This window comes from Lampetra planeri, chromosome 15, assembly GCF_965212315.1.
Source record: "Lampetra planeri chromosome 15, kcLamPlan1.2.h2, whole genome shotgun sequence".
NCBI classification, from domain to species: domain Eukaryota; kingdom Metazoa; phylum Chordata; class Hyperoartia; order Petromyzontiformes; family Petromyzontidae; genus Lampetra; species Lampetra planeri.
This window is the reverse complement of record NC_136121.1, coordinates 9,610,620-9,734,989: the sequence shown is the minus strand read 5'-3', so window position 1 is coordinate 9,734,989 and position 124,370 is coordinate 9,610,620. Positions and strand designations below refer to the sequence as shown.

Here is a 124,370-nt window from a genome sequence, read left to right as displayed (position 1 = left end):
AAGCTGATTAACGTGTGAAGCATATTATTACTATTATCTCTCTCATCTGTAGCTTGTCGACATACGTCTTCTCTCATCGAGCCAATTAAAACTGGGCCCCTTTTAAATATAAATACCCAGGGCCACAAATTCCCAGGGGCACAAATTTCCAGGGCCACCAATTCTCAGTACCACCAATTCTCAAGGCCACCAATTCCCAGGGCCACCAATTCTCAGGGCCACCAATTCTCAAGGCCACCAATTCGCAGGGCCACCAATTCTCAGGGCCACCAATTCTCAGGGCCACCAATTCGCAGGGCCACCAATTCTCAGGGCCACCAATTCTCAAGGCCACCAATTCTCAGGGCCACTAATTCTCAGGGCCACCAATTCTCAGGGCCACCAATTCTCAAGGCCACCAATTCTCAGGGCCACCAATTCGCAGGGCCACCAATTCTCAGGGCCACCAATTCCCAGGGCCACCAATTCCCAAGGCCACCAATTCTCAGGGCCACCAATTCTCAGGGCCACGAATTCCCAGGGCCACCAATTCTCAAGGCCACCAATTCTCAGGGCCACCAATTCTCAGGGCCACCAATTCCCAGGGCCACCAATTCTCAAGGCCACCAATTCCCAGGGCCACCAATTCTCAGGGCCACCAATTCTCAGGGCCACGAATTCCCAGGGCCACCAATTCTCAAGGCCACCAATTCTCAAGGCCACCAATTCTCAGGGCCACCAATTCTCAGGGCCACCAATTCCCAGGGCCACCAATTCTCAAGGCCACCAATTCCCAGGGCCACCAATTCTCAGGGCCACCAATTCTCACGGCCACCAATTCTCAAGGCCACCAATTCCCAGGGCCACCAATTCCCAGGACCACCAATTCCCAGGGCCACCAATTCTCAAGGCCACCAATTCCCAGGGCCACCAATTCCCAGGACCACCAATTCCCAGGGCCACCAATTCTCAAGGCCACCAATTCTCAGGGCCACCAATTTCCAGGGCCACCAATTCTGAGGGCCACCTATTCACAGGGCCACCAATTTCCAGGGTCACCAATTCCCAGAACCACCAATTCCCAGGGCCGCCAATTCTCAGGGCCACCAATGGGATCGATTGTGTGAAGGCCTTGTGTGAATGGCGCTTTTATCAAACTAAGTTTTTACTTACTTACTTTACCAGTTACCGCTGCCTGACTGTTGTTGGTGAAATGAAGCCAGTCACTCGCACAGAGAAAGTTGAATTGACACGGGGACTCCAAACGGCCACGTAATCCCACGGAGACTCACGCCCTGTGTGCACAGGCGTCGTGACTTGTTCACGGGGAATTCCTAACTCCCCCACCCACGGCTCACTTTCATCTGACGCCACGCCGTCACCGAAATAAGGTCTTGTGCAATAAGATCTGTGCCGCCGCACAGTCGCGTTAACTGCTCAAAAAGAATGCATTTCAACAGACTGTGAAGTTTTACAACATGCGCCGGGCCGCTTTAGACTTTGGCCGAACGAAACGCAAAGTTTGCTCTCTCGAACTCGCTGCGCAAGCTGAGCCTGTACAAATATTTGACATTCTCACACTCCGCAGCACTATTGACGGGAGTTGCTTGTGAGGTTTTATGTGCAGTGACTGCCACAGATGTAAAGTTATTTTCTTGGAAAGTGGATAGCAGTCGGTGCCTTAAGAATTCAAACCCTTTTGGGATTTGATAAATTGTCACAATTTGGCATCAACGAATTGAATCGGTGAACCATTTTACTGGAATCTCCTGGTTACACCAGCCCACAGGGGATTATTGTGTCCGTCCGTCCGTCGTGAATCCAAAAATGGGAGGGGTGGGGCTGGGTGGAGAGGGTAGGGTGGGGAGGGGCTGGGTGGGGAGGGTGGGAAGGGGCTGGGTGGGGAGGGGCTGGGTGGGGACGGTGGGGCTGGGTGGGGAGTGGGAGGGGTGGGGCTGGGTGGGGAGGGGCTGGTCACCCCGTGGTGCCCTTATAAAACTCAACGTTTAACCTACTCACGCCGGCTTGTGCCCGCCCTCAGTCGGGCATATTTGCGGAATACACCACGCCGCCGTTGACCCTGGCCATTGACCGAGCAACCCAACGTTCCTACCAGCTCCCTCCGCAGGAATGTGTTATGTTACCGTCGTGGTTAAGTGTAGTGGGCCCTACAGGGGGTCACGTGAACCATCATCAGCCACGATCTATCTGCTGGATGACGGCCCCTCTCCAAGCTGTCTCGCCATCTGTGACGGCCTCGTGTTGTCACAATCCAGTTAGCTGCTACACACGAGCTGGAGAATGAGAGCGACCTTTCACCGAGCGAAGGTCGACTGGGTGCTTGGAACAAGAAAGCATTGGCTACTGGAGCGGAGAGCGTGTGGAGAGCAGTCGAGTGAGACGAGAGGGAGGTAGGAGAGTGCGTGGTGGAGGGGAGTACAGTGAGATGAGAGGCAGGAGAGTGCGTGGAGGGGTGTAGAGTGAGATGAGAGGGGAGAGGCAGGAGATTGCGTGGAGGGGAGTAGAGTGAGATGAGAGGGGAGAGGCGGGAGAGGCAGGAGAGTGCGTGGAGGGGAGTAGAGTGAGATGAGAGGGGAGAGGCAGGAGAGTGCGTGGAGGGGAGTAGAGTGAGATGAGAGGGGAGAGGCAGGAGAGTGCGTGGAGGGGAGTGGAGTGAGATGAGAGGTAGGAGAGTGCGTGGAGGGGAGTAGAGTGAGATGAGAGGGGAGAGGTAGGAGAGTGCGTGGAGGGGAGTAGAGTGAGATGAGAGGGGATAGGCGGCAGAGTGCGTGGAGGGGAGAAGAGTGAGATGAGAGGGGAGAGGTGGGAGAGTGCGTGGAGGGGAGTAGAGTGAGATGAGATGGGAGAGACAGGAGAGTGCGTGGAGGGGAGTAGAGTGAAACGAGAGGGGAGTGGTGGGAGAGTGTGTGGAGGGGAGTAGAGTGAGATGAGAGGGGAGAGGCAGGAGAGTGCGTGGAGGAGGGGAGTAGAGTGAGATGAGAGAGGAGAGGCAGGAGAGTGCGTGGAGGGGAGTAGAGTGAGATGAGAGGGGAGAGGTAGGAGAGTGCGTGGAGTGGAGTTGAGTGAGATGAGAGGGGAGAGGTAGGAGAGTGCGTGGAGGGGAGTAGAGTGAGATGAGAGGGGATAGGCGGCAGAGTGCGTGGAGGGGAGAAGAGTGAGATGAGAGGGGAGAGGTGGGAGAGTGCGTGGAGGGGAGTAGAGTGAGATGAGATGGGAGAGGCAGGAGAGTGCGTGGAGGGGAGTAGAGTGAAACGAGAGGGGAGTGGTGGGAGAGTGTGTGGAGGGGAGTAGAGTGAGATGAGAGGGGAGAGGCAGGAGAGTGCGTGGAGGAGGGGAGTAGAGTGAGATGAGAGAGGAGAGGCAGGAGAGTGCGTGGAGGGGAGTAGAGTGAGATGAGAGGTAGGAGAGTGCGTGGAGGGGAGTAGATTGAGATGAGAGGGGAGAGGCAGGGGAGTGCGTGGAGGGGAGTAGAGTGAGATGAGAGGGGAGAGGTAGGAGAGTGCGTGGAGGGGAGTAGATTGAGATGAGAGGGGAGAGGCAGGAGAGTGCGTGGAGGGGAGTAGAGTGAGATGAGAGGGGAGAGGCAGGAGAGTGCGTGGAGGGGAGTAGAGTGAAACGAGAGGGGAGTGGTGGGAGAGTGCGTGGGGGGGAGTAAAGTGAGATGAGAAGGGAGAGGCAGGAGAGTGCGTGGAGGGGAGTAGAGTGAGATGAGAGGGGAGAGGTAGGAGAGTGCGTGGAGGGGAGTAGAGTGAGATGAGAGGGGAGAGGCAGGAGAGTGCGTGGAGGAGGGGAGTAGAGTGAGATGAGAGAGGAGAGGCAGGAGAGTGCGTGGAGGGGAGTAGAGTGAGATGAGAGGTAGGAGAGTGCGTGGAGGGGAGTAGATTGAGATGAGAGGGGAGAGGCAGGGGAGTGCGTGGAGGGGAGTAGAGTGAGATGAGAGGGGAGAGGTAGGAGAGTGCGTGGAGGGGAGTAGATTGAGATGAGAGGGGAGAGGCAGGAGAGTGCGTGGAGGGGAGTAGAGTGAGATGAGAGGGGAGAGGCAGGAGAGTGCGTGGTGGAGGGGAGTGAGACTGGCCATGGTGGGGGGGGGCAATGAAAAGTGCCTAACAACCTCCAGTAGGTTGTTATGCAAGTGATACTGCCTCAGGTGTTACATGCGCTGCATGAAAAAGACGATTTAGATTTTCTTGCTGCCTATCAAACTTGTCGCACGGAGGCCGCGAGTCACAGCGTAGACACATTCGCAGGCATTGACGCCGATGGATCGCCCTGTCGTCTTCTTCGTATGTTGTTGTTGTTGTTTCCCTTGCAGCTGCATGTCTTCATCTGTCCCGCGACAAACACAACGCTCAAGCACAGCCTCAAGCGGGCGGGCTCGCTAGCGATACCTGCCGGCAGTGCCGTCCAGAGTGGGGGGAGGGGGATGTGCGGGGCCCGGGCGAACCACCACTGATGGGAGCCCCCACGACGCAGGGTTGGCTACGTGCGGTGCGAAAGAAGATTAGAACTCGGGTGGCCGGGTTCGTAGCACAGCGCGCTAACCACTACACCACCGCTCCCCATTGAGACGAAGCCGCTGGTAGCGAATACACAACGTGCGACTACACTGCCAACTACCTGTTAAGGGGCCGTCCATAAATGACGTCACGCACCTGGAGGGGGGGGGGGGTCATTTGTGACGATGTGTGACGAGGGGAGGGGGGGTTTGAGAAATGTAACGTCACACGTCACGTCAAAATGCGCAATTTTAAATAAATATAGACAGCACGTTCTACTGAATTAAATAGACTTTTTAATAAATGTTTTCTCCTCCAACGTCAGAGTGCAGCGCCACATTAAATACGCACTACAATGACAATAGTTTAAAGCGATTAGAAGCATGTTTTATTTTTTTGAGAGGGGGGGTGGGGCAGAGCTTTGTGACGTCATATTTGAGGCCGGGGGGGGGGGATCAAAAATCGTCCAAAATTACATGACGTCATTTATGGACGGCCTCTAAGTTGCGTTCCGATGACCACCGGCCCACGGTTGGGTGAAACAGTTGAGTGACGTGGCACTCCCAGGCCACGTCCAGTGACGTGTCTCGCACGCGGGTTTTGGCTCCGTCCGTTTGGTGAACTTCCCGCGTGAACGAGTTTAGACGATGCTGCCAATTTCACGTGGGGCACAGTACCGATTGAGGAGACCCCACGACCTTGGGAGACCTTGGGAGGTCGTGACTTCTCAACCGGGACAGGAAACACACGGCAGCGGACACCGATTATATTCCGCAGTCCCAGCCAAGGCTGAGAGTGATGGCACACGATGTAACCTCAGGAGCTATTTCTATTCTCGCGTATGCGTGCACAGCACTGTATGCTGGACTTCTTTCGCACCGCACGGAGCCAACCTTGCTCATCGGAGGCGCGTCTTTCAGCAATACCTTCAGGACCTACATTTACAATTGTCAAGGTCTGCTAGGCACGAGAGGGCTTCAGGAGATAGTTCGTGTAATTGTCCCACCGAAGGGGCTCATACTGCAGCGGTTGACTACACGGCCCATCGTTTTGCTTAGTTGAATGGCCACAATCGCACTCCAGTGCCGTGGCTTGTGTCTTTAACTTTCCGTTCACATCGGAGACGTGCCAATCGGCCTGCTGCCGATGTCTTGGTGCGGTTGATGGTTACACCACCGCCGGCGTCGTCGAGGAGGAGGAGGAATGTGAAAGCCAGGAGGTTGCGATGATGTTTGGGTCTCCAAGTGAGGAGGTGGTTATCATTCTGGACGTCCGCGTTGTTCCCCACTCTGCTCGCCAGCAGAGTCCTTGCAGATTTGGCCGAGATGGCAAAAAAATCCCCGCCGCTTGGAACCCGCTCTTGTCTGGCAGCACGGTCAGGGCTCAAATGTCTCGCCAAGTTTTTGTCGGGCCGCTGGGGAGACTGGAGTAGGGGGCACGTGATGTGTCGCCACGGCTCATAGCGGGCATTAAGCTGGGTGCGGGGTAGAAATATTTTCCGGGACAGCTGAGCACGATCATCCATGCGAAGAGCAGAGCGAGCGTGCGTTAGGTCTCACAAATTGCCACGGCACGCTGAGTTGAGGTTAAAATTCCTCAAATGTGCGCGTTGAGTCTATTTTAGTGGCCACTTTTTAGAATTATTGTAACTTAAATGTGCATTGTCACACAAAGTGTCAGCGTGTTTCTCTCTCTCTTCGACTGTAGCTTTGCGTCTGACAGCAGTGACGAGTGTGGCTTCTGCGGTGAAATTCGAATTCTGATAAAATAACAAAATTCGTAAAAGTAAAACAAATGGGCAGAAATAACTCCAAAATGCGTTCATTCTGGGCCCCGTTGCAGTTGTACTGCCTGCACACTCGATATCTAACGCCACTGCATTCTATTTTCCACGGCCACCAAGCGCTTGATTTTGCCCTGATTTTTATTTTGCATCATTGTCAGACTGGATTTCATTTGTTTTGCTTTTGACAATCGAGTCAAACTAGTAACCCAGGTCACTAGCCTGGGTCTCTGGAGTGATCAAACGGTAAATAAAAACGTAACTTGATTTGCAGCAATTACACTAATCAATGTTGCATACGTTGAGCAAAGCACATCACAGCGGAATAATAGTGCAGTCCAGAAAACCATGAGCTTCAAACAACACAGCACTAAAGGTTACACGAAGGCTGTCGTGACCGATATTATGGATTCATAGCTGATTTTTGGGTCGGATCTCATAAGCAAACAGTGCGGATTGAGGCCCAAGACTGGAGGGCATTTTCACCTTTCTGTAACCGCCTGACGATGCTGAATGCAACTACCTGCACGACGTCGTAACAGATTCAACGTAGAACACGCGTTTGGGGTATTTGGCTGCTATAAATGTCCACGTGATAAGCCACTTTGTTGAACTTTCATCCCTGGCCAGGTCGCTTCTGAAAATATTTTTTTTTTAGTTGAGTGGTACTAAAGCAGTAAAACATTGGTACACTTTAACACGTAACCAACCAATATTTTCCATAGAGGTTTTTTCGTGTGAGATCGCGTAAGTATAAATGTCTGGTGGCGAGTTTAACGACACACACATATTTACGCTATCTAACCCATAAACACCGACAGTATGGACATTGGGACACGTTGGTCCACTTGAAAACCCTATTAATTGGCTGCGTCGGCTGGGGGAGGGTTTCAGAAACACGCACATTGTACTCAACGCGATCTGCTCCTTAACACATTCCTGCGGAGGGAGCTGGTAGGAACGTTGGGTTGCTCGGTCAATGGCCAGGGTCAACGGCGGCGTGGTGTATTCCGCAAATATGCCCGACTGTGAGGGCGGGCACAAGCCGGCGTGAGTAGGTTAAACGTTGAGTTTTATAAGGGCACCACGGGGTGACCAGCCCCTCCCCACCCAGCCCCACCCCTCCCACCCCCCACCCAGCCCCACCCTCCCCACCCAGCCCCTCCCCACCCTCCCCACCCAGCCCCTCCCCACCCAGCCCCTCCCCACCCTCCCCTCCCTCCCCACCCAGCCACTCCCTCCCCTCCCTGCACGACGGACACAGTAATCCGCTGTGGGGCTGGTGTAACCAGGAGGTTCCTACCAGTATTAACTCAATCAATTATGAACACCACCACCACCACCGGCCAAAAGCGATGACAACCTGCCAACTCAAGCCGCTGCGCCAGGCCTCATTGCTCGCTCCGGTAGAGGGCGCTATCCCCATTGCCTCGCCGGGTCTAGGGGGCAGTCAGCACCAGGAGGAGGGAGGCCGGAAGGTCGGAAGGACGTGGGGGAGAGGAAGGAGGAGGGGTCCAAAGTTGTTTTGTGGCCACCACCACCACCAGCAAGCAAGCAGCAGCTACAACAACAACAGAGGCGGTCATGCTGTGCGCTATGGCCCCTCGGAGAGCGAGAGCTTTGTGCTGGTCTCGGTGGTGCACGAGGGCCCCCCCAGTGGCCCCGTGGCCGCGGGCTCGGTGGGGCAGCGACGACGCAGCGCTGCGCGTCGGTTGCGCGTCCGCGTTCTGGGGAGACACGGCCACCGCAGGTACCTTGCCGTGCCGTGCTGATGCTGCTGCTGCTACTGCTGCTGCTGCTTCTACTGCTGCTACTTCTACTGCTGCTTCTGCTACTGCTTCTACTGCTGCTGCTGATTCTACTGCTGCTACTTCTACTGCTGCTTCTGCTACTACTACTGCTTCTACTGCTGCTGCTGATTCTACTGCTGCTACTTCTACATCTACTGCTTCTGCTGATTCTGCTGCTGCTGCTTCTGCTGCTACTTCTGCTGCTGCTTCTGCTGCTACTACTGCTGCTGCTACTGCTGCTTCTGCTGCTACTTCTACTGTTTCTGCTGCTTCTACTGCTGCTTCTGCTGCTGCTGCTTTTGCTGTTTCTGCTGCTACTTCTGCTGCTGCTTCTGCTGCTGCTACTTCTACTGCAGCTTCTGCTACTGCTGCTTCTGCTGCTACTTCTGCTGCTTCTGCTGCTGCTGCTTCTGCTGCTGCTTCTGCTGCTACTTCTACTGCTTCTGCTTCGGATGCTTCTACTGCTTCTGTTTCTGCTGCTTCTGCTGCTTCTACTGCCTCTGCTGATTCTGCTGCTGCTGCTTCCGATGCTGATCGTGCAACGTGGTGTGGTGGTGGTGGGATCGATCGAGTTTCGATTCGTGTGTGGGTGTGCGGTTGTGGGTTCAAAGGGGAGAGTCGGAGGCAGTCGCCCTCCAGCAACAACGGAGGGCAGAGGAGTGACGCTCACAACAACAACAACCAGCGGCTAAAACTCAAGAGTGTTGTCACAGTTGGTGCACTCAGCCAATCATCTCAGCCCGTCAGCCCATGGGCACCTGGGTCTGTCCCGTGGCCTCATGGCAGCGGGCCTTCGACACTTCACGTGGCCTCAAAGTGCACCTAGCCTGGCACAAGCGCCGTGGTTGACTTGGTGGCAAACGGCGGTTGTTAAAGTGGTAACCCCCCCCCCCTCGATGCAGCCGCCAGAGGTTTCTGCAATCACCAACCGTGTAGCAATTAGCAATGCGATGATTAGAAAATAAAATAATAAAAATGAAAATATAAAAAAAAATATTCAAAATATAAAAAAAACTCACAATGAATTCCTGCAATCACGAAAGTTTTAAGTCGCGATGATTTTTTTTTTTTTACAAATAAGCGAGTATTGACGACTCGGTGTGGCTTTCCTAGAGAAACACAGGGCATAATAGATATGCTGTAGTTATAATTATACTGCCCGCGGTATAGTGTAGCCACAGATGTAATGTTGTGGACCCTGATTCAAAGTTCTTCACCTCTCACCCAGTTCACTCCAACCCAGTTTCAGTCCCTGGACACAATCCAGACTTGTCGAAAGTAAAAAAAAATGTTTTAAGCCACGCTAGCTGCAGCTCTTTGTCACGTTTAAGCAACGAGCTTTCACGCACCTGATGATTGGTAAACACGTCAACGCACGCGCTGTTGTGCTAGCTAGCGATATCTATTAAGAGGTTTGTAAAAGTCAGGGCTATCTTAGTCGCGCGCGGCACTGTCACTTACAATTGCATTCGATTCCAACGTTTCGCTAACTTAACTGCCATTGCATTTTGACCAGTTAGTGATTTAACATTGATTTACGTGCGTGCAATATTTTAGATTTCTCAATGTGATAGTTTTTGCTTTCATTTCGATTGCCTGTTTTTGATGTACAGTATTGTACTTTATTGTTTCGTTGACCAAGGTCACGCTTGCAAATGGGACTCACGTGGTCTCTTGAGCTCCCCACCCCTTTAAACAAATTTAACCTCGATCTAAAACCTGGCAGTGTCAGCCGGGAGTTCTAAGCAGTAGGCCGGCTCAAGGTCAAACCAATGCGACCACTCACTGCGCAGGGCTAGCGAGTTAGTGGGCGTGGCTTTGTTAGAGTGGGCGGGGCTGAAAGCTCCCGGTTGAGCCTCCCAGATATTTGATATCTTTAAATATCTCTGCCATGCGTTTTCATGTGTGTGTGTGTGTGTGGTAGGGTAGCTCACAACAACGAGCGGAGCGCCGGGTGTCTAAAGCACAGCAAGTTGGTATAGTAGGGGGCACAGGTGGTGCATCAGCCATTCATCTCGGTCATCTCGGTCAGTCGACCCGTGGCAACTGGGTCTGCCCCGTGACCTCCTGCCAGCGGGCGTTCGACACTTCACGTGGCCTCAAGGTGCACCTGGCCTGGCACAAGCGTCGTGGTGACGTCACCGCCACTTAGTGACGAATGGCGGTTGTTGTTGTTGTTGTAGCGGTTAAGGAGGCTCGTGAAGGACGCTACTGGGCAGTTGGAGGCATCCACCCTCCAACAACAATAGAGGGCAGAGGAGCGATGCTCACAACAACGAGCAGAACGCGGGGTGGCTAAATCACAGCAAGTTGACACAGTCGGGGGCACAGGTGGTGCATTGGCCAGTCATCTCAGTGATTCAACCCATGGCACCTGGCTCTGCCCCGTGACCTCCTGCCAGCGGGAGTTCGACACTTCACGTGGCCTTAATATGCACATTGCCTGGCACAAGCGCCGTGGTGACATCACCCCCACTTAACGGTGATTGGTGTTGGTAGCAGTTATCGCTACGCTGCGCTACAGACCCAGTGACCCGAGTTCGATTCTCGCTCACGGCCAACACCAGAGACGATTATCTGAAACCGGTCCTGGGCCTCCCCTAGGTCGACTCAGCCTCAAATGAGTACCTGGTGCGGTGTGTCGTAAACATCACCACTCAGGGAGTCAAAGGCGGCCGAACGTGGTGCTGGCCACCCACCCCCTCGTGTGCCGTGCCAGCCTTCGTAGGTGCTCGCTAACAGCACTTGCCCCTGCAGTCTGTTACAGCTACACGGGGGATCTTTGTTTTGTGTCTCCCCCCCCCCCACCAGTACCGCAACTGGTGCACGGTGGCCGGCTGGACTTCCTGGTGTTTGACTACCTCTCCGAGATCACCATGTCCCTCCTGGCCAACGCGAAGAGTAAGGCGCCGGTGAGCTCACCCAAACGTTGGGGAGGGGAGAAAAAAAGCGAAAGTGAATTTTATAAAATAAATAAATAATCGCGAGGTAGCCTGCCTGGTGGTAGCTCAGGGGATGGGGCACCTGAGACGTCACCTTCTGAGAATCCTTGGGTTCTCGAATCCAGCTCCAGAGAATTTAAACGTCGGTTCGGTTGACATTGGCAGGGCTGTGCAAGTGCGTGCCCTTCATGCGGATGAGGAGCCATATCTATGGAATTGAGCTACAGAGATCCGAATGGAGACTGCTTCATCTCATCAGTGACGATTATCTGAACCAGTCCTGGGCATCCTGTCAGTCGACTCAGCCTCAAATGATGAGTACCTGGTGCGGTGTGTAAACATCAGCACGGGGGAGACAAAGGCGGCCGGGCGTGGTGCTGGCCACACCCCCTCGTGTGCCACGTCCGACTTACTAAGTGTTACTTGCTACCAGCACTTGCCCTAACAGTATGTTAAAGGCTATATGGGGGATCTTTATCTTTGTAATATTAATACCAGTCACGTGTCACCTGTGTGTGTGTGTGCTGCACCAGAACATGGGGTACACGCCTGACTTTGTGTACGCTGCAATGGCTCCGTTCATCAAAGACATCCACAAGAGAGGTGAGGACCTTGGATTGCAGCTCTCCAGCGAGAGCTAACCCTTTCCCGTTCTGATGACGTACATGTAACTTTATCGGTGCCGAGGCTCCCACAAGACCATGCGGGAGGGCGTGTGGCGCAGTTTGGCGCCAGCTATCATACAATGCGCTCGTGTCGTTCCAAGATTCAGCGGTGAATAGGACATCCCACCCTCCAGCCTGCAGACGTCTTAGAACGGTCGCGCCGCGTGTTGTTCACCACGATTTCCGACGTTGGCCTCCACGCACCCGAAGGTTCTTCGGGAGCCGAAGCTTCTAGCTCAGCGCTGGGCAACCTGGGGACCAGTGGGCAGCATGCGTCCCGTGGAACCCCTGGCCTACGTGCGCCTCGGGTGACGCGTGGGGCTACGGTTAGCGCACGAGCACGACGTCAAGCCTGCGGCCCAGTGGGGTGAAGGAGGGCTTCTCGTGTGGCCCACTAACGCGTGTGGGTTGCCCGTCACGGTTCTAGCTCATGGGGCGTTCAGCACTTTGTAAGATTGCTTATTGCAGGCGTGATGATCGTGGTGGTGATGATGGTGATTATGATCGTAAGATTGCTTAATGCAGGCGTGATGATCGTGGTGGTGATGATGGTGATTATGATGGTGATGATGATATAGAGGTGGCCTAGAGCAGGGGTCCCCAACCCCTGGGCCGCGGACCGGTACCGGTCCGTGGCCTGTTAGGAACCGGGCCGCACAGCAGCAGGAGGTGAGCGTGGCCCACCCATTATTTTATTATTTACCACTTCCGTCCGCGCCTCTTTCCCGCACTGCGCATTTGTCTCAGTCACAGTGTTGGTAAGCCCACAAGCTGCTAACCCCGAGTAGCCAACATGAGTAAAACACAAACGTCGCTGGAGAGCTTCTTTGAAAAGCGGGAAAGACCCAATGATGAACACCCCCCCCCCCCCCCCCCGGTCTGTGAAAAAATTGTCTTCCACGAAGCCGGTCCCTGGTGCCAAAAAGGTTGGGGACTGCTGATCTAGAGAGAGGTCAGAGTGCTGAGCTCAAGGGATCCTGGGTTCACATCCAATTTAATCTGCCAATGATTAAACCAGGTTGTCAAGCGTAGTGAGTTGGTCTCAGCATGGTCACCAAGTGACTGCACGAAAAAAAAAAGCTTCATAACATTGACTTTGGTTCTGCATTTCATTTGGCGAATTTCCAGATGACATTGATTTGACCGTCATGTGACAAACATTCCTCTCGGTTGCATGGGGCCATGGGGCAGGCGGTCACTTGAAGGGATTTCCGAGGTAGTTCTCCGACATCCGCTTCTGTATGCCATTCTCTAACACAAACGCTTGCTTGGTCTCACGACATGACCCTGTTGTATCTCGCAATCGGATCAAATCGGGGGGGAAATAAAAGAGACGATGATGATGATGATTGTTGTCCTTCCCCGCACCTCCGATTAGCACGGACCGGCTCACGCACGGTGTGCGAAATAAGTTCAACGTACACATAACGTACATGATGACGACAGTGACAATGACGATGCATCTGACGGAAGGCCACAACAGTAGCTGGGCTGCTGGCGGTCGTGCGGCGTCTCGGCCGTGCGAGCTTCCGTCGGGGATGTGTGCCGAGCGTGCCGCGTGTGTCCGCCGCGCCCTTGCCGATGCCGCAGGCGTGCGCGTGGTGAGCAACGCGGGCGGCATGAACCCGGAGGCGTGCGCACTGGCGCTGCGAGAGGCCGCCGCCAAGGCCGGGGTGCAGCTCAGCGTGGCCGTCGTGACGGGCGACGACCTCATGGAGCACGTGAGACGCACGCGCGCACGCCAAGACAAAGATCCCCCGTGTAGCCTTAGACTGTTGGGGCAACTAGGAAGGCCGGCACGGCACACGAGGGGGTGGGTCGCCAGAACCACCCCTGGCCGCCTTTGTCTCCCCCAGTGGCGATGTTTGCACACCGTACCAGACACTCATTTGAGGCTGAGTCGACCTAGGGGAGGTCTAGGACCGGTTAAGATAATTGTTACTGGTGTTGGCCGTGAGCGGGATTCAAACTCGGGTCACTGGGTTCGTAGCGCAGTGCGCTAACCAGTACGCTACCGCTCCCCAATTTCACGTGAAAACACGCACACACATGTACCCACGGTCATTCAGGACATCAAATAGCATGCACCCGCATGCAACATGCACTCGTGCACACTTGTACACACTCACAAACGCATAAATGCACATGCAAAGGGACAAAAGTCAACTCATGAATCCCATTGTGGCCCAAGTGGGCGAATCCTTGTATGCTGAATCAATGACCGAATATCATAGCTTTCATCTGTTCGAAATCAAGTACAGTAAAACCTTGGATTGCGAGCATGATTCGTTCCGGAAACGTGTTTGTAATCCAAACCACTCGTACATCAGTTGTGATCACGTGACACTCGGCAGACAAAGCGTATACACGTGCTACTCGTATTGCAAGACCTTGCTCGTTTATCAAATTAATATTTATTAAAAAAATTTGCTCGTCTTGCAAAACACTCGCAGACCAAGTTACTCGCAATCCAAGGTTTTACTGTAATGTCTTTTTGTTATTATGACATGGCCCAGCGGTAGCGCACTTAGCACTTCTTGCAGAGCTGCACGGTTTGAATCCAGCGGCCAACCTGATTAAGGGGGCGCCACAGTGGCGAGATTTTAACTACCTCGCCTGGTATACAGGTGGTCGTGGGTTCGATCCCGACCCTGACGCCTCTATATTTGGAGTTTGCGTGTTCTTCCCGTGGTCGCGTGGATTTTTCTCCGGATGTTGCGGTATTTCTCTCCACATTTAGAATCAACGTGCGTTTGGAGTATTTGGCTGCTATACATTTCCATGCGATAAGCCACTTCATTGAGCTATCATTTGTGGCCAGGTCGCTTCTACAAAAAGAGCTACGTAGCTCATTGGGCCTTACCTGGTAAAATAAAAATTGTTGAACTAGTTTAAAGTTCAATACTGCGGGCGTATAAACCAACAAAATACATGCCGTCCACTTCAAAGTTTGCATCAAGGATCCCGTGACGTCATTCGCAAAGAGTCGACCGATGTGCGCCGGTGTCGTGGTCCGAATTAGAAGAAGAAAAAAATGACGTGCAAAATGTACTCAATCGGAATTATACACAGCAATCGGCACCCCTGTCCTGCGAAAAAGACAGCAGGACGCTGCTGATAAAGAGTTGTGAGTCTCAGCGAGGCTCTCCCGGGTAATCGAGCGCCATGATAACAATACGATTGATACGTTGCGTTTTTTCCCTTTAATTGTACAGAAGGCAGCGATCGCAGAGTCCGGAGTGCGAGACCTGGACACTGGAGCACCCTTCCCACAGTCCGTCTACAGCATGAACGCGTACCTGGGGTATTTGCCATCGCCTCTTTATTGTATGTGTGTATGTTGAACTTCTTTTGCACCATACATAGCCAACTGTGCTAATCGGAGGTGCGGGGGAAGGACAACAAACTGAGTTTTCAACACAGATGATTTAAAAGTGCATCGCTCCAGTGGCTTCCGAATGTCGGAAGGAAGAGCGTTCCAGACGGCCGCAGAAGCGCATCTGAAAGCGCGCGATGCGGTGACCATCTTTGTTCGATGGCTTAGCCAAAAGCCACTGCTGCGAGGATGACCGGAGTTTTGCCAAGCATTCAAATTAATTCGACAATCACTAACACTTTTCCATCACTGGTGCCTTCCAAAACATAACCGCGCGATCAAATAAAGTACACGAACGCGATTGACGCACTCAATGTAAGTTGCGAAATTTCCGAACGGAGGTACCGCGGCGGTGAGGTGCTGCGTTTCAATTTGCCAGTGCGCAGCCAATCAGCCGGGCGCTGGACCTCGGGGCGGACGTGGTCATCACTGGCAGGTGCGTGGACAGCGCCCTGGTGCTGGGTCCTCTCATTCACAAAGTACGTCGGCGCGGCTCGCACACCACCTAGCGGTCCCCCGCCCCCCCCCCCCCTTCGCCGACAACTCGTGCCGGTCCCCCCCAGCCCATCACCGCACCGGCCGGCAAAAACCTGCGGCGAAACAGGCGCCCTCTAAACCGTCAGACGGACTCGCCCACCCACACACGGCTCCCGATGGCGATTAGCTACGTGGCCATGCAGCTGCCCTCCACCGGCGTTTTGATCGCTTGTCAACAATTCTGGGGACGTGATTCGAGAAAACGTTCGACGTGTATTTATAATTTTTTGCCACCAGTTTGCTAGCTGGTTTGTATCGTTTCTCAATTATATATATTTTTTACTTTACCTGTCTCGTTCCCGTAGATGTATGTGCTTGCCCCCTTCAGCCCAAATGGCGAGTTCTCAGACAATTAGCGCACAGGTAACGGTGCAGCCCCGTGATCGCTTGTTCACGCCCCCGCTGGCTGTGGGGAATCCGACAGGTGATTGAAGCAACGTGGCCACATTTGTACGAGTTATAATATAAATAATTTGTATGAATTATAATAACGCATTATTGGTATGATACTCGCAATTCACTGCATATGTGATGAGCTTGCAGATCGATTTCAATCAATCGGTGGATGCATCGTTAGATGCCTAGAATTAGCCGATGATGCGTTAACACATGATGATGTGATGTGATTTACCATCACGATCACGGCCATAAACATCGTCCATTGTCTATTATTATTTGTATTATTATTATTGTTTCGCTTGCTCACCAAAGGAAACCTCACCGAGTCTCACGACGCTTTTTTAGGAGTGTCGTGCCAATTGTTTTGTTTGTTTTTGCAGTAGGTGGGGCAACGATTGCTTGCGTTAGATTCCTGTTGAGTAGTTTGTGGGTGATTTTTTGTTCGAATGTGGTTAAGATGGACCGTAACTTTGCCGACTCTCTTGCGAATTACGTCACGGGAGTTTACCGAGACGGTCACTGCGGGGGCAGGCAGCCGTCGTGTGCGGTTTACGGTTGAGACGTGCTGGATTAAGCTAGTGGGGCCCTAAATGAAAAAAAACATAAATATTAAAACACGATTTTTTTACTTGCATAGTAAATTAATTTATTTTTTTCATTTGCTATACAGCCAGATAATACGACAAATTGCTAACCTTAAACACCCAGTTGTTCATAAAAGTTGAAGGCGGTATAGTACTATAGTAATAGAGCAAGTGCAGAGTCACTGAACCGTAATTGATAGCTTGAAAGCATTTAGCGTAGGGCGCTTGAAAGTGTGGGGCCTGTAGCTACTACATATGTAGTAGCTTCTTTTGCTACTGGGATAATCCGGCCCTGGTGGGATGGGGCATTGCAAGTTTAGTCGAAGCACCGGCACAAGATTTCCCGACGTGGGAAACTGGGGCCTGTAAAGGGCAGAGCTTGAAACAGGCGACGGTTAGTGAGGTCCGCACAGTCAGAGACGCTCAGCTGCGTGGCAATTGTAGGGTTACTGGAATAAAGCACACGGGGCCCGCTATCTGAACAAGGTTGGTGAAGGTCAGGGTGCAGGGGGGGGGCGGTTATTTGGCTGGTCTGTACTTTACAGCATTGTTAAATGTTTCACCATGCCTGAGAATCTGCTGTTGGTATTGCAGTTTGGTTGGAAACCCCAAGACTATGACCTCCTTGCGGCAGGCAGGTAAGGATTTGGAGCCAAATCGACATCACTGTCATTATTATCATCATCATCATCACTAGGTGTGATCAATTCACCGCTGGATGAAGGCATCGCCAAGCCATCGTCATCTCTCACAGTTCTTATGCAGTGCAATATTCTGCACCATTTATACATCGTCATCCACCATCAGTCCACTTCTGGATGAAGGCCTCCACAAGCTGCCACCATCTCTCACGTCCCAGCGATGTAACAATCCACTCGACGTCTCACGCATGATCCGATTTAATCGCTCCGTCACATACTTACAGAATGTTGAAAAACAATCACCTGTAAATTAAATCTGTTGGTGTGTAACCGTGGCAAAACTTAGCATGTACATTGCATATTTTCCCCCACGTGTTTGTGCTTTTGACTGTCGCAGCCTGGCAGGGCATCTGATTGAATGTGGTGCTCAGTGCACGGGTGGAATATACACCGACTGGCACACCATCCCAGACTGGTAAGACACGGTCAAGGTCAAGAGGTCACCACACCTCACCATCGCTTCCTTCCCTGCTTCTGGATCCCCGTAGTGGTAGCAAAGTCGAGACCCAATCTCATCCCGCCATGTGGCTTTAGGTCTTCCCTGGTGCTGCACAGTCGATATATCCCTTTAAAAAAAATCTAGATTGAAAACTAATTTCTTTAGAACTGCTTTTTGTGCTTAGTTTTTTGTCCTTCCCCTGGCACGGTTGGCTACGTACGGCGTGAAAGAAGTTCAACTTGCGTACAGACATCTATACGTCCTGCGGGCGGGATCCAGCGCCGTGGAGGCGAGGGTTGGTGGATCACACAAATGTTGGGAATCTCTCCTTGCCAAGCAGAAGGCGGAATGTGGACTCCATCCGTTCCGTCTGTATGCAGTGTAGTCCCCTCGTACACGCGGGTTTTCTCGGGGCGCTCCGGTTTTCCTCCCACATCAATGTAGTTGGCCAAACATGCAAAATACAGGATCGCAGAGCTTGGGCAATTGTTGGCGTCAGTTCTGGCTGCCTTCCCACATGTTTTTGTGGTTGCCCAGCTCTTCTGAATCCACAAAAAACTGCGCAGCGTTCCAAATGAGTAAATAACTTTGATCACCATCGGGCTTTAGGTCTTCTCTTCCCCTTAGTCACCAATCTCTAGTCACCTGTCCCTCTCCATCCGAAACACGTGGCCCCCAGCCACAGCTGCGTGCTCTTCCCAATTCCTGCCGAATTACATCGACGACGACGACGTCGTTCGCAGCGTTGTTTTCCGAACTTGCCGGTCGTTTACCCTGCCCGTCCGCGAACGTCCCATCCACCCCCCTACTCCGCACGCCCACCAGTACCCTCCCCCCCCCCACCCCCCCAAGTCCGCGTGTGCCCCTGCGTGGCACGGTTCCTCCGCAGGGACAACATCGGCTACCCGGTGGTGGAGTGCTCGGCCAACGGAAGCTTCACGGTGAGCAAGCCCCCCGGCACGGGCGGCCTGGTGTCGACCGGCACGGTGTCGGAGCAGCTGGTGTACGAGGTGGGCGACCCGCGGAGATATCTGCTGCCCGATGTCACGTGCGACTTCTCCGAGGTCACGCTGGCCGAGCTGCCCGGTGAGTCGTCGTCGCTCTCCATCGACTCCTCCGTCTTTTTCCTGCTCCTCTTCAATCTCTTTCCCCTCTTCCTCACCGAGTGCCACGTCAACGCACGCGCACGGCTCGGACAATTCTGCCTCTCTGTGCAAGAGGGCCCTTACACAGAGAGGCAGAAGCGACTCTGCGTGCCAACGTTATCAACGGTGACGCTTGCCAGGCTCATATATTCACCGCCCCCCCCCCCCTTCTCCAGTACCCTCACGGTGCCGGATGAATATCGTTTGCGGGTTGATTCAAGGTGGCCGCGGGCCCGTGTGAAGTGAAACGTAGCAGCGGCCCGCGTCTGGCCTGCGAGCCCTGCCATCTTCCCTGCCGTCTTCCCTCCCCCCCCCACCCAGCTGCTTCTCCACCGTAATGGCTGCTTGCCATTTTTGCTGGGAGCGTTGTTTGCTGGGAGGGAGCGTTGTTTGCCAAGAGGGAGCGTTGTTTGTTGACTGCCGGGAGGGCCCCTCGTGTTCGCTCAGGTGTGGAAGGCGGCGCGGTGCTGGTGCGGGGAGCCAAGGGGTCACCGCCGTCACCGTCCTACAAGGTCGGGCGTGAGACGGCGACGAGCGACACGCGGCCGGGTTAAAGTAACGCCGGAGATTCGGATCATTGTCCCAAGAGACTCGCGGCGCAGAACGCTGTGGCCCAGTTCACGCGGGCGTAAACGCCCGGAAGTAAGGCCATCGACCAAAATATCAAGTTGAAAAAAAAAATATTAAGGTGTTTATAAATGCAATTAACTGTTGGGGTTTTGAGCTGCAAGTGAAGTTTGCGGAGAAGATAGCGAAACGTGTTTATGCGCGTTTATACGTGTGTGTGTGCGCGCATGTAGTCGACATCGGCGACGATTATCTGAACCGCCCCTGGGCCTCCGCTGGGGAGACAAAGGTGGCCGGGCGAGGTGCTGGCTACCCCCACCCCCTCGTGTGCCGTGCAGGCCTTCGTAGGTTCTCGCGAACAGCACTTGCCCCAGTGGTGGCGTAGTGGTTATCGCACCGCGCTACAAACCTGGCGACCTGGCTTCTATTCCCGACCGCTGTTAACATCAGTTACGAATGAACCGCTCCTGGGCTTCCCCTAGGTCAACTCGGCCTCAAGCGAGTACCTGGCGAGGTGTGTAAACGTCAGCTCTCACGGGGGGACATATGCAGGCGTGGCGCGGTGCTAGTCACACCACCACCACCTCGCTGTGCAGAGGTGGTGTGGCGCTCACAGCACTTGTCCGACCGGTCTGTTTTTTGGCCACGAGGGGCAGAGTCTTTCGTCCGCGTGCGTGCCTCTGCCGGCGCAGGTGAGCGCGACGTTCCTCGACGGGTTCCGCGCCACGGCCGTGTGCCCCATCGGAGGCCCCCGGGCGGCCGAGAAGGCCCGGAGGACGGCGGACGCCATCCTCAAAAGGTGGGCGCGGATTTCCACGTCGGTGAGCCGAGCATTTTAGTTAACCCCCCCCACCTACCACCAACCCCCCCCCCCCCCCCATGACGCTCAGTGGGAGGTCGCTCATTCTCTTCCGCTGCTCTGGACCTTCCTTGTCCCCCCCAGCCATCCGTGCTGTTGGCTCCCTGCCTCCGTTCACATGCTCCGCTACGGAGGCGTTCTTCACGCGTCGGTCAAGCTGACTCTTCGCTAGGACCTCGGAGCTGGAGATTTTTTGCGATTGAGTGGAGGCCAAGACACGATGTGTTCTTTATTTTGTGCAGTCGTTTGTTTATGAGGGCCCAGACCGTCGCCAGCTTTGAGAACCCGATTGAATCGCACGCGGTTAAAACCCGGATTCGAACTCGGGGTCTCAGCGCCGCTGGCTCGGTATCTCCGGTGCAGATTTAGCTTCGCTCTCCGATGCGTTTATTCAGGTTGTTGCCGCGTATCGTTCGGTGCGATGTCTGACGTTTCGCTTCCGCGTGTTGGGAGCTTCCGCAGCTTTCTGGAGGAAATTAAAACTTGCAGAAGGTGCCAGCACGTGGAGCGAAGCGTCGGACATTGTTGTCCTTCCTCCCGGCAACTCCGATAAGCATGGTTGGCTATGTGCGGTGCGAAAGAAGTTCAAAATATATATGAACAACAACGCCGTGGGAGGGAGCTACACAGCACGATCACGAAAACATACACAGGCGGTGAAAAATAAGAATTTGTTTTACCATTTCTGGCAATAAAACAGGAGGTGTTAGGATGTTCAAACACCAAATAGAAACCTTTTGCAGGGCATTAAGTCTGCATTAACGTACTTGTGGTGAACATGCAAACAAACCTCTTATGATAATATATGGCATTGTCTTTGAAACGGATTTGCCTACACCAGAGACAGCCTCCTTTTGTGGGCTTGTCTCACCAGTTGTAGACCAGAGAAGGCCAAAAGGCAAACAGTACAAAGATAACGCAAGTTAAACATGTTCTTATTTTTCATCGTCTTGGAGTCCGGCAAAAAGGTCCCATAGATATACGCAGGGAGGTTTGCTATCTTGAGCCACCTGAGCTTGGCTGGAAAAAATTAACCCGTAAAAACAAAGTTTTTCACTATAAATCCTTTATATGCGTGGCGGCTAGAGTCCTCTCGTCCTCTGGCTTGAGATGGCTGCCACCTATGGGTCAGATGAATGCCTGCCACCATTAAGCAATTGGTAATTAAATATAATTAATTTTTTCCTCAAAAGTGTAAAATTTTGGAATTTTTTTTCCACTAAAATACATTGTCACGCACAACGAGTCTGTGTGCAAAATGTCAGCTCGATTGGATCACGGGAAGTGGGTTAAAAAACGACCGAAAGATGTGCACGGTCGTAAGCGCGCAAGCAAGCAAGTGAACTTAATATAAAGGATTTAAAAATGGTGACGTTTGGCTGCACGGGGGCCTAGCCCGTTGTGGCAAAAACATTTTTTTGGTCTTCTCTTTCATGGACGTTCAATCCCGAATGAAGGGCTCGGCGGATCTTCAAGCATTTGGGGCTCAGTGACTTCTCGAAGGTTCACGTGCAGGTGCTGGGAGCCGAGGACACGTACGGGCCTCACGCACGCAGCTGGTCCGATGGGGTGAGAAGTCGCAGTGCCCTACGGATAATAACAACAACAACTAACAAGGAGTCCTGCAGATATAGCATGAAGATGCTTTTTAAAAGAGATTTTTAGGCAACAAATTCGGTTTCAAACTGGTGCCATTGTTAATATAACTATTTTAGATGATGAAATGCAGCCATCATTGTCAGTCATGTTTAATCCACTGCTGAATGAAAGCCTCCCACAATCCTTCGCCATCTCTCACGATCATGTGACGTAACAGTGATTATATGATGAAAATTGCTACAAGTACAGATTGCAGTATCATCATTTCAACGGTTTGTCATAGCGTACATTTAAAAACCTTATAATTGTTTCTTGCGATTTTGCCAGTTTTGTGGGTGTATATTCCGTCGAGATTGTTGTGGAGGGGGGCTACTTTCAGATGGATAGTTGAGATTTGTTCTCGTATGGAATTTTCTATTTTTGTGTTTGAATATGAATGCGACGGTGCTTTGAGTGGTAGATTGGTGCCAGAAAGGCGTCGCACGTGTGTAAGCAAAAAATGGAATTGATCGATCACATATACCTCCGATTAGCACGGTTGGCTACGTACGGTGCAACAAAGGTTCAACGTACCTAGACATACAAGTACGCGTACTCCCGTAACGTTGTTGTGACCCACGGGCGGAGACACGCGCACCTTGACAACTGTTGGTTACCACGCGCGCGCCGTTTGATGACCTGGTATCGTGAATGCAAGAATCGATTTTAATCCGACGACTCGATGCAACGGTGCACCGCCACCCCCACCCCTCCTCTCCCCCCACCCCCGAACGGTCGAATCGTCACGCCAGGGCCCCAGGGACGTGGCGCTGTGGATGTCCGTGGGCCACAGCCACAAGAGGGCGCTGGAGCTCTTCCGCATGGAGATCGCTTCGGCGGGCACCAGCATGGGTACGACGCCGCGGCCTGACGGCCCCACGCGGCCTGGCGGCTGTGGCCTAATAACCACGGGCCTAATAACCACGGGCCTAGGCCCCGCAGGCCGTTCGCCAATCCGCCGCTGGATGAAGGCCTGCCGACCGCACCCGCGCGAGTCGTGGCGGTGACTTGACCGTACTTTCTCCACGATTGGCTCAGTGCGGGTTGGTGGCGACGTGGAGCTTGAGACGTCGGTAGCGTTGAAGTAGAGTACAACAAGGGATTGTGCCGCACTGCGCACTACTGGCCCCACCACTTTGCAGTGACTTGCGATTCAGTGGTTGTGATTCGCGATTTTTTTTATTTTTCTAAAACCATTGTGGTGAACATAGCAGCTTAAGGTCACGAATAATGAATAATAATAATAATAACATGACGTAGTGATATCATAAGAACATTTGTGTCATTATCTTGATGCGTCGCCCTATGCCAAATGATGATGTCAGCCTTGGGGGTCGTTTGGCCATACTTCGCCACGCTGGTCAGCGCGGGTTGGCGAAGGAGGTGGCTGGTGACCGGTTCGGCTGTTACTCGCCACTGATGTTAGACCTGACCGGGGTATCAAACTCTGGTCGCCAGGTTCGGAGTGTATTGCGAACTTGGTGCATTCTTTAGCACGAGATTCAGTTGCATCTATCATGAATAAAAAGGAGCTCTTTCACCCTCACGAACCGCAACCACATTGCCCCCCCCCCCTGTTCTGTAAATGAGTACTCATACCACTAGTTAGTCAATATGGAACTTTTGTCTGGTCTCTGATATCAATGTCATCGTTGCCCGTGTGAGCTTGGTGTAGTGGTCAGCGCGCTGCGCTACGAACCTGGCGGCCCGAGTTCGAATCCCGCTCGCGACCAACATCCGTGACGAATATTTGAACCGGTCCTGGGCCACCCCTAGGTCGACTCAGCATCAAATTAGTGCCTGGTGCAGCGTGTAAACATCGCCACTGGGGAGACAAAGGCGTGATGCTGGCCACCCACCCCCTCGTGTGCGGTGCCGGCCTTCATAGGTGCTCGCTAACAGCACTTAAAGCTATACGGGGGATTTTTGTTTTTGTTTTTAGCTCCAGGACTGACGGGCATTGTCGGCGGACGCCCCAAAATGTAAGTGATCAGTGTGTGTGCGTGTATCTGATGGTGGGGGGAGTGAAGGTGCAGCGGTTAGCGCACTGCAATACGAGCCCCGGTCACCTGAGTTGCACTCCCGGCCGCAGCTCTCACATCCGTTGCGATTGATCTCTGAGCCGGGCCTGGGCTCCCCCACACTTTCCCCAACCCCTTACAGACTGGCATGGTGAAGTATGGTCAAACAACCCCTTCGCGACTAACACGGCATGGTAAGGCCTCCATCCAGCTGTGGGCATCGATACGCGAAAGTATTTACAATCATATTTGTGGTGTCTCAGTAGGCTAGCAAGAGCACACTGGCACCTATCACATTGACGTCACAGGGCATTTTACATTCTAGATTTGAAGCTTTCGTGACTGCAAGGATTCATATTCTTGGGTTTTTTCGGTAAAGTCACGTAGGTAAAAAAAAAAAAAATCTCATTTACTTGATACAGCGAGCGTGCTGTGGCGGTTCCACCTGAAGACGGAAGCTTGTGTTGCCTCCGAAACGTCGTGATTTTAATTTTTTTTATTTTATTTTTATTTTACTTTTATTAATTTAATTTTTTTTTTTACCTACGTGACTTTACCGAAAAAACCCAAGAATAGGGCATTTTACATTTTACCTTTCCACCTATCTCCCTGCCTACATACCTACCCAGGGACCGTATTAGAGCCCTGCATTAACGCAGTGACGTGTGGCAAATGTTACCTATCATTGGTCCAACAATAATAGCCTATCTGGATTTGAAGCTTTCGTGACTGCAGGAGTCCACACTCTTTGGTTCTTTCGGTAAAATCACGTAGGTAGAAAAAATCATCTATGATGAATCGAGTGCAACGTGTGGGTATTTTATTTCCGTGCCAGCCTTGCTGGCGACACTGGAGGAGGCTCTGTTGCCACAGACCTAAATTGGTTGTTTCTTTATTACAATTTGCAGATCCCCAGTGCTGAAACTTTTCTCCTTTTTGTATCCGAAGAACCAGACCAAGGTGAGGCTATGAATAGAGAAAAAAAAACTCCCCCATCGCGCAGCCCACACGGGCTCCGTCGTCGGTGACGGATCCTGTTGTTGGGGCTGGTGCTGTTTTGCGAGCGCCTATTAAGGCGAGTGTCGGGAAATATTGTTCTTGCTCCCAAATGTTTGTTTCCTTAGAAATGGATGTTTATGCTTACTCGTCACCGGTGTTCAGGAATAGCGGTGTTGCGTTCGGATATTTGTACCCCCGTATATTTACGTGACAACGTATTTTTTTAAAAATTTGTATTTAAGTTTTTCCGTGAATTGTCAACGGAAACCTTTTATTTTTCACAGTTGCTCATTTTACTTTTCGGTTACTCAGAGGTCCAAACCAATGTGGCCCTAATGCCTAAGCATTGTCCTATCCTGAACCCCTACCCATACCTCTAACATTGAACCTGAAGCTATAACCAAAACCCCTCGCCCCAACTCCTAACTCAAGCACTACCCCGAACCCCTGCACAAATCGATGACTAATAACCCTAACTACTACCCAATAACCAAATGCATAATCCTAAGCAATAACACAAATCTCCCGCCTCCAGCTCTAACCCCCAATCCAAAACCCAAACACCGAAATCCTAACCCACTTATCAAACCATACTGGACACCCCTATCCAATACACCCTAATCATGAACAGAAAACCCCAAACACTAACCCAAAACTCTAACCCCCAATCTTAATCCTAGGACACCAATAGGTATGGGGGGAATGACTGTTACTGTAGGCGAATGTATATTTCGTGGGGGGGGGTGAGCCGCTGCGCGTTGACTTGGGCTCGGCGCACCGCGGATGTCGCTCGCGTCTCTCTGAGCAGGTGGACCTCAGCCTGAACGGCGTTCACGTGGAGACGGTCACGGGAGACGCGGCGGAGCCCGGCGGCTCGGCCGTGCCGGGCGAGACGGCGCAAGAGGGCGCCGCCTCTTCGTCGTCGTCGTCGTCCGGTCAATAACTGCGACCTGCACACAACCACTCACTCACCCACCCGCCCACCAAATCATCTACTTACCTAATTACCTGCTTACCAATCTACCCAAGCATCTTCCCACCCATCGGTTTAAGCACCCGCCCATTCAAACCACAGCCCGTCCACCCGCTTATCCGCTGACTAATCCGTGAATCGCTCTATCCGAACACCACCTCTACCTACTGACCCACCCACCCAACCGCCCATCCGCTCACTTCATTTCTACCTACGCAGCTGCTTACCCAGCCACGCTTCTGTCCGTTTGTGAAACCGCGAGCAGGCGAGGCACAGCTGCCCGGGGGCTCGCACAGCTACAGACTGGAGGAGCTGGCGTTGACGAGGAGCGGCGACAAGGCCGACACGGTTAACATCGGTGCGCACGCGTCACTCCCACTGCCCGGACACACGGGGGAATGTCCGATAAACAGCGATGCGACGACACGGGTCTGTAACTTGGGCGTTTTGCGTCCAGTCTTCATGACGCCCCTGAGGGTTTAGCCGGGCGCTGGTGGCTTTGATGGACGTGGCGTGCAATCCAGCACTATGTAACCCGTAAAAAAAATTTTTTAATCAATATATTTGTCGCAATACCTCCGCGTTAAAAGAACCTTCACGTTATTTGCCAAAATCGTCAACACTGCTCGCGCGTACAATTCAATGCACGCGTCGCGTGCGTTTAAAAAGTGAATCGACGTGTCATCACGTAACCTGGTCGTCGTGCCTGTAGGGGTGATCGCGCGGCACCCAGCACTCTACCCCTACCTCAAGGCGCGACTCACGGCGAGCGTCGTGCAAAAATACTTCCAGCACCTCGGCGACGGAGCGTCGGGCCCAGCCGTGAGCAGGCGAGACCATCCACCCACCGTCCATCCACCCACCCACCCATCCACCACTAGCGACCGCCCACCCACCCACTCACCGCCCACCCACCCACCCACCCACTCACCACCCACCCACTCACTCACCACCCACCCACTCACCACCCACCCACCCACTCACCCACCCACCCACCCACTCACCGCCCACCCACCTATTGCCCACCCACCGCCCACTCACCCACCGCCCACCCACCCACCCACTCACCGCCCACCCACCCACCCACTCACCGCCCACCCACCCACCCACCCACTCACCGCCCACCCACCCACCCACCCAACGCCCACCCACCCACTCACCCACCCACCCACACACCCACTCACCCACCCACTCACCCACCCACTAACCCACCCACCCACCGCCCATTCGCCCACTCATCCACTCACCCATCCACTCACTCGCCCACTCACCCGCCCACTCACCTGCCCACCACCGCCCACCCACCCACCGCCCACCCACCGCCCATCCACCCACCCACCCACCGCCCACTCGCCCACTCACCCACTCACCCACCCACCGCCCACTCATCCACCCACCCATCCACCCACCCATCCACTCACCCACCCACTCACCCACCCACCCACCCACTCACCGCCCACCCACCCACTCACCAACCACACCCATTCACCCACCCACTCACCAATCTACCCACCCACCCACTCACCGCCCACCCACCAACTCACCCACCCACTCATCCACCTACACACTCACCCACGCACTCACCCACCCACTCACCCACCCACTCACCGCCCACCCACCCACTTACCGCCCACCCATTCACCGCCCACCCACCCACACACCGCCCAAACACCCACCCACCCACTAAACCGCACACCCACCCACGCACCCACTCACCGCCCACCCACCCACTCACCCACTCGCCACCCACCCACTCACCGCCCACCCACCCACTCACCGCCCGCCCACCCACTCACCGCCCGCCCACCCACTCACCGCCCGCCCACTCAACGTCCACTCACCGCCCACCCACTCAGTGCTGTGGCCCAGGGATGGCTTGGTGCCCTGACCCGGCTTCCTTGTGGCTATGAGAGCGACTGTGGTGAATTTCTCGCCGGTTTAAGCGAGGTTCTCTATGCCGGGGGAAATGAAAACCACGGCGAAATACTGGTGCCTGTGCGACACAATTCGCAAAGTACATTTTTAGCAAAAAATTGCAGAAGCCTTTTTAGGGAAGTCTGCGAGCAGAAATTGAGCACGTGACGACGCATACCTCCACTCCTATAGACACAAAGCTAAAGCTGTCCGACCGACACGGTCGCGTTTGCTTGTTATGACAACTTGCGGTATTGGGCGCAGGTTTTGGCGGCAGCTTAATCCGCCACGCAACCTTCAACTGGGCTGTGCGTTTAACTTACCTTGTGACATGTGGCTCTTTGTCGCTAAGGGGACTATGCTCTCTCAACCCGGGGCCGCCCTTGGAGACGGTCGTGATATGATGGTGGGGGGGGGGTGGTCAGAGCGGAATAGATGCAAGTTTGCTCACATTAATCTTTTTTTCTCTGAGGCCAACATCAGATTTACCTTTTTAGAAAACATTTTGCTTTTGATGGAGAAACCTAACCCACGGACACCTCCAATTAGCACGGTTGGCTACGTACGGTGCGAAAGAAGTTCTACGCACATGCAAACTGTGCCAACATATTTTCGTAGGTCGCCGGATTGCTTTGCTGGCACCGGAGGTCGGACAGAGGGGAAGTTGGTCGCGTCCCCTGGGTGGCTCAAATGTGAGAGCTCCGAGCCGGCTCCGCTGAGAATCTCGGGTTCGGATCCAGGCTTCGGCCGTCCGTGATTAAACATGCGCTCGCGAGAGTCGATGGCTCTCAGTCCGGTCACCCAATAGCCGCAACGTGAAAATATATTTTAAAGTTTGGTTATGCGCTTGATTTGGCCAAGTTCCAGAATCGACTGTATCGGTTTGACTGAATGCGACCACCTTGCGAGCAGGGGGTGTGTGCGTGAGTGCAGCCGTCGCTGTGTAAAGGATACAAATGGCACCTGAAGGATTTTTCGGTGAAATATCTCTTCCGTGGCCGTCCTCTGACCCGTAGCGCCGCACAGCTCTGTGAGACTTCCTAACGTATTGTTCTATGTCTTGACAAAAAGTCCGTAATTTTATGTATGTATTTTTACACGCTTTTATTTAACCCACTCTGTCTGTTGTTGTCGTCGTTGTCGTATCCTCAAATCTTGTAACAAAAATTTAACCCACTTCCCAATGTGGTATCGACTGCAAACTTTGTATACTTATGTCATACTGATGACAATACTATATTCTATATATATTTAAAAAAAAGTATTTTTAAACATGAATATTTATGTGTTATGTTTCGGCTTGGGTCTAATTGTCCACGCTCAACTCACGTTGGCTGTAAATCACCACGGTCCTTTACGTTGTGGCAAGCCTTGGGGCCACTTCCTGGAGTCGTGGAGTTCTGCCATTACTCGTACGGTACATTTCATTAAAGCGTGTTTAAAAAAAGCAATGTATATATATTTTTGTATATAAACCACAATTGTGCTTGGTCTACGCATCACGAAACAAAGTGTGATCACTGATATTTTACCGTTCTTCATTCTGCCCTCAACTGCCATCATCATCATCATCATCCCGATTCCTCCACCCACTGCCCTTCATCCTCCTCATTGTCTCTTTCTCCCTCTGTCCCCCGGGCAGGTTTGAGCTGCCAGGAATCCACGCTCTGAACTTTGTCCTGCGAGAGGCGCTGGGCGGCGGAGGAATCACTTCACTCCGCAGCGACCCCCAGGTGGGAACGTGGATCCGGGCGCTCTTCTGCATACAAACACAAAGATCCCCCCCCCCCGTGTATAGCCTCAAGAGACTGTTGGGGCAGGTGCTGTGAGCGAGCACCTTTAACGAAGGCCAGTACGGCACATGGGGGGAGATTTCCAGCACCACGCCTGACCGCATTTTGTCTGCTTAGTGGTGATGTCTACTTTAAGGCCGAGTTGATCTAGGGGAGGCCCATAACCAGTTCACCATTTATTGGTCCTGAGCGGGAATCGGAACTGGGGTCGATGTATTCGTAGCGCAGCATGGATTGTAAATGTTGTGGCTTGGCTCTCCGACACTCCGGTGTGCTGTACTAGTGACGAATTGTCCACGTTTCGTTTACGTGACAACCCTTACTAGTTGGCTGTGTCGGGTGGTGGTGGGTTTAACGACACATTTATATATTTACCTCTTATGGATGATATTGGTCGCGAAAGCCTACGTGTTAAACCCCACAATGGTTCACAAAGTGGCGTACACATAGACACACACCCCGGGGGTGAACCCAGGTCACCTCACTTCCAGGCGATTTGGTCATTGGCCGCACGTGCAACGCGCAGAACGTATGGATGTTGAACTCCTTTCGCACTCCGCGTAGCCAACTGTGCTAAACTAAAAACAAAAAAGCAGTTCTAGAGAAATTAAATTAGAAATGTCCACGAGGCACGTAGCGATTGGTTCATCTTCCGGCCAATCGACGGGCAGTGTAGCTCTCCGGAGATTGTTTGGTGGGCGGCGGCGTCGCAACCGCGTGTTGAGATTCTCTCCTCCTGGCGCGCGGAGCGGAACGTCGGACATTGCGCCCAACGGCGCGTGGTATAACCCGGAAAAGCCATAGGCGAGCGACACGTGCGGTCCCGTTCCTTTGCAGGGCAAAGCTCTCGGCCAGATGCTGCTCGACTTGAAGGTGGGAAACCTCCCGGAGCTGAAGGACATCGCGAGATGAGAGCGTGAAAGCCGCCCCCGGCGATTTGACCAGAGACGCGCCGTCGACCGCCACGTCGACCGCCACGTCGGCCGCCACGTCGGCCGACGAGCTGGCGAACGAGCGTCGTGCCCTTTCATCTTTTTGTTTTGTGTTTCTTGTTTTGTGTTTATTGTTTTGTGTTTATTCCAAATCATTTCAAGGAATCCGTTCTCAAAGATTTGTATTTTGTTCCCCCGTGGCTTTGAAGAGACGACGCATAGCGATGACGATAAATAAAAGGCGCTTGGACCGCTGGCTCGATTTTTTTGTGTCGTTTTATTGACTTTCGTAGAAAAGAAAATGGGAGGAAGGGGGCATTACACAGAGAAGAAAAACGTCACGGCGATCACGAAAGAAATGATCTTTTAAGCATTACAAAATGGTGCAAAAGCCTCTTAAAAAAACGGTAAAAAAGCGAGCATATTTAGTACAGTATTAAACACGTCGGGGAAACAACGACAGTATTAACAAGTTTTACATTTTTTACATAAAACCCTCACTCCACAGCAATAGACTATGCTACAATCAGCATACTTGCATACGTGCAGATTTTTCATCCGACGTAAGTTCATGGCCACAACCAAGTGCCAGACGACTTGAACCCATCTCAGCTTATTGGCAAAACAAATTGTAATGGAACACGTTTTGCCTACTCACCGTTGCGTCGGCGAGTGGGCGTTCGGTTTGGTGGAGGAGTCCTCGCTGGACAGTGGCCTCTGCTGCCACTCTCGGCCCCAATGTTCAGGATGGCACCGCCACGGCAGACGGCACGTGGCAGCACGATCATTGTAACTTTGCCCTCCATTGCCTACGCTGCCCGGCACACCATATTGTACCGCTCGTCTCCTGTTTCGCCGTGTTTTACTGTTCGCCGTGTTATTGTCTGTTACCGATAAGCGTTTGCCAGCGGTCATTATTTGGGGCCAAACTGGCCTTGATTGTTTTGCTCCGTGATAAATGAAAAGCCACGTGGCCATAGCGAGGGCCCCTGATTCGTATAAAATGTACTTCTAATATATCCAGGCAAGTCTCACCGAGTGTCAAAATACTATTTTTTTCCCGTAAGTTCCTGCTACATTGGGATCTTTGGCCATTAACAAAAGAACCCAATTATCCATCCACTCAGGAAAAGACACACAGAGTCCTAAGAGTCTTTGTTAGGAGTGTCCTGCTACATTGGGCTGTTTGGCCAACACCAATGAATGTTTTAGCTCTGGGAGGAAACTCGAGAATCTGGAGCAATCCCACGCAAAACAGGGGGGGGGGGGGGAGAGAACATCCAAACTCCACAGAGAAAGGCACCTGGAGTCAGGAATTGAACCCAGGTTCCCCCCTTGCTGTGTCAACACTGCACCAACCCTGCAGCGTAGGGACCAAAGCACCCTAACGAGAGGGTAACGAGCACTCGAACGCTCCGCGCAGAATGGTGTAACCCTGTGCGACCAAAACAACGAGAATTACGAACTAAATTCCAGACACTTTTTTTTTCTTCAAAAGTGCCACCTGTTTGGGCGACGACCTTCATCGCCAGGGAGAGATGGGCAAGTTCCATGCAGCAGCAGCGGCGTCGGTGTTATTTCTCTTAATAAATTGACGAGTGGAGTGGTGGCGCAGTGGTGGGGAGGGGCACTGCGGTGTTTGCGCGCACCCGACAACCTCAATTGACTGGCCACGGGTAACATCGGTGGACGGTGATGGAGCGCGCGAACGTCAGCGCGGGGCGGATTACGGTGGGCCGAGCGTGACACTGGCCACGCTCAATGCCTCGTGTGACGTGCCGGCCCTTAGCAGGTGCCCGCTAACAGCACTCTATAATTATGCCACGTGGCTGTGTGCGGGGGAGGGGGGATTCTTTGTCTTTTTTTGTGTGCACCTAAAACAGGCGAATGGGCGACGTTTCTCCGTGTGCCCCAACGGGAAGGCCACCTTTACAAAATCCACGCTGACCGGCACGGCGAAGTATGGTCACGTTAACTAACCGCGGAGAGTCAAGGCACGATATCGAACGCCACGCAATGCGGAGGAAACTTCACAGCACTGCAGCATTAACCGGGGACTGCTTGAACCTTCCACCGCTGGAGGTGCATCTGCAACAGACACCGCTATTGTGACAGCACTGCATGTTATTTTTTTCTCGTACAAAAATGCATCGCTTGCTGCCGTTCTGCTGCACAGAAGCGACGCGTGCTTTTCGTTCCGGCTCACAACAGTGTCTTGAGATGCACACCCGCAGCATTGAAAGAAAATACCTCGCAACGCATCCGACGGGAGAACAACGCCGCTGACTGCTCCCGCAAGAAAAAGGCCGTGGGGCCACACTTTCATTGTCCTGGGCGTCGACGTTCGAATGCGTCCTGCAATGGCGTCGCTTGGACGACCAGACGACGGCCGCCGAGTGCGGCGCGGGGAAGCCACCACGAGGCGTCGTTGCCTCGCGACGTCTCAGGAGCCGCGCAGTGCCGAGGGCGGTGCTGCGAGGTGAAGAGGACGAAGCCGGATCGTTGAAAAAAAAACACAACAAGGGAGAGGAGCCGAAGTACGGACCCGCCGCTTGGGCGCGGACGGCGCCGTCACGCCTCGCTGCTCTCCACGGTCTCCAGGTCCACGGCCTGCTTGAGGAACGAGCTCAGCTCGTGCATCACGTTAAAGTGCAAGTTCTTCTTCTGGGCGGTGACCGGGTCGATCGCAAACTGACCATCGAGCTTCACGGAAACATGTCTCTCCACCCTCGGTCCCGCGGCCTGAGGCCACACGGGGCTGAACGGCTCGACGGAGGGCGTCTGGGCCGCGACCGCCGGCCTTTGTCCAGGCCCCGCGCCCGCCGGCTGCGCGGATGGCGCGGGGGCGACGGGCGTCGCGTGCGGGCCCTGCTGCGGCGACTTCCTCGCGAGCTGCTGCCGCGGTTTCGGCGTGGGGGGCGCCTGCTGAGCCGGCTCCGGGGTCACCGGCGAGGCCCGGCCCGCCTGGCGCGGCTCGCTCGACGCCGAACACTTGAGCTGCTGCGGCTGCTCCAGGCTCGGCACGAGCACCTTGTGCTGCGGGCGCAGGCCCGGCGGCGTTGGCGGGGACGGGGCCGGGGAGGCCGCCACCTGCACCTGGCCTTGACGGCAGGATGGCGGCAGCAGTGGAGCGTGGGTTGCGCTGGCGGCCACCTGGTCCTGACGGGAGGGAGGCGTGAGGGCCGCGCGGGGCTCGGGGAGCGCGGCGGCCTTGCCGTTCTCTTGAGGCCACGGTGCGGCCAGGGCGGGGTCGTCCAGCTCGGGCCTCCTCTCGTCCGCAGTTGGGTCCTCCTGAGAAAAACAAAAAAAAACATTAAAAGTTTGAGTTGAAAAATTATATTTCCATTTATCTGTTATTATTACAGGGAGATTTTGTATTCCCCCCCCCCCCCCCCCCCCACAATCTCGTTTCAATTGTGCCATCGATGCCATCGGCCATGAGATGAGGTGACAATTTGCATCGCTCGCAGAGCGTTGTGATATCTCCTTCAACAGATAATGGTCTGTAAGAAGGAGATTTCACATAACTAATTCTGAGATCCTTTAAAGTGAACCCCTTTCTCTGCAGACCAGGGGGCACCACACTCTCCCACACGCTCTGTTGCAGAGAAATGTCCACTGCATAACCGTCTAATATTTTTTCAGATTTGTCAGAGCCTGAATGTCGTTAAATTACGGTGAAAAAAAATGTTGCAATCATTGGCGACCGAGCTGAGGACTATCAACTCACTGCTACACTTAAAAACCCGGTCCAAATCACGGGTGTCTGAACCCCGGATTCGAACCAAGGACCTCCGCAGTGGCCTGGGCCCCTCTGAGCCACCTTCTCTTGTCTCCCTTGCAAGACGAGCGGACACAGCTGAGGACAAACAACCGTGAGACAAATGCAAAAAACAGCAGCAATGTTAAGTACTCTTAGTTTTTTCGGTAAAGTCACGTAGGCAAAAAATGAAATTAAAATTAATAAAAGTAATAATAGAAATAAAATAATAAAAATCACGACGTTTCGGAGGCAACACAAGTCTCCGTCATCAGGTGGGACCGTCACAGCTAGATTGTGACGGTCCCACCTGATACAGCAAATCTAGATTTGCTGTAATTTCATTTTTTGCCTACGTGACTTTACCGAAAAAACTAAGAGTATGAATCCTTGCAGTCACGAACGCTTCAAATCTAGAAGCAATGTTAAGATTTGGGTTATGTAATTTCTTTGTTATTAGGGAACGTCTCTCTGTTAGGGATGGCTGAAGCAGTAAGTACAAGCTTGCGGGCTCATGCACTGCCAAGCACGCAGTTTCACTTCCACGCAATTTGCCTTGCAAACACCGGGTCGGCAAAAGTGCAAGGGCCCACTCCGTGTGCCCTTGCTGCGGGAATACTCCGAAATCAACATTGCACATTTACGCAGTCAGAGCCAGCAGGAGGTTTAACGACAGCACACGCGGTGGCAAGGGCCGTACACGGCGGTTATTGTCAGGCATGTGGAGTGCTCGTTTTAAACTACGGCGAGTGTAAGGGGGGCAGGACCACGCGCACAGCAAATTAAGTGGAGGCAGAGAAATGCACGAACGTGGACGCAGGCCACAAGCGAAGAGAAGCGTGGAGAAGCGGAGGAGAAGCGCAGCGCTACGGCACAAGAACAGCGCAGTGACGACGCAGCTCCATGCAACGAGTCAAATTTTTTTTTTTAAATCAGTAACCATTTTTATGTCATGCAACCTACAACTCCCCGATGGAGGCCGCTGTCCGAGAGCCCTGACATTTGCTGCGTTCCCAACGCCCACTAAAGAGTCGGCTGTCTCGGTCCGTGGACCGGGACGGTGGGCCCAGTCCGGGTTGCTGTGGCAGATTTGTCCACCAAGCGAGCTTTAACCGGGCCACGCGTTTCTCTTAGGTTCACTTCAGATCCACGTTTTTATATACACACACATATCTATATATAAATATTGTGAATAATGAAAACAAAAATAATGACTTTTGATTTAAAGCTTTCGTGACTGCAGGGATTCATATTCTTGGTTCTTTCGGTAAAGTCACGTAGAAGGGAAATAATAAATTAATATAAATATAAAACATTAACAATTCTCATGACGTTTCGACTGCAACACAAGCAATCATCATCTGTGGATTTCACACCTGACGTTTCGACTGCAACACAAGCAATCATCATCATGTGGATTTCACACCTGATGATGATTGCTTGTGTTGCAGTCGGAACGTCGTCAGAATTGTTATTGTTTAATATTCATATTATTTTATTATTTCCCTTCTACGTGACTTTACCGAAAGAACCAATAATATAAAAATAATGACATTGCAATGGGGTGTACAGTAACCCAGCCCACATGCACGTCAATCTGTGAACATTTTTGAAAGGTCACGGTCGCTTTCCCTCCACCCGCAGGCGCAAACGGAGGGAAGTTGGCCCAGCCCGCAGAACCACGAGACTGTTTAAGGGTCCATGGAAAAGCAGCAATTTGTAAATAAACCTCGGGCAGGGAGGGGCTGGTGCCGGGGCAGACGGAATCACTTCGGGTCAAAGGTTACATTTACCTGTGTGGGTCACCGAGCTCAGAGCTGTGCTGTGCTTCTCAGAGCAGGCTCTGAAATGATAATCGTAAATCTTGACTTAAAGCTTTCGTGACTGCAGGAATTCATATTCCTTGGGTCTCTCGGTAAAGTCACGTAGATAGGTTCAAAGAAAATAACAAAAAATATCCAAAAAACGATGTTTCGATCGCTTGCGTTGCGATCGAAACGTCATAGTTTTTTTTGTTATTTTCTTTGAACCCATCTACGTGACTTTACCAAAAGACCCAAAGAATATGATGCTCGTAACCACTGAGCCGCGGTGGCAAGATGTTCTCTCCCTCGCCTGGTACGCAGGAAGTCGTGGGTTCGATCCCGACACCTGTATATTTGGAGTTTGCATGTTTTCACCTGTGGGTCGCGTGGATTTTTCTCCGGGGACTCCAGCTTGTCCCCTCCACATTTAGAATCAACATTGGCGTTTAGAGTATTTGGCTGCTATAAATTTCCACGTGATAAGCCACTTCGTTGAGCTATCGTTTGTGATTGCCAGGTTGATTATGAGAAAGAGCTTCGTAGCTCAGTGGGCCTTTTTACCTGGTCAAATAAAATAGTAATTTTTATTTACTTTAACTGTGCCGGGCCGTTTTCTTTGCTGATGAGAACGCTTGAAGATATAAAAAAGTTCAACAAAAACATACCGAGAGACAAAACGCTGACAGGACTTGTGAAGAAGCGAAACATTTTGGAAGGAAAGTACGATAAATGACAAGGAGACCCTCGAGAATTCAAACGGAGCAAGGATGATGACCGACTGGAGGCTGGAGGGAGAGTTGGGGATATCGGGGGGACTGCCACTGTGAACTCCGTCGTGGTATTTTTCCTCACCACCTCGCCAAAGCCAACGTTTCTGAAACTCCATCCCATACACACGTGTTCCCGAGCACACCGGTTTACATCTCGAGTACCACGGAAGGAGCCGGGCGATTGATTTCGCGAAGTGGAGGTCGTCGATTTGGATTTAGCCGGAGCTCGTGCGGGTGCGCATGCGTACGTGCGTCAACGACTCCAAAATAGGAAGGGTCAAGTGATGATTAGGTTGCGTGCGGCATGTGACAACGATTTGTATTTCAACGCGAGTCGAGCTGGGAAGGTGAGCGACAGCCTCCCTGGGGTGCCACCTACGCTGCTGAATGTCCGCGAATAATGCAGCAGCGGCGCACAGCACGCAGGCACAGCACGCAGGCACAGCACGCATAGTACGCACAGCACGCAGAGACAGTACGCAGACCCAGTACGCAGGTGAGTCAAAAGTCGTCCGTCCATCTCCGTGCATACGTGTGCGTTCGGTGCATTTGTACGTGCAGTCATGCACGTACACATGTGTCTGACGAGCGGCGGTGTAGCGGTTAGCGCACCGTGCTATAAACCCCTACCGATTCCCGCTCACGGTCAACTGAACCGGTCCTGGGCCTCCCCTAGATTGACTCAGATTAGTAACTTGGGCGGGGTGTAAACATAGCCACTGGGAAGACAAACGCGGCCGGGCGTAGTGCTGGCCACCCACCCCCTCGTGTGCCATGCAGGCGGTCTTCATAGGTCCTCGCTAACAGCACTTGCCCCGAGAGTCTGTCAAGCCCATACGGGGGGTGTGGGGGGGGGAATCTTTGTCTTTGTGACGTGTGCACACACGTTCGTCGCGTGCGTGCATACGTGCAGTCGTGTGCGTGGTGTGTGCGTGGTGTGTGCGTGGTGTGTGCGCGTTTGGTGCGTGCGAGCGTGCGATCAATCGTGTGGGCAATCGCCGTACAGGCTCCTTGAAGGCCATGCTGTTGGTGAGCGTCAGCCGGTGCAAATCGCTGCCCCGCAGGGGGATGAGAACCTGGCTGCCAAGCTTCTGGGTCGTGGAGGAGGTGCGGCTGCGGGTGTCGCCGTCGGGAGGCCACACGTCGCCCTTGTGCTGCCGGTGGTAGAGAGGCGCGTGGGATGGGATGGGGTGGTGTGGGGGGGGGGGTCAGGCGGGCACGGGAGAGAGCGCAGTGAGAATTGAGAGGAATCCGGAACGATTTGATGACCCGCGTATATGGCTATACAATTCTAAAGCTGCTTGGTTCCTGTCCATGGCTGACATCAGTCGTGAGTGGTACGCCTTTATCCATTGGTCGATTGAGAATGAATTTGTATTTACATTGTTTTTATTTTAACCCATAACAGCTGGAGAGTTGCTTTGTTTTGCTTCTGTCATTTCGGTGATCAGGGTCACACTCGTAAAATGAGGCTCTTTGAGCTCTCAACTGGGTTGAAAAAAAATCAACTTGACCTCACCTGGACTCACCGGAGCACTTTGTTGCAATCCGGTGTTTCTTATCCAGTTTCATATGAGGTGGGATGTAACAATGAATGCAATGACTCACTCACTCCATCAAAGCACTCTGCACAAAAGCGAATTTTCTGGACAATGATATGTCGTGGGTGATCAAGTCGACATGTTATTCTCGCTCGTAAAGACGAGGCGAGATGTTTATGACCTCGCTTGGTATCCAGGAGATCGTGGGTTCAATCCCAACCCGGACACCTGCTGTACATTTGGAGTGTGTATGTTCTTCCCATAATTGAGATTTGAAGTTTTCGTGACTGCAAGGATCTATACCCTTTGGTTCTTTCGGTAAAGTGACGTAGGTGGGAAAAAAAAAAGAATGTATTTTTATATTTTATTTTTATTTTTTCACCTACGTGACTTTACCGAAAGAACCAAAGAGTATCTTCCCATAGTTGCCTGGGTTTTTTTGTGGGTCCTCTGGTTTTTCCCTCCACATTTAGAATCATGCGTTTAAGAGTATTTGGCTGCTATAAGTTTCCACGTAATAAGCCATACCTCCAATTAGCATGGTCGGCTACGTGTGGTGTGAAAGAAGTTCAACATACATTGAAAACAATAGACATTCATACTTTATCGGGCAACCATTTGTGGCCAGGTTGCTTCTGAAAAAGAGCTGTATAGCCCAGTGGGCCTTTTCTGGCAAATGACGAACAGTTTAGTAAAATAAAAAAAATTGTTTATAGTTTTAGTTAAAGGACACCGACTCAGAATGGCTCCCGGTACCTTCAAGTTGAGCATGGTGGCCAGGCAGTCGCACTGCTCCTGGTGGCTCTCGAAGCACAGAAACCTGGCGCGGAAACAAACGGCCCCACGTACAAAATAAAATAAAAATTCACCAATATTCACGTCCACATTCGTGGCGCTCGCCAACAAACGTTTGGCCAGCGTCGAGCGGCACGCGCACGGGGGAACACGCGCACAGTGGAGTAACGTGACGAGCACGCGGGAACAGCAGCTGTACGGATACTTGCCCAAAACGATCATCTCTACCTATAACCCGCTTCCACTGCTCCTCTAAAACAATCGCCATCTCTTCTCCCCGAGTCCATCCGACACTGCTGCCACTCCCTGCCCCTTGCCCCTCAGCGATGACCAGGCCTACCCCAACCCCTGTCAGCTACCTCTACCTCTACCACTACCCCTACCCACCACCCCTACCCCTACCTACACCCCAAACCCTTCCCTTAACCTTTCCCACATGTTCTCCTATCACCGTAACTACACCACTGCTATTAATAACCCCCACACTTCGTCTCAAACCACGATCATTTGACGTACAATTTCATAACTGCTGTAAAGCACCTTGGGATAAAGGCGCTCTATAAACCTGGATAAGATAGTAAATGACGACGGAGGGTAAACAGCTTGGGGAAGCCTTCATCCAGCAGTGGACAGATCACGGCCTACGATGATGAACAGCGTCGCCGAGAAACCCGTGATGTCATCGTAACGACAGCCTCGCCCCCCCCATGGAACGAGTCTCGTCCCGTGCACTTGCGAAGGCGGGATGACCCGCGGGGGTGCAAGGGTTAGAGGTGTGCCGCACTCACCACCGCTGTTTGTCTTGCACCAGGGTCAGCCCGAAACTGCGACACAGAATACAAAATAATAATAAAACAATAAACACGCGCAACAAAAAGCAAGGAATAAAACGCACTAACACACGCGTGGAATTCTGGGATGGCTTCCCGATGCGCGCGTTTGAAATAAGCCACTTCCATGAGCTATCACGTACTCTTAGGTTTTTTCGGTAAAGTCACGTAGGTAAAAAATAAATAATAATAAAAATAACAATAAATAGAAAAAATAATAGCTATCACGTGCGGCCAAGTCGCCACTGCAAAAGAGCTGATGTCTCAGCTGGGCTTCAGCTGGTAAAATAACATAGTTGAGTAAGTTATTGAAGCCACTTTAGAGGGAGTTACATTGCAGGGACCGTGTCTCATGAGAGCATCACAATGACAGCGTACGTGAACGTACAATTGGGGACACTATACAACTTGTGAGTGAAATGACAATGAGGAGGGGCCACCTCGTGGGAGGTTTCAGCTTCCTCCGAATTCCCAGGAACGTCTTCACCGTCTGCAGGCTCCAATCCCTCTCCGCCTTGTTGGTCTGACGATGGAAAGCGCGCGCGCGCACACACACACGATCGATTAACATCTCGAAAACCTCGCGCAGAATTTCAAAGAAAGTGTCAAAGCGACAACGGCGATGACAATGTAACCGCCTTGCAGTTGTGCGTGGTGGGCCCAGCCCTTCGTCATCCACGAGGGTGGTGAGAGCGAGAGAGCAGAACGGCAGATCGCGTCGTGAATCCTTCAGCCTGACATTTGTCGAAAGCAGTGTGGTTCTTGACCTTTACTGCGGCCTTGCACCCCTTTGGTTCTCAATCGTAACAAAAAATGTTTCATAACTACACAGGGTTTGATGAAATAAAGTAGCTGTTGTACTTAAGTGCCCGTGCTTAATTTGTGTTTCGATTATTTTCCTTCAAAAAAAAAATCTCGCCATGTCCCGCACCGCCAGAAAGGGCATCTCGCACCCCCAGGTTGAGAAGAACCACCGCTCTAAAGATTCGCTACCATTGGCTGTATCGCGCAGCCACCCGAGTTATTGTATGTGCCTCCTCCCGCCCCCGACTCCGTCATTAAACGAGGAGGCCACGCCGTTGGGCGGCTGCTGTCTGCCCGTCGCCACGGCTCACCTTCCTGTCCTTGAAAACGAGCACCCTCCCGGCGCAGAGAGCCATGAAGCGCTCATTGAACTTGGCGGTCTGCGGGAGCAGAGCGTGGAGGCTGCGCTCCTCCCGGAAGCGCACGGGGCCCTGCCACTCCTTCTTGTCGCGCCCTTCTACACACGGAGAGCACCGGGCGGGGGGGGGGGGGGCGGGGGGTATTGAAGAGGGGGGGGGGGGAGATAAGGAGGGGTGGGATGAGGGGGGCGATGAGGGGGTAGAGGGTTAGGGGGGATGAGGGGGGGGGGAATGAGGGGAATGAGAGGGATGAATAGGGATTAAGAGGGATTGGGAGAGCGGGGAGTAGAGTGTTTGTTTTAGGCCGAGGCTTCGTCTCATCGACGATGACAACAACCTGTGGGTTTTGAGTCGATGCTTGGGGCTGTAGATTCCTTTCTCTTCGTCTAGATCGCAGAATCAATCATACGCATGCACACGGAGTCCGCCCTTCGTTGTTCAGAGTTGGTCATTCTCGAGTGAATAATAAAAATGAAATGAATGAAATGTAACACCGGGAAATGAATGAAATTCAACACTGGCAGGGAGGACCGAGATGGAGCAGCGGAGATGGCAGAGGTCAGAGAAGAAGTCAAGAGGAGAGGTCGGCGGGGGGGGGCGGGTGTCAGGGGCGCGGGCAATTTCTCGCTCGCAAGCCGAGCCCACGGTGATGGAGGCCGGAGAGTTGAGCAGACGGAGCCAGGGCCAATGCAGCAGAGGGGAGGAGGAGGCGTTGGACACGGCCTCACCGAGGTGGCGCCTCATCCCGTCGAGGTCGGCGTGCCTCTTCACCAGGAGGTAGTTCTCCTGCGGATCCGGGTGGAACAGAAGCTCCAGGACCCTCTCCTTGTAGTGCAGCGGCCGCTCTGCGGGCACGCGGAGGGAAGGCGAGGGTCAGAGGTCGCAAACGGGTTTTGATTCCTTACCCGTACCCGTACCCGGCCGCACCAGGGTCGCAAACGGGTACCCGTACCCGTACCCGGCTGTACCCGTACCCGGCCGGGTACGGGTAGGGTACGGGTATCGGGTACCTGATTGCGACCTCTGGGATGAAGCCATGTTGCCGGCGCGGGTGGGTTGATTCTAGGAACTTGAATTGTGAGAAGAGACAAGACGTTGGGAAATGAGTGACAAACAGTTACTCACCAGTGACTCACGGCCTACCTGTACCCATACCCGGCCGCACCAGGGTCGCAAACGGGTACCCTTACCCGGCCGATCGGGTAGGGTACGGGTATCGGGTACCCGGTTGCGACCTCTGGCGAGGATCGCTCGTCTGTCCCGACCCGACCGTTGGGGCGAGAGGTGTTCGCGAGCACCTGCGAAGGACGACAGGCTCACACGAAGCGGGGTGGGGCGGCCAGCAGCACGCACTGCCGCCTTTGTCTCCCCCCCCCCCCCCCAGTGTCTACGTTGACACGTCGCACCAGGTACTCATTTGAGGCTGAGTCGACTTAGGGGAGGCCCGGGATATTCGTCACTGGTGTTGGCCATGAATGGGAATCAAACTCGGGTTGCCGGGTTCATAGCGCAGTGCGTCAACTGCTACGCTACCGCTCCCCGTAGACGCACGAACGCACGGACGCACGCACATGAATCGTCCAAAAGTTCGCGTGTGGGAACGATTTTAAATCTAGAAATTTGTATTGGATGAACAACAATAATATTGACAGCGGGAGGACTCACCCAGCTCCCCAGACACCTCGAACACGGCCATCGCAGAGTCCTTGTGCTGCAGCTGTCCCCCCCTGAGGTCGAGCACCTCCAGGAGCAGCTCCTGTGCCGTCATGAGCCCCGACACCTGGGGAACAACACGAGCCAAACATACAGCCGTGAACCAGACTGGAAGGGCGTTTGCTGTTCGCGAGCACCTATGAAGTGTCGGAACGGTACACGAGAGGGTCGGTGTTCAGGCACCACACCTCGCCTCCTTTGTCTCCCCCAGTGGCGATGTTCATTATACACCCACACCGGGAACTCATTTGAGGCTGAGTCGACCTAGGGGAGGCCCGAGACCGGTTCAGATAATCGTCACTGGTGTTGGCCGTGAGCGGGAATCGAACTCGGATTCCCGGGTTCATAGTGCAGCGTAGTTCTAACACATACACGCACACACAACACATACACGCACACACACACACACGCACACACACACGCACAACACATAGACGCACACACATAACACATACACGCACACACAAGAGCACATACATGCACACACACAATTGCACAACACATACGCCGCACAATGCATAGACGCACACAGGCAAGTATGAACCCTCAGGTCCCACGGCCATGCAGCACTCCGAGAGAGAGAAGTGAACGTGATTGACAGGATTTGAACTTGCATCCCTTTCTGACTGCGAGCCGTACGCTCTACCCACTGACACGGGACAGCGCAAGTAGGACACACTTTACATGTGCGCCACCGTACGTATGCACGTAGACTTTATTCTTCTTGGTTCTTTCGGTAAAGTCACGTAGAATGGAAATAATAAAATAATAAAAAAACATTATAAAATAATTCTCACGACGTTTCGGCCACAACGCAAGCAGCCGTCTTCAGGTGAAGACTCTGTCTTATCGACAGACCTGTTCTACGTGACTTTACCGAAAGAACCAAGAAGATGAATCCCTGCAGTCACGAAAGCTTTAAATCGAAATGTAGACTTTATTATTAACATTTTCTTCAAACACTTGCTCAAGTTACGCAGTGCATGTGCATAATAAAAAATGCTCTGGCCAGGTGGAACAGACGTAGTGCGAGTGATCACATCGGTCAACCCAGGTCTGCCTTAGTCTTGACCTTAGTCAACCCGGGTTAACCAAGGCAGAAAATGTAGCCAACAGTGCAGCAATAACAGATCGTCGTGCACCGCCCTCTGCCACCAGTGCAGGCTCTGCATTCACGCGCACCCCGTGTCGCGCGGGACGCGTCCATGCGCACCTTGAGGCTGATGCAGGTGTCCGTGCTCTTCCTCTCAAAATAAACCGAGACGATCAAATTCCCAGCTTGAGCGGAAGGTGGCTGTAAAACAAAAACAACAACGAAATGACGACTTGCGTACATTTAATCAAGCAGCAGCAGTAGCTAAGTTTCGACGGCAGACAAAAACTCGACTTTGTCGGAGGGCACCGACCTGGCTCAGTGGGTGCACCGGGCTCACGTCGGCCCAATCTATCCCCACATTAGGGGTCTGAGACCTGGGACCTTGCCGGGCTCAACTCCTGACCTATTCGAAAACCTGTGAGGCGCCAGACTGACCGACCGACCGATCCGGGGACCGTTGGGCGGTGGTGACACGGCCATGGCCGCGGGGCGTTCGTTCGGATTCGAGCTTCGTGGCTCGAATCCGGTGGGCCGCCCCGGTTATTCCCAACCGTGAGGTGCTACGCGCCGCCTGCTTCGCGGTGGAACGTCGAAAATGCAGTGACGTCATTCGAAATGGGTCGGCCATTGTGTGCCGGAGTCACGGTCCAAATTTGACACGTCTGAAAACATTGCCCACAAATTACTCGATTGGGACCGCGCACGGCAATCGTCGTCCCCCAGCTGTGAACATTGCACAGGACCCTCCTGAAAAAAAAGTCATGAGCGAGGCTTTTCTGTGTAAGCAAGAGGAATAATAATTATACCAAGTCGCAATAACCCTCAGACGGCAAATACGTGAAATATATATTTGTGTGTGCGTGTTTAGTTATTGGTGATTGGGCGAAGATCATCAGTCTGTTCTGCCTGAGCACCTGGTTTAGTTAGCTTTCATCCTGGGCCAAAACTGGGCCAGACCTGAGCCAGAACTGGGCCAAAACTGGTTCAGAACTGAGCCAGAACTGGGCCAAAACTGGGCCAGACCTGAGCCATAGCATGGCTGATGATACGTCGCCTCTTTCGGTGGTGTCTCCTCGTACCTTGACCGTTAACCCCTTGATGATGAGTTCGATCACGCGCAGCACGTTCTGGAAACGCTCCGCATCAACCTGGTGGAGTTGAGGCAACCACGGTTACAAAAATTACGGTAAAGGTAGGGGGGGGGGGGAGCAAAGGAATCGGCTCGTGCTCAGGCGCGAGATGGATCGTTGCATCGCGAGACCGTGAGGGGGGAGGGCCTTCATCCAGTAGTGGTTAGATCATGGCTGGTGATGATGATGCTGATGATCGGTGAGTAGCGATGAGTGACGGAGCCATCAATGCTGTAACAGTTGACGGAGCCGACCGGTGAGGAGGGTAATGGGTGAGGAGGTGCGGTGAAAGGTGAGGGGGTGCTGTCAGTAACAGGCGAAAGGCTTCACCCGGGTGAGCGGGTGAGGGCTGGATGACGGGTGAGTGAGCGATGAGCAATGGGGCGAGAGGCGAGGGGGGTTGTGGATAATTGGGAGGCAGCAGAGGGGGGTTGTGGGTAACGGACTGTGGGTGAGCGCGGCACCTCGAACACCCTGTCGTAGTTGTTGATGAGAGCCTCCACCACGTGAACCTCCTCGCAGCTCGCGCCCTCCGACTGGAAGAGCGTCGGGCCGAACACGATGCCCAGGTTCCGCGCCGACATCTGATTCGAGTTGGCGTTGAGCTGCACGCTGTCGCCGCGGGCGACGACGACCGCAAGGCAAAGTGGGAGGGGGCGGCAGCAGCGTTGGGAGTTGCAAGGGGTGTGGAGGCGGCAGCAGCAGCAGCAGGAGAATCAGCAGCAGGAGACACAGCAGCATTAGAAGCAGGATCAGCAGAAGCAGGAGGAGACGCAGCAGCATTAGAAGCAGGATCAGCAGAAGCAGGAGGAGACGCAGCAGCATTAGAAGCAGGATCAGCAGAAGCAGGAGGAGACGCAGCAGCATTAGAAGCAGAAGCAGACGCAGCGGTTGCATGCGGCATCGGTGATGGCAAGACAACAGGGGCAGCAGCAATAGCAGCAGCATCAGCGACAACAGCAGCAGGGATGGAAACAACAGCAACAAAATTGGCATTGGCGAGTGCATCGTTGTGTAGGGCTGTGACTCCTTGTGATTACATGAATTGGTACGATCAGGGCTCGCGATATTTACAGGTTTCATAATCAACGTTTTTGAGTTTAGATCGCGTTATTTATAAATGTGTCGTAACCCTCCACCACCCGACACGGCCAATCAGTAAAAAAGTGTCACGTTGACAAAGACAAATTAGTTCACTGCATTAGCCCACCGGTGTGTTGAAGCGCGAAACCACAACATTTACAATTTGAGTACGACGTTTCGCTGGTAATTGCATCCAGCATCATCGGGCAATTCGCCAGAAAATAACGCGATCTAAACCCAAAAACGTTGATTATGAATAATATTGGTCGCGAAAGCCTACGTGTTAAATTGACAGGTTTGTTTTTTTGGTTTCTTGTTTGTTCAGTCCGGTTTGTGCAGTTTTGGAAAAAGTTTTGGTTTGTGCAGTTTTGGAAACTTCCTTAGACGAAGTAAAGCATTCTCGTCTCGTTTGAAAAACGACGATTCACACGTTAATTTGAGGCTTGCATCACGAGTGTAAGACACTATTATAATCTAAGGATCAGCGCATCGGTTTTGAATTTTGAATCTGGAATTCAGCCATCCATGACTAAACGGAGATTTTCAAGAGTAGCAGGTTGATTTAAGTGAGGATTTATTGAGGTTTATTTAGGCACAGGTCAAACCCATTGGCCAATAAGTTATCATTTTCAATGGGGATCTGTTTAAAGCAAAAAAAATACCATCAAATAAACCCATAATAATAATTATATGATATTTTAACTTAGGCTGAATAAATTCCAAGTTTTGACTTTCACGTGACAAACATAGCGGCCAAAGTTGTCCGATAGTTTGTGCATAAATATGTTCGCTCAGGCGATCCCAGAAGTAGTTCTGTGAAATCTGCTTCTGCAGGCCATTTTCGAACCAGGGGGCAGTTGCACCGCTCTGCGAAAGTTCCGGACGGACACTCTCATCTCGCAGCTACGAAGCCGAGAGCACCATCGCGATAAAATCAGGAGCAAAAAGAAGTGACACAATTTTTTTTACTTGTCACAAACAAAAACACAATTCCGTCTTTTTTCCGCACACGAACAATACTCGCTCATTATTAGCTAATGGTCCAGTCCGGCACTTAGAAGCCAATGCGTGTGACACTGAAAGACTGAAAGACATTGGACTGTACCACTGATTGCGGGGCAGTGGGGGGGTGGGGGGGAGATGTCCCAGTGTTGCTAGTTGCCTCTCACCAGTAGAGGTGTTCGATGAGAGCCGCAAGGGTGGCGCGGTTCACGTGCGGCAGCTCCTTCACGAGTTCCTTGTACCTCTGCAGGCGTTCCCCATCGTCTCGAATGTCTGCGCACGTGACAAAAAAACGTTCGCGTTTTTGTACACAAAAATATAAAAAAACACAGCCATCATTAAATGTACCGCAACGGCAACGGTGTTATTATTTAGCCATGACCGTCTCACGGAGTCTCGGGATTCGTTTTCAAGAGGCTCACGCTCTTGGGATGGGGAGAGCGGGAGAGCGGGAGCAAGAGGTCAGGGGGAGAGAGGAGAGAGAGATGAGAGAACCGAGAGGAAGGAAGAGAAATTCAGAAGAACAGAGAAAGGCAGGGAGAGAGGCAGGGAAAGAGTGGGAAGAGAGGCAGGGACAAATAGAGAGAGGTGCGTGGTAAAGCAGAAGCCGGGAGAGCAAGAGGTGAGGATAAGAGAAGGGCGATAAAGTGAGAGGAAAGGAGTGCGAGAAAGAAAAAGCATGGGGAAATATAGAGAGAGATTCAAAGTGAAGGAGAGGTAGGGAGTGAGAGAGGCTGGGAGAAGGGGGGAGAGGGTTGGGATGCAGAGAGATGTTACGATGCAGAGAGAGAGAGAGAGGCAGGGGGTGGGATGCAAAGAATTGTTGAGATACAGCACGAGAGGCAGGGAGAGAGGCGTGGAGATCGAGCAAGGGTGGCACAAGGCAGGGAGAGAGAGACGGAGAGAGACAGAGAGAGGAGACAGAGAGGCGTAAAGAGAGAGATTGGGAAGTGCGGAGGAACGAGGCAGGAAGAGAGACACATGGAGAGGGGGAGGTGCAGAGAGAGAGAGAGTGATTGCAAAAGAGGAAGAGACAAGGGAGGGAGAGAGAGATGGAGACGCAACAAGGATCACGGACGAGATCGAGACACACAGGGGGGGAGAGAAGCAGAAAGTGTCTCATGTCCGAGCTTATTTGGCGTGACCAGCGGAGACCGGGAGAGAGGTTCTCAATTGGATCTACGGGGAGGGCGGACGGTTTGCGTGGCGCGTGCACAGAACTCGCCGCCGAAGTCGGAGGGACTTCGCCCGCCGCCTCGCGCGCTCGTTTGCACAAGTGAGCCGGCTCGAATAAAACGACGAAATAAGCGCGAACACACGAAACACCGTAACGGCGAAGATGCAACCAAAAATCAGGGCCAGAGAGCAACAGATTGGAAATCGGAGCGACAGAGAGGGCCGAGAGAGGGAGGTGCTGGGCTACTGCGAGGGGGGGGGGGGGCGGCGGTGCCTGTGGGGGGGGGGGGGAGTGTTGGCCAACCGACCCGCGGCGGCTCGTGTCCACGCGAGGCGAGCGCCGGCCGGCACGGCGCCGTCCTGCAGCTCGCGCAGGAAGCGCTTGAGGACGTTGGCGACGTCGTCCACCGAGTGCTCGCCCTCGCGGAGACGCACGGCGCGCGCGTCCCGCCAGAACTCGGCGAGGAGCGCGTGCGTGCGCGAGTTGGTGCCACTCTTGCGGTAGATGCCCTCCGACGTGAGCCCTGGAGAACGCGGCGCGCGCGGACGCGTTTGAGACTTCTTGCGCGCCGTACCGTAGCCGGCCGCGCGAAGGAACAGCAGGCCACGACGCAAATCAGGTGCACGCGCATCCGGCGTATGAGAGGCTGGCAAGTTCGAAAAACGTGTACTCGGCTATTTCAACGACGCTATTTGGTATTTTAGCAGGCGAGGCCCACCGAGCTACGTAGATCTCTTTTCAGAAGCGACCCGGCCATCACAAATGATTGCTCAACGAAGCGGCTCATCGCCACGTGGACATTCGCAGCAGCAGCAGCCAAACGTCACACGCTGACAATGTAGCCGCGACTCAGGGGAGAACGTCCAGACTTCCAAATACACAGCAGGCCGTCCGGGTTGGAATTGACCCCCCTCTATCGCGGGCAAGGTGCACGGCGCGTGGCGGCGGTGCGAGCACGTGGGGGCCGCACCGTACTGCGTGATGTACTCCATGCAGCGGCCCAGCACCACGGGGACGTCTCCCTCCAGCAGCTGCTGCTCGGCCAGCAGGCGGCCCCCTCCCCGCGCCACGTTCTCCAGCGCCAGGCGCCAGGCGGCGAAGTTGAGCCGCGTGTCGCTCTGCACGTACAGCATCCTGCGACCGGTGGGGGGTGCGGGGGGGCAGCGGGGGGTGACGAGGTTTGTTGGGCGGGTGGAGGGGGCAGGGAGGGTGGGGGCTAGTGGGGTGTGTTGGGTGGGTGGAGGGAGCCGGGCAGTTGGGGCGGGTGGGGCCGGTGGGGCGGGTGGGGCGGGTGGGGCTAGTGGGGGTGTTGGGGGGGTGGAGGGGGCAGGGCGGGTGGGGCTAGTGGGGTGTGTTGGGGGGTGGAGGGGGCAGGGCGGTTGGGGTGGGTGGGGCTAGTGGGGCGGGTGGGGCTAGTGGGGTGTGTTGGGGGGCTAGAAGGGGCAGGGCGGTTGGGGCCGGTGGGGCGGGTGGGGCAGGTGCCTCGGGCACACCGCCTGAGGGAGGTGCCACCTGCATGTGGCACAAATCTTTGGTGGGGTGGTGCTGGCACCGCAGCAGCCTTGTACCGTGCGTGCCTTGCCGCCGTGCGTGGTCACATTTGTCTTGCGGGGCTTGTACCTTCGTTTCTCCACCAGGATGAGCGTCTCGTACTTGTCGATGACGTGGTCCGACATTCGTACAGCTGCCGATGGACACAGAAGCCCGTCAATGACCACCAACACGAGTCTCGCAGACTCACGAGGAACAAGCTGGCCGTGTTCTATTGCAGCGAGGGGTGTGCTGCATTGCCATCATCGGACGCAGCAGCTTGTGCCACTCAACTAACCACACAACCCAGCTTCCTGTTTTACAACCATCGGGAAATGTTATTGTTGTTGTTGTCAATGTGTTTCTCTGCCCCGACTGCTCGTGGAGCAGTGGTGACCATTCACGTTGGAGAGTGGCCCACGGAAATGGATATTGTAGAACTAGACTTAAAGCTTTCGTGACTGCAGGAATTCATATTCTTTGGGTCTTTCGGTAAAGCCACGTAGATCGAAAAATAATAAAAACAATAAAATAATAACAACAATATCACGACGTTTTGATCGCAACACAAGCAATCGTCATCAGGTGAAAAATATAGCAGGAGAGCTGCTGAGGCTTTACCGAAAGACCCAAAGAATATCGTAGAACTACTTCTGAGATCCCCAGCAAGTGACCTTTGGCCGGGAGCAGCACTTACCCACCCGCCCTGCGCCGCAGACTAACGCTCACTGCGTGACAAACAAAACCAACTGTTCTTAACTCTCAGAGCTGAAATGATAGCAATGTTAAGTGCGCACCCAAATCCAACGTGATGATTTGTTTGTGCAAGTCACTGATACCAAGACCATCGGCCCACTACATCCGAGAACCCACTGAAATAACTCGCAGCCGCCCGGGTTGTAACCCCAGTAGGCCCGGCAACCTCCTGCATGAGACTAAAATTCAACCTTTTGAATCCCGGTCCCATCCACGCCCCCCTCCTCCCCCCGGCAAACAAAACCTCCGGCTGGCTCGACGCACGAGGGGAGGGACCTCTCACGTACAGATCTCCTGGAGCTTCTGCAGGTTGACCACCACCTCGGTGCCCTCGAGGTCATCACCGTCGCCGCCGCCCCCGCCGTCCTCGCCACCGCCACCGTCGCCGTAGTCGCCGAAGTCGCCGTCGTCTGCGCCGCCGTCTTCGGCAACCTCGTAGAATCCCTCCTGCGAGGGCGACGCTCGGCCCAGCACCCCGGACGACTGCCTGTGGGATGCCGCGTCGGCCTGGGCGATCGCGGCGGCCGGCGTCGCGACGACCGCGCGGAAGCGCAGGAAGGCGCCGTGCAGCGCGAACACGGCCGGCCGCCAGCGGATCTGGCTTCGGCCGTCGCGGCACAAGAGGGGGCCCACTCGGTCGAAACCGCGGCGGCAGAGGGCCTCGGCGCCGGGCCACGGCAGGGCCTGCGGCGATAGAGAAGTGCCGTTCGTTTCGAGTCGTCGTCGTGGTTACCGTCGTCGTAATCGCCGTCTCAATCGTCAGCGGCAGCGTCGTCGTCAGCACGATCGTCGTCGTTGTATTTTTTAAATATCTATCTTTTACATTTTTTTACAAAAGCGCTCGGTCCAGAATGCGAGCGACAAAAAAGAAAAAGAGACGGCGTGTATAGATATTTTGTGGACAAAAACCTGAGGCACGGTGCTCACGGGGGCAAGGGAAACTGGAGAAGGATGGACCTCACTATCCTTACTAAACGTAGGGACAACGATCGGGGTGTGGGGGGGGGGGGGGAGTGGAGTTTCTTTAGGGGAAGGGAAGGAAAAGGAGAAAAAACAAGGGGAGGGTGTGGGGGCTGGGGTGCGGATCATTGTCGTCATCGTGTTGATGATCGTACCGCGAACCTCTGGCACGTACATCGTCGATCGCATCGCGCTCAGAAGTAAAAACGGATTTGGCAGCATTTCACGATCGGTTACTATTAAGTCGATGACGTCACGCATAGAAATTAGCACTGCACCATGGACACATGGCACCAATTGGTCGCTTTCAATCATATAACAATTGTATAATGATAAAACATCTGAATACAAGAACTTGCATTTAGTGTTGGGAAATCGGCAGGAATTAATGTACTTTTGCAATTTGTACTTTTTAAAAATCCTTTATATTAAGTTCACTTGCTTGCGCGCTTACGACCGTGCAAATCTTTCGGTCGTATTTTAACCCACTTCCCGTGATCCAATCGAGCTGACATTTTGCACACAGACTTGTTGTGCGTGACAATTTATTTTCGTGAAAAAATTTTTCAAAAATTTTCCAATTTTTAGGAATTTTTTTTTTCATATTTAATTAAAAATACCAATGTGATGAAAATGAAACTCCTACTCAAGAAAAACAGAAATGAATAATAAAATAAAACCGATGCCACGCATATAAAGGATTTATAGTGAAAAACTTTGTTTTTACGGGTTAATTTTTTTAACAGCGTGCTACATTTTCTACATTTTGCACTCCCCATCGAACTGGGCCGAGAACGCCGGCGGACGAGGAGCGAGCGGCACGGGGAGGGGGCCGCACCTTGAGGAGGCCGAGGACCCACTCCCTGTGCGTGGTGGCGCAGTCCGACCCAAACAGGAAGAGCTTCTCATTTTTGGTGCAGATCTCAAAGGTGTGCTCCATCCTGGCAAGGGGGACAGGGGATGTGTCAACGGGAGGGATGTAGGTCAATAGGGTCGTCACAAACGCTCCCATCGCTTTCTTCCTTCTCTTTAGATCCCAAAGCCGTTGCATAAATCAAGAACCCGTTCTCCACTGTGCGGCTCCGAGTCGTTGCCTCCTGCTACACAGGTGACGCATCCTTCGAGGGCCGCTCTTGCCATGCCCTGTCTTTTCCCAGCGTGGAACTCGGCACGTTCCTGCTCCGCCCCCCTCCCCTCCCTCCCCTCCCGTCCATCCCTCCTCACCCGTGCGCGTTGTGCGAGTGGGCCCCGCTCACGGCCAAGCTGACCAGGTCCTGCAGCTCGACGCGGCCGCTCGCCGTCGCGCTGCGCTCCGACTCGTAGTAGCTGAGCGCTCCGTTCTCCAGCACGCACCAGCGACGGCAGAAATCTAAAACGCACCCACACCCCCGCCCGCACCGTGACCACACAGCCAAAAGGATTCAAGCGTTCAGTCACCCGGCGATGTTACCGCGCCGGCGGGAGAAGCTGCTGCGGCGTGGGCCCCCCAAACGACACAAAGCGGCGGCGGCGGAGCGAGCTCGGGGTGTCTCTTTTTTTTAGTTCAGAGCGTCCTCACCTTCCTTGGGCTTGCGGTCAACCAGGACCTTGGTCGTGGAGGCCGTTTTGTAGAGGTAGCCCGAGACGATGGCCGGTGACGAGGGCGGCACCGTGGCTCCGGGTATCGCTGCGGTCGCGGACAGAACACCGGAGGCGGCGGGGGGAGGGGGGGGTGTGTGAGCGGAGCATGTAACTAACTCCGGTTTTTTTTTCTTTTCTTGTCGTACGGCAGATGATGTCGACGCAGAGCAATGATTGCAATTTCACATTCCAAGCCGGATAACCGCGCCAAGAGCAGCGGAGTGGTGTAACATCGCTGTGACGTCCCCTTCGTATTTTGTGGATCGGGGCATTGCGTCGTTAGACGTTGTACGCTCTCTGTCCTTGATGACCACAGTCGCACACCGGAGATTTATTGTAACTTTCCATTCGTGGCATCTGGCAGGGTTTGTGAGGATACGATACCGGGTGGACCATGGACTAACTCCGGTGCGAATCCACACGCGGGGGGACCAGCATTTACGAGGCTCAACAGCGCCATCAGTGTACCGCGGTGCGAACAGGCGACACCATGGGGGCGTTCACATGTCCATGCTGCCCCACCTTTGCCAACCCGCACTGACCAGCATGGTGGGGTCCAGCCTAAAAACCTCCAAGATGTGCACTGTGTGTCGGGGGGGGGGGTGTTCTCATCCAGTAGCGGAGTGAACAATAAGTGGCTGCACGTATATGTCTTTGTGTCCGATTTCCGTGGCCACACGGCTCAAGAATGCAGAGGACTGCTGAGCTGGCACCACACTAATTACACTGGTCAGACACTTTTTCTGGCATAAGGTATTCCAACGGCTATAAGGTAATTTTGGGGTGCTGATTCCAAATCAGTTTTTGTCTATCACATCAGGTTTTTGAGATACAAAAAATTGAATTTTCAATAAAAACTGTGGAAGAAAAATATTAAATAAATGTGGATATCTACATAAAATGATATTGTAAACACACTATCCTAAAAATACAGCACCATATGTTAACAATAAAGCAGTCACTGACAACTTGCAATCATAAGTGATAGAGTTAATTTCGGGTAAAATCAATGAAAATGGGGTATGCCGATATATAAAAATGAGATGTGATAGAGCAAATCTGAGATCAGATTTGGAATCAGCACCCTGAAATTAGTCTAAAACAGCTGCAAAAGTCCAGGCCAGAATTTTTTTTTTTGTTGACCAGTGTAATCTGGGTTCGAATCCGGGTTTCAGTCACCCGTGATGAAGACCAGAATCCTCAAGCGTAGGGAGTTGATGTTCTCAGCCCGGTCACCAATAATTCCCAAGACAAAGATCCCCCATATAGCCTTAACAGACTCTTGGGGCAAGTGCTGTTCGTGAGCAGCACCTATGAAGGCTGGCACGGTACACGATGGGGTGGGTGGCCAGCACCACGCCCGACCGCCTTACTGGCGTTGGCCAACTCGGGTCGTCGGGTTGCTAGCGCGGCGCGCTAACCGCTACGCTACTGAAATAACGCCGCACACACACGCTACACAATCAAGCGCGACAAAATGTGGTTTTCGCGCTTGATTTGGCCAATTCTCGATGGCGTGGCCAGTAGCGCTACGTCCCGCGCCGAGTGGCCACGCACTCGAGTTGCGGTTCTGCAGCAGGAGCTCGGTCTGCAGGCGCTGTCCCGCTCGCTGTGCCAGCTGCAGCGGCGTGGCGCCGTCCGGCTCGCCCGCACAGCACAGCACGCTCGCTCCGCAGAACACGAGCGCCAGCGACTCCAGCATATTGGGGGTCACCACCGCCCTGCACAGCGCCTGGACCGGGGGGAAGAGGAGTGGGGGGGGGGAATGAGTCAGTGGGCCCAAAGCGGTCAGGTGGAAGAACTGAGCGTGTGGGCGGGTGGCTGGGAGAGTGCCAATGAGGTGAACGCGCTCGCGTGCGAGTGCCGATGTGGTTTGGTTGGGTGGGGGAACGGGCGAGTGGTCTGCGTGGGTGGGTGCCAATGCGGTTAGAGGGGCGAGTGAGTAGTTGAGGGTCAGTGTGGTAGGATGAGCGGGTGAGTGAGTGAGTGCCATGGTGCTGGATTAAACCGTCCCAAAGCATATTCTTGGTTCTTTCGGTAAAGTCACATTAGAAGGGATTTTGTGGATTTCACACCTGATGATGATTGCTTGTGTTGCAGTCAAAACGTCGTGAGAATTGTTATTGTTTTATATTTGTATTATTTTATTATTTCCCTTCTACGTGACTTTACCGAAAGAACCAAGAATATGAATCACTGCAGTCACGAAAGCTTTAAATAAAAATTTCGTCCCAAAGCAGTTGCAATTGCTCAAGGATGGCCATGATGCGACTGCAATCCGTCTCGGCTCGTCTGTCCACGAGCTCATAGAATAAGTTCTGACTTGTAAGACACGCGGTATTCGCTCACTCCTAGATTGAGAGAGAATGACTCAAAGGTGCCAGGAACAAGCGGGAAGGCAGCCGCACGGTGAGCCGACGCTGACGAATGCCCAAGCTCTGCGGTCCTCTATACAAGAAGATGTGACCAGCCAGCGAATGAGTGTGGGCGGAATCCGCAGCACCCGGAGAAAACCCCACGTGTGTGAGGGGGAAACGCTCGATCCCATTCATACAGACGCAGGTGGACTGCACATTTCAGCTGTAACTGCCTTCTGCTGGCAAGCCAGGGGTATGGTACCTCCTCCTCTTCGACGCCCATGGGAAGGCAAAGACTTATGACAAAGCTAATCGCCACCTCCGATTCGCACAATTGGCTACGTTTAACATACACACATACGCACGGGGAAGGGAATTTCATTCCGCAGCATTCGTGTGGCCGTTCACCAGCCCTCGCCCCACCAGTGCCTGGATTACGACCACCACGAGCGCGAGTCTCATGGACGCTCACCGTGCGCACGTCGACTCGCCGCTCGGCTCGACCGAGCGCCGCCGCCGCCATGCTCACCTGGTTGAGCTCGCTCTCGTTGCCGAAGCACGGGTGGTAGCAGCGGTAGCGGCCCTCGCGGTACTTGGAGAAGACGTACTCGCGGCGCCGCTCGGCCTCCGAGCTCGGGTCCACGGCCTCGCTCGGCGGCACCGACGCCGCCCAGAACTTGTTCACCTGGGCGTTCCCCAGCTCCTGGAAGAGCTGCCTCGTCACGCGAAGATCAACAACCCACGTGCAGCCATTAACAGACTGTTGGGGCCGAGCGCTGTCAGCGAGCACCTATGAAGGCCGGCACGGCACGCGAGGCGGGTGGGGTGGCCGGCAACTACGCCCGGCCGCCTTTGTCTCACGCAGTGGCGATGATTTTTTTTACACACGCACCATTTGTCGACCTAAGGGAGGCCCAGGACCAGTTCAGATAATTATTGTCACTGGGTGTTGACCGTGAGCGGGAACCGAACTCGCCCACGGGCGTGCCGGGTTCGTGGCGCAGACGATCTGTGTTCGCCGACACGGCGGCAACGAGTCACCGAACCCCCCGACGAGGATTTTAGGAGGCCGAGGGAACACGTAGGGGGGGGGGGGGGGGTGGTTGCGACAAATTACAAATTACCACCGAGACGCGACCAGGATGGAACTCGACGCGGGCCAGCACGTCGCCGTCGCCGCTCGTCCGTTCGGACGCGACGGTCCCCCCCGGAAAACCATCCGGCCCCGCGGGGGTTAAAAATCGAGAGGTCAACCCTGAGTAGCATCTATTTATTTATTTATTTTCGTCCACGAGAACGCACGCTCCGGTCCTCTCCACCGCAGACCGACCTCGATGAGGTTCTTGGTCCAGATGTTCTTGTCCATCTTGAGGCTGCGCACTTTGGACACCGTCTGCCCCAAATTTCGGTGCTCGCCTGGAGATGGTGCGCACGGGAAAACAAAACCCGACGGGGAATGAGCTGTGCGGCTCCACGCACCGTCGCCGAGGTGAAGGCAAATCGGCTCGCCGGCGGAGCAGTCACCAAATAATTTTGAAAAAACTTCCCACTGTGAAACGAGCCCTCCCTACCCACCAAAAAGATGACCCCGGTGTAGTCTGTAACAGACTGTTGGGGCAAGTGCTGTGAGCGAGCAGTGCCTATCAAGGCCGGCACGGCACACGAGGGGTGAGTCTCCACCGCGGCGACGTTTACACATCGCACCAGGGACCCATTTGAGGCCGAGTCGACCTAGGGGAGGTCCAGGACCGGTTCAGATAACCGTCACCGGTGTTGGTGCCGCGAGCGAGAATCGAACCCGAGGTCGCCGGGTTCGAAACGCAGCGCTGCCGCAACTGCCGCCAGCGCTGTCAATGCCCTCGGCTCTCTGTTGCCGGTCAGTTACCGGCGCAGCGCTTGCAGATGACGACGCAGAGGTTGACGGAGGCCCAGTCGGGCCAGGCGGCGCCGCAGTCGGCGCAGCGGCGGTTGTGCTCGTTGGCCCAGATCTGCTCGGCGACGTCGGAGTGGGAGAGCGAGGTGGCGATCGCGTCCTGCATCGTCTCGAGCCACTCGTCGCGCTCGCGCTCGTTCTCCGCCACGAAGCTGCGACGGCACAAATCGCGCGACACCCTCGAACGCCGGTCGACCGCGCTTGCCTCCCGCGGAAAGGGAGCCGACGCTTTGAAAACTTTCCAGCTCCGGTTGGAAGCCATACGTGCATTCCGTTCGTCCGTTCGTCCGTCCGTGAGTAACGGGCGAGGAAACTGTAACTTTTGGAAACGCAACATGTTCGTTGGGCGGTGTTGTTATCGACGAGCGTGTCGAGGTTTGTTGTCGTTGTCGGTGCTTGTGCGCCAGCAAATAATTTGTTCAACGCTAAGAAAGATTATGCAATGTGAGCGAAAACGTCCATGTAGAATTGTGCCGTCATTACGGACTGACCCGATTGAACACCGGCTACGGTGACCAAGGAGTTACCGTTACTTGCAGACACAAAACCAGAGCAAAAAACCAGAGCAAAAATGTTTGTAAACAAGCGTTTCCCCCTCCCCCCCCCCCCCGACAGCTACTCATCGCGAAATTCTTCAAGAAGACCAAACGCACGTTGGAAAGTGTTACGTAATCCACGTGGCAAGCACGATTTTCACCAACTGTTTTTTTTCCCGCTTACAATTATTTTCCATTCGTGCTGCCGGCCCGTGAGCAAATCACCAGGAGGGCGCGCGATTTGCATCGGATCTCGGAAGCTCTTGCAGGGTTGAGCCGACATCGTGCTTCGATAGGCCACCACCACGTGCACAGCAGAGGACAGCACAGCAACCATTGTTGTGCTGTACTTGTAAAGTAATGACATCGACGCTGCCCATTTGCAGCAACGCGCACTAGTCAGCAGAGGTGTGGACTCGAGTCATGTGACTTGGACTCGAGTCAGACTCGAGTCATGATTTTGATGACTTGCGACTCGACTTGGACTTGCATAACAATGACTTTGTCCCACCTATGAGATGTGGACTCGAGTCATGTGACTTGGACTCGAGTCAGACTCGAGTCATGAATTTGATGACTTGCGACTCGACTTGGACTTGCATAACAATGACTTTGTCCCACCTCTGCTAGTCAGCAATGCGAAGTATGGTCACATTACCCCCATGACCTGCAAACTATGGGGGGCAGGGGAGAGACCGTGATTCTACAGTGGATTGACAAGCAGCTGCACATGTATATATTTCCATCACGCTTTCAGAATCATGGCATGAGCTAAACTAAATCTAAAGTCATCTATTTTATTATTTCAGAGGCGACCTGGCTGCACATGACAGCTCATTGAAGTGCCTGATCATGACATGTGAAAATTTATAGTTGTAGCCAAATCATCTAAAGGCATGTTGTTTCCAACTGCGGAGGGGTTGGGCAACACTGGAGGAACCCGGAGAAAAATCCGAGAAGCGAGAACACGTGAACTCCAAATATACAACAACAGGCATTGACAGGGTTCGGGTTCAAACCCACGAATTCCTGCGTAACAGGCAAGGGAGAAAGCATATCGCCACCGCGGTAATCAAAAGCTTTGTGCTGACGCAGCAAGTGCAACTTTGGATGTCCACATTTGTTTTGATTTGTTTATTCATTCGAGTCTCTGAGTCAGGGTGGGCCAGGATTTGGAGAGGACAAAGCTCCACCACTTTTCACCCAGGAAACTGGAGCGTAACCACATTAAAAAGTATATTATTATTGAACTTTTTTTCTTTTACTAGGTAAGGCCCGCTGCGCTATATAGCTCTTTTTCAGAAGCGACCTGGCCACAAATGATAGCTCAACGAAGTGGCTTATCAAGTGGACCAAATTCTCGAAACACATGTTTCTAAATGTGGAGGGTTAAACCGGAGGACCCGGAGAAATATCCACGTGAACATGGGGAGAGCGAGACACGCAAACTCCAAATATACAGCAGGAGTCAGGTTCGGGATCAAACCCGCGACCTCCTGCATACCAGGAAAGGTAGTAAACATCTCACCATTGTGGCGCCCCACTTAGATACTTCTTGACTCATTAAACAAACAAACAACTACGTATATTTTAGAGTGCACAACGTAAAAAAAATAGCAAATATACCAAAAGGATAGTTACAATTCTAAAAGTGTAACACCTTGTGCCAGAGGGAGGGCCTGAGAGATGTGAACTCCCCTGTCTGATATGCAGGTCGTGGGTTCGATCCCGACCCGGACTCTTGTAAGTTTGGAGTTTGCGTGCCATCTCTCCCCCCCGTGGTCGTGTGGATTTTTCTCCGGGTCCTCCGGTTTTTCCCTCCACATCTAGCAAAGTTATTTTATTTAAATTGTCAACACGATACGCCACTTTGTCGAGCTATCATTTGTGACATCCTGGTCGCTTCTGAAAAAGAGTCGTATAGCTCAGTGGGCCCTGACATTGTAAAAGAAAAGTTAGTTTAGTTTTAGTTTATGTGGCACATTAGGAATGGACCACTCTTAAATATGTCCTCGTGCAGCAAGGAAAGAAAGTGTGGTTTTGTGAAAGTCCTAATGTGCTGTGCAGGACATCAATACACTTGTGGACACCAGCATAAGTTAACTGAGTTGGGCCTGTTGGTGGCTGGCAGGGTTATTGATTAACCGGACTGGTACACCATTCACGTGGTTAATGGCGACTCGGTTGAGGATTGCTGTGCGTGACACATGTGATGTTGCATCATACAGGGAAAGGACCGAAAGGTTGTTTTTGATCGTTATAGAAATGTTCTAGACTTGTTCTAGACTTCAAGCTTGGCTTTGAATTGTTAGTTTGTGATATATTCAATAGGAGGAGTTTGAGCACTGTCTGCACTGTCAAGGATGATGTACTGTAGTTAATACTTGCAATTCTCTAACCCTAATACTGTTTATTCTATAACCATGCCCATGCACCCACAGTATGACTACTTGCAATGCTATTGAGAATAGAACACATGTACACTAGTAAGTTGTACAATGGTGACAAGCACAGTACGTATACTGTACACATACATACAGTACAAGTAATGGGTGTAAGATACCGATATAAGGATGGTATAGATAGACATACAGCTTGGGATTAAAGTAATATTCGAATAGTGATGTGCAAAGGTTATTGTCAAAGACAAAGATGGTTTAACAGTAGTAGAATTGGATTTAAGAGAAACTGTTATTGATTAGCCGGACTTGTACACCAGTACACGTGGTTAATGGCGACTCGGTTGAGGATTGCTGTGTGTGACACACGTGCTGTTGCATTTTACAGATTGACCACAATAAATGTGTTTGCCCTCGATTTGGAGCACCTGCCCACGTCCTTCATTTAGAGTGTGCAACATTTAACTCTTGCTGAGATCTCTTGGAACGGGAGGTCCTCTGTATTCTACGTTATGGGCTCCTTACAAAGGGGCCCCAGTGCAAGGCCTCTACCTGAATGTTCTAAACGCCGTCGTGAGATCAATGCCCTTCTTCTCCACCGCCCTCACGTTTGCCACGTTCATCTCAATGCAGGTGATACCCAACGAGGTGCGGAAGTCCTGAATGAATAAAAGAACACATGCACACACAAACAAAGATAAAGATCCCCCGTGTAGCCTTCAACAAACTGCTGGGGGCAAGTGCTGGTGGTGAGCACCTATGAAGGCTGGCAAGGCACACCTATTGCCCCACTGCTTCTCTACAATCAGCTTAGAATGCTCTACAACTGACTGGTGAGTACCTCTGTAAAAGAGTATGTTGTTCATTTTATCGAAGTTAAAATGTAGGCGTAGTTTCATTCTTTAAAAGTCTTATGTGCTTGATGAACCATAACTACACCTCTCAGACAACCGCCATGTTTGATTAACCGGCACCCTCCATTCCCCCACGGATGCGGGATAACAGAGCTTTTGCTGTCTAACGGTGAGTTACCGACCCTTTCTCGGACACCCTGTGATCACGCTCAACGATGTATAGTATTCCCTCGGTATTTGTGAGGAATACGTTCCGGAGATGTCCGTGAACAGATTTTTTTTGCGGATAATGATATTGGCCTATGAAATTAATTACCGTAAATAAATACATTAATAAGCTACTAAATACATAAAAAATATCATAAAACAAAAATATCTACATTGCTTTTCATACACGTAAAGTAAATACAAATAAATGTAAAGTAAATCTAAAATATTTCATAAATAAGCTTACGTTCAATTGGGATGATGCTGCACATCACCACTTTATCCAATCACTTTATCTCATCACTTTCTTGCATCTCATTCTCTCTCATTGCTGTTTTTCTCTCTCTCGATGCAGTGGTCGAGCAGAGTTTAGATACCGGAATCAGCCAAAATCGCGGGATCGAAAAAGTTTGTGAGTAACGAAGGAATGCTTGAAATGGACGTTTACAAAGTGCTTGCTACAAATTATCCACAATACCTTGCTGATCTCGTAAGGGAACATAAATCATTACGCAAACTCCGGTCACCCTCGCAGCGACTTTTGGCTAGCTCACCGCATCGTGTACTTTTGGATGCGGCCGTCTGGAACGCTCTCCCTTCCGAGATTAGAAAGCCACTGGGAGCTATCCATTTTAAAATCTCGATTGCAAACTAATTTCTTTAAAACTTTGTGTTTTAGTTTGTTGTCCTGTCCCTTGCACCTTCCGATTAGCACGGTTGGCTATGTACTGTGCGAAAGAAGTTTACAGACACGCACACACATAAAACAACCTGCTCGCTCTTGAAGAGCCACAGGCGGTCGGAGCAGCCAACGACGTAGAGCTTGGCCTTGCCGCGCAGCTCCAGGGTCCCGCGCTTCTCCTGTTCCCCCCACAGGGCCTCCCCGGGGATGACTCCGGCGCTGTGCAGCATGGAGGCCACGCCGCCTTCGGGGGACCGCTGGGCCTGGACGGCCTCGCGCAGGGCCGACACCCAGCCGGCGCGCTCCACTGCACGCCGCGAAATGCACGGTGGGGGTGATGGGGGGTGAGACGCTGGCTGTGGTGGAAAGCGTCGGTTTTTTTTGACGTCGCTAATGGCAGGCTAAATTTCGATTTAAAGCTTTCGTGACTGCAGGGATTCGTCTTCTTGGTTCTTTCGGTAAAGTCACGTAGAAGGGAAATAATAAAATAAAAAAAATAAATGTGTCGTAACCCTCCACCACCCGACACGGCCAATCAGTAAAAAAGTGTCACGTTGACAAAAGACAAATAGTTCACTGCTTTAGCCCACCGGTGTGTTGAAGCGTGAAACCACAACATTTACAATTTGAGTACGACGTTTCGCTGGTAATTGCATCCAGCATCATCGGGCAATTCGCAATTCGCCCGATGATGCTGGATGCAATTACCAGCGAAACGTCGTACTCAAATTGTAAATGTTGTGGTTTCACGCTTCAACACACCGGTGGGCTAAAGCAGTGAACTATTTGTCTTTTGTCAACGTGACACTTTTTTACTGATTGGCCGTGTCGGGTGGTGGAGGGTTACGACACATTTATAAATAACGCGATCTAAACCCAAAAACGTTGATTATGATAGCAAGACAACTTTCTCATGAGAGGTGAACTCATATTGACTTACCATGTCCCGCCTCCCCCCCGCCCTCCCCATTACCAACAGAGTTAATACTTGAAACCCGTTCAACCCTAGCTGGAAACCGTTACAATGTAAGGTGAGTTATTTCTTCCAGTTTCTTCAAAAGAAACCAGCTGGCCAGGCGTTGCCATTGGTGGCGAGCTGTTATCTCCCTCGCCTGGTTTACAGGAGGTCGTGAGTTCGATCCCAACCCTGATGCTTGTATATTTAGAGTTTGCATGTTCTCCCCGTGGTCGCGTGGCTTTTTCTCCAGGTCCTCCGGTTTTTCCCTCCACACTTAGAATCAACATCACACGTTGAGGGATTTGGCTGCTATACATTACCACCTGCTGATGAAAAGCTCAGTGGGCCATACCTGGTAAAATAAAAATAGTTTAGTTTTAGGTTTAGTTTAACTCTTGCTGAGATCTCTTGCAACGGAGAGGTCTCTTTTTATCTACGTTAGCGGCTCCTTGCGAAGAAGCCCAGTGCAAGGGCTCTACCAGAATGTTTAAAAACCACTCACCCTCCGAGTCGGCGCGGAACACGAAGGCCCTGGTCTGTGTCACCACCTCGAATTTGGCGTCTCCTCCTGTCTGAGCGAGGACCTCCTGGACGGCGGACAGAGGCAAGACGCCCTTGGAGTACACCTCCTGTGGTGTGGGACGTGGGGAGGTAACCGGGAGGAACGGGGAGGAAGAGTCGGACACCAAAACCCCGGTAAGAGGAGAACGGGCGGCTCGGGGGGTGGGGTCAAAGGTTAATGACGCGATGATCCTGGGTTTAAATCTGGGGTTCACCCACCTTGTCATTACTATTTGTATCGCAATTTTTTTTTTTACCAGGTATCGCCCAACTGAGCTATATAGCTCTTTTACAGAAGCAACCTGGCTACAAATGACAGCTCAACGAAGTGGCTTATCATGACGAGAAAATGTATAGCAGCCAAATACTCTGAGCGCAAGTCGATTACAAATGTGGAGGAAAAAATCGGAGGATCCAGAGAAAAATCCACGCGACCACGGGGAGAGAGACACGCAAACTACAAATATACAGGCGTCAGGGTCGGGATTGAACCCACAACCTCCGGTATACCAGGCAAGGGAGTAAACATCTCGCCTTCGTGGTGCCCCAACCTGATTTAAACCAGGTTTCAATCGAATAATATGATTAGTTCATGAAATTAACCGCATCACCAATGACAAAGAAACAATAAAATCGATTTAATCAACTAAATAGAAGGATTTCGGTCAAATCGCGGACTTACAAATATTTTTTTTACATTCAAGGTCGCGGTACAGTTGAATGTGTTGAGTTTTTATTGGAAATTCTGCTTGTTCAAAACTGCCAACGAAGTTCCAACAAATCATTAATGAAATCAATCTTTGGACTTTTACGCCGGCTAGTCGGCCCGGCTCAGTGACGAGGAAACGGTCCAGATGGCACTCTCCACCGATGGGAATCGAACGCGGGTAAGCAGCTGGGGTCACAGCGCAGTGCCGCTAACCACTACAACACCGCACCACCACCCCCGCCGACCGCCAGATACCTTGTCGTTAGAGTAGTAGTAAAGGTAGCGGCCATCACTCTTCACCCAGCGCTTCTGGAAAAGGTACGGCCTGGAAAAAACCGTGAGGGCGAGAAAAAGCATGGACACGTTTACACGAGAATTGAACTCGGGTTTCCAGGTTCGTGGCAGAGTGCGATGGACCATTGCAACGCCGCTTCCTTCTTTCGCCACCTTCCCTTGCCCCCTTTTACGCCGTAAACAAAACCAAAAACCCACGAGGTCATTTTTTGTTCGGTCCTCACAAATTGCGTGGCGACTTTGAGCTTGGTTCGTTTTTCGCTTGCGAGTGCTCACATCGCCAGCATTCGCCGTGGCTGTCGTGAGCTCAATCCCAGAAGAGGGCAGCCCTGCAATTTCTTGCTCAAGATGATGCTTGGGCCTTCTAGAGAACCCTAGAGTCAAGTTCAAGTTTATTTCTTTAACAACGTGAGAACTCAAGAGACCAGGATGAGTCTCATTTATAAGGAAGGGGACTATGATTGCAGCTGTGTATCGTCCCAATTGAGTAATTTGCGGGGCAAGTTTCGAATTTTGGCACCCCTGACACTGGCACACAATGCCCTGCCCTTGCGAACAATGCCAGGGGGATCTTTAGCATCCACCACGAGATGAAACAGACACCGCGTGGCATCACTATGGTCGACACACACCGCCGCAGCGCTAAATCAGCACGGCCGCCGGATTTGGAACCGCGAACCCTCCGCGACAACGAGCGGAATGGGTTGCAAACTCCGCAACTCCGTCGGTGGCCCGGGAAGGAACCCCCTACCTGGCCCCGCCCTGCCCTCCCTCCTCACCCCTGCGGCGCTTGCTTGTCGAGCCAGCCGGCCTTGATGCCGCCGCTGCTGACGGGCCGTGGGGCCAGGACGATTTTTCCGTCGCCGTCGCCCGTCGAGTAGACATGGCGGTCCGACTCGGCCGCCCCCTCCACGTCCGTGACCAGGCTGTAGACGCGGTCCTCGTCGTCGGAGCTGGACGCGAGCGACAAGAGGCACCGTGAAATAAATAAAACAAGTTAATCGTGGTTTTCCGAGCACAGGCCCAGAGGCCCAAAGAATGTCTGTGTGTCCCGCGCGTCACGTCACTCCACGTCGGCCAGCCCCCCTCATGAATACTTATGAAGAGATGACGTCTTCCAAATAAACACCCCCTTCCCCTCCATTCATAATAATTAGCGGGTCACGTCACTCCACATGGGGGGATGAGGCGCCTCCTCCCCCCTCCTCGGCGTCAACTTACAACCCTCACTACAAAGGCAGAACCCTCACGTCACGCAAACTCCGTAACGCTGTTGAGACATCGAAGTAAAAAGGACGTCATGATGAACATGGGATTATAACCTTTAAATGAAATAAGTCTGTGTCACCGCGGCCTTACAAATTGCACACGAATTGATGCAATGAATATATCACGTCGCGGTCTGCTTTTCGCTTGCAAGTTTCAGATTTACTGAAATACACCCGTCCTTGGACGTGCAAAAGGCTCGTGTAAATATAAATGTGCCGTTAAACCCGCCACAACGCGACACAGCCAATTAGTAGGGCTTGTCACGTAAACATAAAGCAGGCCAGCATGATTGATTTGGGCCAAGGTGATTGCACGCACTTGGGTCAAGAGGCAATCATCATCAGGTGTGAAATCCACAGCAAGAAAATTTGAATTTATTTTTGAAAAATGTTCTTGCTGTGGATTTCACACCTGATGATTGTTTGTGTTGCAGTCGAAACGTCGTGAGAATTTGTATTGTTGAATATTTGTATTATTTTATTATTTCCCTTCTACATGACTTTACCGAAAGAACCAAGAATATGAATCCCTACAGTCACGAAAGCTTCAAATCAAAATTTAAGTGGAGACACTTTGAAGCCAATAACATGACATTTGTTATCACGTTACAGCGTATTATCCGTTGTTTTTTCTATTAAAAACGATAGTCCCATATAAATAGTAGCATTGTTTTGAAGCACCCTGTATAATGTATTACTACCGTACCCTGCAATTGTAATGTTTAACACATTTGTGTTTAATGGTGGGTGGTGGGAACTTGAATGCGCAGTCCACGGTGTGTGTGTCCCCACCCCCCGCCCTCTCTCCCAGCTATTCACATTCGCCCTTCGGATCGCCACGCAATGACAATTAAAACGTCGAAACGGGTTCACACGGAGACGTGTCATGGGGCCCAATCTGGAGGGATACGACGCGGAATGCGACGCGATAAAACGTGGCCGAGAATATGTTGTCTCCATGCGACCGGATATAAATCCTGCAAAAGATATGGGATATCAGGTGACGTCTGTTGTTTGAAACAAATGTGCTCTAGATTTGAAGCTTTCGTGACTGCAAGGATTCATACTCTTAGGTTTTTTCGGTAAAGTCACGTAGGTAAAAAATAATAAAATTAATAAAAGTAATAATAGTAAATCTAGCTGTGACGGTTCCACCTGATGACGGAGACATGTGTTGCCTCCGAAACGTCGTGATTTTTTTTATTTTATTTTATTTTTTACGAACAAAACGCCGACACTAGCCTCCCAGTAAACATGGAACATTGGTGCGAACTTTTGCCCAACGGTTCCGACCACATGCCAACAAACTTTTTTATTTTAACAGATCAGGCTCACTGAGTGATCTATCTCTTTTTCAGAAGCAACCTCGGCCACATATGATAGCTCCACGAGATGGCTTATCATCACGTGGAAAATGTATATGAGCCTAACGTTGGCTCGAAGTTAGCTCGACGTTGGCACAGCGTTGGCCCAACCACCGCCCAACGTTTGCACGTTTTCTGGGCTGTCGTAGGAAAATGTTATCCTTTTGCAAAAAATAAATAAACCCTCAACACATTCGTCAACAACACTGTGTGTGGCCTTAAAAGGAAAACAAATATATTACATGAGACGTTTTAGGCAATGTACCTTCTTCACCGCACATAATGGTCCTGCTAGCAAAGGTTACAGGCTAGGCGTAGTCACGCGTAGCAGTAATGATGTAAAGTTCATCAGGGGTGAGAAGCGGCGATTGTAAAAACGGCCAAAAAACCCGTGAGAACGTTGAAGTCCCGCTACGGTTGTCCGGGGCAAAGGTCGGAATCAACAGCAGGCTCCCGGCAAATACAGGTGTGAAAATAGGTGCAGCAGCAGCAGTAGCATCATCCTCTTTTTTTTTTACAAAGTTTAAAGTCGAGCCACGTTTCCGACGATGCAATGTCGCCATTTCAGCGTTTTTACATCGGCAGTGGCGGCTTTAAAACCGCGCGTCGAACTCCTCCGATTTGGAGCAGCCTCACTTTGTGGGTGGGTGTGTGTCAGTGACGTGCGGTGAGGTCAATGGCTGGGGAGGCCTTGGTAGTGTCAGAACCAGATTCACACGCTGAGGACGGCGTGGCCTCACGCGTGTTAGACACGTCCGTCCCCCTCAGTGAGGCAGATGTGATAGCTGCCTCCCCTGGTGCATTTTTCATTGCAGTTTCATGACGAGACCAGCGAGCCTAAATTATCTTTATACACACACGTGAAAGAAGTTACCTGGAGTATGGAAGGCGAGGACATTAAAAGAAGGGGTCTACAAACATTACATTGGTGACATACTGAGATAGCAACAGCACGCGCTTATTGCCCGCGCTCCATCCAGTTACTGAGGGGTTGCGCAATCAAAGGGGAGGCTGAGCTCGTCGCTGCCTCACCTCTCGTCTCTTCCTGTATTTGCAGCGGACCTCCGCAAATGTGGTGATTTTGACTATAAAAATTATTGGAATCGTACAGAAATGACATTTATAACACAGATCAGTGGAAACATCTTAATATTTGTTTAATTTTATTGTTCTTTTTTTTTTAGTTTAACACGTAGGCTTTCGCGACCAATATTGTTCATAATCAACGATTTTTGGGTTTAGATCGCGTTATTTATAAATGTGTCGTAACCCTCCACCACCCGACACGGCCAATCAGTAAAAAAAGTGTCACGTTGACAAAAGACAAATAGTTCACTGCTTTAGCCCACCGGTGTGTTGAAGCGTGAAACCACAACATTTACAATTTGAGTACGACGTTTCGCTGGTAATTGCATCCAGCATCATCGGGCAATTCGCCAGAATGGTGAGGCTCTGCTGTGTCTCCCGTTCTTATATAGAGCAGCAGCAGGGTGACGTCATCATTAACTCATTAACTCATCAGGTGCAAAGATTTGAGGGGGGGGGGTTATTGTAATTATATACTTGATTAGTAATAAGGCTATTGTTACGATGCGAGTTGTAGATTAGTAATCATTTGGAATGTGTTCTATTGTGATTATGCTACATTAATAATCAGTTAGTGCTTGTTTCCCTTATAAGGAATTGTAATGCATCTTATTTAATAATACGCTTCCAGGCCGCACTAAGCCTGTAGCTGTCTGAGCGATTAAAGTTATTTCTGTTTCTCTCAATCTCAATGGATTCTCTAATTAGTCTTTGCCAGTAGTAACTAGTTTTACACAACACTTCAACGTTGTCAAAATCAATTGAGTGTCCCTGTTGACAAGCATGTTCTGCCACTGCCGACAGTTGTGTTTGCGATAGTTTAATATTTCTCTGGTGTTCTTTTAGTCTTACACTAACGTTACGCCCTGTCTGTCCAATATAGCATCTGCCACATACACAATTAATCCGATATACACCTTCTGTTGATAATTTAGGTAATTCGTCTTTAGTGCACGTTACTAGTTGTTGAATTTTGTGTACTGTACCAAATCTTACTGTAATGTTTTGCTTTTGCAAAACACGGGCTAATTTGTCAGTTACTCCTGAGATAAATGGTATTTTTATTGTTTTAATAATCTGATCGCTTTCAGCAGTGTTGCTTTGCGATCGTGATTTGGCATTTAGTGCTCTGTTAATTTGAGCATTATTGTAGCCATTCTGTCTTAGTGCTTCTTTAACATGTTTAATCTCTCTCACTAGACTTTCATCATCTGACACTGTTTTAGCCCGATGTATGAGCGTCTTGATTAGAGAGGATTTCTGAGCTGGGTGATGATGCGATTTCGCATTCAGATAGGCATCAGTGTGCGTTTGCTTTCTGTAAACGCTGTGTGTTATTTTACCATTTAGGTCATGCCCAAGTAAAATATCCAGGAACGGGAGTGTGTTATTCACCTCCATTTCCATGGTGAACTGAATGGCCGGGTTTTGTGCATTGAGATGATTTAGAAAATCGTTAAGTGTATCTTTACCATGTGGCCAGACAACCAAAGTGTCATCCACATATCTAAACCAAAAGGATGGTTTTAATGTGCTCGAGGCAAGTGCTCTGGTTTCAAAGTTTGAAACCAGAGCACTTGCCTCGAGCACATTAAAACCATCCTTTTGGTTTAGATATGTGGATGACACTTTGGTTGTCTGGCCACATGGTAAAGATACACTTAACGATTTTCTAAATCATCTCAATGCACAAAACCCGGCCATTCAGTTCACCATGGAAATGGAGGTGAATAACACACTCCCGTTCCTGGATATTTTACTTGGGCATGACCTAAATGGTAAAATAACACACAGCGTTTACAGAAAGCAAACGCACACTGATGCCTATCTGAATGCGAAATCGCATCATCACCCAGCTCAGAAATCCTCTCTAATCAAGACGCTCATACATCGGGCTAAAACAGTGTCAGATGATGAAAGTCTAGTGAGAGAGATTAAACATGTTAAAGAAGCACTAAGACAGAATGGCTACAATAATGCTCAAATTAACAGAGCACTAAATGCCAAATCACGATCGCAAAGCAACACTGCTGAAAGCGATCAGATTATTAAAACAATAAAAATACCATTTATCTCAGGAGTAACTGACAAATTAGCCCGTGTTTTGCAAAAGCAAAACATTACAGTAAGATTTGGTACAGTACACAAAATTCAACAACTAGTAACGTGCACTAAAGACGAATTACCTAAATTATCAACAGAAGGTGTATATCGGATTAATTGTGTATGTGGCAGATGCTATATTGGACAGACAGGGCGTAACGTTAGTGTAAGACTAAAAGAACACCAGAGAAATATTAAACTATCGCAAACACAACTGTCGGCAGTGGCAGAACATGCTTGTCAACAGGGACACTCAATTGATTTTGACAACGTTGAAGTGTTGTGTAAAACTAGTTACTACTGGCAAAGACTAATTAGAGAATCCATTGAGATTGAGAGAAACAGAAATAACTTTAATCGCTCAGACAGCTACAGGCTTAGTGCGGCCTGGAAGCGTATTATTAAATAAGATGCATTACAATTCCTTATAAGGGAAACAAGCACTAACTGATTATTAATGTAGCATAATCACAATAGAACACATTCCAAATGATTACTAATCTACAACTCGCATCGTAACAATAGCCTTATTACTAATCAAGTATATAATTACAATAACCCCCCCCCCTCAAATCTTTGCACCTGATGAGTTAATGAGTTAATGATGACGTCACCCTGCTGCTGCTCTATATAAGAACGGGAGACACAGCAGAGCCTCACCATTCTGGCGAATTGCCCGATGATGCTGGATGCAATTACCAGCGAAACGTCGTACTCAAATTGTAAATGTTGTGGTTTCACGCTTCAACACACCGGTGGGCTAAAGCAGTGAACTATTTGTCTTTTGTCAACGTGACACTTTTTTTACTGATTGGCCGTGTCGGGTGGTGGAGGGTTACGACACATTTATAAATAACGCGATCTAAACCTAAAAATCGTTGATTATGAACTTTTTTTTTTACTTTTCGTAACAGCTATTTTCATTGGAGTCTGACAGGTGAGGCTCTGCCTCCCCTGCCTCCCCTGACCGCACGTCCCTGGTGTGTCTCCACCTGTTTTGTGAGCGTAGCCGAGGCGATGAAATCACGTCGCAAAATATTCTTCTCCTCGAATCCCGATTGCTGCGACAGCTGCAATCGGGATTCTCCCCTTCGCGGACACGAGCAACGCGTTCGCCAATAACGACGCCGTGCGCGGCCTGGAAAGCAAAATAATATAGACAAGAGGCAACGTTTCGGGCTACGGCCTTTCCTCAAAGCACGTGAACATTCCACGTGGCACATTCTTCACGTGCTTCGAAGAAAGGCCGTTGTCCGAAACATCGCCTGTTGCCTATTTTCTCCCTTCGTGGCCGTTATTGACGAATGAATGCTTAGTGCTTTGCATGAGATCATGTTTCAAGTTCCTCATACCAATTAATGTCGCGTGGAAGTGACAGCTTTAGACCGGGCAAGCTGCGGTCGTCGTCGCTGTTACTGCCCACCGCCGGGGAAAGACATCCCCTCCATGACTCGCTTTCCTCGGTTTGATCCCGTGCCAGCCGTGACCCCCTGCACTCTGAAATTCCGTCCCGTTGCTGCTGCTACAGTCTCTTCCGCCGTTTCTCCTCCGCTTTCTCTTCCGCTCACTCGGTCTACACTCCGTGGTGAGCTTCGTCTCTCATCCCTCTCATCAGCTGTTCTCGCGTTGCGTTCTGCCCCCCCCTCCCCCTTCCCACTTGGGTTATCTTGCTCTAACGAGACCAGCGTCGGTGTTGGTGAACCTGTCACTTAACCTACCTATGAAACTGTGAACAATTGTTTACTTCACCAGGTAAGGCCCCCTCAGCTACGTAGCTCTTTTTGCAGAAGCGACCTGGCCACAAATGATAGCTCAGCGAAGTGGCTTATCGAGTGTCAATTTATAGCAGCCAAATACTCGAAAAGCGTGTTTTGTTAATGTGGAGGGAAAAACCGGAGGATGCGGAGAAAAATCCACGTGACCACAGGGAGAGGCGTCAATGTCGAGATCGAACCCACGACCTCCTGTACACCACGCGAGGTAGTTAACATCTCACCACCACAGCACCCTTCTTTGACTTACTTACGCTATTACTATTTCCCGTAGAACTTTGGCAAATCTGCAGAATTAGTTTTTTTTTATCTTCATGCTTAGGCAAGCCAAATTCTAATATTCAATGTTGCAAGTTCCTCATGCCAATTAATGACACACAGTAGCGACGAAAATAGACTGGAATTTTACCTCGCAAGCTTCTTGCCTCGAGTTACAATTTCCTCATGACGACTGATCGGCATGCCAGAAATTTGAATAAAGGGTTGGCGGACGACGAAAAGACACAACGGCTCCGAGGGCGATGATGGAAACGAGTCAGCGATTCCACACGCAATGTCAGTGGCGTATTCCTGGGCTCCGCTTTTCTCCATATCGTGAATGAACGATGCGATGACATCACTGAGCACTGGCCTCAGAACCGTCTCCTTCAATTTAACACGTAGCAGGCTTTCGCGACCAATATTATTCATAATATAGGATTTTGGGTCAGATCGCGTTATTTATAAATGTGTCACCCTCCACCACCCGACACGGCAAAACAGTAAAAAATGTGTCACGTTTTTCAAAGGACAAATTAATTGACTTCTTTAGCCAAACCGGTGTGCTGAAGAGAGAATCAACAGCATTTTTAAATTTGAGTAGTTCGACGTTTCGCTGATAATTACAATCAGCTTCATCGGGCAAGAATGGTGAAGCTCTCCTGTTGCTTCTGGTCTTAAATAGAGCAGCATCAGGGTGACGTCATCATTTAATTCAATTCAATCTGGTGCAGTGATGCAGCACACCGGTGGGCTAAAGAAGTCAATTAATTTGTCCCTTGAAAACGTGACACATTTTTTACTGTTTGGCCGTGTCGGGTGGTGGAGGGTTACGACACATTTATTAATAACGCGATCTGACCCAAAAACCTATATTATGAACCGTCCCCTTGTCGCTGTTCGGCCGCTTCGGGCGGACGCCGGAGAACACGCCGGCCAATGCCCGGGCGCTGGTGGGCTCTGACAAGCGGTGGCGTGTAATCCAGCAGCACGGGGCGAGGGATGGCGGATCGCAACAAATGTTTCTGTGAAAATCCCCTTTCTGTGAGTGACGAGGTGCTTTACCCGGGCAAGTGTGAACCCCACCTGTTACGTCCATGTCAGCTTGAGCGCGTGTTTTTTTTTCCTTCTGGTTACTCCGGTTTCCGCCCGCGTGTGTAAACGCTCGTTATTTTGCCGACAACTCCTCCGTAGATGTAAAGGACCGCATAGCTTGGGAAGGAGGAAGCAAGTGCCGGCTCACCACGTGGCTGGCTTACCGCTCGTCTGTGGTTCCTAACTTCTCCGAGTCGTCTTCTCTCTCTCTCTCTGTTCGAGAGCGGAGCGAAAGCTGCGTGGTGGTGCCGAGTGTCAATTACAAAATGACCATCATAATTAAAACAGCTGCTGCAGCTCCGCGTCAAGTTCGGGAGGAGCAGAGGGAGACCAAAGTGGCCACCCGAAGTGCCCAGCTGCCTGACGGCCTCGTCGCACCCCCCTGTCATCATCATCGTCATCAGCCATGATCCATCTACTGCTGAATGAAGGCCTCTCTCAAGGTCTCACGACGCAACAATCCATTCTCCAGCGCCAGCATATGAGCTGATTCCATCGCTCCGTCTCCACTGTGGACGTGCTCCCATGCCCTCCATCGTTGGTCTTGACCACCGGCCGTCATCCCTCCAGTAGAGGTCAAATACTCAACCCTGGCTGTCGCCTGATGAGGCTGATTGTTGTAATTATAACCGGCGAAGCGTCGTGCTCGAATTGTCAATGTTGTGGGTTTACTCTGCAACACACGAGTAACTCATTGTCGCGTTTTGTTAACGTCACAAACCTTACTGATTGGCTGTGTCGGGTGGTGGCCGGCTTCAACGACACATTTACTTTAAAACAATCCAACCCCCCAAAAAGCCTCTATTGTGGATACTCCAGCCTGCTTTCGTTTTTAAATTGTGTAAGTTCTCTAATCCACGTGCAACCTCTTCCCGTCTCTCGGTTGAGCCCTCGCGAGTCACGTAGCTTCCGCAGCAACATTTTCAAGGATGCCAAGCAGGCTTTCTTGAGCAAGTAAAATAAGTAAATAGATACAAGAAAAAACACATTCACGCACACAATATAAAAATGCTGGGCACGCTATTATTCGCCAAACCCTGACTGAGCTAACACACAAAGAAAGTATCAAATCGCAGCAATTGTGTAGAAAGTATCAAATCGCAGCGAGTGTGTATGGCTTCAGAGTCGTTCTGCAGTGCTTTGTCAATGTTCGTGCTGTTCTAAAAAACAACGTCAAGGGTGATTCAGTTATTTTATTGCTCGCCTGCCATCACACAAAGACATCAACGGTGCATCAGACCATGGCTGGTGCTGCTGCTGCTGCTGGATGATGACGGTGATGATTGTTACGACCACGAAGGCAGTGGTGCCACATTGCAGTGGTTTGGGCACTGGACGGACCCGTCAACCCGGCTACCATCGTTCAATTTCCCGCTCGCGGCTAACATCAGTGACGAGTGGTGTCAAAAATAAGTTGATTAAAGTACGCCCAAAACAGCCCCTACGGCTGACACACGGCATGAGGGTGGTGGGGGGGGGTTGGTGTTGGAGGGACCTTCACGCGGTAACAGGCTACCGAACGCCTGTGAATGCACTGCGCTTTTTGTGTGTTCGGTTGTTGTCCTTCCCCCGCGCCTCCGATTCGCACGGTCGGCCACGTACGGTGCGCAAAGAAAGCCCAGCGTGCAATGCGTACGGACAAATGATGCCAACGTCTGTTATTTATTCTGTAATTTAAAAAAGAAAATCCGCTGGCTGAAACCAAATCGGCAAAGTGACGCTTAGCTGGACTTTACCCCCTCTCCCATTGCCACCACGCTCGGACAAACGCGGCAGGCACAGCGCAAACTCCGTCCGCCAAGAAAACAAATCAACGACGAGCGTCGTTGAGCCCCCCCCCTCCTCCTCCTCCTCACCTGTAACCCGTCTCGTTCACGGAACTTCCCGATGCGTCCGTAAGGTGGTTGGGGATCCTCGTCATCGCGACGGGAGCCTTTCTCTGTCGCTGCTGCTGCTGCTGATGTAGATGCTCCTGCGAGGCAGTGTGTGTCAACATCAGGAACGAGGACGCGAGCAGTGGTTACCAGCGCGCCGAATGCACATTTTCCTCTCTCGCTCGCTTCCCCAGCCCCCTTTGTGTCACCAAGGGGCGTAGCAGCGAGAGACGACCTCCAGTCGAGAGGGAGTTCCTCAATACTGTTTACGGTGGTGGCAAAAGCAAGTGCGAGTTGAGCAAACGAGTTCGTCTTTTTTTTGTTGGAAGAACCAGTTCCACAACTTGCTTTCTTTAAAAATAAGAATTTCATGAGCGATGCAGCAATCTCAATGATCACACCCTGCGCGCGAAAGCCTCGGAGCAATGCCGCTGTCAGCGAGCACCTATCAAGGCCGACCCACTGGCCCTGCCAGCCTCAACAGGTGCCGCTGTCAGCGAGCACCTATCAAGGCCGACCCACTGGCCCTGCCAGCCTCAACAGGTGCCGCTGTCAGCGAGCACCTATCAAGGCCGACCCACTGGCCCTGCCAGCCTCAACAGGTGCCGCTGTCAGCGAGCACCTATCAAGGCCGACTGACGGGCCCGCGCGGCAGTCGAGCCGGCGAGTGGGGAGCCTTCATTTGTTCCACCACCTAAAAGAGTTTCACGGGGATAACAGGAGTCTTCTTGCGACGGAGACCTCGGTTTGCGATAAGGTCAAGGGTCAGAAGTTAAACGACGCGGGTCACTCCTGCAACGGGGTTTCCATTTCCTTCCGCAGCGTCCACCTCACACCGAGTTCCACGCCGCAGGTGACCGATTGACGTCGCGCAGAAAAGAGAGAAAAAGAGAGAGAAAAAGAGAGCCACGCGCGCCGGAGAGCGACAACAAAAAACGGCGAACGTTAACGAGGCGCAACATTTGAATGTCAAGCGAGCGAGGCGCTGTGCAGGAGACGTTTTCCCACAGGTGGGTACGAGGGTGCGCTCTAAGGCCCATCACTACACGTGCACAACAGACAAGCAAAGCCAAAGATCACCCCCCCCCCGTATAGCCATAAAATACTTTTGCTTTTGGGCCAAGTGCCGTTTGCGAGCATCTATTTAAGCCGGCACGGCACACGAGGGGTTTGGTGGCCGGCAGCACGCCCGGCCGCCCTTTGTCTCCCCGGTGGCGACGTTTGCACACTGCACCAGGTGCTCATTTGCAGCCGAGTCGACCTAGAGGAGGGCCAGGACCGGTTCAGATAATCGTCACCGGTGTTGGCCGTGAGTGGGAATCAAACTCGGGCCGCCAGGTTCGTAGCGCAGCGCGCTGACCACTGCACTATGCTCACACGGGCAACGATGAAGTTGATATCAGAGACCAGACAGAAGTTCCATATTGTTATGAGGACTCATTTACGGAACAGGAAGGACCAATCTGGTTGCGGTTCGTGAGGGTGACACGATAGATGCAACTGATTCTCGTGCTAAAGAACCGACATTTGTTCTAAGGATTCGTAAACGGTGCATGCGGGTGGAGGAGTGTTGGTGGCAGAGTGATGTAATGCAATGCGCTACGAACCTGGCAATGCGCTACGAAGCCGAGTTGGATACGGTTTAGATAATCGTCACCGGTGTTGGCCGTGAGCACGAATCGAACTCGGGTCTCCGGTTTCGTTTGTGTACAAGGTGTGCGTCATTCCCCCCACTGCTAAATCTGCCCAGCTCACGGTCGCCCTGTATTTCATTTCTGAAAGTGCAATTTATTTTAATACCCTTGACTTGTACATTACCCTGACGAGCTCTGTGGGCACCTGGACGCCCCGTACATTCAAAGTGATTTTATTGTTACCATAAAACTCAACACATTCGTCAATAACACCGTGGTCTTCAAAGGGGAAAAAAGTACTACAAGGCAACGTTTTTTGGGGCAATTGCCTCTTGTTCACGGCGGAATTCACGTGCGTCACAAATATGTGCCGTGAAGAAAGGCCATTGCCCAATACATCACCTGCTATATATATTTTTTTACCTTTCGTAGCCCACGCAGTGCTATTGACATCACGTGCTCAGCTTCGCGTCGTTGGCTCCTGTGCACGCGTTGCCAATGCAGCGGCGGCAGCAGCAGCAGCAGCATCATCACCGCACGAACGTACCCGCCGCGTCTGCGTTCCCGTTCACGTACCTTCGCGGGCCGCTTCTCCACGTACTCCACTTCTTCGTACGTGTTGCCATCGTCCTCCATCCTTCGCGCTGCGCGAACGCAAACAGCAGCAGTGACGACGGCGGAGAAAATTACACAACACCGGCCGCGAACGGCACGTCGCGGAGCATTGCCGCCGTTGAATTATTTTACCCCCAACCCCACACCCCCCACACGCACCCCGCTCCGTTGTTTGCCTTTAGAGACTGAAGAAATAGCATAGTTCATGCAAAAACAAGGAAGCACGGCCCACGACTTCCTCTACACCCAAGGTACACACCGCTTTCTGAGCGCCCCCCCCCGCACGGGGAAAAAACGGTGGCGCGTGATGCGCGGATTAACCTCGGCGGCCCCCGTGACGCCGCCGCTGCCGCACCCCGACCCCCCCCCAGTTATCTCTCCCCCGAGCGCGCAACGATCGGCAAGGGTGAAAGGGCCAGGCGGGTCGTGCAGAAAAAATCGCGATCGTCCGGTCATCCTCGCTCTCGGTGCCACCGCACCGCGTTTAACCGCGTCGTTTACGCACGACTGCCGGGATCTGCTGCCACAGCGGTTGTGACTTCCGATCCAGAGGGCCTACCGGGCTGATTTTATTTCACGGTGTGGCGGTTGAAACAATAGATCGATTTTTGTTTGTTTGTTAGTTTGTTTAACACTCTCTGCCTCTGTCCACCGCAGTTAAGACGATCGGCAGGTGCTGCTGTTCGGTGGGTGGGGATGAAGTGTGGGTCCTTCCCGCCTCTTCCATGATGTACCGGCCAACGTGGAAGAGGAGGGTGAAATACCCTCCCGAGCTTCCAACTAATGGAGGCCCCTTCCGCTAGCAGTGGCGTGAGTTAGAAAATTGCAAGGCTGCAACTTTTACACATCACAGCACAATGCCTTTTCGTTTCATGTGGCCCGTTTATTTTTCCTGGAAGCGAAGGGTTCTCATTAAAGCCGCGGACCTTCATGGAAACGATAAGAGATGGTTTCCCCAAACATTGACCATTGCAACCCACCGCCATGGCCAAAACCTTTCCCGACCTCACCAACCTTCTCTGTACAAATGGCAATTAAGTCGTCGCACACTTTACGTGCCTGATAATTGCTAAATGTACCGTGTGATGCCGAGATCGACGATTACGATTGTTCTATTGTCGCGGAGTCACGAGGCAGAGCATCCATTTTTATTCGGCCCTTGGCGTTAGAGAACGAGCCATGCAAGCGAACATCGCAGAACTACAACAGAGATCCCGTCACATGACCTCTCCGTTGCCCCCTGCTAAAATCGCAGCCACGCAGCATGCTCCAGTGCTTGTTTAATGCACGGCGGTCGCCCATCCAAGCACTAACTAGGCTGAAACCCGAATGAGCTTCTGAGGTGTGTCAAGATTGGGCGACATGATCACAGGCATGTTCCCGTGATTTCACAACATTTTCCAAGAACGCCATTGTGTATTGCCATGCGTTACAATCAGCATGTCCAATACCACAGCATTTTGTGAGCATTTCCCCATGTTCAAGACAGGTGAACAACTTACTGGTGCATATTCTTAGGTTTTTTCGGTAAAGTCACGTAGGTAAAAAAATTAAATTAAAATTAATAAAAGTAAAAAAACAATAAGCTTGTGTTGCCTCCGAAACGTCGTGATTTTTTATTTTTTATTTTTATTTTATTTTACTATTATTAATTTAAATTTTTTTACCTACGTGACTTTACCGAAAAAACCTAAGAATATGAATCCTTGCAGTCACGAAAGCTTCAAATCTAAAACTTACTGGTGCCCCATTGGAACCTCCTTGAGCCTTTTGGCGTCATCTGGTCCAACACCATGTGAGACTAGGCTCTAAGAAAATCTGTCTCGGGTGTGGACCAATCAATTTCAAGGACAGTGCATACATTATCAGAGTTGTGTTTTTTGTTTGCATTCCGACTGCAGGTATTGTGGTCAATGCAAACATGACTCCTTGTAAAAAAAGGTGCCAGTTTTGTTGCCAGATAAAAGGGTAAAAAACCAACTATCATATTTTGCTACTGGCAAATGAGGTTCCATTGGTGGACCCAAATGTTGTTTTTGATCGTTATAAAAATGTTCTAGACTTGTTCTAAACTTAAAGCTTGGCTTTGATTTGTTAGTTTGTGATATATTCAATAGGAGGAGTTTGAGCACTGTATGCACTGTAAAGGATGATGTACTGCAGTTGATACTTGCAATTCTCTAACCCTAATACTGTTTATTCTATAACCATGCCCATGCACCCACAGTATGACTACTTGCAATGCTCTTGAGAATAGAACACATGTACACTAGTAAGTTGTACAATGGTGACAAGCACAGTACGTATACTGTACACATACAGTACAGGTAATGGGTGTAAGATACCGATATAAGTAGATGGTATAGATAGACATACAGCTTAGGATTAAAGTAATATTCGAATAGTGAAGTGTAAAAGTTACTGTCAAAGACAAAGATGGTTTGTCAGTCGTAGAATTGGGTTTAAGAGAAACTGTTATTGATTAGCCGGACTTGTACACCAGTACACGTGGTTAATGGCGACTCGGTTGATGATTGCTGTGTGTGACACACGTGCTGTTGCATCTTACAGATTGACCACAATAAATGTGTTTGCCCTCGATTTGGAGCACCTGCCCACGTCCTTCAATTCGAGTGTGCAACACTTCACTTTCCGATGTGTTTTTTTCCCCCCCTGTTATCGCCCATATCTGAGAGGGTTTTGAAGGTAAAACTCCACAAAACGCTCCAGAATGACAAATTTCCACGCCAAGTCACGTCGGAATCCGGGCCGACCGTCCAAATGCGTTCGTAGTCGTGTCGCAAGATGCGTCGTAAATCGTGTTTTTTGCGTCGTAAATCGATCCATGGTGGCGTTGCATAAACGTCGTGAACGTGGATTATTGTAAATTGGACCGTCGTAAGCCGGAGACCGCCTGGATTTGTATTAACAGAGCCGATTGGTGAATGTGGAGAAGATTGGTGAAACACCAAGAACAACAACAACGTCAAACAATACCGACACAATACGACTGGGTGGCAGCCACTTACAGGAGAGCTCCCCGCGTGGAGCTGGGATGTCCGGTATGTCCTCGTACACGCGGTCGCTCACCATGCCTGATTGCCTGTGGTGGGCATCCAACAAATAAAATATTTAAATATACTTTTTAAAAAACACGCTTTAATGAAATTTACCGTACTCGTAATGGCAGAACTCCACGACTCCAGGAAGTGGCCCCGCAGCTTGCCATAACGTAAGGAACCGTGGCGATTTACAGCCAACGTGAGTTGAGCGTGGACAATTAGGCCCGTAAAAAAGATTGTTAAAATTTATTTTATTTTAATGATAGAATATAGTATTGTCATCAGTATGACACACCTATACCAAGTTTGCAGTCGATACGACATTGGGAAGACGGTTGAAATAGAGTTACAAGATTTGAGGATACGACAACAGACAGAGTGAGTTAAATAAAAGCGTGTAAAATGTTTAAAAATCTCTATTCTTATTTTTTTTATGATAGAATATAGTCTTGTCATCAGTATGACATAAGTATACCAAGTTTGCAGTCGATAAGACATTGGGAAGACGGTTGAAATAGAGTTCCAAGATTTGAGGATACGACAACAGACAGAGTGAGTTAAATAAAAGCGTGTAAAATGTAAAAAAACACATGTTTAATTTTTTTATGATAAAATATAGTCTTGTCATCAGTATGACATAAGTATACCAAGTTTGCAGTTGATGGCACATTGGGAAGTGGGTAAAAATTTAGTTACAAGATTTTGTAAGGATACGACAACAGACGGAGTGAGTTAAATGAAAAGCTAACTCAACCAACCAAACCAACTAAACCAACCAAACCAACCAACCCCAACCCAACCAGCCAACCACCACGGCGCTTGTGCAAGGCTCAGTGAGCTTTGAGGCCACGTGGCAACTGCACCCACGCCACGTGCGGGGAACGTCGGCCACATTGCCGTCGGGCTCCCTAGGAATCTGCTCCCAATCGGGGAATGCGGTGGCAGTGGCGACGGTCCGCAATTGCCCACGACTAAATCTGCCCTGAATGCGGCGGATATTGTCAGATCTCCGAAGCTAAGGAAAGTCGAGCCTGGCTTAGTACTTGGAGGGGGAGTGCCTCTGAGTACCGATGTTTACGTTAAATTAACGTGTGAAAATATAACTGCTTTTAAATAACTGGCCAAAAATGTTAACATTTCTCAATTAAATCTTGATTTAAAGCTTTCGTGACTGCAGGGATTCATATTCTTGGTTCTTTCGGTAAAGTCACGTAGAAGGGAAATAAAAAAAATGATATTAATATAAAGCAATACAAATTCTCACGACGTTTCGACTGCAATATATTAATATTATTTTATTATTTCCCTTCTACATGGCTTTACCGAAAGAACCAAGAATATTTCTCCATTAAGTTCAACAAATTTTCCTTAAACCAAGTGCACCCTAAATGCCTGAGATCTGATCATATTTCAGAAGCTAAGCAACGTTTGAGCCTGGTTAATATTTGGATGGGTAAACACCAGGGGTGGAGGCTTGGACTGCGAGATGGCCAGATGGCAGTGCAGCAATTTACTGTTAATCCGTTCGCTTAGAGCACTTGCTACGAGGAATATTTGTCTCCTTCCATGTGTGTGTGTGCAACCTTGCAGACAATCCATGCTGGGTTTAAGCAGGCTGGATTGTGCGAGACACTCACAGATCCTTAAAACGCCTGGACACACAGCTCCATCAGTGGAGCTCCTCCAGCAGGCGATGATACATTTGGCTGGGTCATGTGCCCACGTGCCCATCCACCGCATATGCAAGCAGTTTCTGTTTGGCTGAACAGAGGGGGGCTTTAAGTCGGCATGGCGTGGACTATACAGGAGGATGGCCAATGTGGTAAAGAGGGAACTAGAACTGTGTGGATTTGCTGATGCTTGGCACCAGTGGTGTCAAGACCGGCCTCTACGGAGGAAGCTCGTGAATGATGAGACTCAGCAGTTGGAGGCAGTCGCCCCCAGCTACAACACCAGGGGCAACGCTTGCAAGCCCCGAGCTGAACTTTTCGCATTTAGTCTGTTGTCCTTCCCTCGCACCCCCGATGAGCACGGTCGGCTACGTACGGCGCGTGCATGCAGCAAGAACCGGGCAAGAGGATTGCCTGAGGCCAAGCGGCTGGCGTCGCTCGGGAGAGTGTGTGGCCAACAGGATCTGAGCCCTAGCAAAATGACCCGGGATCAATTCTCAGGCCGTTGGGCCCGTCCGGCGGCGGTGGTGGGAGTGCCGGTGTAGGAGAGGCATGCGCCGCGCGGACCGCACCTCCTGATGATTTTCTGCCAAGGGATGGGCAGCGGCCGGCTCTGCAGGGCGTTGCTCTTGGACAGAGTCCCCTTGCTGTGCCGGATGGGGCTGATCGTCTCCTGGGCAGGCGTCTCCTCGGGCTTCTGAAACTCCTCGTAAATGTCGTTGTCCATCATTTCCAATGGGTGGTCCGCTTCCTCCTCGTCCTTCTCCTCCTCGGCGTCAGGCCAGGGCTCGCCGGGGTGCGGATCCGCGGAGGGCAGCTGGGGGTCGGCTTCGTCCGGCGACCACATGGGGATCTTGAATCGCGGCAGGCCCCTGTGCACCCTGCGCGGGCATGGAAGTAGCTTGGAGGGCGTGTCGGGGCTTGCAGAGTCTGCCGTGGGGAGAGACAACGGACTCGTGAACGTCAGTCGGTTAGATGTCAGCGGCGAGTGGGGATGTCTGAACCGGCCCGGTGCCCGCTGCGTTTGTTGGTCATGTTGTCTTTTAGAGCACGATGGATTTGGTGTCTTTTGTTGTTGAATTCGTGCTCGTCCACCACTGCGAGCGCAGCCCCTTATTGACTGAAAGCTTTGCAACACTTTGCCCATGAGCCCAGACCAGGAATTCAATTGTCGGTGCCACCTTGAGGTGGCAAAACTTTCGGAGGTTTCAATAACTCTATGTGGCTAATTACGGTTTATTATGTGATTGACAACTTGAAATTAGTGGGGTTAATGAAATAATTTACTCTTATTAGCCATACAAATACATTGGTACTATTATATTTTGCTCATCCAGCGCTGGTTCAACCCACGAAGGCATGAGAGTGCAATGTATTATTCTATTACAACTTTCCCATTTATTTTTTTCAAAGTATTTCTGAACTTAAATATTTCATTTACCATGTTGGGACCGTGAAGCCATTCAACAATAATTCATTTGTTTCATCATCTCCATACCACTGCGCCTTTTCTTTTTTACTGGAACCCAAAAAAAAGATGGCACATTCTACGTAATAGGGAACATCAAATCTGTACGTGACTTAGGGGGGAAAAGCCCATCACGAGAGAAAAAAAAGTGCAGGCCGAAGGAAAAAGAAACACGCGTTACGCAAACGGCACGCAAAAAGTGCGTACAAAGCACTCGGCCTTTTTGCATGGAGCAAAAAAAAAACTCCACTACCAGCGTTTTCCGAATAACTGCAATGCCGTCCTTGCAACTAAAAGCACATGCACTTTCATCAATGTACGAAGAATAACAGTATGTTTTGTACACTTTCGAAAATAGAAAATAGGTGTTAAGATGTTCAAACGCGAAATAGTAACCTTTTGCAAGGAACTACGTCTGCGTTCACCACAAGTACGTGTTGTTCATGCACACAGACTTATGGTTAATACAAGTACGTGTGCTTATTGCAAGCTTCATTCCTTGCCAAAGGTATCCATTTGGTGTTTGAACACCTTAAAAATGTTTTATTGGCTGAAAGGGAAACACCAATTCTTATTTTTCATACTTTGATTCTGGCAAAAAAAAAAACCTCCCATAGATACTTTCATCAACATCATCTAAAAACAGAAAAGGGCGGAGCAGCGGTGGTGCCACGAACACGGTGATCTAAGTTCAATGCCTGGCCAAGGCTATCATGATTCTCGAGCCATATCTGTAGTTGTTCTTGGGCCCCACCGCGTCCCACCAACCCACACTGACCAGCGTGGTGGGGAAATACCGTCAAACAACCCCCATGACCGACATGGTGTGTGGAAGCCTTTGCATCTGTGGCAGCAGATGGGCAAAGGGCTGTGTAATATTAGTATGATGATGAGTTGACTTTTAAAGTCAAGCCACAGCAGTGTGATTATGGCCATGCAATCCAAACTTTCGACAAAATAATCAACTCATGAAGACTTATACATAGAGACTCGTAGAGATACATAGAGATACATTAAAGTTAAGCCACAGCAGTGTGATTGTGACCACGCAACCCAATCTATGGACCGTATCAGGGACGTGCGGTCAGGGGAGGCAGGGGAGGTAGAGCCTCACCCGTCATACTCCAATGAAAATAGCTGTTATACGAAAAGTAAAAAAAAAGAATACTCAAATCAAATAAATATTAAGATTTCTCCACTGATCTGTGTTATAAATGTCATTTCTGTATAATTCCAATAATTTTTATAGTCAAAATCGCCACATTTGCGGAGCTCCACTGCAAATACAGGAAGAGACGAGAGGTGAGGCAGCAACGAGCTCAGCCTCCCCTCTGATTGCGCAACCCCTCAGTAACTGCATGGAGCGCGCAATAAGCGCGTGCCTGTTACTATCTCTGTGTGTCACCAATGTAATGTTTGTAGACCCCTTCATTTCATGTCCTCGCCTTCCATACTCCAGGTAACTTATTTCACGTATGTGTATAAATATATTTAGGCTCGCTGGTCTCGTCATGAAACTGCAATGAAAAAGCACCAGGGGAGGCAGCTATCACATCTGCCTCACTGAGGGGGACGTTTCTAACACGCCCCCCCCTCAGTGAGGACACGCCCCCTCAATGGGACACGCCCCCTCAGTGAGGACACGCCCCCTCAGTGGGGACACGCCCCCTCAGTGAGGACACACCCCCTCGGTGAGGACACGCCCCCTCAGTGGGGACACGCCTCCTCAGTGAGGACACGCCCCCTCAGTGAGGACACGCCCTCTCAGTGGGGACACACCCCCTCAGTGAGGACACTCCTCCTCAGTGAGACCACTCCCCCCTCAGTGAGGCCACGCCCTCCTCATAGTGTGTGAATCTGGCTCTGACACTAGTCAGTGCCTCCCCAGCCATTGACCTCACCGCACGTCACTGGACCGTATAGTAAACCACTGTTGTCTGTGCTCCTTCAACGGAGGGGGAATGGCAAACTCTCTGCTGAAGCCCTCTCGTAGGAGAACTCGACAATTGGCAGGTAGCACCTGAACACGTTGCTGCCGTACGCAAAAATAGAACAGAATACTTAAAAAATTCATCATTTACAGAAAGCGCTTATGCATTTTCAGCAACTGTACAAAAAGAAGAAACACTGTCATGGTATTCATCACAAGTGACCATTACGACGAATTTGACCCCATAATGATCGCGGTTCATCACCCGTGCCTTGGCAGAAGCGGCGATTGATTTCATCCGCGTCCGTCCGAGTCAACTGCATCCCGCACACTACGTCCAGTATTACCTCTCACTATGGCCGTGCCTACGAGTCAAGTTATAGTCCAACTCTAGTGACCAGTGGCGGCTTCCAATGGAACTGAGGCTCGCTCTGCCCTTGGAGACCCAGAAAATTGCCACGTTATTAAGAGACAGCACACCAGGGAAGGCATGTTGAACGTTTGTTTTTAATTATTCTTCATGATGGGCCCTATTTAATAACCTTAAAATTCCTGGATTGTACTGTCCCTCCACCCACTCCATTCATTTGGGAAACTAAACTAAACTATAATAATTTCAACAGGTAAAACTCAGAAGTGACCTGGCCACAAATGAAATAACTTACGTTGAAATGTATACCAATCAAATCCTCTAAGATACATGTTGATTCTAAATGTGGAGGGGAAAAATCGGAGGCCCCGGAGAAAAATCAATGTGACCACGGGGAGAGAGAGACACGCAAACTCCAAATATACATGCATCAGGGTCTGAATCAAACCCACGACCTCCTGTATACCAAGCGAATTAGTTAACATCTTGCCACCACGGAAGCTTCTCAATCCACCTCTTGCCGGCAAACTGTAAAACACAAAATCGCGGAATTCAAACCGTGCGGCATGCGCGGCACCCACCTGTCCACACCGCCTTCTGCTCCAGCCTCTCCGCCGGCCGCACGGACCCCTCGGCGGCCCCGCCGCACCCGGGCAGGCCCTCGGGGCCCACCGCGGGCGGCGAGTCGGAGCAAGCGGCCGCCTTCCTCCCCCTCTCCTTCGCCGGCAGCGGCGGCGGCAGCGGCAGCTTCAGGTTCTCGTACTCTGGCGTCCGCGACGGGTCGGCGCTCCTCGCGGAGACCGCCGCGTCGGCGTCTACGTTCTGCTCGGGAGGGTGGTCGCCGCCACCACCTGGCGTCGTCGGCTCGGAGAAAACTCCGCCGCCGCCGCCGCCGCCACCGCCGCCGCCGTCACCAACCCCTTGGGCGTCGTGCGAGAACGTCCGCTTGAGCTGCATCAGGATGCGGCTGCGGTGGCCCGGCAGGGAGATGCCCATGTCGGCGAGGAACTCCTTGGAGAGGCCCCTGCAGTCGCGCAGCGTCGTGTAGCCGCGCGAGGTGAAGGTCGCCTCGTACTGGTCCAGACGCATCATGCGCAGCCACGCGACGACGCCGTCGTCCTCCTCGGAGTCGCACGCCATGGCCGGTGGGACGGGGGGAGGGATTGGTGGGGGGGGCGCGGAACGTGGGGTGGGGTAGACGAAGAGGGTGAGGGCCGGGCGGTCAGGACCCTGATGTGACAGAACGCGACAGACGTTACGTTGATAAAGCTAGGGGTGGACTTCATCCAGCAGTGGAGAGATCATGGCTGGTGATGATGATGACGATGATGACGATGACGACACCCCATGCCATCATGCAACTTACTCTTCTTTTCATAGAGACTGACCCAAACTAATGCTCAGGCGATGTAGGTTTAGGCCACCGTGGAAGCGAATTCACGCAGCGAAGACATCTGCTGCACTGAACATAATGGCAGCGACGGGTGTCTTTACTCGAAGGGGAGTGCTAGCTCTGTTCAGGCTCATCATTCCATAGGCCTAGCGGCGGGGGCAACTAGCACCGGTGAAATGACACGCTGGATAAAACAACGCAAGACTAAATGTGTGTTTTTTAAATATGACTCTACAGTAGAACCCCCCGTAACGACCACTCCTGTTAACGACTAATCGCTTAGCGACGGGCCTCCATAGAGCCCGATGTAGTGTATAGTGTAGTGGTGTAAAGTGTAGTGTATAGTGGTGTATAGTGTAGTGTATAGTGTAGTAGTGTATAGTGTAGTGTATAGTAGTGTATAGTGTAGTGTATAGTGTAGTAGTGTAGTGTATAGTGTAGTGTATAATAGTATAGTGTATAGTGTAGTGTATAGTAGGATAGTGCCTGCACAGAGCCCAATTTGTTCGCTTAGTGACCATTCCCTTATCAATTACAGGCTGTTGTAGGTGCAGTAAATGTGAATTGATGCATTGATCAACCATCTTTATTTTAATATTACGTGTTTTTAATGTTGTTAGTATCTTTATTTTTAATATCCAATGTTTCAATGTTATAAAGTACGTTTTTTGGTGAAAAGGAGCAACTTTTGATGCTGTGGGAACGAATTTAGCCTTTAACGTGCATTCCCTATACTCGCTTAACAACCAAATCACTTAACGGCCGGTTTTGTGGAACCAATTTACCGTGGTTAAGAGGAGGGGGCAGGTTCTACTTTAATCTATTCTTTGACCGGCAATAACCAAATAGCGACATCGAAGGTCAAGTTTTTCACGAAGGTCACGTCATTGAAGGCCACGTCTTTCGGAAAGTGAAGTATGCGGCGCGTTGGCCACTGGAGGAAACGAAGCCCATGAGATCGACAACCGCAGATCTGCTCCTGCAGGTGACCGCGAGACACCACGCGCTTAACCTCACCGCTAGATGGCGCGTCTCTTCGCTCCGCGCGGGGAGGTTGGGCGCATTTCAGTCATTCGAAAAACGTCCGCGCCCTTTTGCTCTTTGGGAGGTGTCGCCAGCTGAAACGTCAAAAGAAAACCAACATTTTGTTGTTGTTGTTGTTGTACGTGAAATGTTGTCGACAACGATGACACACATGCTGCAAACGGAGGGAACACGCCCGTGGGTCCCTCCGTCTCGGAGATGGAGCGATGATGACATTCACAGAGGCTAGATCAGGAGTCGGCAAAACCAAGAATAGCAAAGAAGAGCCATTTCTTTCGAACTCGGTTTAAAAAAAAACAACATTTCAAAAGCCGCAGCAATGCACCGCGGGTGAATCCGAGAACGGTGGTGATCCTTGAGAAATGACGGTCACGAAGCAGTCCCCTGGGCTAGATGAATTGTAATTTTGCAGGACCATGAGAGTTGGTGATAGCATGGGAGAGACCTTCAAGCAGCGGGGCATTGACCATTGGCGGATGGAAACGTGAACCCAGGATCTCAGCAATGCTTGCTCGGTGGACTGACACCGTTATCACTGTGATCCCACTGAGCTACTGAGCCTAGCCCCTAGCCCAGAGCTTCTCTTTACGCTGTTAGTTTTGTCTACGGGGTTAACCCTGCGCGCAACGCAATTCACAACTACACACACACACACGCAAACAAGACAAAGATCTCCCACATAGCCTCAACAGGTTGTTGGGGCAAGTGCCGTTTGCCAGCACCACAGAAGGCTGACACGGCGCACACAAGGGTCGTGGTTCAGCCAGCGTCACGCCCGGCCACCTTCGTCTCGCCCACTGCTGATATTGTACACAACGCGCACAGGACCGGTTCTGATCGACGCTCGTCACCGACGTTGGCCGTGATCAGGAAATCGAAGCGGAGTCCACGGGCTCGGAGCGCACTGCGCTAACCGCTGCGCCACCGCTCCACGCCGCCCCCCACGCACTCGCACGCATTGCACACATGGCATGTGCACACACGCCCGCGTACACCAAAACACGCAATGCACACTTGGGTTCCCCTTTACTGTACAGTGCGATGCTTGTGGGTTTCCCCTGTGTTCACAGGACTTCCTACATCTTTAACGCCACTTGTCTGCGCTATCGCTTGAGAAAGCATAGGTCAGAGGGTGTCCGCGCCCTTCACTTCCACGCACAGGCCTGTGGCAAAGCGAGGAACGTCGTGTCTATGTGCAACGGAGTAGGACCATCGCCCGAAACGTCGCCTCGTATACAGGCGGGTCCCCGAATTCTTACGACGCGACGTGTCGTTCCTGGACACCCCATCGTCACGAGTCGGATCGACGTACAATTTTGGCACAGAAAGCAGAAAGAGTATGAAACAATCTTGATTTGTAGCTTTCGTGACTGCAGTAATCCATACTCATTGTTTCTTTCGGTAAAGTAACGTAGGTAGAAAAATTAAATAAAATAAAAATACATCACGACGTTTCGATCGCAACACAAGCGGTCCACTGCTCTACTGCTGGATTATTGTTTCCGCCTGAGGACGACCGCTTGTGTTGCGATCGAAACGTCGTGAAATATTATTTCTTATTTCATTTTATTTTTATACCTACGCGACTTTACCGAAAGAGTAGGAAACACATCGCGAAAAAGAAACACATCGCGTGCCGCGCAGTGTTTCTTTTTCTCTCTCATTTAACCGGCCGTGTTTAACAGGGAGGGTTCAATCGGTGCAAAACGTCCACGAAAACGTTCGACAATAACAAAAGCGCCACGTCCCAAAGTAAGGTCTGAAACCAGACGCGACTCGCGTTAAAACGCGTTCGGAGTCGCGTCTGGAAGATGCGTCGTAAATAAAGTTTCTGCCTCCTAAATCGATCCATGTCAGCATTACATAAATGTCGTGATTGTTGATAATAAACCTAAGACCGGATTGTATATATATTCATTATTTTAAGGACACCCCCCACACATACACAGCGCTAAGAATGAACGTGTTGAGTGTTTAATTCTAGATTTGAAGCTTTCGTGACTGCAAGGATTCATATTCATAGGTGTTTTCGGTAAAGTCACGTAGGTGAAAAATTAAAATTTATAAAAGTAAAATAAAAATAAAAAATAAAATAAAAATAAAAATCACGACGTTTCGGAGGCAACACAAGCTTCTGTCTTCAGGTGGAACCGTCACAGCACGATAGCTGTATCAATTTAAAATTTTCACCTACGTGACTTTACCGAAAAAACCTAAGAATATGTTGAGTGTTTGTTTTGTTTGGGTTTGGTTTTACAATCAAGGCGTGTTGAGGAGCGCCACGCTGGGTAGCAAACAAAGAACAGAGCCCCCCCCTCCCCCCACCGAGAGTTTACTTTGTGTTCGATGCGTCGCAGCATTCGCCCGTTGCCGTCGGACCCAAACGTCCAGAAAACGTCCGACGCCGCAACGAGAAATGCTACAGCGAGCGAGAGAAGCGCTTCTTTCGTTTTCGCCGACGCCGAAAAGATCGGACGACGAACCGTCAAGTCCCCGTCACATGCACTGAGGTGCTCTTTCCCAACAACCACCATCAATGTGCCGACGTGAGATACGCAGCTGATATCATTGACATCAGCGTTTAAAAAAAAAATATACGAATGCGGTAGTCATATTAATAATAACAACGCGGTAAGAGCCCTTCGTTCATCCACTCCCGGATTAAGTCCCCCGCCACACATTCGATGACAAAAAATCATACGGGCAAGAGGTGATTCATCGACACCCTTTCAAAACGCGATATCTCCACCGCGTGAGATTTTCCAGGAGAAATATTTTTTTGTTTAAATCGAATATAAAAATCCTCCGTCGGATGGGTCCTCCCTCCCGCAGTGCTTCACACCACCGCGTGCCATCACCACGCCTGCGAGTGCAATCTTAGCGGACCTCGTCAAAGTCCGTCAGCTCACGCGAGTCACAATAATAACTCGTCACACTTTCATATTTAAAGGCAGCCCCCATCCCCCCCCCCCCCGAGTTACGACCGTTCGACTTACGGACATCCGCACTTGCAAACGAACCGCCGTGAAGGTGTTGTTATCTTTCGGCCATCCGACTTAGCGAGCGTTCGATTGTACTCACGAAGCGAACTGCGGACTAATATTGTTCGGCGGAGCGATCCTCAGCGAGATGTCACGAGTAGAGGCCTCCCGCGTGAAACGCCCGATTAGGATCAGGCAAGGCAGCGTCTGCACCTCAAGGTGACTAAACATTTAAAACAGATTTTTTTTTCCCATTTTCACGTTACTTTATTCAATGTTGTATTTCCTGTACAGTATTTATTACATAATTGCACGCAAACGTGCAATATTTATTTTTATTTATCAGTTGACCATGCATCCCTCTTTTTTAGTTGAACCACAACACATTTTATAACGCCTATTCCCCCACCCTATTTTCTCCTGTCGCCCCCACAAGCCACCGTCACAACTCTTAAACTCCCACCCCGTGCCATGCCGGCCTTTATAGGTGCTCGCTGACAGCACCTGTCCAAAAAGTCTGTTCAGGCTATGGTGGGGGGGGGGGGTCTTTGTCTTTGTTATTGAAATTGGCAAACACGAAATCTCTTCTAGAGTAGTGGAATTAATTGTCTGTAAGAATGGAAGGGTTATTATGCCTGGATACACTTGGCAACCCACACAATCTCATTGTAGTGCATCTGTTGGTGTCAACTCCGGGTTCAAAGGTAAATGCACGTCAATGTTAGCAAATTAAGCGCGTGAAACGGGTGAGAATTATATTTATTATACGTTCATTGCGTAGCCATCCATATGGAGAGGTTCCAATAACAAAACAACAACTTTTGATCGTGGATTGTAACGCGTACCAACGAAGCTCGCGTGGGTTATTTAAAACGTAATGTGTCCACGTGGGTTATCACGTTTGAACAGTAGACCCCAGAATTGTCACGCAAACCACCCACTAACACACGGCACCTTTTCAATGAAAACGTCGATCAGTTGATGAGTTAATGATGACGTCACCCTGCTGCTGCTCTATTTAAGACCGGGAGCCAGAGCAGAGCCTCACCATTCTGGCGAATTGCCCGATGATGCTGGATGCAATTACCAGCGAAACGTCGTACGACTCAAAAATTGTAAATGTTGTGGTTTCACGCTTCAACACACCGGCGGGCTAAAGCAGTGAACTATTTGTCTTTTGTCAACGTGACACTTTTTTGCTGATTGGCCGTGTCGGGTGGTGGAGGGTTACGACACATTTATAAATAACGCGATCTAACCCAAAAACGTTGATTATGAAAAAACAACCGAACAGGAAATACACGGCCACTATCAGAGAGTGACCTATTAAACGCACCTGACAATTTCATTCCAGGCCAAAGTCCAACATGCGCAGCCCATTGGGCGCATGTCGCAACTATGAATAATAATTAATTAAGTCTAACATTCAGGCAAAGAAAAACAGGCTGTTAAAACTGATATTCAGATGTTCATGCAGTATGTTTTTATTTTGTTGACGAATTACTGTACTGCCACGTTTGTTCATCGCTCGCTCTGCTGGATGGAGTTATTTTTTTTGGACGGTGCAAATTTGGTGGTTTGGTGTCTGTGAGGTGACAAGGGGCTCCGATGAAAGCCGGTCTTCGACACGGCGGTGTTCAATCGATCGATCGCCAAACTTTGAGCTTTGATGTTGTGGCATGATGGATGTGAGATCAAGCTCAGATAATTAAGCTAAAGAGAATGGGGCCAGCAAACAAATTGCCCCACGTACTCGTTAAGCAATGAGTGTACCGCTTAAACCATACGAATAATAAAATAACTGAAGAAAAGTGGAACTTAGATGTGCTAGTCTAGAGTGGTGCTGGATTTCAACAGCCCGAGAAACGTGATGAGTTAACCCGTCCAATCAAAGACAAAGATCCCCCGTATAGCCTTAACAGAGTGTTGGAGCAAGTGCTGTCTTCGCGAGAACCTATGAAGGCGGGCATGGTACACGAGCGAGTGGATGGCCAGCACCATGACCGGCCGCCTTTGTCTCTCCAGTGGGGGAGTGTCCAAGTCACACCAGGTACTCATTTGAGGCTGAATAGACCTAGGGGAAGCCTACGACTAGTTGAGATATTCGCCACTGATGTTGATCGTGAATGGGAATCGAACTCGGGTCGCCGGGTTCGTAGAGCAGTCCAATCATACACATACATTACAAAAAGTATTGTTAGCGAGTGCCTGTTAAGGCTGGTACAGCATCTGGTTTGCTGTCTGACCAGCACCACGCCCAGCCACTATTGTCTTATCACTGGCGATTGTTTACACTCCGCACCCCACAAACATTTTGGGCCGAGTCAACCTTGGCAAGATCCTAGCAAGGTTCAGAGACCAACTATCAGCAGAATTTCCGCAAGACCGAGAATCGAACGCGTGCTCATCATCACCATCATCAATGCTCTATCCACTGCTGGATGAAGGCCTCCTCCATGACCCAGCGATGCCACAATCCATGCCTACGCAAGCGCTGATCTTATCGCTCCACCTTAGTCATCTTGGGCGTGTTACCCTCCCTTGATTGCCGGGTCATTGCCAGGCTCATATATCGGCCACCATCCCTTTGGAGTCACGATGCTGTGCACTACCAAAGACAAACCCATGGTGAGTGGCTTTTCATTACAGATCTCCCTGCAATGATTGACATTGTATGTATGTGGAACTTCTTTCGCACCGTACGTAGCCAACCGTGCTAATTGTAGGTGCAGCGGGGGTGTGGTGGGGGGCGGGGAGACAACAAACGAAACACAAAAAGCAGTTCTAAAGAAATTAATTTTCAATCTAGATTTTAAAATGCGCGTTCATATTGCTCCGGCAACAATTTGTAGAGGACGTTTGATTTTGCGTGGCGCTGGAAAGCAAAGCCTGCCAAGATGTTGCGAGCTGCCGTTTGCCAATGTACGAATGTAGCAGTTCCTCTTTCTGCACGCCTCTCGGAATATATGTGCAATGACTCTGTCTGACTTTTCCGGTACTCGCAAACACCAAAAAATTCCACCTGCCGCACAGGATTAAAATTAAACTCACCAGACATTTGTCATTTGCTGAGTTTATTATTGTGGCTATTGAACCAAATGCTGTATGGATTTTTATTCCAATAATGTTTGTTTGGAAAATATTACTTGCCTGGAGAAAAAAAAATCGAATTAGTTTTCCAAAAAACAGTTAAGAGCAGCGTAAAAATGTCCTTTCTATTGTATCGAATACATGTGTTTAAGAAGCAGGAATTTACTTGTTTGTGGAATAAAACTATACGTGACGGAAGCTTCCCAGGTTCTGGAATTGGCCAAACATCTCAATGTAGCAGCACCCTCCTGAAAAAAGTGAATAAACATGAACAAATATCTAATACCAAACCCAAACAACTGAGTGGCAGCCAAAAGAATGAATGCTCCAAAAAGAACGCCTGTCACGGAGATGGATCGATGGTTTGCATGCCGGTGCTGGCTACATACTGCAAAATATTGTTTTTACAAAGTATCTCGAAAGTAATTGTTAATCAATCGATAATATGTTCACTTAAAGTGGACACCTACGGGCTATCTGGCAATACACCGTGAAGTTGATGAAATTAAATCTATCGTCAAAAACAAACACCCACACTCCAAAAGCAGCATTGGCCTTGGGCTTGGCCAGGACGCATCGGGGCTTCAAGCGGTGATGGTCGATCCACGAGACTGCTGTAGCAACGGCTGCAGAGGAGGGAAGATACTCGCCGTGGCTGCGATTCGAACTCAGGTCAACGGGTTCGTCGCCAAGTTCACCAGCCAGGGCACCACCGCTCCCCGCCGAGGATGAATGCAACATCAGCCGTCTACTTCGCGTGCATGGATGTGTCGGACGTTTGGACGGAAAAAGTTTCCCAGCAAGTGAGTGTAGGATGCATGAATATTACAGAGCAGCTCTGATAATATTGGGTAAATTGGGCACTTGAAAATGTATATCTATAATCAGAGAGAGGAGGGAAGACAACAGAGAAAGCACGTCCCCCGTGGAGACGGAGCGGCGGATTGTTCCGTCGCGAGAATGCGAGGGATGGCGAACAGTTTTTTGTTGGGAAATACCTTCATCCAGCAGCGGATTGACCACGGCTGACGATGTTCATCATGGGTGGCTGTGAATGTTTTAAATCAATGATTCTCTTGCAATGCCGGCACAGTTTGGGGCCTGGTTATTGCGATCCTCATTGAGCCTCCACCGCACACTCATAAACACACATATACGTAGAATAGGCGACGTTTCATGCAATGTCCCTTTTTCATAGCACAGCATCACCAAATGACGTGTTCCTCAAGCGGGCCTATCCCAAAGCCCAGCGCTTCTCTTCACGCATTCCACTTGCCCGCGGTCACATCCACGAGCTGAGCCTCGGCCCCAACGCAATGCACAACAACGGGAACTTCGTCGAGCAGTGGACCCATCCCGGCCACCGCTGCTGATGACAAAGCGCCCATGCCGTTATCATAGCGCACAGCGGGAGGGCGGGGGGAGTGCGGGCAAGTGAGGCGCCGTGGCACGGCTCGGGTGAAACCTGCAAGCGCTCGATTAAGTAACGCGGCAGAAGCACGTGGTGGGCTTGTGGGGGGGAGGGGTGTTTACTTCTCCCAAATCCAAGGCCATAATTATAAAATATATGGGGGGGACACACATCCCTCCCCCCCAATATTCAAATATGCTCAAAATGTCCCCCCCCCAATATATTGCTATAAAATAGATTGCTGTGAAGATGATTGTGGTTACGGTTGTACTTTATTAATCACTAATCTCTGCCATTACATAAAATGAAACAAGAAGAGGTAAAAAAGAAAAAAACAGAGCAATGTAATACAATACACTATTAGACATTATTGTAAGAAAAAAAAGTCCATCCCATGTGTTAGTGCATTTTTTTATATTTTAGGCAGGAAATTCGTTTTCAAATTTAGATTTTTTTTTCTGGGGGGGGGGGGGGGGGACCTCAGACCCCCTGGAAGATTTGGTCCCCCCCAATGTTGACTCCATGGCTACGGCCTTGCCCAAATCCATGGGCACAGACAGCGCGCGTGCGGTGCAACGAGCAGTGCCCCACACGACGCGAACAGGAAAGGGGTGGTGGTGGAGGCCCTCCTTCTAGTGGCACGGCTGCTGTAGCTAGATGTGGTCAAGGACAGATAAGCGCGTCAGCAGCAGCAGCGGAGCGCACCGCTGTGACGTCCCCTTCCTATTTTGTGGACATTCTCCCACGTCACCCGGGAGACTCCCTCTGCGTTCGGTTGGATAATCCATGCCCCGGGGGCCTATGAGCTGGCGTGTCGCTGTTTGGCCCTGAAGAAAGGCCAGCAGCGTGGCCTCGTGTCGTTGTTGCTGCTGCTCTGCAGACCCGGAGATGGATGAGCGATGTTCGGTCGCCGCGTGGGTGACATTCGTTGTAACTTCTCGCTCAACGGAGTGGGCCGCGCGAAAGATTGGGTGGGGAGCAGTGGCTGTAGCGGTTAGCGATCATCATCGCCATCGGCCATGATCAATCCACTGCTGGATGAATGCCTCCTTCCTCTGCCCCTTTCCCCTGCCCCCCCCCCCCCTTCCCCAAGTCGCCACCACCAACCCTGCATAGTCCCGCGATGCGACTAGTCACCCAGTACCCGCCAGATGGGTCGTCTCATCTCGCCGGCTGCCTGTGCTGGGCTTCCTCTCGGCGCTATGGGCTGTCAATCGGTTCTGCACTTCGCCCATCGGCATTCGTCCCTCCGAGCGACGCGTCCTGCCCAAGCACGTCGACTTGTAGCTCAAAGTTCACGTGGTTGACCCGCGCGTGTTCTCTCGTCCACGTTTTCCTCTGTCGCAGTGTAAATCCCAGCCGCGCGTCTCTCCCCGCTTTCCTTTGTCCAACGGTGAGCTTTCGCTCCGTCCTCTAAGTTTCGAACAACACGCAGAAGCATGTACAACCAGCGCGCGGCCCCTTGCGCGTTCAACAAAAAACCTTCGACGGTTCATGAAGAACTTCACCGTTTGCCTCCTGTCTTTAGTTCACCATCGAATGAATTTCACCCGGTATCCACGTTTCCGACCCATGTCATAGCCATTGCTGCATTTCAGCCGTAGCAGATCGGAAACACCGTTCCGATAATTATTCTGGCACGCAGCCACTTCCACCTCGCCTTGCTTTGTCCTCACGGTATTGAGGAAGTGTGCGAACAGAACACGCGTGTTAATCCTGCTTAGGATCACCAGCTTTCATGAAGGGCAGTACTAGAATTATTATGGGTAGGCGTCCCTTATACTTTCGTGAGAGTGCCTTACGCGTGTACCTGCAGATGTCACGAAGAATAGTACTAGGATTACTGTGGATAAGCATACCGTGTACTCTAGTGGTAGTGCCTTATGCCATCACCATATGTCATGAAGGGCAGTCCTAGGATTATTATGGATAGGCGTGCCTTCTACTGTTATGTGAGTGCCTTACGCGTGTACCTGCAGATGTCACGAAGGACAGGTACAGCGGAAGGATTACTACGGATAAAGATACCTTGCAGTGCCTTACACTGATAGCGTCCCCACTCTTCAGCCGAGAGCCGTTCCAGACAAAAACATAGCAAGCGAGAAATGAAGCCTTGCTGGTGGTGGGGTTGTGTCTACGGTAGTTTACGGTGGCACTGACGAACAGCGCTTCTCTTGAGACAGACTCGGCTGGCGGGAGGGAGCCGACGGGAAACTGGCAGCAGCAGCGGTGGGGGGGGGGGGTGACGGCGGCATTGACATGCCCCGGCACGGCCCCCCCTTCTCCCTTCTTCTTCATTCCGTACGGCCTCGTGTACACGGCTGAGCAACGGCTGCAATTTCGCATTCAAGGAGGGGGTCGAGCCGGGAATTTCGCGTCGTCGTATGGAGCACCGGGAGTGTTTCGCCGCGATGTCCCCTTGCTCTTTGCGAAAGGGGCAATGCTGCGTGGTTGTCCAACGTGGTTCGAGTGAGAGTGGGGCTGAACGCCGCTCTAGTGGGGGGGGGGGGGGTCTCTCCTTCCGCCCGCGGTGGCGCGAGCACGCAATTGCAGGGCTGCCCCTTTATCTACGGTGGCTTTCGGTGGAGCTCGTGGTGCAACGATCACGGATTGATATTCGTTCTTGAGATGATTCTCGATGGTTTCCATTCCCTCTTCTGGACATGTCCACCGTGTAGACTGCAGTGGTTATTCTCAACACTTTTTTTGGCTACTTTTTACCTTGTTGAATTTAGTTTCCATCGAGTAGTCAATCCCCCTTGACCTGACCCAACATGGTTTCTGAGCAATAAATGTACGGATTAACGAGCGGCAAATCTTTTCAACCAAATCGTCCGTCTCGTGAGGTCTAACCTCACTAAGCTGGGAACCGCGAAGCAAGCGAATAAAAAAAACAAATTCAATGGACACGCTGCACGAACGACGTCATTTGTTGGTGCTCGCTGGTTACTCTTGGAAACCACCAACATTGTGGTTCTTCTTTTTACGATCAATGAGTTTAGAAAGGTCTTTTATATCGTCCTAGGTTACCATGCGGATTTAAAATGATACTATCATAGTTAGTTTACATTGGCAGATTGATACATGATCATTTCTCCAATGACTCTCCAGCACGACAATATTGTACACGCTTATAAATAACCTCACGTTGGCCCCCCCCCCACACCGGGACATTGCCACGCGTACCCCCAGTTGAGAGGCGCTGCGGTGTAGCTGGAGCTCTCCTGAAGCTCACGAGACGTGCCTCGAACCGCGCGTGCAAGAACCGACGTTGATCCATTCGCACGTAATAGGTTCAAGAAGCCACAACATCCATCACCAAAGACAAAGACCCCCCCTCCTGTATAGCCTTAACATACTTTTTGGGGCAAGTGCTGTTGGCCGGCCACAGGCACAACGTGGATGGACCAGCACCACGCCCGGCCGCCTTTGTCTCCCCCAGTGTCCATGTTTACTACAGACCGCACCAGGTGCTCAGTTGAGGCGGAGTTGACCAAGGGGACACCCAGGACCGGTTCAGATGATCGTCACTGGTGTTGGCCGTGAGCGGGAATCGAGCTCGGGACGCCGGATTCGCAACGCAGCGCGCTAACCGCTGCACCACCGCTCCCCATCCATCCGCCGCCACCGCCACCACCATCATCATCGACATCGCCCATCATCTAAACCCGTCGCCATCTCCCATGGCCACGCGCTCTAACATCTCCTCCGCCTTGGCTCCTTCGCAACAAATTCTCACTCGACGACTCGGGTGGCCGTGCGGAATGCGAGCTCAGCTATTGGCTTCGACCTTGTTCGTCCCGAGCTCGAGTGTGTGTCCTACAAGTACGACGACACGTGACGTGTCCTACACGTAGGAACAACACGTGGTGTGTCCTACACGTACGAACAACACGTGACGTGTCCTACACGTACGAACAACACGTGGTGTGTCCTACACGTACGAACAACACATGACGTATCCTACACGTACGAACAACACGTGGTGCATCCTACACGTACGAACAACACGTGGTGTGTCCTACACGTACGAACGACACGTGACGTGTCCTACACGTACGAACAACACGTGGTGTGTCCTACACGTACGAACAACACGTGACGTGTCCTACACGTACGAACAACACGTGGTGTGTCCTACACGTACGAACAACACGTGACGTGTCCTACACGTACGAACAACACGTGGTGCGTCCTACACGTACGAACAACACGTGGTGTGTCCTACACGTACGAACGACACGTGACGTGTCCTACACGTACGAACGACGCGTGACGTGTCCTACACGTACGAACAACTCGTGTTAAGCAAGCGGACGAACAGAGCCTCCATTCTCTGGCGTGAACAAAATAAATAAAAAGAGCCCAGCCCGACCGACTCCGCCAATCTTTTGTCATCAAGCTCCTCGTCTTGGCTTCCTCCCCAGATTTACAAATCTAAAAAAAACATAAAAACACGATCCCCTCTCTCCCTCGGCACGCTCCACGCATCCCCTATCAAGGCGAAAGTGCGAGGCATCGGAATAATTTGTGGGGGGGGGGAAAATGTTGCAACTAAAGCGGAGCAAAAAAAAACAAGAAAACACGAAACCCTCAAACACTCCGCACACATTCTGTGACTGCGTTCGACAACCACGGGCACAACCAAAAAACAATCAACAACGCCACAACGCCCCAAAACCACTGTGCCCACATTCAACAGTGGATAGAGAATGTCTACAGTCGCGGTTCGCGTGCAGCCCCAAATTCGCACGCGTGCGCGAGCATTTCTAAATTGTAAACGCATTTTTTGAGAACTGCTTGAAAAAAAGTTCAACACACGCACATAGCACGGTGGGCTACGTACGGCGTGAAAGAAGTTCAACACACACACACATAGCACGGTGGGCTACGTACGGCGTGAAAGAAGTTCACCACACACACACACAGCACGGTGGGCTACGTACGGCGTGAAAGAAGTTCACCACACACACACACAGCACGGCGGGCTACGTACGGCGTGAAAGAAGTTCAACACACACAGCACGGTAGGCTACGTACGGCGTGAAAGAAGTTCAACACACACACACACATAGCACGGTGGGCTACGTACGGCGTGAAAGAAGTTCAACACACACACACATAGCACGGTGGGCTACGTACGGCGTGAAAGAAGTTCAACACACACACACACAGCACGGTGGGCTACGTACGGCGTGAAAGAAGTTCATCACACACACAAAGCACGGTGGGCTACGTACGGCGTGAAAGAAGTTCAACACACACACATATCACGGTTGGCTACATTCGGCGTGAAAGAAGTTCAACACACACACACACATTTTCCCTCCCACCCAAGGGAGCGTGACCGAGTATGCGTGCGGGATTGTTTAGTTTATTTGCTTTCGGATGCCCTCTTCTCGCCTCCTCCTCCTCCGCGTTCCCTCGTCTTTTGAGGACACCATCAAGCAGGCTGCTTGGGTTTGGTGGGGCGGTTTCACGCAACGAACCCGACGACCCTGCGTTTGATTCCCGTGAGTGGGAATTCCAGAAGTATGGACATCAAACTTCATTCGCCCAAGGATGCCCTCCCTTTATGAAGCACTGTCCTTTGCCACCCTGCTCTTCAGTTTGTTTTATTGTTACTTGTTGAAAGTGTGTTTATGCTTGTGTTGCTGTTTGCTGACAGAAGTAGATTGATATTTGGCATGATTTCAATGAAGTTATGTGGATTCTGAATAAAAAAAAGATACCCGTCCACGACTAACCATCCGCGACATCCGGAGTCGTGTTCGACACCCGCAGCTCCCCAGCCCGCATGCACCAGCGTGCGAAGTATGGCCAAACAACCGCCATGGGGATATGATCTCACACTCACAGAGCGCCTTGGTTGTGAGCTACTTCGCCTCGTAATTTAGACGGCGAGCGCACTTTGCGAGGGATTGAGGATCCAGTGTCCCCGTGACAGAGGGCGCGTGAGGTCACGGAAGGGCTACAGGGGAGTGGACGGGGAAGGAACGGAGGGGCGAGAGAAGGGAAGAGGAAAGGAATGGACAATGGAGAAGAGGTGATGGCTTAAAGCGAGGAACGGAAGGAGGTTCAGGAAGGAGGGGGGAGTGGGAGGGGGGCGCTGCTTAATGGTGCAGGTGAAGTCTGGACACGGCATGGGGAAGACTTTACCCAGCAGAGGATTGGATGAAGTGCTCAGCTCGCGGATTGGGTGAGCTGGCGTAAAGTGTGATCCACATCTCTGGCTGTACAAAGGAAAAGGTAGGGAGGGGGGGGGCTCTTTTGATTATATCAGCATTGCACCGTTCCGTTCCGGCCATAGAAACAGTGACGAGGATGCCCCCACCACCAGCGGGCCGCATAGAGTCGGGACAAGCCGCAGGCCATGGAAATGCTGACCACATGTGCGGAAAGGGGAAAAGGCAGGAAACCCCAGGCGAGACTGTGCACTCGCTGAACCTCACAGCTTCGCGATCGGCCGGGAACTCATCTACCTACTCACCCACTCACTCACCTACTCACCCAACCACTCACTCACTCACTCACCTACTCACCCACCTACTCAGTCACTCACCTACTCACCCACCCACTCACTCACCTACTCACCCACCCACCCACTCACTCACTCACCTACTCACCCACCCACTCACTCGCTCACTCACCTACTCACCCACCCACTCACCTACTCAGCCACCCACTCACTCACTCACTCACCTACTCACCCACCCACTCACCTTCTCAGCGGTCCTATCGACCTGGAATTCATCTCCCTACTCACTCACCTACTCACCCACCCACTCACTCACCTACTCACCCACCCACTCACTCACCTACTCACCCACCCACTCACTCACCTACTCACCCACCCACTCACCTTCTCAGCGGTCCTATCGACCTGGAACTCATCTACCTACTCACTCACCTACTCACTCAACCACTCACCTACTCAGCGGTCCATTGGCTTGAAACTATCCGCTGCTGTGCAATGTTTGAGACCCTTTACAGACATTTCACAAGTTCAGTATGAAAATTGCGCACTCGTGATAAGCTAAGTTATAAGAGTGGCGCGTATATAAATGCACTGACTTAAAGTGGACGTTAAAGATCTCCTGACGGAATTCGCAATAGCAGGCCACTGTGTGCCGGTGTCAGCGTCCAAAGTTGTCAATTGCAAGCCACGTGCCGAGCCACCTTGCGCCCACAAGGGCAGATGCTGCCGCTGGGGTGCTCCTCCCAAATGCCTCAGATCAGATGTGTCGTGGCGCGCTGCGGTTCGCCCCGGAGGGCCTTACATCAAAGCAAATCATCTTCGCAAAACTGTGCCGTTCTCCCCTGATTACGAGACATATTTGGACTTGTGTGTGGCTCCGAGGGTTGATCAAGTCCTTTGCCTGCTCGGATGGGCAGCTGCTGGGAAGAACTGCTATTTGCCTGTGCTTTGCTACGGCCGGCGTGGGCGCATGTAAACACTATTTATTGCTCAATCATTGCACATCGTCCATTTATTTTCTCGCAATCCATCTAGCCGCCGGTTCACGAGCTTATCTCGTCCTTCCACTTCCTTCCATGGTGGGATGCCTTCTGGAGGCGTGCTCCATCGTTGGGGCTGCCACTCCATGGTTAGCCATTTAAGAATTGACGTGGGTTCAGAGCATTTGGCTGTTATGCAGCTCCACATGATGATAAGCCACTTCGTTGAGCTGTCATTTGTGGTCAGGTGGCTTTTGACAAATAAGCTACATCAGCTCAGTGGGCCGTACCTGGAAAAACAAATCGTTTAGATAAATAGCAAGTCTCCATCACCGGCCAATCGAAGCACACTTACAAGCCCTGTTGTGAATCCCCTCACTGGAAGAGGGCCTCCCCCACGCCGTGCCGGAGTGGTGGAGAAGCGAGCGCCGGAGGGTTGTATTGCACATCTATGTCCCACAACGTTGTTCAATTTTGCTTTTGAAAACCCAGCCAAAACATAGCCATACATTCAAGTAGCATCATCTTCAACGTTCTGGCCACGGAACATTGCAACTCACCCCCCCCCCCCCGCCGTCGGTGCTTCGAGTTCCCCCGTGCCCCCTCCCCAAGCACACAACAGGTTCGTAGTCTATGAGCCAAGTGTTTATTATCAGGGAGCACACTCTGGCGGATAGGAAGTTACAACCGTAGACTGTGGGCACCACACCACCACAGCTGCAGACATTTGGGGACTGCCAGACCAGGACCGGTTTGGTGTTTGGGCTCAAGAGTATGTCCACACGGCTCTGCTATCAACACCCCACATGGCACAAGAGTGGGGCGGTGACAGGCGGCCACTGCCACCGCCAGTTTCCGTGTCTTGCGGAACCAGGTAGCTCAGCGAGGGTGGCCAAAACAAACGAAGTGGACGGACGCATTCTTCACAATTCCACTGCGGCGCAACGGTCAGCATGCTGGACCTTCAATCCAGAGGTCACGCGGCTCAGAATCCATCTCCTGGAGCGGCAGTTGAAAGGACGGGGCAAGCTTCTATGAACCACTTCCTCCCATCTAGCGTCGCCACCCTTTTTCCACCTGCGATACATTTCTCAGCACTAGGTCCATGATCAAATCTGCGTAGTTTACTCTGATAAGGTTCGACAAAACACAATACCCGGTACCAAATCTCGGTACAAATTAATTTCCTGCCACCCCGAAATACAGGTGTCAATTCCTTTCATGTACCGGTAAAACCCACATAGAGGTGGAAAACAATATAACAAGAATATATATTGTAATTAATTACAAAACTAATATCTCAAGAGCCGCAATGCACTGCGTAGTGAATATGAGACGGTGGGGACATTAATAAATAACGTCACGAAGCAGTCACTTAAAGAGCCGCATGTAGCCCCCGTTGAACTTAGCAGGTTCAATGGGGAGACCTCCGTCGGTCGGTTTAGGCCGTTGGTTTCCACCATCAGAAAATGTGGTTTGGGTTTCGCCAAAGGGCTATTGCGAAGGTGGTGCACGCTAAGATTCGACGGAGGGGTCACGCCGTGGAAAGGGGGCCTTGCCCAAGGAAAATAATTTAAGACACCGAGAAGAAAGGTGCGGCAAATGGAGCTAGGCCATTGGAGAGTGGGAACCCCCCCCCCCCCCAAGATTGGTGGGAAAGAAGGAAAGAGGAGGCTATAAAGGAGGTGTGGGACGAGGGCCCGGGGCTTTGGCAGGACAAGGCTGGGAATGAACTCCGTGTGGTGTTGCCGTGTCGCCTGCCCCACGCGCTTGCTCCTGCCGATGCTGAATGGACGATGAAGTTCCTATTGCCAAGGAAGACCAGCGCGGGCTCCGTTCCACTCTGACCAGGTCACCCCACGCACAGGGGCGCGATGCAGTCAGATCACGCATGCTAAGCAGCGTTGATCCTGGATAAAGCTTTGTTTGGGGACCACCATGGGCCAGACACAGGCGTAGTAGGCCTTGTGGGCAGTAGGGGGCAGTACAACAAAATCTGTTGTTCCTACACTCATCCCCCACACCACCACCTCTGTCCACACAGCCGTAGATACATGGGGGTACGCCACAGTTGATCGACCGGCAGGTCACGTGTGGTGGGGTAAAGTGTGGGGTTTCCTCCCACCTCTTCCAAGTACGTCTTGGGCCAGCGTGGCAGAATAGGCCAAATACCAACCGGAGGGACTGCTGATAGACATCTCTCCCGAGTGGTGGCCCTTCCGCCGACAACGTCGTGAACAAACCCTTGCAGGGCTGTTACCTTTTACCCGGACTCCAACACGTGAAGGCCTCGCCTGAGCTGGAAGGCTACGGAACGACGCCGGCGACTCGCGGTGCAAGGGGAGAAAGTGAACGAGCCGACAACATCTGGCGAACCAGCAGCGATATTTGTTTTGAGTAACGCCCGGCTGCCTCCGTTGATGAGCCCCAGCAGGGCAAACAGCGACTCCGTGCTTCACGACGCTGGTCAGAGCGGGTTGGTGAAGCGGTGGGGGTGCAAGAGCTCAGGGTCACAGTCCAAAGGTTGCTGTCTAAACAAATAACTTGGAACGCGCCACCGCTTGAACCGTGCCCGGTTCGCCCTCGACGAGATGGAGGGGATGACTCAGAGGCTCCAAGCGGGGAGGCTAGATCTGAAACGGTCCTGGGCTTTCCCATCACTATCGCCGACTTGAGCGGCATAGTCAAGTATGGTCACACAACCCCCATGATGTAAAATTGTTGTGAGTTATTGTGTTAACAATTCACCGACGAATCCATGGAAGGTCGAGATTCAATTCGAGAAGCACATTTTCTTTTGTAACAAGGTGGCTAATGTTGCGGCCCCGAGTGGCTGCGGCGAATGATCTCTCCCTCGCCTGGTATGCAGGGACCAGGAGGTCGTGGGTTCGATCCCGACCCTGATGCCTGCTGTATATTTGAACTCGACGTGTCTCTCTTCCCGTGGTCGCGTTTGTTTTTTCTCCGGATCCTCCGATTGTGTTCCCTCCACATTTAGAGTATTTGACTGCTATACATTTCCATGTAAGCCACTTCGTTGAGCTATCATTTGTGGTCAGGTCGCTTCTGAAATATAGCTAAATATAGTGTAGTTTCATAATCACCCTTTTTTCGGCTTTAGCGTCAAACTCAACGGGCAACGAATCACTTTGTTTACCAAAGAAGTTGCTCGTATGCAGCTCAGTATTAGTGATTAGCGCAAGACATAACATGAATATTGACCTTTAGGCTGACCCAACCCTGTAAGTTCAAACATTCGTTAATTGTGGGTTTTAGATTTGTTTTAAAATGTATCATCATAGACTCGATTTTTCTTTAGCAGATATCACCTGTCTACTCCTTCTAAGAAACGCTATTATGATTTGTATGAGTCATTCTCGGTCACGACCATCATCTGTCTGCGTTAGACGCACGTGGCGACGGAGCGGCCGCGACTATAGCCGCAGTAAAAGTGATACATCTGGACCGCTCTTGCCCCCCCCTCCTTCACCAACTCTAACAAACATTCAAACAACACCCCCCCCCACCACCCCGGCCCACGCGATCAACACGGTAAGGGTGAATCGAGAACTCCATCAAGCAGCGGATAAATCGTGGCTGATGATTACGACCAAGCCAGTAACGTGCGAATTGGACTCACGGGTGTCAGATAATTGTTAGACGAGTGAAAGGATTTCTCGAGACCGTTCACCGACCGCACCTGCCGCAAACCGTGGGGTCCCCCCTCCCCCCCACTCCTCATCCCTTACCTGGCCACGTGTCGGCACTGAAACGTTCAACTCGGCACTTGTGGGCGCGTCGCTGCGCGGCACGCCGTGGGCGCGATGTCGTCGGTCATGATTATCTCGCCGCGGTTGTCCGCTGGACGGTCGAATTGAATTCCTTCTCCGAGTACGGCTAATCAGAGAGAGAGAGAGAGACGAGCAGAGACAGAGAGCTCCGGATGGACAGAGCGACGGGCGATTTTTATTTTGCTGTTCCGGGTTTGTTGTATCCGTTGAGAACCTCCTCCACCCTTGCCGCCTTCCTTCTAATCTCATCGCACGTATCCGCCGCAAGTGTTCTCTGCACGCCCACACAAGTTCACGCAGCCCTAATAGCTCCCCCCCTCCTCCCCCCTGCCCTCCCTGCAAGCTCCCTCCCCTCCTAACAGCCACCCTGCACACAAAGACAAAGACCCCCCCCCGTGTGTAGCCCGTAACAGACTGTTGGGGCAAGTGCTGTTTGCGAGTAGCACCTATGAAGGCCGGCACGGCACACGAGGGGGTGGGTGGGACAGAAACCACGCCCGGCCGCCTTTGTCTCCCCAAGTGGCGATTGTTTACACACCGCAACAGGTTCTCAGTTGAGGCCGAGTCGACCTAGGGGAGGCCCAGTACCGGTTCAGATAATTATAATCGACACTGGGTGTTGTGCCCGTGAGCGGGAATCGAACTCGGGTCGCCGGGTTCGGTAGCGAAAGACGACACTGCCGCTCCCCCTGCTCTCGAACACCCGCACGACACGCACACACGCACACCCTTGAGAGAGTGCCGTGCACTTTGCCGTGGCAGTAAACAAGGCCAGATAATGCGGCACTGCTATGGCAATTTCTCTCACCGCGCATATATATTTTTTCTCAACGTACTGTAAGTTATTCGTTGCTTCTTCGTTTTGGCTGTTGGAGGCGTTTGTTGTTGTTGTTGTTTTTAGCGTTTTCAATGATTCGTAGAGGAATAAAAACAAATCCTGAAAGTTGTCTGGTCTGGGTGCAGCGGCTTACAGTTGTGCAATAAAATGGCGAAAAGGGGCATTTTATTTGAGTAAAAGTGTTTTTTATTCTTGGTTATTTCGGTGCGTTTCGACTGCAACACAAGCAATCATCATCATGATTGCTTGTGTTGCAGTCGAAACGTCGTGAGAATTTGTAATGTTGTATTTGTATTATTTTATTATTTACCTTCTACGTGACTTTACCGAAAGAACCAAGAATATGAATCCCTGCAGTCACGAAAGCTTTAAATCTAAATGTAAAAGTGTTTTGTAACTAATAATTGACAGATACAATTCACACGGCGCGTATGTCGACATGTGTTGCCCGTGACGCAGACAGCGCATAATTGATTGTCGTGCCACTGGGGAGGGAGGGCTTGCGTGTTTAACACTCAGCGCGGAACGAGTTCATTTGTGTTTGAGCGGCGAGTAAGTTGCTCCAAGCGGAGAGACGTCACGTGGTGGTGGATGGGTTCGCGAGGACTGGAGTTTTGGTGAAAACCCCGGACTAAGGGAACCTGTCTTCTTGGTTCTTTCGGTAAAGTCACGTAGAAGGGAAATAATAAAATAATAAAAGTAAAACATAATAAAAAAAAATTATATACGACGTTTCGGCCACAACACAAGCAGCCGTCCTCAGGTGAAGAAACAGGGCTGTCGGAAAGACAACGTCCCAATGATCACCGCCAAGAAAGTGTTCATTGGAGCACTGTCTTTCCGACAGCTCTGTTTCTTCACCTGAGGACGGCTGCTTGTGTTGTGGCCGAAACGTCGTGATATTTTTTTTAATGTTATTATGTAGTATTTGTATTATTTTATTATTTCCCTTCTACGTGACTTTACCGAAAGAACCAAGAAGATGAATCCCTGCAGTCACGAAAGCTTTAAATCGAAATTTAATAATATTTTATTATGTTTTATTTTTATTATTTTATTATTTCCCTTCTACGTGACTTTACCGAAAGAACCAAGAAGATGAATCCCTGCAGTCACGAAAGCTTTAAATCGAAATGTAATAATATTTTATTTTTATTATTTTATTATTTCCCTTTTACGTGACTTTACCGAAAGAACCAAGATAGATGAATCCCTGCAGTCACGAAAGCTTTAAATCGAAACTTAAGGGAACCTGATTTGAACTGTATCGACCGCTTTCCTCCCTCGCCCTGCCTCTCTCTCTCTCTCGCTCTCTGCGTCTCTCCAAGCGTGGAGACAACTCGGAGCTCTTTGCCCTCACGTCGTCACATTCCAATACGAAGGGCTTCCCGAAACTTGTTCACCCGGTTCTCGCCTAATCACTTCCATTGACGTCGTCGTGCCGGGCAAACGGTGGATGTGCCTGCCCTGCAATCGTCGGCTCGGTTGGTTGGTTGGGTCACGTCGAGATTTGTGAATCTCCCGAACCCGCTGGGCAGTGGCGATGTGGCCAGGTGATGGCAGCACAACAAGTTGGTTCGTAAGCTCCGTGTGTAACGGAGTGTTATCCCTTCGTATGCCTGCAGGGTTTTTTTTCCCCCCGAGCTCTACAGTTAAAAACAAACACATTTTTATTTTATTTTACCACGTAAGGCCCACTGAGCTATATAGCTCTTTTTTATGGCCATAAATGATATTCAAGCGAAGTGGCTTATCACGTGGAAATGTTTCGCAATACTCTAAACGCACGTCGCTACACTTGGATGTAAAAAAACGCAGGACCCGAAGAAAAATCAACGCGACTACGGGGAGAACATTGCAGACTCCAAATATACAGGGTCGGGACCGAACCCACGACCTCCTGTGTTCCAGGCGAGGTAGTTAATATCTCACCACCGCGGTGCCCTGTTTCCTCCCACACAAACCATTCACGAAATATGAGAATTGGTTTTCCCCTTTTATCTGGCAACAAAACACGGTGTTTAGATGTTAAAACACCAAACTGAAACCTTGTACAAGGAATCATGTCTGCATTAACCACAATACTTGTGGTCAGAATGCAAACGAAAAACATACTCTGATAGTATGTGCATTCTCTTTGAAACTGATTGGTCCACACCGGAGACAGCTTTCTTTTGAGCCTCGTCTCAAACGGTGCTAGACCAGAGGACGCCAAAAGGCGTACAGCTCAAAGACATTGCACTATCAGAGTAATGAGAGCTCGAGTTGAGCATCTACATCATGAGACCTCCTTTGCCAGTACCCAAAATATGACAATAGGTTTTCCTCTTTTTTCTGGCAACAAAACAGTTGTGTTAAGATGTTAAAACACCAAACTGAAACCTTTTGCAAGGAAGCATGTCTGCTTTCAAGGACAATGCACATACTGTGAGAGCACGTTCTTTGTTTGTATTTTCACCACAAGTATCTGTGGTTAATGCAGACATGATTCCTTGCAAAAAGGTTTCAGTTTGACGTTTTAACATCTTAACACAACTGTTTTGTTGCCAGATAAAAGGGGAAAACCTATTCTTATATTTTGATCCTGGCAAAGGAAGTCCCATGATGTACTCACAAAATTACGTACAATGTTTATAACGTCTAAACGTGTGACCTCGTCGCAAGGCGCTGTACAAAAACAGAGGGGGGGAGGCATACTCATGTTCTATAGAGAGGCGGTCAATCAGGCAGAGAAGAGGAATGTCCATAACATTGGTCGCGAAAGCCTACGTGTTAAAAAGAGGAATGTGTTGAGTCTGAACTTGAACACGACCAGAGAGTCTACAGCACGGATGAACGAGAGGGGGAGGGCGGTTGAGGGAGTTTCAGTCAGTGGGACCAGCAACGCAGAAGGAGTGACCCCCCCCCCCTCCTGAGCGAGGGCTAAAAAGGGGTTATTCGTGGGCAGGAGCCAGATGGATTGTTCCATTGTGGAACCGGCTTGGCGAGACCTTCATACAACAGAAATGCTTGCAAGTTGGAGAATAATGGAAATGTACAAGACTTTTAACTGTACAATATTATTCTTGGGTCTTTTGGTAAAGTCACGGAGATTAAGTTCAAAGCAAATAACAAAAAACTACGACGTTTCGATCGCGACACAAGCGGTCGTCTTCATGAAAAGTGTACAATAGGGATATATAACATGGCACAGTAATACAATAAATGTCAGTCCTTTGTCAATCCACTGCTGGATGAAGGCCTCCCCACGGCGTGTCGGTCGTGGTGGTTGTTTGACCATACTTCACCACGCCGGTTAACGCGGGTTGTTGAAATGGGGGCGGGGTGTGGAAAGGGCATCATTTAGGTTCAGACCTCGTCGCTTCGGCGTGGCACTCGAATCGCATTCACGTAAGCTGCGTTCTTCGTGTGGTGCGCTAACCATTGCGCCACCGCTCCTCCTCCATCCGGGCAATTCACGTGCGAGTTCTTTTGTTGGGAGATTGTGCCACCTGTTGGATGCACATTTTTCGACGGTGATTTATTTCGCATTTTTTTTTGTGGAGCAAATTAAATGGTCACATTTATTGCACAAAATCCGCGAATGATGGAGCGGACAACCAAATTGCTCATCAGACGTACGTTGACATTTGGAGAGACGTAACTTGAAAATGAATAATAATTCAAATTTACAATACGCACTCCATCCTCGGATCCTAATGCGCACAGCACGAAGAGCAGGAAACGAAAACAGAACCCGGGCAAATGTAAGAGGGAAGGCCACTTTAAAGAGATGGGTTATTTATACATTCGTGTGTTTAGCATTCGCGACATTCTTATAGCGCACAAGCGATCACGAATGAAGGCGCCTTAGTTTGGCTTTGTAAGCTTTACTCAACAGTTCCGTCATGAGTTCGGCTGTTAGATGGGCTGAATACCACTAACCTGAGTGGGCGAATGAAGGGTGAGTGAGTGAGTAAATGAGTGAGTGGGTGGATGCGAGCTCGGGTGGGCGGGTGAGTGAGTGGGCGAAAGGGTGAGTGAGTGGGTGAATTGGTGAACGAGTGCGTGAGCGAGTGAGTGGGTGGATGCGAGCTCGGGTGGGCGAGTGAGTGAGCGAGTGAGTAAATCAGTGTGTGGGTGATTATTGCGCGGGTGAGTGAGCGAGTGAGCTAGTAGGTGGGTGAGTGGGCGGGTGAGTGAGAGAGCCGGTGAGTGAGTGGGTAAGCGAACGGGTGAGTGAGTGAATGGATGCACGGGTGAGTGAGTAAATGGATGAACGGATGAACGAGTTAGTGAGTGAATGGATGAACGAGTGAGCGAGTGAGTGAATGGATGAATGAGTGAGCAAGTGAGTGCATGGATGAACGAGTGAGCGAGCGGGCGAGCGAGCGGGCGTCGAGAGAGTGGGAGGGCGTGCGAGTAAATTATTGCGCGGGTGAGTGAGCGAGTGAGCTAGTAGGTGGGTGAGTGGGCGGGTGAGTGAGTGAGCCGGTGAGTGAGTGGGTAAGCGAACGGGTGAGGGAGTGAATGGATGAACGAGTGAGCGAGTGAGTGAGTGGATGAACGAGTGAGCGAGTGAGTGAATGGATGAACGAGTGTGCGAGTGAGTGAATGGATGAACGAGTGAGCGAGTGAGTGAATGGATGAACGAGTGAGCGAGTGAGTGAATGGATGAACGAGTGAGCGAGTGAGTGAATGGATGAACGAGTGTGCGAGTGAGTGAATGGATGAACGAATGAGCGAGTGAGTGAATGGATGAACGAGTGAGCGAGTGAGTGAATGGATGAACGAGTGAGCGAGTGAGTGAATGGATGCACGAGTGAGTGAGTGGATGGATGAACGAGTGAGCGAGTGAGTGAATGGATGAACGAGTGAGCGAGTGAGTGAATGGATGAACGAGTGAGTGAGTGAGCGGGTGGGCGAGCGAGCGTGAGCGGGTGGGCGAGCGAGAGAGTGAGAGTTGGTAGGTGAGTCATGTGCATGTGTCGACGCGAAACGTGTTGTCTCGTTGCGTGGGTCGATCAGGGCTTCGTGTGCTGCCGAGCGGAGTCGATGTGGATTCGGGATCAATGATGAGACGAAGAGGCTGCCATCAACAGCAGGGTGTGGCGGGAATTCAAGGCAGAATACCGGTGCACGCGGAGAGAAGAGTTTTCAATAGTTGCACGGCACCCGTCGCAAGCACGCGTGGATCAGAAGCATGGCCATCGTATGTTGAACTTTTTTCGCACCGTACGTTGCCAAACCGTGCTATGTGTTTGTGTTGACCTTCTTTCACACCGTACGTAGCCAACCGTGCTATGTGTGTTTGGGGGGGGGTATAGGACAACAAACTAAAAGACAAAGTTACAGGACATTGCAGGGTGGAGGGAATGTGCGAATCAACAAGAGCAAAACAACAACAACAACAAATTATTTACATAAAGTACAACCGCCGCGGAGATGGAGCGATACGATCAGGTCACGTGCAGGCGTGAGGTGGTCTTTTGGCATCGCGGGGCTGTGAGGGATGGCGATGGTTTGGGGATACCTTCATCCAGCAGTAGATATATCGTGGCTGATGATAATACGAGTCGTATCATTGTAGATGTTCTAGGTTTGAAGCTTTCGTGACTTTACCGAAACAACCTAAGAGTATTGTAGATGTTCCTGGTTCAGGACATGACCGTGCATCAATGTCACGCATCTCTACTTTAAAGCTACACACAGATTATTGAGTAGGGTACAAAGCCGACTCTCGATCCCGCATTGATTTGTATCCCGTCATTGATTTATATCCGTTCTTCTCACGATGCGCTGCATGCACTTCCGAACGTACAAACGGATTTAGTAACGATTTAAGAGAAAATTATGCAAAGTATGATCTCGCGTTCCGTTTACGCTAATGTGGTTAACAGCGCACATCCATGCCCGTGTTCCCACAGTGCAGAGAGGGTGGATCGATGTTTTAATTACCCATAATGCTCCATTGCGGGGCGCGGTGGCGTAGTGACCTCGATCGATTCCCAGCCAAGGCTGACATTAGTGGTGGTGGGTGGGGGGGGGGAGAACTGAACCGGTTCAAGCCCTTCCTCCCTTCTTCACCAAAATGCATTGGCCAGGGTGGTGAAGAATGCTGAGAGCAACCTGCAGGTTCCGCGATGTCTATGAGATGTTAACTACCTCGCCTGGTATACAGGAGGTCGTGGGTTCGAACCCGACCCTGACGCCTGCTGCTGTATATTTGGAGTTTGCGTGTCTCTCGCTCTCTCATCATCATCACGGTGGCTATGAGATGTTAACTCCCTCGCCTGGTATACAGGAGGTCGTGGGCACGATCCCGACCCTGACGTCTACTGCTGTATATTTGGAGTTTGCGTGTCTCTTTCTCTCATCATCACGGTGGCTATGAGATGTTAACTCCCTTGCCTGTTGTGCAGGAGGTCGTGGGTTCGATCCCGACCCTGACGCCTGCTGCTGTATATTTGTAGTTTGCGTGTTTCTTTCTCTCATCATCACGGTGGCTAGGAGATGTTAACTCCCTCGCCTGCTGTGCAGGAGATCGTGGGTTCGACCCTGACCCTGACGCCTACTGCTGTATATTTTGAGTTTGCGTGTCTCTCTCTCCCCGTAGTCGCGTAGATTTTTCTCCGGATCCTCCGATTGTGTTCCCTCCACATTTAGAATCAACATCACGCGTTTAGAGTATTCGACTGCCGTCAATGTTCATACACATGATAAGCCACTTCGTTGAGCTATCATTTGTGATAGCTAGTCGCTTCTTACAAATATATAAGTACAGTAGTGGAATGACGTACAATGGTGGAGTCAGGATTTTCAGGTAGGGGGGGGGGGCAACCCCTCCAGCAATGAAAAACGATAGGAGTTGTTAGTAAGTAACTTTTACCTTGCTTTTTATTCGACGCGTGTGCGGCGATGGGGCAGTCATCGATCGAGGGTCGAATTCGAACCGCGTCGTGTGATCGGCATCGCGCTCGCTGAAGGTGAATGCCTTCAGGGAAGTCGTGGACTGTAGACGCAACTGCGCACAATTCTGTGAGTCACTTATAACCGCTTTGCCGTTACCTATTGCCAATTATGGACTCAGACTATTGTCCTATCATCTCATAGAGTCCCTGGCACACGATAATATGCTACACAGTAACAGTGGAGGTCGCAAAATGCCGATTTATTCCTAATCAATCCCAATGATCCGATATAAATTAGGGATGTCGATCGGATCATTGGAGGGCGCGCGCTCTCTCGCCAATGTCATCGGGCAAACCCCGGGCAGCAGCATTTTGTTCACACAAAATTGTGGCACTGCCGATGAGGCACTGCAAGGTTGAAGCCGCTGCACGGGGAGTCTGCGTGCGACGCGAATGTTGCCGGATAATATTGGCATGGAAGACCCATTCGAACGAGAAAAATATACAAAGAATACAAATTTAACAGATGTCCATTTTTGTTTGTTTGTTATGGCGTGTATGTATATAGACGTGCGCATTTCATGCATAATGCAGTGAGCATATTGCATATATCAAAACCGCAATTTCCCGAGTACCCTTAATTGCCACGAACGCCACGCGGCGCGAGATAATCCCATATAAGGGTAATTGGCTATTTATTACGGCACAAACATTTTCCTTCAGGAGGAAGTGACATTTCTCCTTAAGGTTAATTATAAATAATATCTCACGAATAATCCTGCCCTTTGCGCTTGAAACGGTGTCGACCTCTCTCTCCTTCCCCCCCACCCCGCCTATTAATGAGCTCTTTGCAATTCCCCCCCACCTACCCCGAGGTTTACTCGAATTCGATAATTAGTGGAGCGCCCGCTAATGGGTCCCATCGTTAACGAATCCCATCCGCCGTTGCTTTGATGATTGCCTTCCAATTAGGGGCGATTAAGAGACGACGGGCGCGAGACAAATACACAAGACCGCCCGCCCGCCCGCCAGGCCGGCCGGCCGCCGTGAAATCATCTTCCGGTTTCTTTTTACAACGTGGCAATATCGCCACTATTCCACCAGGGGTCTCTGCTACATCGGAGATCAAACGCCAATTGAACCTACGGATTGACTCGTCACGAGAGAGAGAGAGGACCTTTTTTTTCGCCAGCGTCAAGGTATGAAAAATAAGAAGAGGTTTTGGCCTCCCTGGCAATAATTTGTTTGTATTTTTACCACAAGTGGGTATGGTTATCGGAGACTTGATTCCTTGCAAAATGTTTCTATTTGGTGTCTGAACGTCTTAACAACTCTTTTATTTAACACATAGGCTTTCGCGACCAATATCCAAAATACAAGGTTTTTTTGGTGGCGGGTTTAACGACACATTCATATTTACTCGATTTAACCCCCCCCCCCCCAAAAAAAACCTGTATTATGGATGATATTGGTCTCAAAAGCCTACTGCGTGTTAAATAGATGAAGCAGATCGGCAGCAGAAGCAACATATGAAGCAGCAGCAATAGAAGCAGCAGCAATAGAAGCAGCAGCAAAAGAAGCAGCAGCAATAGAAGCAGCAGCAATAGAAGCAGCAGCAATAGACGCAGCAGCAATAGAAGCAGCAGCAATAGACGCAGCAGCAATAGAAGCAGCAGCAATAGACGGAGCAGCAATAGAAGCAGCAGCAATAGACGCAGCAGCAATAGAAGCAGCAGCAATAGAAGCAGCAGCAATAGACGCAGCAGCAATAGACGCAGCAGCAATAGAAGCAGCAGCAATAGAAGCAGCAGCAATAGACGCAGCAGCAATAGAAGCAGCAGCAATAGAAGCAGCAGCAATAGAAGCAGCAGCAATAGAAGCAGCAGCAATAGAAGCAGCAGCAATAGAAGCAGCAGCAATAGAAGCAGCAGCAATAGAAGCAGCAGCAATAGAAGCAGCAGCAATAGACGCAGCAGCAATAGAAGCAGCAGCAATAGAAGCAGCAGCAATAGACGCAGCAGCAATAGAAGCAGCAGCAATAGACGCAGCAGCAATAGAAGCAGCAGCAATAGACGCAGCAGCAATAGAAGCAGCAGCAATAGACGCAGCAGCAATAGAAGCAGCAGCAATAGAAGCAGCAGCAATAGACGCAGCAGCAATAGACGCAGCAGCAATAGAAGCAGCAGCAATAGAAGCAGCAGCAATAGACGCAGCAGCAATAGAAGCAGCAGCAATAGAAGCAGCAGCAATAGACGCAGCAGCAATAGAAGCAGCAGCAATAGAAGCAGCAGCAATAGAAGCAGCAGCAATAGAAGCAGCAGCAATAGACGCAGCAGCAATAGAAGCAGCAGCAAAAGAAGCAGCAGCAATAGAAGCAGCAGCAATAGAAGCAGCAGCAATAGAAGCAGCAGCAGCAATAGAAGCAGCAGCAATAGAAGCAGCAGCAGCAATAGAAGCAGCAGCAATAGAAGCAGCAGCAATAGAAGCAGCAGCAATAGAAGCAGCAGCAATAGAAGCAGCAGCAATAGAAGCAGCAGCAAAAGAAGCAGCAGCAATAGACGCAGCAGCAATAGAAGCAGCAGCAATAGAAGCAGCAGCAATAGAAGCAGCAGCAATAGAAGCAGCAGCAATAGAAGCAGCAGCAATAGAAGCAGCAGCAATAGAAGCATCAGCAATAGAAGCAGCAGCAATAGAAGCAGCAGCAATAGAAGCAGCAGCAATAGAAGCAGCAGCAATAGACGCAGCAGCAATAGAGGCAGCAGCAATAGAAGCAGCAGCAATAGAAGCAGCAGCAGCGGCGGAAGAAGAGGCAACAGATGAAGCAGAATCAGCAGTAGCAGCAGAAGAAGCAAAACATGAAGCAGCAGTTGTAGCAGAAGCAGCAGCAGGAGCAAACGCGGTTGAGGAAGAAGCAACAGAAGAAGCAGTGGGAGCAGAAGCAGTTGTCGAAGCAGGATCGGCAGCAGGAGAAACAGTTGTAGCAGAAGCAGCAGATGAAACAGCAGGTAGCAGTTGTAGCGGAAGCAGCAGTTGATGCAGTAGCAAGAAGCAGCAGCAGTCGCAGAAACAACACAAGCAGTAGGAGCAGCAACAGCAGCAGCAGCAGAATAATCAACAGCAGCAGAAACAGAATCGAAAATAGCACAGCTGTATTACGGATGCGTTTTATTGCCAGAAATTGTAAAACATATTCTTATTTATCATACTTATCAAGAGGTTCACCCTCTCTCGTCCGCCCCCCCACCGCTATCGCTAAGGGGCTGTGGAGGTTTCGGTATCGTTCTCAATTTGGTGATCGGCCATGCATTATACAGAGGGCATTGAATGCACACTCGTCAACACCACTGTGTGTGTACTGTTATCACAACATCAGTGCCGTCGCAGGACGCCCATGGAATAGAGCCAAGCTGCTCATTGGGGCCCTTCCTGCTCAAATAAATACAATCTATCTAAAAGGATAAAACAAGAAATATGATAATTAACAGACGACGTTTCGGGCAATGGCCCTTTTTTAATAGCACGTATAGATTGCGAACGTATAGATGTCCCACTGCAATAATTGTGATACAATTATCGAGACAACGTGTTAGTTCGAAGGCTCTTCGCGGCTGCCACCAATCTAAAAGAGCAAATTATTGTTTTAATCTTGCCAGCTCTGCGGAGCTCCAATAGTCAAGCGCCTTTCGTCAACACTGGCGTCATATTCTTGGTTCTTTCGGTAAAGTCACGTAGAAGGGAAATAATAAAATAATAAAAATAAAACATAATGAAATACAATTCTCACGACGTTTCGGCCACAACGCAAGCAAACTGGCGTCATATTGCAGTGCTGCACCATTTACAATTTACCTTCATCTATGGGCAGGGGTCCGTCAACCTAAATAACGAAGGAGAGCCTTTCTTTCTAATTCGGTAAAACAAAAACAGACGAACGATAAAAAACCACAGCAATATTTCGAGAGGCGCCGCAATGCACTGTGGGTGAAAACGAGACGGCGATCCTGACTGAATCAACGTCACGAAGCGGTCACTTAAAGAGCCGCATGCCGCTCCGGGAGATACGCAGTGGGAGATGCAACAGCGGCAGTGGCAGCTGGGAAACTCCCCTGTGGTGTCAAGACTCGTCCCCCACGCACTCTGGGCCACCTTCACGAGACTGCAATGGTACAATTTACAGCGGCCATGAGGACGCAATTTTACGCTTCAGCTTGTTTAACGCGGATACGTAGAGGACGACAAGACATTGCATCGTCGTCGCATTGCAGTTAAAAAAAAGAAAATCTATTTTTATTGTAGATGTTAGGAGAGGGAGGCGCGGCGCAAGAAGTGATGTTCTTGTTTTGCTGTGTGCGCCAGTGAGCTGTGGGCCGGTTGCATTGAAGCGCCTCGCGATTTTTATTTTATTTCTGCTCAACTGCTCCTGGCTACGAATGCCAAACTGAGGGTGTTTTTTTTTCACACTTAAGTTGTTCATGCAACCGGCCACAGGGTAGTCATAACAAAGCGGATGTATAAAAATCAACCTCTTGCACGCGACTTTGGCAGATGCGTGCCGATGATGTTAGGAATTTGATGTACGTACGTTGAACTTTTTTCGCACCGTACGTAGCCAACCGTGTTAATCGTGGCGGTAAAGGGCAATACAATTGGAGGTTCCGAAAATTAAGTGTGGCAGGACAGTGCCAGAAAAATGTTGTACTGTATTATGTGATCAGGAATACCAGACTCTTAATTTATACTGCAGAAATCCGATGAGCAATGAAGCCCCTTTTTCACAGACGTCCAGTCGAGGCGGGTCAGAAAGAATGTTGTGATGGGCAGGGCTCGCGCGCAGGGAGGAGGGCAGGTCATTAGAATTGAGGTGGCCACCAAGTGGTGGTGGTGGTGATGACATTGTAAGTTGTCATCATCAACACCACCAAATGGTGGTGGTGGTGATGACATTGTAAGTTGTCATCATCAACACCACCAAGTGGTGGTGGTGGTGATGACATTGTAAGTTGTCATCATCAACACCACCAAGTGGTGGTGGTGATGATGACATTGTAAGTTGTCATCATCAACACCACCAAGTGGTGGTGGTGGTGATGACATTGTAAGTTGTCATCATCAACACCACCAAATGGTGGTGGTGGTGATGACATTGTAAGTTGTCATCATCAACACCACCAAGTGGTGGTGGTGGTGATGACATTGTAAGTTGTCATCATCACCACCACCAAGTGGTGGTGGTGGTGGTGATGACATTGTAAGTTGTCATCATCAACACCACCAAGTGGTGGTGGTGATGACATTGTAAGTTGTCATCATCAACACCACCAAGTGGTGGTGGTGGTGATGACATTGTAAGTTGTCATCATCAACACCACCAAGTGGTGGTGGTGATGATGACATTGTAAGTTGTCATCATCAACACCACCAAGTGGTGGTGGTGGTGATGACATTGTAAGTTGTCATCATCAACACCACCAAATGGTGGTGGTGGTGATGACATTGTAAGTTGTCATCATCAACACCACCAAGTGGTGGTGGTGGTGATGACATTGTAAGTTGTCATCATCACCACCACCAAGTGGTGGTGGTGATGATGACATTGTAAGTTGTCATCATCAACACCACCAAGTGGTGGTGTTGATGATGACATTGTAAGTTGTCATCATCAACACCACCAAGTGGTGGTGGTGGTGATGACATTGTAAGTTGTCATCATCAACACCACCAAGTGGTGGTGGTGGTGATGACATTGTAAGTTCTCATCATCAACACCACCAAGTGGTGGTGGTGGTGATGACATTGTAAGTTGTCATCATCAACACCACCAAGTGGTGGTGGTGGTGATGACATTGTAAGTTCTCATCATCAACACCACCAAGTGGTGGTGGTGGTGATGACATTGTAAGTTGTCATCATCAACACCACCAAGTGGTGGTGGTGGTGATGACATTGTAAGTTGTCATCATCAACACCGCCAAGTGGTGGTGTTGATGATGACATTGTAAGTTGTCATCATCAACACCACCAAGTGGTGGTGGTGGTGATGACATTGTAAGTTGTCATCATCAACACCACCAAGTGGTGGTGGTGGTGATGACATTGTAAGTTGTCATCGAAGGCCGTGTCAGCCGGATAGCGGAGGGAAGATCCCCCAACCAGACTGTGGTAGGAATCACCTGGTTCCACCAGCCAAAAATGGGCGGGGTGGGGCTGAGTGGAGAGGGGGTGGGTGGGGAGGGGAGGGTGGGGAGGGTGGCTGGGTGGGGAGGGGCTGGGTGGGGAGGGGCTGAATGGGGAGGGTGGCGCTGAGTGGGGGCTGGTCACCCCGTGGTGCCCTTATAAAACTCAACGTTTAACCTACTCACGCCGGCTTGTGTCCGCCCTCACAGTCGGGCATATTTGCGGAATACACCATGCCGCCGTTGACCCTGGCCATTGACCGAGCAACCCAACGTTCCTACCAGCTCCCTCCGCAGGAATGTGTTTTATTTCGGGTGTCAATTTGTACAATTCTGGGTTCGAGCAGGAGGAAAGGAGCGATGGCGAGGTGTGTGGGTTCCTTCCACACCACTGACCACAAATCACCTCGCGATCTTCCTAAACACAATGATGTCTCGGCCACATTCACGCTATCATCATTGCGTCGAGTGCAACAGCTGGAATTGCTCTTCGCCAATTCCATTTCCATAATATTTACCATTGATCTCAATTTCATGCTTAGCAGGCTGCGTGCTTTTTAATTGACGATTTTGCTTAGAAAAACAACCCCACTGTTATCACAAGTCTTGTTGTTAATTTGCAAAAAAAATGTTTACCCACGTTTATCCTAATTGTGCTTTCGGCGTCATGCCACGCATGAGATATTTAAAAAAAATCCATTCGCGTCTTTGGGGGAAGCAGTGCAGCCATTCGTGTTCGATAACTGGCCGCGGAAGCGAATATCACGGAGTTACTTCTGGACATCCCTTCTTCAAGTGACCTCTGGCCCACACAGTAGAGGTCAGCCGTCTCCCCGCCCGCTCCGCCATACGACGATAAGTGTTCATCGCACGGACAATCAACCCGATACTCGCTTCTCCGAGCGGGAATTTCATTACCCCTCTCGTTACTCTCCCCCGGCGAATTTAATTTCCCATCAACTCCACATTAAAGACACGCGGTGGAACTGATGTTGCGCGAGACAGACACAGACGCGCACACATATACACACACACCGTCCTCGGTTAATTTCATACGTTTTAATAAAATACTCGAAACATACCACAATTTGCACTGCATACGGCTTCAATAACCTAAACAAAAGACACTACGCTGTTATTGCTGGTAACACCTCGAGGAAAACTTGAATAAAGAAAACTTGAATAAAGACTCATCGTCGATGTGAAATGACAACGCTCTGGGCTATTTTTTTTCTCTTATTCTTCTTCCGGGAACTTGTTTCGAGTTGACACGTTGCAAGTCATATTCGTGGCGTTTTTTTTAAGCATTTCAATCGTCCACGACATGTCGCGTTCAATTCTCCCACCACTCAGAAAATATCTTGTGTCGTGACACCAGCTGAGGGATTTGCCTGCGTCCGCTCCGCCCCCCCCCCCCCCCCCAAAAAAAATATAAATACGGGTGGCGTTTATTCGTTAAGGATCGCGCGAATCGCCCCACCACCCAACGGATTTCATGAATTTTTCACAATGCGGGGGGGGGGGGGGTCACAATTAGCTTTCCCATTGTACAGGTGCGGAGTCGATTTATTTTTTGTCGGACATCGTGCCATCATTAACAATTAATAACCACCACCCAACCAACATCGTTATCGTCGTAACCTTCATCATCGATTACCACTGCCACCACAATCATCATCATCGCCGCCTCCACCATCATCATGGCTATCGCCATAATCACTGCCAGCGTCTTCATAATCATCATCTTGATCACGATCTTGTCTGTTTGTTTACATAAACGTCAGTAAAGCACACAGGTTTTTACAGGGGAAAATATTAAATGCATGCGTATCGCATCAAAACAACTATTGCAGAATAACTCATTGACACAAGATGACGCGTTCCCCGGCGTCACAAAAGCTCCATGAGCTTGGGTAGAGAGAGAGAAGGGGGAGGGGTACAAAAGGCAAGACACGTGCCTGCCAGTCGGGCAAGGCTGCTGTCAATACAAACCGAGGTTATACAACAGCACATGCTGATGAGTCACAATGGGTACGAAGCACGGAATGCAGTTCCTTTGCCGCCGTGAAGTTCACGTAACGGCACATTCATAATGTTAATGCCCTTTGCTTTTGTGAAGGCTGCAGAGACTTGTGGGTTGATTTTATTTTGTGTGTGTGTGCCACCTGAGCACAGCAAGTTGCTTGGGCGTTGTCTGGCGTAACGCCGATGAGCCGATCTCAGAATGTCCCCAAGGGCCGTTATGTAATGTTAATACGATTTAAAGAGGCAGATGCATGCCGATTATGATCTCCAGCATCTCCAACAAGTTCAAGAAAATGACACGCTTTCTTACGAACACGTTTGTTACATTGCACGGCTCATAAGAGACCGGCGGGCAATCAGTCAGGCACAGCAAGACCTACAGATTAGGCAGACAGACTGATACACAGGCTGACGCAGTCATACAGACAGCAACACAAGTCAGCCAGTCAGGACCGGCCAACAGTCGGATAGACAGACAGAAATACAGTCACTTAGGAGGCCAGACAGGCCAACAGTCGGATGGTCACACAGCAAATCAGCCAATGAAGATGGGCCAACAGTATGGTAATCAGCAGAGGTGGGACAAAGTCATTGTTATGCAAGTCCAAGTCGAGTCGCAAGTCATCAAATTCATGACTCGAGTCTGACTCGAGTCCAAGTCACATGACTCGAGTCCACATCTCATAGGTGGGACAAAGTCATTGTTATGCAAGTCCAAGTCGAGTCGCAAGTCATCAAATTCATGACTCGAGTCTGACTCGAGTCCAAGTCACATGACTCGAGTCCACACCTCTGGTAATCAGATAGCCAGACAGGGCAACGGGCAGATAGTCACACAGGCAGCCAAATGTCAGCCAGTCAGACGAGCTAGCAGTCAGACAGTCGACCAGACAGACAGTAAGCCAGTCAGCCAGGCAAACCAGCTGACAGTAA

At 50.9% G+C, this 124,370-nt stretch overlaps 2 protein-coding genes across 5 annotated transcripts; one reads left to right on the top strand and one right to left on the bottom strand.

The window, feature by feature from the left end:
• The first annotated feature begins 7,701 nt into the window (after positions 1–7,701).
• On the top strand, positions 7,702–30,809 carry LOC144722701 (uncharacterized). The gene is made up of 20 exons (XM_078601026.1): positions 7,702–8,029; positions 10,881–10,981; positions 11,545–11,614; positions 13,267–13,397; positions 14,892–14,980; positions 15,432–15,531; positions 17,167–17,210; positions 17,611–17,688; positions 18,602–18,798; positions 19,305–19,369; positions 20,117–20,223; positions 21,741–21,852; positions 22,674–22,773; positions 23,864–23,903; positions 24,851–24,902; positions 25,750–25,876; positions 26,180–26,272; positions 26,627–26,744; positions 29,471–29,561; positions 30,459–30,809. The coding sequence occupies exons 1-20, from the start codon at positions 7,864–7,866 to the stop codon at positions 30,531–30,533; spliced, it is 1,956 nt and encodes a 651-aa protein (XP_078457152.1). The 5' UTR covers positions 7,702–7,863; the 3' UTR covers positions 30,534–30,809.
• Positions 30,810–30,811: 2 nt separating this feature from the next.
• On the bottom strand, positions 30,812–107,766 carry LOC144722700 (arf-GAP with Rho-GAP domain, ANK repeat and PH domain-containing protein 1-like). 4 transcript variants are annotated; one of them, XM_078601022.1, is made up of 36 exons: positions 107,470–107,766; positions 88,754–88,854; positions 86,925–87,573; positions 83,148–83,505; positions 80,873–80,946; positions 77,805–77,872; positions 75,577–75,692; positions 65,554–65,727; positions 64,736–64,805; positions 63,713–63,839; positions 62,342–62,559; positions 61,062–61,168; positions 57,527–57,726; positions 56,972–57,057; positions 56,171–56,353; positions 54,842–55,016; positions 53,223–53,330; positions 52,889–53,033; positions 52,503–52,605; positions 50,992–51,388; positions 50,039–50,102; positions 49,389–49,552; positions 48,726–48,941; positions 47,409–47,514; positions 45,621–45,768; positions 45,106–45,174; positions 44,144–44,224; positions 42,883–42,997; positions 41,946–42,062; positions 41,170–41,315; positions 40,495–40,577; positions 40,013–40,048; positions 39,186–39,249; positions 37,893–38,042; positions 36,107–36,156; positions 33,758–33,844 (listed from the first exon to the last, which is right to left on the bottom strand). In XM_078601022.1, exons 3-35 carry the CDS (start codon positions 87,481–87,483, stop codon positions 36,145–36,147), a joined length of 4,839 nt encoding a protein of 1,612 aa, XP_078457148.1. In that variant the 5' UTR covers positions 87,484–87,573; positions 88,754–88,854; positions 107,470–107,766; the 3' UTR covers positions 33,758–33,844; positions 36,107–36,144. The 4 variants fall into 4 exon arrangements, with proteins under 4 accessions (XP_078457147.1, XP_078457148.1, XP_078457149.1 ...); XM_078601021.1 differs by lacking the exon at positions 36,107–36,156 and having other exon boundaries at positions 30,812–33,844; XM_078601023.1 differs by lacking the exon at positions 33,758–33,844 and having other exon boundaries at positions 33,940–36,156.
• Positions 107,767–124,370: the final 16,604 nt, after the last annotated feature.

Excerpts from the sequence above, each read along its gene's own strand:
- LOC144722700 (XM_078601021.1), bottom strand. The coding sequence starts at position 87,483 with ATGGCGTGCGACTCCGAGGAGGACGACGGCGTCGTCGCGTGGCTGCGC. Across the intron at positions 57,727-61,061 it reads ACGGCGTTTAGAACATTCAG|CTTCGTGGCGGAGAACGAGC; the intron begins GTAGAGGCCTTG and ends GTGCCGTCGCAG. Across the intron at positions 40,578-41,169 it reads TCGTTTTCAAGGACAGGAAG|ACCAACAAGGCGGAGAGGGA; the intron begins GTGAGCCGTGGC and ends TTCCATCGTCAG.
- LOC144722701 (XM_078601026.1), top strand. The coding sequence starts at position 7,864 with ATGCTGTGCGCTATGGCCCCTCGGAGAGCGAGAGCTTTGTGCTGGTCT. Across the intron at positions 17,689-18,601 it reads TGGCACACCATCCCAGACTG|GGACAACATCGGCTACCCGG; the intron begins GTAAGACACGGT and ends GTTCCTCCGCAG. Across the intron at positions 29,562-30,458 it reads CACTCCGCAGCGACCCCCAG|GGCAAAGCTCTCGGCCAGAT; the intron begins GTGGGAACGTGG and ends GTTCCTTTGCAG.